The sequence below is a fragment of the Tyto alba genome, unplaced genomic scaffold (genome assembly GCF_018691265.1).
Source record: "Tyto alba isolate M040663 unplaced genomic scaffold, T.alba_DEE_v4.0 Super-Scaffold_20000042, whole genome shotgun sequence".
Taxonomy (NCBI): Eukaryota; Metazoa; Chordata; class Aves; order Strigiformes; family Tytonidae; genus Tyto; species Tyto alba.
This window is the reverse complement of record NW_024881293.1, coordinates 3,383,473-3,520,109: the sequence shown is the minus strand read 5'-3', so window position 1 is coordinate 3,520,109 and position 136,637 is coordinate 3,383,473. Positions and strand designations below refer to the sequence as shown.

General features: G+C 46.6%; 9 protein-coding genes across 22 annotated transcripts; 5 read left to right on the top strand and 4 right to left on the bottom strand.

Annotated features, from left to right (window-relative positions):
* Positions 1–26,696: 26,696 nt before the first annotated feature.
* FBXO2 (F-box protein 2) lies at positions 26,697–32,614 on the bottom strand. Its single transcript, XM_042794268.1, has 6 exons — positions 32,521–32,614; positions 30,674–30,949; positions 29,424–29,550; positions 29,231–29,326; positions 28,709–28,844; positions 26,697–28,284 (listed from the first exon to the last, which is right to left on the bottom strand). The coding sequence occupies exons 2-6, from the start codon at positions 30,921–30,923 to the stop codon at positions 28,150–28,152; spliced, it is 744 nt and encodes a 247-aa protein (XP_042650202.1). The 5' UTR covers positions 30,924–30,949; positions 32,521–32,614; the 3' UTR covers positions 26,697–28,149.
* On the top strand, positions 30,797–36,783 carry LOC104366700 (F-box only protein 6-like). 2 transcript variants are annotated; one of them, XM_033007537.2, is made up of 6 exons: positions 30,797–30,874; positions 32,870–33,201; positions 33,833–33,959; positions 34,665–34,760; positions 35,102–35,237; positions 35,837–36,783. In XM_033007537.2, the coding sequence occupies exons 2-6, from the start codon at positions 32,943–32,945 to the stop codon at positions 35,981–35,983; spliced, it is 765 nt and encodes a 254-aa protein (XP_032863428.1). In that variant the 5' UTR covers positions 30,797–30,874; positions 32,870–32,942; the 3' UTR covers positions 35,984–36,783. The 2 variants fall into 2 exon arrangements, with proteins under 2 accessions (XP_032863428.1, XP_042650201.1); XM_042794267.1 differs by lacking the exon at positions 30,797–30,874 and adding an exon at positions 32,652–32,713.
* A 443-nt stretch (positions 36,784–37,226) lies between these two features.
* Positions 37,227–43,888, bottom strand: MAD2L2 (mitotic arrest deficient 2 like 2). 3 transcript variants are annotated; one of them, XR_006165483.1, is made up of 10 exons: positions 43,842–43,888; positions 41,505–41,556; positions 41,161–41,279; positions 40,539–40,610; positions 39,547–39,647; positions 39,332–39,426; positions 39,171–39,244; positions 38,037–38,129; positions 37,482–37,736; positions 37,227–37,381 (listed from the first exon to the last, which is right to left on the bottom strand). XR_006165483.1 is itself a non-coding variant. In XM_042794269.1 (9 exons), the coding sequence occupies exons 2-9, from the start codon at positions 41,542–41,544 to the stop codon at positions 37,695–37,697; spliced, it is 636 nt and encodes a 211-aa protein (XP_042650203.1). In that variant the 5' UTR covers positions 41,545–41,556; positions 43,842–43,888; the 3' UTR covers positions 37,227–37,694. The 3 variants fall into 3 exon arrangements, 2 of the variants coding, with proteins under 2 accessions (XP_042650203.1, XP_032863429.1); XM_042794269.1 differs by having other exon boundaries at positions 37,227–37,736; XM_033007538.2 differs by lacking the exon at positions 43,842–43,888 and adding an exon at positions 43,106–43,739 and having other exon boundaries at positions 37,227–37,736.
* A 576-nt stretch (positions 43,889–44,464) lies between these two features.
* DRAXIN (dorsal inhibitory axon guidance protein) lies at positions 44,465–57,637 on the top strand. Of its 3 annotated transcripts, XM_042794264.1 has the most exons (8): positions 44,467–44,629; positions 49,732–49,845; positions 51,164–51,642; positions 52,974–53,161; positions 53,711–53,822; positions 54,188–54,277; positions 54,504–54,593; positions 56,620–57,637. In XM_042794264.1, the coding sequence occupies exons 3-8, from the start codon at positions 51,186–51,188 to the stop codon at positions 56,730–56,732; spliced, it is 1,050 nt and encodes a 349-aa protein (XP_042650198.1). In that variant the 5' UTR covers positions 44,467–44,629; positions 49,732–49,845; positions 51,164–51,185; the 3' UTR covers positions 56,733–57,637. The 3 variants fall into 3 exon arrangements, with proteins under 3 accessions (XP_042650199.1, XP_042650198.1, XP_042650197.1); XM_042794265.1 differs by lacking the exons at positions 49,732–49,845; positions 56,620–57,637 and adding an exon at positions 56,030–56,569 and having other exon boundaries at positions 44,465–44,629; XM_042794263.1 differs by lacking the exon at positions 49,732–49,845 and having other exon boundaries at positions 44,468–44,629.
* A 5,794-nt stretch (positions 57,638–63,431) lies between these two features.
* LOC104368440 (angiotensin II receptor associated protein) lies at positions 63,432–73,085 on the top strand. 2 transcript variants are annotated; one of them, XM_042795136.1, is made up of 6 exons: positions 63,432–63,682; positions 68,819–68,853; positions 69,072–69,183; positions 69,802–69,997; positions 70,234–70,272; positions 72,187–73,085. In XM_042795136.1, the coding sequence occupies exons 1-6, from the start codon at positions 63,656–63,658 to the stop codon at positions 72,291–72,293; spliced, it is 516 nt and encodes a 171-aa protein (XP_042651070.1). In that variant the 5' UTR covers positions 63,432–63,655; the 3' UTR covers positions 72,294–73,085. The 2 variants fall into 2 exon arrangements, with proteins under 2 accessions (XP_042651070.1, XP_032863373.2); XM_033007482.2 differs by lacking the exon at positions 70,234–70,272.
* A 2,003-nt stretch (positions 73,086–75,088) lies between these two features.
* CUNH1orf167 (chromosome unknown C1orf167 homolog) lies at positions 75,089–94,034 on the top strand. 5 transcript variants are annotated; one of them, XM_033007830.2, is made up of 22 exons: positions 75,089–75,210; positions 77,219–77,396; positions 77,852–79,696; positions 80,214–80,257; positions 80,836–81,055; positions 81,242–81,417; positions 81,913–82,010; positions 82,370–82,556; positions 82,998–83,179; positions 83,503–83,689; positions 83,866–84,088; positions 84,632–84,813; positions 84,981–85,077; positions 85,469–85,611; positions 86,136–86,347; positions 87,115–87,259; positions 89,569–89,836; positions 90,407–90,515; positions 90,770–91,001; positions 91,110–91,245; positions 91,994–92,108; positions 92,823–94,034. In XM_033007830.2, exons 3-22 carry the CDS (start codon positions 78,407–78,409, stop codon positions 92,981–92,983), a joined length of 4,407 nt encoding a protein of 1,468 aa, XP_032863721.2. In that variant the 5' UTR covers positions 75,089–75,210; positions 77,219–77,396; positions 77,852–78,406; the 3' UTR covers positions 92,984–94,034. The 5 variants fall into 5 exon arrangements, with proteins under 5 accessions (XP_032863721.2, XP_032863722.2, XP_032863723.2 ...); XM_033007831.2 differs by lacking the exon at positions 77,219–77,396 and having other exon boundaries at positions 82,373–82,556; XM_033007832.2 differs by lacking the exon at positions 77,219–77,396 and having other exon boundaries at positions 91,998–92,108.
* A 165-nt stretch (positions 94,035–94,199) lies between these two features.
* Positions 94,200–105,120, bottom strand: MTHFR (methylenetetrahydrofolate reductase). Of its 4 annotated transcripts, none has more exons than XM_042794161.1 (12): positions 104,232–105,120; positions 102,218–102,469; positions 100,912–101,150; positions 100,486–100,596; positions 100,106–100,299; positions 99,381–99,631; positions 98,511–98,645; positions 98,045–98,225; positions 97,472–97,654; positions 95,950–96,051; positions 95,583–95,702; positions 94,200–95,070 (listed from the first exon to the last, which is right to left on the bottom strand). In XM_042794161.1, exons 1-12 carry the CDS (start codon positions 104,279–104,281, stop codon positions 94,873–94,875), a joined length of 2,016 nt encoding a protein of 671 aa, XP_042650095.1. In that variant the 5' UTR covers positions 104,282–105,120; the 3' UTR covers positions 94,200–94,872. The 4 variants fall into 4 exon arrangements, with proteins under 4 accessions (XP_042650095.1, XP_032863724.2, XP_032863726.1 ...); XM_033007833.2 differs by having other exon boundaries at positions 94,201–95,070; positions 104,998–105,117; XM_033007835.2 differs by lacking the exon at positions 104,232–105,120 and adding an exon at positions 102,057–102,113 and having other exon boundaries at positions 94,203–95,070; positions 102,218–102,313.
* A 129-nt stretch (positions 105,121–105,249) lies between these two features.
* Positions 105,250–124,493, top strand: CLCN6 (chloride voltage-gated channel 6). The gene is made up of 23 exons (XM_033007592.2): positions 105,250–105,343; positions 105,990–106,049; positions 107,105–107,170; positions 107,736–107,801; positions 108,491–108,557; positions 108,963–109,069; positions 109,305–109,431; positions 110,038–110,105; positions 110,214–110,272; positions 110,928–111,060; positions 111,932–112,045; positions 112,303–112,469; positions 113,369–113,495; positions 113,874–114,000; positions 114,339–114,492; positions 114,593–114,752; positions 114,898–115,004; positions 115,611–115,797; positions 116,396–116,553; positions 117,383–117,539; positions 118,267–118,374; positions 119,022–119,147; positions 120,499–124,493. The coding sequence occupies exons 1-23, from the start codon at positions 105,266–105,268 to the stop codon at positions 120,577–120,579; spliced, it is 2,604 nt and encodes an 867-aa protein (XP_032863483.2). The 5' UTR covers positions 105,250–105,265; the 3' UTR covers positions 120,580–124,493.
* Positions 124,494–132,443: 7,950 nt separating this feature from the next.
* LOC104363144 (natriuretic peptides A) lies at positions 132,444–135,230 on the bottom strand. The gene is made up of 2 exons (XM_009969549.3): positions 134,441–135,230; positions 132,444–132,833 (listed from the first exon to the last, which is right to left on the bottom strand). Exons 1-2 carry the CDS (start codon positions 134,558–134,560, stop codon positions 132,471–132,473), a joined length of 483 nt encoding a protein of 160 aa, XP_009967851.2. The 5' UTR covers positions 134,561–135,230; the 3' UTR covers positions 132,444–132,470.
* Positions 135,231–136,637: the final 1,407 nt, after the last annotated feature.

The window sequence follows — 136,637 nt, the reverse complement described above, 5'->3', positions numbered from 1 at the left end:
AGAGCTGAGCAGTGATGGGAAAGGGAAGAGCGCGACTCCAGACCGGGATGGTGCTGCTGCCTCAGCAGCCGATTCCCTACTCCTGTCCCACTGTCATGCTGCAGACTTAGTAATGTTTGGAAGCAAATAATTAACACTGCTTTCTACCTAGAAGCTACACAGACCCTGTGGATCAGGATGCTCTGCCTTGCTGGGGGGAGGCTGGGGCAAAGATGGGTCCCTTTGATCCCAGTCTCCAGTGAGTAAAATAGCAATACTGCTGTGCACCAAAGGTGTGGTGAAGAGCTGTCGTTGCTTCTGAGGAAAGGCCGCTGCTTGCAGATGGTAGAGGGTGCATCCTGTGAGCCCAATGGGGACTTGTCAAACATGGAAAGGTAAGTGAACTGGCCCCTGCTGCAAGGTGGGGAGTTATGCTCTTCAGAAGCACAGCCACACCACTTCTTATCTGCTAGGTGGTAGGTTTTTAGTGCATTCCCTCTGTGCGTGGCCAGTGTGCTGTCTGTACGTGGTGGTTCTGACCAGTCTAACTAAATCGTAGTGCTGGCGAAAATGCTATTGAGGCAGGAGTCGTTTTGTATGCAGATGCAGAAGGTGGCTCTGCAGGGTTGGTAGCTGAGCTGCTGCAGTGGTGGGTCTCCTGCTAAGCCACTGAAGTTGGTGGAAACCTGAGACTTCAGCAGGCTCTGGAGTCCAAGGATGACCAGGAAACCACACTTCTCCATCTCCCATCAGAGCTAAGTGGACATGAGGCGTCGAACTTCTCCCTGCAAAAGCTTGTGCTGCCCTCATTATGTCATTTGGGCAACAAGCTGTCGCTTGCTTCGCTTCCATCAGAGTGGCATTCCCCCCTGAGTTGGAGCTGCCTGTGTGAGGCTCTGTCCAGACCTCATTCTCCACACCATCACTGTGCACTGTTCCCTTGGCAGCTGTGGGAACAGAGGTCTCTCTTCCTTGCTCCAGTGGAGCAGAGATGCTGCCTGCTCCTCCTGAGCCTGGAGCAGATGTTGCTGACAGTGGGTTGCTGCCGGCTCTCTGCCTTTCACAAGGCCCCTTTCTTCTCAGCAGGGCAAATAGAAAACCCATGACCCCCTCTGCTGGCAATCATCTCTCGCTGAAATATTATTTCAAGCCAATATAAAATTAATTTACATCATCATCAGTGTGAAATGAGGAGGCAAGGGTTTTCCTTGCTTTTCCCATTAAGGATAAATCTACCCTCTGAGACAGCCTGTTTACATCTCTTAATGAGTCTCTGCTGTCTGAAGCGGGATCACTGCCTGCTCTGCAGGACAAGGCACGCTGCTGAGCACCCTCTGGTCTTTCTGTCCCTCCAACAAGGAATGGGAGATGCTCCCGAGTTGGTTGTGCAGGGTTCCTGGGACTCCCTCTCCCTGGGACTGGCTGTGATTCAGCTCTGCTGCTGATACTGGGAGTTTTGTTTGACTGGGGCAGCCAGATGATGCTAGGACACAATGTAGAAACCAGATGAGACTTCAGAAAGAATTTTCTTGTTTTACTGGAGGAGGTTATTCTGCTAATTAAGCTAACTCCGGTCTCTGGAGGCTGGGGGTTGGACTAATTTGTGTATTAGCTGAAGGGGGAGGTAGCCAGGCGAACAAGGTCTGAGCTGGAAGCACTTGTGTGGGCCAGGCTGCAGGATAGTACAAACACTTCCAATCCTCCTCCTCTGTGCTGTCACAAGTTGGGCTTGGGGTGTAGGGTTTTTTTTAAGAGAAACTTTGGAATTCAGAGTTTAAGAGACCTTATTCCTTTGGGTTATTTTTGTCTTGCTCTGGCAGCAAGATGAAAGCATCTTCCAAGCCTCTCTAAATGAGGAGTTGCTTGCTTCTCTTCACTGGATCTGTTTTATAGGTGAAGGAAGAGAGTAATAGAGCCAGAAATGTAATTCTATCTCTCGCAGTGTGGGGCTCTTCCATGGCAAGACCTTTGCTCTGTGCTCGGTGGTGAGCAGTGCTCAGCTGCAGGAATTTCCACAAAAAAAGTGATGCAGTTGTTGGCTCCGTCCCCCAGCTCAGGAAGCCCTAAGCAAAGAGAGGGTGATGCCACAGAGCCCTCCTTGGGGCAGGGCTCGGAGGTGGTGTGATTTGGTCTGAGCTGGCACAGGCAGCTCTTTCGGTTTGACTGTTCAGTCTTGCATCATGAAATACAGAGCCCATTTGGCTTGACTGTGATGGGCTCTTGTGTGCAGGCAGAGCAAGCTGCCCGCTCTGATGCCGAGGGCTTAGACAACCAGAGATGATATCTAACTTCTTTCCCCCCGCCTCGTGTGCTGGATGGAGGCTCTGCAGAGCTAGGTGTGCTGCAAACTGAGAGCCAGCAACCAGATCTGCAATTTGTGCCTGACCAGGGCATACCCTGAGGGAGCAGACCAGTGCTGTCAGACCTGCCATGGTCTGGCCTTTCTAGATGGCTTCCCATGGCCAACGTGCACAAGCCACTCAGTGCTTATGCTCATGTAGCGGGGATGAAGAAAACCACTCCGCTTGCAGAAGTGATTTATTTTCCAAGCATGCTCTGTGGTCAGTGGGGATGGCCAGTCCTTATTCCCTCCTATTAGCAACAAGATGACATTTCCCAGGTTTGAAAACTGTGTTTCTGATCTATTCATATTCCTTGGGACTGACAGGAGAGCAGAGACTTCATGGTTAACTGATTTAGCTCAGAAAAGTTCTTTCCTTTCTGCTATATTCTTCCTTTAAACCAGTTCACTGAGACTCGGAATTAACTGCTTACTGGTTATATGGGCTATACAGGCTTTTCCTTCTTTTCTAGCACCTAGAGGTGCTGTTTGTCACAGCTATGCCCAGTAAGAGGCAGGAGGTACCTGTAGGTAACTGGTGGAGCCGGAAGAAATGGGGGTCTGGGTGCGTAACTACTGTGTGATGAGGTGATTTTTACCCTGTTCTCCCCTCAGAGCTGGAGGGGACAGAGGCCTGGGTGTGAGAAGGAGCAAGGGGCTCTGTGCTCAGCTCACTCCTGGGTAAAAACACTGTACATCTTGCAGTCTATGGAAACTGGATAATATCCTGAGCTGGCACTGCTTGGCTGCAAAGCACTCTTCTCTGACTTGGCCTGGATTGTGGAGGAGGGCAATGCGTGTTCACACCAGCTGTGGTGCTGACCTAGTAACTAGGAAGTAGGGGGTTTTTTTAAGAGATGGAATCAGTCCAATTTTGTCTGTACAAAGCAGCTTTTTAAAGCTGGTCCTGCTGTGTGAGTTGAAAAACAGTGTTGAAATAATAATAATAATAATAAAAAAAAAACCTTCATAAAGAGAAGATCTTGAAGACTTTATCCTAATCGTATGAATGCTTTCTGCATTAAAGCATTACTGTAATGAGAATGTGTCAAAGGCTTTGCTGGAAAAGCCATTAAAACAGATTAAAGCATCTATCTGCACCATAAAAAGGTCCTTTTAGTAGAACTGCCCATAATTCCAGCTGTCACAAAACAAGAGACTCCTGAAATGCCCTGTGAGCAGCCATTAAAACTGGGGAAGACTCAGCCACGTGGTCTTGCTTTGATTGTTTTCAATGCGTGAAAAGTACTTTGACCCTTGGGCTGTCATTGCTTGGGGAACCTCTGCCTAGAGGAATTAATGACCCCTCATTAAAACAGGATAATTGTCACCTCTGTTCCCAGCAGACTGTGGGGAGGAGGATGAAGGCAGTGCTGTGTGATGTGCTGTATCATGTGGCTTTCCCTTGGTCCCCAGACCTGTCCCCACCTCCCTGAACACAGACGTGAGCTGGTCAGACAAAGGCTGGCGTGACCCAGGACCCGAGATGCACAGACTTCAGCAAAGCTGGGAAAAGGAGTGTGCAGAGACGCTAGCCTAAGGTGGGAGAAAAAACCTTTGGTTTCTTAGGAGCCTTAACAATCATGACGTGTTCTTTTCACTGGAACAACTTTGATTTATTTTTTTTTTTTTTTTAATCCACATCCCTTCCTCTCTCTAGCAAATATATGGGTTCTTTTTAAAATAAAATCCTTCCTCATCTCTGAGAATTTGGCTTAGCTGAAATGACATTTTCACTTGAAGAAAAATAAGAGGAGAAGAAATATCTAGTCACCTTGGTCATGATTTCCCCCCCATCCCCAATGAAGTGGTGGAGCTGTACAGCCAGACACACAGGGCTGAAGGAGCTGGGAAGTATTTGAGAGAGAACAGAGGCAGGATCAGATTGGCATCAATGCTTTTGAGTTTCTGCCCTAGTAGCAATTCAGACACCAGTCCCCAGATCCTTGTTTTGATCCTTTTGAGCTGGGAATATAAAAGGAGTGCTCCTCCATATTCAACAGATTCATCTGAAGAAGGTACAAAGGGAAGAGAAAATACCAGATCCTTTAACTGCTTTGAAGAAGGGAGCATATGAAAGAATGTTTTTATTTTAAAAGGGGGGGAGTTAGGGTTTAAAAATTCAAGAAAGAAAGGGGGGGGAGGGAAACATAATTTTAACCTGTGATTGTCCTCTCCACATGCATTTTACTACTCCAGAGGCTGTTCCTTGTGCTGTGACTCCTCACAAGTTTTCTCACTGTTGCCCCCACTCCTAAGTGCAGTCTGTGGGCATGGTGCTGCTTTGTCTTCTCTCCTCACCTCCCTGTTTTATTCCTTGTGAAAGAGTAAGGTGGAGACCTGGCTTTGCCATTACACTCCTAGCACGTGGTTCATGCCAGTACAAAGCGGTAGCTACCTCTGTGGGTTTTGGTTTTCCACATCTCTCCTTTGTCCATGTGTCTTCAGCTACCTCTTTGTCCTGTGATGGTTATGCCTCAGCCCCAAGCGAACAAACGTTGCAAGCACTGTGTGGTGTTTGAGGTGTCCCCTCTGGTCCCACAACAGCTTCTTCAGACAAATACCTTGGCACGGGCAGATGGCTTCTCTGCCATCTTCATTTCTGGTGTTTTACCTTGAACATCATGCATCATTTAATGCATCCTCCTTTATTTGGAATAATTTCTCTTGCAGTGTCCACCTTGTGCTCCTTTCCTTTGCCGACAGCTCCAGGTTGTGAGTCAGATGTAGGTATTTGGCAAATTTTGGATGGAGCCGGTGGAAGATGTAGCAGTGGCTGTGTCTCCTGAGCTGTGGGTTTCTTCCAGGCTGCCTCAGTTTGGGAAGAGGCACCAGGACCCAACCCTTCAGAGGCAATTCACTGTCACACAGCATCCTGCTTAGGCACACTGCCAGGCTGAGGGCTCAGAGCATCCCCCCGCTGATTGCTGCTAGAACCAGCCTTGTGAAGGGACCAGCACAACCTGGAGCTGAGCTTGGTAAATGATCCCCTTGCTATTGCTGCTTTGTAACATGAAAATAAACCATTTTCTGTATATGAAAGCCTGCAAGGTAATTAATATCCTAGCCATCAAATTCCACTGCAGTATACTTGGTGTTAATAAGCTAGCTAAGAGCTCTGCTTGAAATTAATAAGTTGCAAATGACCCAAGGGCCACTGCTTCATGCTTGCTTTTTTCCCCATTTACCCACCCAAAATTACAGAATTTAAATAGAAAGACGATTTTCATTTATGAGCTAGTATCATTATTCATAACTAGAGGGTTGTAAGGAATAAAAAGCCTTTCTGGTTAATTAGAAACTTCAGCATCTCGGGGAAATTTGGAAGGGAAGAAAATCTGGGTTTGACTGAGGTGCACAAATACAAACCACAAATCAAAAGGAAGGGTAATGTAGTTTCTGCAGAAATTTCAAAATGCTTGATCCTAAGGGTCCAGCTCTCCTGTGCAAGCCAACAATCTTGCCGCAGGGAGCATGCCAGGAGGTAGAGTTGTGGCATATCCAGGGTGTTTCCCTACCTCCTGGTGGCTCCCTGGGGAGAGCAAAGCTATGTGGATGTGCTCCAAGAAGGAAAGGGGGAGAGGAATGGCCCTATCAGCTGATCTGAAAGAGCAAGTCCCTTTTGCTAATCATGCTCTACAACTCTGGAGTTTTCTGCTGGCACTGACCTGCCTGGTCTGCCTTTGAGCTGCTTGTGAAATGTGGGAGAAGCGCTTGGAAGGGAACAGGAGAACTGGGCAACTCCCCTTGGAGTCACAGAGCTGAGACCAGGGGGCCAAAATCCCCTCTCCCCTTTGAAAAGGGTCAGGATGGGAGAAACTTAGAATGCTTTTGTGTGTAACTATGGCTTTTCTTCTCGCTCTCATGGTTGTCAGTCTGCTATCCCCTGCCAGCAGCAGAATCCCTAATTAAAACAAATTAGGGGGAGAAGACCTAGAAGTATAGAAGTGCTCTGCTAATTATGTAGCTTGTTTAGCAGGAGAGCTGGGCTGTGGTTTTGTTGGTGTCTTTTCTAAGAGAAGGTGGCATTGCTCAGAGATTCTGGGGAGAGAGAGGGAGGGAACAGTTTTGGAAACAGGTTATTTGTATCCATTGTATGTGTGTGGACTACCTCTATGCCTGAAATATTGGCCTGATTCCTGTATTGATGCTGCTCTCTCCACATTCTGAAAAACTGGTGTTTCTACTGAGCTGCTGTGTTCAGAAGCATCTCTAATGTTGTGTGCAATCTCCCTGTAGCTCCAGATGCTCATCTTTTCTTCCATCCCTACCCCACCCCGTAGGGACAATTAGGGGAGAGCATCTAAATTCATAATTATGGACCTTTTCAAACCTAGATTAGTTCCTCCAGTCTATCAGGTGAATACATATTTATAAGTGTTCTTAAAAATGCACCACCCTTCACTCGATGAGGTGTAATGAATACATCATGTAAATACATGCTCAGGTGCAGAATGGAAAAATCCTTAGGGTATTTTTTAGGATTATTAGAGGGATGTTCCTTGAGTAGCTTGGCTTCTCTCAAAAGTGATAAGTGATTTAACTATATACAATGCACAGATCACTTAATGGATGTTTCTTCTTTATCAAAAGCATACTGGTGCTCTTCAGGCAAGCAGGGTCTTTCTCGTGTCTCTGCAACTTGGCTCATGTTAAGAGTAGTAAATTAAAAGAACGGAAGGAATAACTCACCTATGCTGCCGAAATCAGACTCTGAAGAGTGCATCTTCTAAGAGTGTCTTCCAAATATAAAACCGAAAAACTTGGTTATTGATACAAAAAATGGTGTTTGACATGCCTGAATCTGAAATTGCTTCCTGTCTAGTATCTTTTCCACTCTAGTAAGACTTAACCAGCTTTGCATTTCTAGTTTTGCTCTGGGACATGGAGTAAAGACTTTCTGAAGATGCTGGGCTGGTTGAAGTTGCCCCAGTGCTCTTATTTAGGGGGTGGGAATACCCCAAGCCAAGCTGTGGGGAAGCAAGCTGGAGTCTTCGGTGTGTGAGGTAGTGTTCGATGTGTTGCAGGTAAAGCAAGGTGCGTTCACAGCAGCCTGCTGACCTGCAGAGGTAATCTGATGGTGGCAGGGTTAGAGGAGGAATGTCATCTTGTGCCTGTTGGCAGCTGTGGCCTGGTGGGCTGAGGGAGGAGTTGTGAATCCAGAGTCCTTTTTACTAATCTGAGCTCAGCAAGTCACGTACTGCACGACTGCAGGGAAACTGCTACTTTTCAGTGCCTCAGTTCCTCTGGTAGAAATCCAGGTCCTTGAGCTCGACAGGGAATATTGGCTGTGGATTTACTGGGTCTCACTGGGCTCTGGTAAGTGCACTCCTGTCAGCACTGTAGACCTCCCTGCAGTCCCCAAGTGCCTGGTGCCTGATGCGTGCCACTGGGCCAGTGGTTCTGCAGTGTTTCTGCATTTGGGGAAGTTGGTCTTGGACCTTGAGAGGTCTTGGACTCTGGAGGGGAGTCTGTAAGCAATTGCTGTAGTGGAGGGCTTGCCATGAGGGTTCAGGTTTGTGACTGCTCCCCTGGCCAGTCAGACCTTTCTTCCTTCCTCCATGTTAGCACTTCTGAGCTCTGCCATGAGGGACGATGACGATGAATGAGTTACCTCTCTTCCAGGGGAGGCGTTGGGTCTGGGAGGCTCGCGGGAGGAGGCTGATTTGTGTGCCCGTCGTTGGCACTGGTGCCAACTCTTTGGTAGCCTTGAGCGACCAGGTCTGGTTTCCTTCCTTGTATTGCAATTTCTCTGACTGCAGAACCTAGCATTTATTACTTTTTTGAGTATTTAGCATTTTTCTACTCACAAATGTTAGTAGTGAATCTTAAAATAACAGTAGGGTATGTCTCTGGGACATACCTGTGATTACAGTTAATCAGGACTGTAAGTGCTTCGTTGGACTGATGCCAGGGCGCACACTCACACTCAAAGTTGAACTTTCCTCTGAAATCCTCCTGCTGCTAGGCAGAAGAATACACTTCCTTCAGGTTACTGAGTGCCAGGGGAGGGCAATACTCGGTATTACCGCTGGAACCGGGCCTTTCTCATCTCGAAGCCAAGTTAGGAAAACTTGCAGACTCCTATCCTGACCCTAATTAATAGAATCTATTATATTTTCATTGCATACCACTACTTCTTAGAAAGGAGGAGACAATTATTCTGGAGTGTTAACATCAATCCTAATTTAATGTTGCATGGAATAGCTGATACAGAAAGAAAACTGGAATTTTATGGCTACAACCCTCCAGAGTGTCTACCCAAAGGAAAAGGACTTTTTAACCCAGAACAAAGGGAATATATTTTGTAAAGCAATGAATCAATAAATGCATAGAAAAGGGGCAAAACACTTTTGTCCCATGCCCATTTTCCTGCAGATTCATTAATGGCCGTGTGCCACAGAAGACAGCAGCTGTTCCTTGTCATACTAGCAGGAGGAAAGTTGTGTCCTTGGCTCAAGTATTTGTGGGTGAATCCTGTGAATGTGGTGACCTTTGTAATGGTGAGTTACCCTCTGTCTTGATGTAATTTAAAATAAACCTAGAGATACTAGAGCTGAAAAGTTGGATGTATCTTGGAAATGCTTTGCGTGCTGTTAGTCCAGACTGAGCTTGTGTGAACACTACTATCATCAAATCCACGAGCAATTGAGTGCATCCTACATGTTACCATTGCCATCAGCCATAGTCCACAAGTTTAAAAATAAAAAAAACAGGTCAAGTACCTGAGCTTGGGACAGAGATCAGCATGGAGGGGAGGTACCTCCTTTCTTCCTGACAGCTCTTTTCTTCCTAAACAATATACTCTCTGTAGGTGCTCTGTTTTAAGCCAAATTGATTGTGCTCTAGTTCTCTTACAAGACTCAAACTCCCCCACTGAGCTCTGATACAGAGAAATTATTTTGAGTCCTTTTCTGAACCCTGATTGCTTGCATGGTAAGTAGTTGTGGGACTGTGTATTTGGGATGCTAAAGCTGGGGGTCTGCTAGCGTGGAGGTATTTGGGCTGTTCAGGTACAGCCTTTCCGAGGGCTCTGTGCCTGTCCTGGGGAGACTGGTGTGCCAAGCTCCTGGAGGATCCCACCTCGTGCTCACTGGGAGACTGTGGCGAGGTGTGACTGTCACTGGGGACTGGCAGGTTGGTGATGGACGAGATCAGCTCCTGTCACTGACTGCCAGCAGATCCCTTCCCCAGTGATCTTTTTCTCCTTTTATAGTGCCTGTTAAGTTTGTCTTTAAAAATTACCATTTCTAATGTTATGGCCTGAAGATGTTGCTGAAAAGTTCCATTAATTGTTACAGCTTATTATGGTTTTAATTACTGCATTTTTTTAATGTGGGCCAAGTTTTCTGTAATACGAATCTGTTTGTGCTTACTTTTTTCTTTACATGAAGCAGAGTGCTTTACCATCTAATTACAGTGGACTTCACAGAGTTAGCTGAGGGGCAGTATTAATTACCCTTTGTCATAGCTTGTCTCTTGATGCATTTTCTAATTTCACAATTATTTCTTTTTATGTTCTTTGTGTTGTGAAGCTAAGGAAAAAAATTAAAAACAACCAGGAAGGTCAAGGTTTGGGGTGGGGGGAGTGGTGTGCAAAACCTCATCCACTGCTTTTCTGCACTGTTGATCTGTGCTGCCGCAGCTGGATGCAGCAGGCTGCGGGAGGGAATCCAGAGCTGGGGCACACTGCTCTCGCTGCTGCTTTGCCTGCTCCTTGTTCTTTCTGCTCCTGATGTTAGAGGAGTGATGGATTTTACCCCCACACACAGCACCCCAGACTAAACCGAGTGCTAAAGTGAGCAAGTAGGGGAGATGGAAAGAGGCAGCTGGTGATAGTGCTGTGGCCAGGTGTTCATTAAAGTCTCCTTCAGCTCTCACAATGACCATTAATGACTAATTAGTTGTGCTCCCAGGGCCCCTGCTGCAGTACTGATTAATTTAACAAACCTCTCCACGGCATGCAGTACCTGTACAGAAAAGGGGGGTCTATATGGCATACAGATGCCCTGCTGGCATTGGGACACCCCCAAACTCACCCGTGGCCACAGAGGCGGGTCTGCTGTTGTAGCCCAGGCTGGCGATGGGTTTGGGTGTCTGTGAAGCCATCTCTGTGGGGTAGGTCTCAGCAGGGTGGGGTGCTGGCTGCTCCCCTGCCCTAGGAGAGGGGGAGCAGGAAGGAGATGACTTCCATCATGTGCTTATGGTGGCCTGCATGCTCCTCTGGCTCCTGCTGCAATTTACTGAGGCCCCGTGGTTTATTAACTGTAGTCTTGGAATGATGGATGACGCTTGTTTAATGCAAACCTGCCCTTGGTGCTGCTACTTCAGCAGCTGCTTATTTGTTTTATTCCCTCCTCTGCATCAGCTAGTAACCTAGCTGGGATCAGGGTAAGTCACTGTTTTCTCTGACCTTGATATGGGCATGAGCTTGTCCTTTTTCCTCCTGCTCCACCAGCCACCTCCTCTCTCCCTTGCCTTGGTAAGAGCTGGGTGCAGGGCAGAGAACCCTGCACACAAAAGCAGGAAAGCCATGGGTGGATGGCTGATGACAGCAGGGCAGCACCCATGGGTGCTGGTGGGCTTGGGGGCAGGAGTGGGGAGCAGGCATGTGCCTGCCAGCTGGCCAGAGCCAGAGCAGGGATACCAGGAGCTGCCACTTCAGTCTGCACCTCAGGAGCAGACCCGGCTTTTCCAGCGTTCAGAGGGCTCCCTGCCTGCTGGGCCTGGGCGAGATGAACGCCTTCCCTGGCTGCTCTGCCTGGCTCTGCTGTGCAGCCCCCAAGAGAAAAAAGGATCTGCTGCCCTCCTGGCACCGGGCAGAGGCAAGAGCCAGACTTGCCATGGGGGAACAAGGGAGAAGGAGCAATGGCGGTGGGGCAGGATTGAGCTGGCCGGGCCCTCGCTAGTGTATGGCAGGGAGGCTTATTAATTTCTTGGTGGTGCTGTGTTATATAGCCCGTTTGCAGCTTTTTCTTGTCTGTTTTGAAACTGTGAAATGAGGCACAGTAATCAAGGAGGGTTTTAATAACCATCCCAGCTCTGACATTTAAATTACAGATGGCATTTTCAATTAAACAGGCACTCTCAGCAGGTTTAATTTAGCTATCAGTTCTGCTTTGTTCTTTAAGTGCTTTCTTAAAAACAGTGATGAATTTAAAACTTACTCCAAAGGGATTGGAGCTGAGGAGGGATTGGAGCTGGCTGGAGAAGGGGAAGCCCCTTCAAGGGATGCTGAGTGGGCAAAGGGAAGGCAGAGACTAAGGAGATGAGATGTTGAACTCCCCCAGCACAGATTTGTGCACAGCATGCCCAACATGCTGCTATTCTCAAGTGTAGTTTTGTGTGCCTACATATGTGCACACAGCCACAACACCATGCTTCCAAATGCAGTGACACCTGGACTTGAGCACCCCATCTATTCTGTGGCTGATCAGGTGCCTGCCTGCTTTCACTCCTCTGCTCCATACTGTCTTTCTGATGGCCATACTTTATGCATAATCTTAGAAAACATGCCTGGCTGACAAAATCAATTGCATACATCTTGGTGTACGCAGCATGGTGTTGTCAGCCTTGTGTCTGCTTGTACTCCAGAGTGGTTCGCTGTGCCCTTGCACTGACACTTTCGCTGACAGGAGTCCTGTTCTCCCCACGTGCATCCGTGCACTCCTGCAGTGTTATTCCACTGGTGTTTCATTGCTGTCCTGCTTCTGCCCACGCACAATGCACTGACCCACAGCACAGCAGCCTGCGGGCCTGCCTGTGCACAGCTGTGTTCATCTGCAGGCCCACAGCTGTCCTTTCTGTCCTTTTACACATGTGTGCTCCCATTTTAACACTTACATGAGCTCTCCCTTGTGCTGTTCATAGTTTGCTTACTTTTCCCAAGCAAGGCTGAGACTGTTTCCAGCTCTGCTGAAACTCGAATCTAACAAGAGAAAGACCTTAAGGGGCATGGTGGCAATTACTGGTTCGGTTCAAACTTATTTGTCTCCGTGGTGGTTCTGGTTTGCTTTCCTCATTAGTTACTGGATGTGCTGGTTGCTGACACACTCAGTTTGGTTCACAGCTCCCTGTCAGCCCTGGGAGCTGCCGTTGCTCGGGGCTGCCTGTGCTGAGAAGTGCCCTGCCTCTGGGTCTCTCCGATGAGGAGACAGGGAGCAGTGAAGGGAGGGAAGCAGCATGCTGGTTGTGATGTTCAGCTGGGGTAAGAGCTGCTCTTGAGACCCTGTGTCGCCTGGCACTCTGAATCTTGGTGGCCTGCAGGTGGAATGATACCCAGGTGGAACTTGCTCTATAATTGAGGCAAGGGTGAATCTGGGGCAACCCCAACTTCTGTGTGCCTGGAGCTAGTCTGCCGCCTTGCTTGTGAGGTGGACACAGGGACTCTTTACTTACTACAGATAACACCTGGCAAGTGGCCCTGGAAAGCAGGCTGTGTCCTCCCTCACCTGTCCCTCTCCGCACAGTGCATGACTCCAGGTCCTTGTGACCCTGCACGCTCAGGTCCTGCTTTTCTCCTCTCCCAGTATGGCAACCATGGTGGACAGCCAGTGTGAGTACCTGGTGCTTTCAGATGATAAAGCTGTAGGGTTCTCCAGGAATTAAATCCTGTGTGATTTTTCTTGAGGCATGTGTGTTTCTAGTCCTCCATAGCAGAGCTTATGATCCTCTAGGTCAGAAACATCTGTTACTTCCATAGCCAGGTGAAATAGGTGGAGTTCTGCCCAGCACAACTGCAGGGCAAGGATCACGTGTGGTACTAGTGAAGGAAACTCATTTCAAGTAGTACAATTAGGAAAAGTCCTGCTTAGAGCTCAAAAAGGGGATGGAATTGGGAATTGTGATGCCCGTAGCTGATTCTGCACGCTGTGTTGCTACAAAGTCCTGGAAGTCAAAGCTCGGGTGTAGTTCCAGATGAATTGGCTGTTGTGTGTGCTTATGGTCCTCAGCTGGTGATTTCTGTGGTGGATGAGTGTTGTATAAATCAAGGCCATGGTCCTAGGCTTTTCTTGGTGGGGGCTGCTGCAGCGCTTGGAAAAGAGCCTTTCCCCTTCTGCAAGGAGAGCTCCCGCTTCTTCACAGCTGTCATGAGGAGCCTCCTGCATTTCTCTCCTGTGTAAAACAGAGCTGGATAATTTCATCACCGCTAATAACATTTCTAGTGAGGCAAGCTACAATAATGATAAGGGTAATTGAATCTCATGCTTCAGGGATAAGCTGAGCTCAGGAGGGGGATCAGGGAGGAATTCATTTCCCGCTTCCCTATGGAAGCTGCTTTGCACAGTTGATCATTTGTGTTGAAAGGCTGATGCTTTCCCTGGCACAGGGGCTGGGCTGACCCCAGCTGAGGAGCTCCAGAAGATCCCTGGTGCCTGCTCCCAGGTCTCACTGCCCTGATCTGGGGCAAAGGGTGGTGAGCCGGATTTGCCTGCAGGCATTCCAGGAGAAAGCGGTGATAAGGAGAGGGCAGGCACTGCCTGCCCCAAGGCTATCAATTGCTTACAGCCTGCTGGTATGTGCAGGTGTGTGCTGGGAGCAGTGCGAGTGGACAAGGGTGCCGGGAGGAACAGAAGCAAACTGTCAAGTTAGCCCCTGTGTGTTAGGTTCCTGTGCAACTGGCTTGATGTAGAAAAAGTACATGAACAACTTTGAAAGTAGTGAATTTTTCCTGTGTCCAGAGCACTGCTTTGATTTTTAACTTATAGGGGAATTAGCTAACCTATGGGCACACACAATAAAGTGAAGAATATGAAGCCAGGATGTCCTAAGAGTTGCCAGGAGAGAATACCATCTCTGTTGTCATCTAATGTCTATGGGCTTTGGTGAATCTAATCCCCAGGACGTGGAAAGTCTCTTCTTACCTGTCATCTCAATAGCGAGGAGTTGTAATTCCTGCAACCACATTACTAAAACTGTTCATAGTATTTATGGTGGAAACTTAATTTCAAATAGTATAATTTGAGAAAATCCTGACTGGATCAAAATTTGGAGGAGGCCTAGGAAGCAAAATGTGTCTGCCTAACTGTTCTGTGTTATCCTCCCAGCTCCTAATACCATCTAGAGGTGGATGCATTTCAGTAGGGTCTGAGGGGATCTCTTAATACCCTTCTCTTGCCTCAAAGGAGCATTGTCGTTTAATTACCTCATTTATTCTTGTTGGGAAGCTTAAAGCGTTCTGAGCTGTGGGAATGAAAGGAGCTATAGAGGATAGTGTGTTGTTATTTGTTAAGAATAAACCACAGAGTGCAGCTCAGCTAAATGGAGCTTTCAGACCTGTCTGACAGGGTGAGAGCTCTCACTAAAGAGACCTGGCTGGCTGGGCTGGAGGGAGGAGATGCTTGGCACACAGTGCAGAAAAACGTCAGCAGCCGGACATCTGCCCTGGTCCCCTCACTGTACTCCATGACCATCCCTTTGAATGGATTTATTTCCTACAGTGCTTGGTCTGGATAGGATCAGGTGGTAGAGATGTCTCAGGGTCTGTGAGTGGCCATCTGAGACCTTGAAAATGAAGTGATGTGTTCAGCAGCCATACAGGGGGACTGTGCAGAACAGCATACTGAACCCAGCAGCACAGAGGTGTTCAGGAATGCTCTGGAGTCTCTCTCTTCACTTCTAGGAGAGAAACCTCCAAGCTCAGCTGTGCTAGTCCTGGAGGGCGAGCCCAGGAGGCAGGAAAGCATTTCTATTCATTTTTCCCCTTAGCAGCTGTGAATTATTCATGGAACTCCACTGACTTAGTGCTGGGGAAAGGATTTCCTGTTCATTATTTACTGATCTTTTCAGAAGCATAATCCTTTTTTTTTTTTTTTTTTTTTTTTTTTCCCCTAGATCTCTTCATGAGCAGAAGTTTGTCCCCCTGGACTTTCAAGGAGTCCTTTGCCATGTGCCTTTGTTATTTATTCTTTCTAATGAAGCTGCTAGAATTAATTCCTAAGAAAGACAGTGTAAAGAAACATCCCTGTCATTAAACAGTCTTCAGAGCTATGGTTAAAAGATTTCCAGGTGGCAAATGAATGCCTCGGTGGACTCTGTGTCAATTGACTCATGATGTGATTGACTGATGGTGTCTAGTCTCATATTGAAGCTGTCCTTGATGTCTATCACCTGGTTCTTTCCCAGGCTGTGAGCATGGGATGAAAAAGACTGCAGTGGGATGCACAAAAGTCCCGGTGACCGTGCTGGGAAGGAGTCCAGCAGTTTGGCCTGAGACTGTCTCTCTTGAAGTCACCAGTCCCCAAAGTACTAAGGATATAGGGGTAATACCCTTGGGGTTTTTTGTTCAAAGCTGTGGCACGTGGGATCCATGCCCTGTAGCAGTGTCACTCTTTATTCATCAGACAAAATCTGGGTCACACATCTATCACCTCTGCATCACGGGGTCTCTGATAATCACAGCGGCTGGTTTGTGCCAGCATGTCCTGTCTGTTCTGGAGTTGGGTGCCTAAATGAGGCAATGACACATCTCCTACCTACAGTTCTACACATAGAATCATAGAACATTTTGGGCTGGAAGGGACCTTAAAGCCCACCCAGTCCCACCCCCCCTTCCCCAGGCAGGGCCCCCTTCCCCCAGCCCAGGGGGCTCCCAGCCCCGTCCAACCTGGCCTTGAACCCTTCCAGGGAGGGGGCAGCCACAGCTGCTCTGGGCACCCTGGGCCAGAGCCTCTCCCGCCGCACAGGGAAGAATTTCTGCCTTAGATCTCATCTAAATCTGCCCTCTTTCAGTTTAAAACCCTTACTCCTTGTCCTACCCCCACCCCCTGATCCAGAGTCCCTCCCCACCTTTCCTGTCCCCCCTTTAAGCCCTGGGAGGCCGCTCCAAGGGCTCCCCGGAGCCTTCTCTTCTCCAGGCTGAACCCCCCCAACTCTCTCAGCCCGGCCCCCCAGGGGAGCTGCTCCAGCCCCCCCAGCATCTCCGTGGCCTCCTCTGGCCCCGCTCGAGCAGCTCCGTGTCCTTCTGCTGTTGGGGGCCCCCGAGCTGGCCCCAGCACTGCAGGGGGGTCTCCCCAGAGCGGAGCAGAGGGGGAGAATCCCCTCCCTGGCCCTGCTGCCCCCCCTGCTCTGGCTGCAGCCCAGGGCACAGGGGGTTTCTGGGCTGCCAGCGCACGGTGCTGGCTCACAGGCAGTTTTCCATCCACCAACACCCCGAAGTCCTTCCCAGCAGGGCTGCTCTCCAGCCACTCCCCTTGCCCAGCCTGGGTTTGTGCTGGGATTGTCTGGAACCATGGGCAGGACCTTGCACTTGTCCTTGTTGAACTTCCTGAGGTTTGCACAGGCCCACCTTTCAAGCCTGGCATTCACATGTATTCCTGCACATGCTAGGAGGCACACTGAGTTCACTTCTCACTGGAGTTTTGCTATTTTTATTCTTTTTCTCCAGCCCTAGCACTTTGTACAAACACAGGTGTTGCAAGCTCTGTCTATTGCTTTTTATGAGGCATTTGCCGTTTTATAAAGGTGCTACTCCTCCTTACCTAGTGATTTGCAGATACACATAGGGTAATTTCTTCAGGTCTGTTTCCAGGTGGGACTGTGATAGTGTCAAATAGTTAATTAGGCTATGTGGTCTCTGAGGCCAGCTTCAGACTCCTGATTACCTGTGCGGGTGAGCCAGGGAATTGCTGCTGTGCATATTGATGAAGACACGCTTTCTGTGGGAGCCTCATACACCAGGCTCATCTGGGGGATGAGCGGAGCTGAAGGTCAGGCCCAGATCCAGGAGTGATTGCTGGTGTCAGGGGGAGAACAGATCAGAGAGTGTGAATTGCACAGCAGGCATCAGTGCAGATGGGGCTGTGATACAGACCCTGCAGCATCACTCCTGCAAGCAGAGCCGTTGGCTGGGGCTGGAGCAAAGCCCTCTCTGGGACACTGTGGATGGAGAGAAGATGCTGTGGCTCTTTATATGAGTCTCTATTAGAACGCTCAGACTGTTGTATGTTATGTGCCCTGTATTGTGCTCTGTCTGCTTTTGTTTGTGCTTGCTGTGCAAGGCCTGCCTGCCTCTTCGAGGTGCGCAACTCAGCAGGACTTTAGTTCCCAGGAAAACCTCCTGAAGATTTTTGAAAGACCAAGAGGCACAAAGTGAATTGAGGCATGAAACTTAGTCGCAGTCCAAAGGAAGGCAGCAGTTTATCTGGACAGGAATTGCTCCCACCTTGGCTATTCCCACCTCCTCCTATCCAAGACCTTTAGACTTATGAAGGAACAAATGTGAAGGAAGGTTTGAAAGTAGCCTGGAAAAGCTTGGCTGGCGTTTCTGGGTCGTAGTATACAAATCATTAGGAAAACAGCAGCACCTCTGCCTTTGTTAGCTCTAATGCTCTCTGGAGATGCAGGTTAGCTGTCTAGCCAAGCTGCAGCAAGGGGAGATGGGGAAATGGGCATTATTCAATTATTCAGGCAGTTCAAAGGTGTCTGCCAGCAGCTGCTGCTCGTGTATGTGTAGGGGAAGGCTGTAGCATTCTGATGAGTGTAACCCATAAGGGAGGAGACCCAGGGTGTGTTGCTGAAGCCTGGCAGCTCTCAGCTCAGGGGTGTTTGCTGGTTGGCACTGACATTCAGGGGCTCGGCAGGACAGGCTTCCAGTGTCCTGCAAGGCAGATCTCACGATCTAGTGCTGTGCCACTCTCTAACAAGTGGTCCCTTCTTTTTGCCTCATGTGGTAGACACTCTCCAGACACCCTGGGGTATTTCCTGGCTGTTTCTCTACCTGCTGGACATAACCCTTTCAGCTGCTTTCTGCCACAGAGGTGCAGCTGTGGTGTGCTCGGGGAGGGACAGCTTGTGTGGATTCCCATCTGACACCAACTGGGTCTTGTTATTGAGGGAGGTAGAACTTGACACTCATGGGGCTTGGAAATTAGATGAAATGTCATTCATTTTGCATGCAGGCAAAAAGCACAGTAAATAAAAATATTAGATGGAGTATGCATGAAGGGAGAACTCTTGTCCTGATCAATAATTTAAAAATTCCCAGGCAAGTGGGAGTTAGGGCTGCATGTACAAAACAGTTATTTGATTTGAGGCTTTAAAAAAAAAAAAAAAAAAAAAGCAGTAGCAAAAAAACCTTCTGAGACGCTGTTAAAAATACTAGTTAGTTTGTTCAATTACTGGTTGCATCTGAACTGAAGGTTGTTGTTAAATGTAACTGGAACTTACACATGTATAGGAATTCATAGTTAGTTCTATGCAAATTGTCTTAAACTCTGTCCATATCATCGTAGATTAAGGGATAACAATAAACTGATATCTCTGTCCTCTAGGAATGGCTTTGTCTTACTGAAATCACAAGAATTGAAATGCTTTTTCTTAATGTGTGCTGATTGTGTCCAAACTTTTATTCCATGTGGGCACGTGCTGTGTTGGAGGCTGCAGGAAGCAGTGAATGAGGCAAGGTGGTTCAGAAAACAGGGCTGTGGACTTCAAATTCTGGGCTGTACTCACAGGCTTCCTGTGTGACTCCTAGCTAAGGCAGGCTTGTGTCTCTGCCATCCCTGTGCTAAAATAGGGATAATAGCTTATAGAAGGTGGTAAGATCTGCTGATAGTTCAGAAGCACACAGGTATGTCATGGCCCTCGTTCCTGGAGCAAGCACTGTGTAGATACATATTGGGAATTAATGTATCCCATGCTTTTTTTTTTTTTTGGTAAAAATGATCTTGCCTTTTAGACTTGCCTGCCTGTATCAAAGCCCCTTTCCCCACCTCTTTTCCATCCGTACTGAATCCCAAACTCTCTGCTAAGAACAAAAGCAATGACCTTCAGAGTTGTCTGGGCAGCATCTCCTTTTCTATAAGCAGTGTGTCAAACCATAAGTACAAGAGTTTCTCATTTCTTTGAGCTGAAACACCCAATGGCAACAAGTCAGTATCATTTCCTTTGTTTTATCTGATTTTCCTCATAATCACTGCAGCCATTATGATTTCTAGAAAAGTCAAGTCCTCTGCTTCTTCACATGTACCATGCTACCTTTTCAGCACCCTCTGCCCCAGGTGGTGTAGCCCATGCCGTGAGAAACAGTGGTGTAGTGGCATCAGCAAATGTTCGTGTTCCCTGCTCGCTGTGAAAGGCTGATTTGAGGGGTCTGAGCTCAGATATTCCAGCCAACAGCCCCCAGTGATGTCATCTAGGAGCTGTTGGGTTGCCTCTGAGGATCCCCAGAACCAGGTGTGCCAGTTAGTCACCCTAAGCAAAGTGTCAGAGCCTTGCAAGTGAGAAAGAAGGGTCGGCTCGTGTGTGCTGGTCCGAACCCCTCCCAGGCAGGGTGGCATCCTCTGCCCGCTGAACTGCGGGCTTGCCCCAAGCCTGGATGCGAGGAGGAGTGTTTTCACATTTGTTTTGGTGGTTTTGGATCAGTGAGTTTTCCCCCAGCCTCTGTCCCCTTCTACCTAGCCCTCTCACACTCGAATGCTGTGTTTCTTGGTTTTGTGCCCATGGTTTTGTTTGCTTATTGACAAGAGCTGCTTGGTACAGGTCATTATGCATCCTGTCACTGCTGGGTGCACTTGAACCTGACGTGGTCCCTGAGGGCACAGCGGGAAGCGCAGGCTGGACCTGTGCTCTCTGCTCTCCCCAGCCCTGGTTTCCACTGACAGTGGGTGGTTGTGAGTTTGTGGTGTGCAGGACGGGGGACAGAAACATCCGAAAAGGGCAATTGGAGCTGCTGCCTGATTTCTTTAAATGTTGCTTAGAAACCAAACTCAATATTTCCTAACTCCACCAGATCTGCAGTGCAGAACTCACTGCACAAGGGGAAAGGAGTTTTTTTTTTTTTATTTTTATTATTATTTTCTACTTTTTTCCTTTTACAAGAAATAACTCACTTTTCAGCTGTTGGAGAAGGTAGTAATTGATCTACAGCTTTGCAGCTTGCCTTCCGGAATGGTTTTATTCTTAATGTAGGAATAAAACTCTGTTAGGTCAAATACACAGCAATAAATACAAGAAGCACATTAGCTTTAATATATTGGATTATTCCACTTGGTGGTGACGGGGAAAAAAACAAGATTTAATTCCCCTGGCAATGCAGGCAAAGAAAATCACTTTCCTTGCCCATTTTTTTTCTGTTAAGTCATTTTTGTCTGTCAATGAGAATGCTGCAGGCTTTGACAGGGTTTAATTTTACTTTTTATTTTTTTTTAACCTGTCGTGAAAGAAAGAAGTATTTTCTCCAAGTAAATTGTCCACAAATTCACTCAATGCCTTTTATTTCTAGCTGTTACAGATTCCTTCCCTGGTGTGTTGTGTGGAGGTCTCAGTACTGTCAGAGAAGTGGGATGGTGATGAACTGGCAGGGCAAGGTAGCTTTTAGCTTCACCGCTGTTGGAGTGGGGCCGTGAGCTCAGCACAGCTCTTCCCCTTTTTCCAGGCATGCTGCTGTTGGTTTCTGTTCCTACACTAAGATTCCCAGCCAGAACTAGGATTTGATTCTCCATGACAACTCTTTTTGTGATGGACCACCACCCTTCAGCACCACAACATCTGCTGCATCTCCCCTTGTGCCCCACAGGCAGTGGTGGTGTAGGGCTCCCACAGGAGCATTAATTTCTCCCAAGTGACATGCCTTGCAGTGCCGAAGGCTTTCATCAAATCCCACAGTCAGCCCTTGTGCCAAGCCTTCCCTCATTTTCCTGGGAGAGCAATGACGTTTGAATCCTTTTCCTACAATCACTGCTTTTTCCCAAATTTCTATTTTACAGCAGACACAAGGCAGATGGGAAGAGGCAGGAATGATCTCTTTGCTCTTCATCATGGTAAACAGATAGGTAGAAGGTGGGTCTGCTGTGTGCTGAGCAAATAGCAGAAAGACTCCAGCAGAACTTTAGGTTGGATAACGGAGAGGGAACATCGCAGCATGGTGAAGGACTATAAGAAAGGATTGGCAGGGGGAAAAGCCTTCATAGCCAGAAAGCTTTGAAAAAAGGCTAGATGAATCTGTGTCAGGAGTGATGTACAAATGGGAAGGGGTCTGCCATAGACAGGAGAAGGGGAGTTAGAGAAGGCAAGCCTGGGATGTGTGTCTGGGGGTGCATGTGTTGGTTCTAAAGCATCTCACTCCTGTGTGCAAATTGGCAAGAGAGGCTGTGGAGAAAAAGCAAGGTAGGAGTCTCCATGTGGTTAACTGAGTCTTTGCACTGTGTTCATCTGTCCAGGCAGAGTTACCGCTCCAATAAGCAGGGCTCTTCCACCAGCACCTAGACTCTATCTGATTGTATTTGTCTAAGACGAGAAAGACTTCACAATAATCCTGCCAGCAATTAATTGGCTTTTGTTCAGCAAGAGTGAACAAGATCTCATCTTAATCTGTTTCATTATTTCTCTTGTATAGCACAGTCAACACAAGATTAGGTTTAATTTACAAAAAAATGCACAGTCATTACTCATATATGGATCAGGATTTTATCTGCTTCGTTTTGCAATGCTTCATGTGTCAGTATTAACAAGAGGAGCTGCATGGTGTGTGGTGAGGTGGGAATGGCACTGCTGGACTTCAGGACCTTTTGGAAGGATTGCAAGTAGCAGAGCTCTGATACCCTCCTTCCTCTAACCCCATCTCCTGCCCTTTCTCAGAGAAACTTTGAGCTCAGGAAAACCAGCCTTTTCCCGCAGGGCAGTGAGCCATGATGCTCTTGGCTCTCATCTGGTAGCTCCTTCCTTATGCAATAGTAACCCTGAGCATACATGTGGAAAAGAGCTATGGGAAGACAAAAGGAAATGTTGTAGGGTCCCTGGCAGTACCAGCCAGAGGCGGGTCTTGTTTGGTGCCAGGTGAGAGGCTGTGCCAGTTCGCTGTGGCGGTCTGTGTCTGAGGACATCCCGGTCCTGGCAGTTCAAGGGGGGCAAATTGGTGGTTTCTGAAACACTCTGCATGGCTCTGGACACGTGCATGTGCCTGCAGGTTTAGCTACCCCCTGTGCATTTCAATGCACTTAGCTGAGAGTGCTCGTACAACCCATCCCACTAATCAGGCTCCCCTTCTCCCCCTGTCCCCATCAGGCAGCTGGCTCACAGAGCAGCCCACAGCGTGTTCCCTTTCCTCTGCTTCTTCTAAACTTCCTACCAACATCTGTAACATGCTTAGTGGGAGGCATCTCACTGCCAAAGCTTGCTCCCTTCCCTGTTTGGTGCTGAGCTCCTGTTCCTGCTGCAGTTAGCTGTGCTCCTGCTTGACCCACCAGTCTGGTGAGTGAGCACCCGTATGACTTTATTGTGGCCTCTCTGCCTTTCTGGGAACACTGGCTGCGCTGTGGTTAATGAATCTGCGCAGACACCACCTCCAGATGTGCTGCAATAAGTGCCTGCAAGGGCGGTTGGCCAAGGGCATGTGTAACGTAGCCGGGGCTCTTGCCTTGCAGGGGAGGGCTATTGAACTTGGCGTGCAAGGAGGGTGGCAAAGTGGCTGCATGCACTTGGGCACAGTGTAGATGGGGATGGAGACAGCCCTGTGGCTTTGTGTGTGATTCTTCTGATTCTCATGGGCTGGATTAAGATGATAAGATACTCTGCCAGGAAAGGATTGTTACTGATTTGAGTGATACTCTTAAAAAAAAAAAAGCCCTAGGATAGTGTTGGACAAGTTGTGCTGCTTCCAATCGACTTGATCTGTGCTCAGGAAAGCTTTCACTGCTCGCTGATTAGTGCATTACAGTTTAAAAGGCCGCCTGCATCCAAGACAAGTGTGCTGTGAGTGTCTGTTGCCCAAGAGGCATCCGCACTGCCAAGACGCACGGGCTGTCCCAGATGGCAGGGATAAGCACTAGGGTCTGCGCAGCAAAAGCTGCTCTGCAAACCTCGACAGCAAGCATTTAAAAAGGACAAGAAGAAGAGAAAACACTAACCTGAACCGAAGCTGCAGCCCGAAGAAAGAAGAGGCAGCGATCAGGAATCGGCCTGCAAATCCAACATTTGGAGTGGCACGCTTGCAGCTCTTGTGCCGTCCCTCGGCGTGGGTCCCCCTGGGCTCGCTGCCTGCAGCCCGAGTGCCCTCTGCTGTCACCGCGGCTCTGGGACAGGGGAGGTCGGGTTGATAGTCACCGGAGGGTTTTGACGTTGTCCCTGCGTGGGCTGCCCACGGGGCTGCCTTCGGAGCGCTGGGCTTGGGATGCTGCTGGGAAGATGAGTAAGGGCAGGTGGGCACCTCTGCTGCATCTTCCTGTGCATGAGACAAACCTGTCTTCCTCAAAAAATGAGGGAGGTTGACTCCCAGCCCAGAAGCGTGCCCGTGTGCTTGCTTGGCTGTCTCTGTTTTTTCTGTTCCTGTGACATCTCTTCCTCGCGTGTCAGTCTTGACCATGTCCATCCTCTTCTGGTTTGCCTGGGACCTTTGCTTTCCATGCAAGCTGCTGTGTCAGGAGCTCAGCACTCTTGTGCAACGTTCTCAGGCAGTAGTTATGTTTTCCAACTTCCACGAGACGTCCCAGTTGAACTCACTATAGCTGTTCTCTCAAACTCCAAAGCACTCCCCAGTAGGAAAGCATCTTTAGGCCCTTTTTTTTCCCTAATAGATCAGGAGACTGAGAAGGATGGGGCAGTCACTGCCCCAGGGAACTAGCTGGATGGAAGGAGAAGCAGGAAATCGGATTAACTTGGTGCCAAAGCTGCTCAGCTGTGCACTTTGTTTTTCCCTGAGATATCTCTTTGGTTTGGGACAGCAGTGAAGGAGGAATGGGAATGGCTGTGTCTGAGCTGCAAAGGGAGGTGTGTGCCCAGGGGATGTTTTTTCGCTAGCCCAGTGTTTTCCAGTTCTTCAGAGGTTTTCTACTCCTGACAGGCTTGTGCACGCAAATGCAAGGATAAGTCACTGGCTTTCCATCCTACTTGTGACCATCTCAGCTGCAGTTTTAGGCAGGAAGCCTCTGCTGCAGATGTGGCTCATGCTCTTCTATCCTGGCTTTCAGGAAGTGCCATTCCCAGCTTCTGCAAGCTGTTTGATTTAGGGGGAATCAATCTCTTAAACCTTCCTTCCTTTTACAAATGGCTAGAACAGCTGGCCTGCAAGCAACAGGGAATTGTCAGATAATTTTTTTTTTTTTTCTCTCCCATTCCCAGACTTGAATGCTTGGTGGGGGAGTAAACTTCTCCATCTGTCCACAAACCCTCCAGGTGGGTAATGATAGATGCTTCATATAGAAAAAATTCAATTAAACTTGACAAGAGATGTATGCTAGTGCTTCCTTGCCAGGGCCCACCTTGCTGTGCTCTGTTCCTCTGCAAGAGACTTGCTGTAGAAGCTATTATGAAAAAAGAAAAAAGAAAACCAAAACATGCTAACCTTGTAAGTATAATGGCATTTGTAGCCAGGACTAGCTGTGGTAGGCTTTGTAGAAAAGAAAATTACAGTGGGATCTTGTACAACTGCAACCACCAAGCTGCAACTGGGTACCCAGGACATCAGATGGCAGCTGCTGAGAGCAGGAGAGGGCTGGGTGGGGTGCTGTATCTAGGGCTTCTCTTGGAGCCTCTCAATATTAAAGCAGTCAGGGTAAGGGTTGTGTTCATGCTGGTGTCTTGGCCAAGAGAGTAGTTTGCATCTTAAACTCTCTCACTCGTTCTCATCATCCGGCTGTTTTGTTCCAACGAGGGGTGTTTTAGAGGACGTTTCCATTCTTTGTTCAGTGCAGCTCACTGCTAAGCTCAGCACTGGTCTGCCCCAGAGGTGGCTGTGGTGTGCTGTGGGCTTGGTGTGCAAAGGAAATCGGAGCCCTTCCTACAGCTCTTGTTGCTGTGTTCAGGACTGGGAGGGAGACCCTTTTGTGTGGTTTGGGGTTTTTTTCTTCAGCATGAATGCTCCAGCAATAGTCAATTTTTATGCTTTACTGCTCAGATTTCTAAATATTCTGAGTCTGGGTGATGAGAATATCTGATATCAATGCTTGGGGACAGACCTCTTTCTGTCTGTACAGCACATGTCTGCACTGGTCATCAGTGTTCCCAAAAGCTACTCTGTAGTATGACGCAGCTGCTTGCTGGTTTTAGCACAATGGAAAGCAGAAGGAACTCCCATTGAAGCTGTGTGTGATACAGCCCTTCAGTGGCTGGGAACTTTAATAAATCTAAACCCTTTTGTCACACCTGCACTGACTTCCTGTAATCCTATGAAATTGCATCGTCTCAATTTCCATGAAGTCTGTAACATGTGAGAACCCGTTAACCTCCCGCACTCTGTTCGTCTTTGACAGATGAGTTGACATCGTCTTGGAACTGGATGCATGTGTATGGTGCAGATTTCAGTGTGTTCAGACTTCTGGTATTTGATCAAAATTCAGAAGGCATTTGGAACAAAATATTTATAATGTGAGCAAGGCTTGTTTCTTCCAAGTACCCAGGCACTCACTTGCTTTGGTGCTCCAGCACTGACGTGGCTGAATGCTAGGAGTGATCACTCCCCCAGGGTCAGCAGCAGCTTTTGCAAGAAGCTCTGTGGAACAGAGGTGGCTGTTCTCTGCAGTGAAGCTGGAAGGCCTTAAGTGTCTTGGAAAGCACCTCTTGGAGGTGAGTGGGAAGGTTGGGACAGCTTTGCATGGTGCCCCTGAGAGCCGGTGGGAGCATCAGGCCTGCTGGCAGGCGGAAGAGGAGGTGTGGAGAGGAGAAGCCCCCGGGGGAAGCTGCATTGTTGTAACAGAGCTGCGGGGGAAGTTGTGTGCAGTTAGTAGCTCAGCCTAGATAACCCTAAAGTGAGGAGCATGGCCCTACCCTGTATTTACCAGGGACACAAAATCTGAAGGCTTAATCCTGGGTTTTTTCCTGACTCTGAGATGGTGGCATGGGAAAGGTTCAGTTTAACAATTGCGTCAAGATGTGGAATATTGATCCCCTTACTGTACTGATTCCTTAGAGACAGGCAGAGGCCTCACTTCTGTGGGCAGGGAGTTGGCAGCGAGCTGAATACTAACTAGCAACTTTCATCTCCGTTAAAGGCTGTGGTGACTAAAGCGGCATTGTGTGACTGTGTGCAGGGGTCACGGAGGGGAAGAGTTAAATTCTGAATTGGTTCTGGTCTCTCCTGGGTCAGAACCAAGGCTGAGCTCACAGCAGAGATAGAGTCACAGATGACCTGGAGAGTGTCTGTCGGGGCTGGGCTGTGCAGGGGCCTTCCTGGACCTCCTCTCTGCCTTGTGTGAATTCCCGCTGTGGTTTAAGTGCACCTCTGCCCACTGCTGCTCTGCAAACCCGCCGCCCATCAGGTGCTTCTGACATGTTCAGGCTGCTGGGTCAGGCAACAGAGCATGCACCTCTTTTTGGGAGACTCCAGGTACTATACAAGATACAATGACTCCTGTTTTTTGTGTAGGACTGGTTGACATGACTCCACGTAACTGAACAGAAGCAGCATGCTTAAGCACAGGACACAAATACCCAGCACACAAGGGAAGATCCACACACAATTGTGTCATTTTATTATGTTTGCCTGGACTCTGGCCGGGCATGGCTGTGGTTTGGAAGGCCACTGTGCCCTGGGTGCAGAAAGCCCGATGAAGCAGAGCGTGCACAAAGTGACCAGCTCAGAAGCTCTCTGGCTACAGGTAACAGTAGTAGCACACTGCACTTGCAATGGTGCACTTTGATGCAAAGTGGTGTTTGAGTACAGATGTGCTGGCAGCCCTGGAAGGGAAGACAGAGGGACACACAAATGTAAGTGCCTATCTTTCTAGGCAACACCAGCTCTATTAAGGGGAAGCTCTTCTGAGAGGACTAACTAGCAGGGACAGGCTTGGCTCAGGGAAGCTTAGGTGTCTTTGTTCAGGATGGTGGCTCGCAGCCCTGGGTGGTATCAAGAGGCACTAGTGGGAGTGCGTATGAAGTGCTGTCTTGTCAGCGAGCATATGGAGTGGAGGCAGACGTGTACTTTTTGCAGACACTGTTAGTAGGCAGGAAGAACTGCGATCAAGTGGGGCTAACAACAGCTTTCTGCGTGAAGATTATCTCCTGCCTGCAAAGAGTCATACTGGATGACCAGGGTGCTGGTTGGATTAAGCATGCAGAAGCAGGAAGGGGTAGATGAGTGTGTTTTCTTTTATTCCTGGACCCCCTCCCCAGTTTGCTTCTAACCCATTTCCCCGAGTCCTTGTTGTTCTCTCCCAGCAATTACTCTCAGCTGCTGTCGGTCTGAGGGAGCCAAATGAAGCCCCAGGGTTGGACACCAGAGAGGTATCAGTTCCCAACTCCTTGCTTGATAAATGGATGCTGAGAACAGTGTAAGAAAAAAGGATCCAATCCCTCTTGCTTTGCATTAGCACTAAAAATTAAACTAATAGCACTTGGCAGCCAAGCTAGGGCTCCTGTGTGGTCAGCAATGACATCTATTGTTTATGAATGGGAGAAGCAGTTGGTGACAGAGATATGACAGGGCTCTAGGTTTCCCTGGTATCTTCTCAGACACAAGGTCTATGCTTTTCTTTCTTCCTTTTTTCCACTCTAACTTCCAGAAAATATGCCCAAAATACCCCTTAAAGTTAAGAGGTGCCCAAGTCTAGGAAGCAGGCGGGAGGGGGTGTCTAGCTCGGGCTGGGTGCTAGAAGTTAGTGGCTCAGGAGAGAAGAAAGATCTGCAGGATTTTTGGGTGATCTCACGTCTGATGGAGAACATCAGTGCAAGCGGCGAGGCCGAGTCTCCCGTGGTGCATTCACAAATCTATTCACGTTCTTTGCGTAGTCCTCCGGAGGAAAGATGGATGGTGGCCCCTGGCATCTTGCAGGCGCATTCATAGGCAGAAGGGTGGTATGCTCTACAGCCCGGAAGCAGCACCATGCAGAAACCATCCAAAGGCCATGGGATGCCCTGAGGGAAGTCAGCTCCAGCATGCAGGCTCCGGTGCAGCGTGGCTATGGCTCCACGGTCACGCTGCTGTTGGTAACACGTACGCCATACCACCCCTTCCAGAATAGTGTGTCCTGGCCACCGTGTTCAAAGCGGACGAAGCGGACCCCAGGCCCATAGTTGGAAAAAGTGTGGGAGATCTTTGGGATGAGAGACAAAATGGTTGTTGGCAAGCATCAAACCACCATGACCCTACCCTTCTTTGGTGCAGAAAGCCTTCGACCCCACCTGCCCAAGTCGTACCTACCAGGTCAGGTAACAATGAGGACATTTGCTAGTGGGAGTTACTAGGAGATTTGATCCCACTGTTGTTCAGAGACCACTGAACCTCTCTGAGTTGGGCATCTCCTTTATCTTACACCTGCAGTGGTGGCTCAGCAAGTTTCCAAGTTTTCTGGAAGGTAGCCTCCCAGTATAATCCTTTTGTTCAATCACAGGGTCATGGCTCCACACAATGCATGAGTCTTCTCTTCCAGGAGAAACTCCCCTGCTTCTCTCTGCTTGAAAATATTCCCAATTCATGCAGGCTGGGTGTCACCTGCTGAGCCCACAGCTGTAACTCACCTCAGTCCAGCTGGCATCGTTGTCCTGTGGGATGGCAACAGTCTCACTTTTGTACTCAGCCAGAACATCCTCATTTTCCGAGAGCAGCTTCACGCAGAGCTCGTAGAGGCAGCCAGCGTCACTGCGTCCTGCATACCTGCAAGGAGATCCAAGCCACTAGCCTTACCCGTGTGAGCCCTGCAAAGAGCCGGAGCACACAACTGTGTCTTGCTGAACGCTGGCTCTACCGATCTCATCAAGTTACCGGGGCCTTGGTTTGAGGTGGAAATCTGTAGCGGTTCTTACCCCAGCCCGGCTCCTCCCCTCATGCACAACTGGAACCTGGTCTTTAGAGGCCGCACACACTGACAGTTTGAAGCTTGTGAGAGCTGCCTGTGGTGCTGAAAGCCAAGACTCAGCCCAGTCCCACATCTGGGGGATCCTGGCAGCTGAGGTTTTAAGGCCCAGTGCAGGTATGTGCCCTCCCTGCCCTTCCTCTCTCTTGACTCTCTGCCTGCCTTCCAAGGCAGCCTGGTTACTTACCAGTCTTTTACCACAACTTTAGGCTGGGTTGTATCCATCAGCTCTTCCCAGTAGCCCTCAGCTCTAAGGTCAATGACCTGAGCCTTTCGACACCACCTGGAATGCAAGATGTTAATTGGCATCACAGTCTCTCCTGGGACTGGGGGAACCAAAAATGTCCCCTTTCCTGAATAAGAGAAGAAAGCAGCCTTACTCATAAGATGTAACAAAGTATTTATGGACTTCTTCACTAGGGAATTCTTTTCCAAAGTCCCCAGGGAGCTCTTCAATTTTCCAGCCATCACCTCCATGCTCTACCTCTCCCCAGTGCTGCAAGTCTTCTGCAAAGGGCAGAAAAGAGACTCGGATGAGTCTTAGTTTCTGTGGGCCTGAGGAACGTGACCATCTCCCACTGGAACCTTTCTCTGGCTTTTGAAAGGTGTGCTGTTAGCTGCAGCACTAATTTTGTATGTAGACTATGGAGATTTTTGTGAGGTAGAGGTCAGGCAGAAATCTTTAGTCTGTCTGAATTTAATATTAACAAACTTTAACATTCCCCACCAAAATGGCTATGTACATGTGGGTTTATTAAAGAAAGTACTCCAGTGAAATTATTTAGGTATTCTGAACTGTGTGTCAGCACTTCCAGTGTTATGACATGGGAATAGCCTGGGGAGAGATGCCAGTTGCTTTATTTCTGAATTTTCTAAATTGCTAAGTGGTATTTCTAGAAGCAGTGTGGCCTTAAACACTGGAATTTTCTGGTCTTAGCCAGAGGGAACCTAGATTTTGGGAAAGCTTGCAGAAAAATAATCTGTAAACAAAATGGAGAAGTTGTGTTGATACTGCTTTGGTCTGTGATGTGTGAAATGTATTTGTTCCTGCTTGGGTTGTAAGGCTCGGTTACTGCTGCTTATTGCTAAGCATCTCGTAGATCTGCCAAGCGAAGTTCATAGATTATCAGAATAATGGCAAATGGGGTATGTAGAGCTCTAACATGGGCTGTAGTAAGGAGGGTACACACAGGATTTGTCTGAGTTGCTTCAAGGAGGGAAGCCTGAAGTGCCTGGTGAGCCAAGTGCAGACTAACTCATGACTGGGGAAAGGCTTGATCTTTACTATGATGGTTTGGCAAGAAGCAATCTAGAAATGCAGATGCCACTACCATTACTGCATTGGACAGGGGTTCTGCAAGGCACATTTTTGTCTCAAACGTGATTCAGATCCCTGCAGGGGCTTATATAAAGTTGATGTCAAGTAGAGCCCTGTGCAAAGGCTGATTATCAAAGGTCTTCATGCCCATTAAATGATTTGACAGCGTGCATTAAGTAATTTGACTCTTAGGCAAGAAGAAAATGCTGCAACCTGATAGCAACTAAGATCTTTTTTCAAAGACTGGAGAGGCCCAATTCTCAGTGACTGGTCATGTCTGTGAACTATTGGTGCTTGTTATGCTTGTCTCACCTTCACCACACGGGTTCTTGATGAGATTCTTCCTTTTCTTACTCAGGAAGTAGAAGTTTTGCCAGTTCTCTGCATTCTCCTGTGACTCTGCTCCAGTGAGGCCTTCCTGCTGACACTTCAGGATCCAAAGCGCAGCTCCATCAACCAGGTTCTTCCACTGGCAGCAGACCAGGCGACACGCCAGCACCAAATCCACCGCAGGTATGGAAGCCAGGATTCTGATCAGAACTGCTTCAGGGAGGGACTCCATCCTTGGGCCAGGCTGGATGGAGCTTTCTGAGAAAGAAGGGGGAAAGGAGTGGTGACACAGTGGTCCTTCAGACACAGAGTCCCCCACCCTCAGTGACATCAAACACTGATGCATGAGAAAAAAAGGAGAAATAAGCATGTGATCTGAAAGCATGATTTTGGGGGCATAGATTGCTTCCTAACCTCAAGGCCTCCTGACCTTAAATTAATACCCTGAAGCACATGAGCAGATTAATATTTGATGTTCTAAGTGAAGCCCTTAGTTACGTTCATCCACAAAATGCAAGCAGTTGATGTCTGCAGTTGTGGACAGTTTGCTCCTCTCCCAGATGGGAATCAGACCTTCCAGAAATTTCTGCTGCTGCAAAATCAGCTTCTTAGTAATGATTTCCTCTGCAGGGGGAGGCATTTGGGTGTTTGTTCTGCTTTTAAGAACATCACTGATAACAAATGCTGCAGAACAGTCCCTAAATATCAGTGGTGAGCATCTCACCAACTGCATTTGCAGTGGTGCGTTCTGTATCTGAAAGGCTTTCCCTCAAGGGGCTGGCACTTAATCTCCTTAGTCATGAGCCTGTATAAAGTATAGGTCTGAGCATAACTGAAAATAACTCAGTTGATATTCTCTAATATTGCTTTTTGTATGGCCTTATAACCTGAGCAATTAAGTCAGAAGTGCATGCTTTAACTTGATATGCTAATTCTGCCAGCACTCTGACTCCCAACAGCTCTCTGCTGCCCTGAGTTCTAGCGCTGGGACCTGCAGGAATAAGGAAGGGTGAGAGTGCAGGTTCAGAGCCCGTGTCATCAGTGTGGGCTGCACTGTGACACTGCTTTTATCTTGGCTGAGTCCTTATGCTGGGAAGCTGCCGAGACTGCAGGGAATGGAATAGATGCAGCCAAACTCCTGAGGAGTGAATCATTAAGGCTAGGAGAGCACTAGGAACAAAACAGGTGAAATATCCTGACATGCTACTTGATGAAATATGGCAAGGGAGGGAAGAAATAGGGAGTCAGTGCTGTAACAGCATCCTAAATCTAGACGTTCCAGATGCAGAGCTATCACGTGTCCGCTATCTGCACTGCAGGCAGCAGGAGGAAACTGTCATTTAAAATTCCCTGGCTGTTATGGGAGTAGTTTCCCTTTCCCCCCCACACACACACCTTTCCGACCCTCAACCACAGTCCTGAAGGGTAAAATGTGACTTTTTTTCCTTCTTTTTTTTTTTTTTTTTTTTTTTTTTCATGTTTGTGTTTGTTTTAAAAAAGAGAGCTCCTGCTGTTTCACCTCCTGCAGGGGTTTCCCAGGCCTCGCCTGCTCTCTGCCTGCATCACCCCTCCACAGAGCATCCCCCCTCTGCATTGCGGGGATGTCCCAGCACCCCGGTCAGGGTGAAGGCCCCTGGCTGATCTTCCCTTTCCCACTCCCGCACGATCCTAAAACCGCTCCTGCCACCGGCAGACCCCTCGCGGGGTGTAATTCCACCCCTTGCCGTGCTCGGCTTCCCCATCCGCCCCCCGCCCCGCTCCTCCCCGCCGGGCTGGGGGGGGGGGGGGGGGTCCCGGCCCCGCACCCCTCCCGGCAGGACCGGCCTTACCTCGGGCGCTGCTGGGCGGGCGGCCGGGGCGGGGCCGGCCCGGGCTCCCCTGATAAAGCACCGCGGCCCCGCTCGGCGCCGCCCCCGCCGCCCGCCCCGCCCCGCCCCGCCCGCCCCGCCCCGCCCGCCGCGGAAGGGCCGCGGCCAACTCACTCACATCCGTGTCCGGCGGGCGCAGGCGGGCGGAGCCCAGGTGGGGCCGGGGGGGGCGGATCGAGCCGGCCCGGTGCTGCCGGGGGAGGCCGGGGGTGGGTGGGGGGTGGCGGCTCCGTCCCCCTCCCGGGGGAGCTCGGCGGTTGCTGTAGTTCTGTTGGGAACTAAACCCCCCCCCTCTGCTTGTTTCCCGAAGCTCTGTGGTGCCGGTGCACCCGGGAAGGGGGGGCGGGTATTTCCATCGCGGACTCCTCCAGCCCGTCTCTGTGATGACAACCATCTGCGACCTCCCCGAGGATGTGCTGGTGGAGCTGCTGTCGCTGCTGCCAGCCCGGGACCTGATCCGCAGCTGCAGGCTGGTCTGCGCCCAGTGGCGGTACGTGGTGGATCTGACCACCCTGTGGAAACGCAAGTGCCAGCGCAAGGGGTTTTACGTTCAGAATTTGGACAGAAGCATCTCAGACTGGAAGATCTTCTATCTGCTCTGCAGCCTGAAGAGGAACTTAATCAAAAACTCCTGTGCGGAAGGTTTGTTTAATTATTTATAGTAGAGGACTAAGAGTTTCCTAACAGTCGGAATGAGTCAGTGTCCTCCATTACTCACGTACTGCTGGTGCTGTGGGGCAGTCCAGCTACTGATGGATCTCTGCTGGCTCAGATCCACAAGAAAGCATATGCAGTTAAAACTACTGTGGATAGTAAATAAAGCGTTGGTAAATACTTATCTGTGGTTGTGACTAGAAAAATCAAGTCACTGAGGCCCCGGCACTGCAGACAGTGACGATTAATTTACACAAGCAAGTACAATATGGTCATGTAACTATCAGGTATTGGGATTAAATGTTCAGGTAGCTGAGGAATTCTTGTTGTCAAAGACTTGACTAAGATGACTATAGTAATTCTACTTTATTACTGCTTATGAGTCTCTGATGTGGTCAGAAAGTTGCTACCTCTTGTCGTAGCTGTTGACAGCGACATTGAAAGTAATGGCAACATAAAGACAGGAGTCATTTCCGGCTGTAGGAAAAGTACAGTGTTTCTGAAGAACTCGAAGTACTTTCCTAGTATTCTTCTGTAGCTGATTCTTTAACAAAAACAGAGATACTGCTGGAAACTAAAGTGAGGTCCTAACACTCAGCTTTGATACCTGTGTTTTTAGAGAACTTTCAGCACTGGAAACTTGATAATAATGATGGAGATAAATGGAAGATCGAGGATATGCCTGGACCTCATGGAAAAGACATGCCAAACCCCAGAGTACACAAATACTTTGTCACTTCATATGGGTAAGAAATGGATTCCAGTAATCTGGAGCTGGGACACCTACTTCCTCCTGTCTCTCTGCAAAGGCACTGCAGTTAGAAGGCTTGAGACACATCACTGGACCTTACCCCATGTGTAGGAAAAGGAAGGAGCTTAATTAACCTTTTATACTAGTTGGTCTAAAGAGGCAGGTGTACAGCTGAGAAAATTAATTGCAGCATGTGCTAAATTTCTCTGTCCTAACCAGTAACTTTTTTATGGTCACGATAATCCACATGGGATCTCCGTTTCTGTTCTACCAAAAGTGTTGGGCAAAGGTTAAGCTTTGACAAGCTAATCAGGTGCACTTACCTGACAAGGTCAATGCTCTGTAACTTCCAGGAGTGGTAGGTGTGTTTGTCACGTTAACAACTTGCAATAAAAGCTCTCAGCAGAGGAGGAATAGCTGCTTTTACATTAAGCAGTTGTTTCCTGTTACCACTAAATGCTATACTAGCGCAGGGACCCCCTTTAATCCATCTTGTAGGTAACTATTCCTTTTATTTGGGACTGAATCAGTTTGCTTCCTTGTCTAGTTCTGGCTATGGAAAAAGACATGCCTTAGCCATGTCAGCCTTGTGTGCCTTCAAGGTCTGGGTGGGCTGTTGGTAAGAGTAAAGCTGTCAGGCAAAGTGTGGACCTTGAGAGGGGAGAGGTGTGTTTTGTGAATATTTCTATTGCTGTTGCAGGCCATGCTTCAAGTCTCAACTCATTACCCTGCAGAAAGAAGGATACTGGAATCAGTTGATGGATGAGAAACGGCCTGAAATTGTAGTTAGGGACTGGTAAGTGTATGTACTGAAAACTAGGATTTCTGGCATTGGCCTAGAGATCAGCTGCTAGGCTTCTGAAGCCTTTCATGATGTAAAATTAGTTCTTCAACCTTTGAGAGTTGTAGCTCTTGCGTAAAGCATAAGCTAAATATAAGTTTATTCAAGGGACCGTAAAGAGGTGGCAATCCTCTGAAGAACAGGATAGCTGGAAGTTTTAGAACTTCTTCACAGCTGTGGGGATAACACTCCTTTTCCTCTGCAAATGGGGATCCTCTTGGAGACTAGTTTTAAGCACTAAAGGAAACAAAGCTGTACATACAACCCTGTTCCTTGCTTGTTCCCTGCCCCCCTAGGTATGCTGCCAGATTTGACTGTGGGTGTCGCTATGAGCTTACAGTGAGGCTGCTTTCTGAAGACTACATTGTCCTTGACGAGTTCCACCCCGAGCCCGTGGTTATAGAGCAGTGGAATGATGCAAGGTGGAGAGAGGTAAGCAGCAGCCCTGGGGGCAGCATCTTTACAGCAGTAGTGTGACGCTTGAATCTTGCAAGTCTTACTTGGCCAAAAGTCCCAGGTGTGGATCTTTCAAAGGTAAGTCAGCCCTTTCTGTTGACAATGCTGAAGCAGGAGTGCCGTGAGAGTGCTGGGTTTGGCTTGTAGGTGGGCTTCTGTATTATTTTAGCTCAGTTTCTTTGTTTCTGGTTTTCACTTAAGCTTTTGTCTAAGTTACAAGAGCAGTTATTGTATCAAAAAACTATTGCATGAATGTAATTTAAGGTATTGCAGACATTAAACTGCTAAACGTGTTTAACTGGTTTGATTGGCTGTAGATTCCCCACTATGTTGCTGCTTACATGACAAATGTACCTAAGAATCAAGCTTAATGTTACATTTGACTTGGAGAGGATTTCAGGGCAGAAGGCTGAATGAGAGGCTTTTTTCCCTGTCCCTCAAAAAGGGGGGTACGAGGCACTTTGAATGAAAGGTTATCTTAGAATGAGCTTTTCCTGAGACCACGACTTGCATACTGTAGTTGTCAGTGCTGGTTATTCAGGCACATTAAGAGGAATTTTATTCTTTCTCTGTAGATTTCTTACACCTTCCAGAATTACCCACCTGGAGTTCGTTACATCTGGTTTCAGCATGGAGGCCAAGACACTCAATTCTGGGCAGGATGGTATGGGGTCCGAGTGACTAACAGCAGCATCACCGTGGGGCCCCTGACATGTGTATGAAGGCACAACAGAAGTGTTTGCTTTTACCTCAGGACTGTAACCGGGTGGTCTCAGGTGCACTTACTTGTCTGTATTCTCTGGATGAGTGTCCTAGCTTTGTCTTGCACAGTTGATCTCAAATACAAGCAGCTAGTTCTTGTTCGCAGCAGAACTTCTGCAGACCCACCCCCGTGGAAGGACTTCTGTCTTCATCTTTCATCTTCCTCTACCATGGATGTTACTGCAATTACTAGTGCCCTTCCCCAGGAGAAAGACTAGGGCAATTAAATGTTTCTTTTCTAGTTAATATGTCCTTGTGCTACAGCCAAACACCAAGTCTTATATAGAAACCTTTTCTTGTTTATGGAACTTATGAGAGATAAGGCTAAAATGTCTAATTTCAGATTATCAATGCTGTCCTCAAGGGCCTTGCTACAGAGAGACTTGTTTTGTATGCTTTTTTTTCTGTTTCAGTTTAGTTATGTATGAAGACATGTATCTTTCACATCAGACCTTCCATAGCATAAGGAAAGTGTCAACCCTTTTTTGTGAATGCTGTGTCACTGGTTCTCAATTCCTTACCCTTTCTGTAAGTGTATATGATCAAAATGGTACATGCCTTCCCTCTCCAACTACAGCCCATCATTGTTTGAATAAACAGCAAGAGAAAGAGAAGATAGAAATCCCTTAAGGTGGCTACCTTATAAGTGCCTTTTGATTGTGCTGGGATTTTTCCATACAGCTTTTGTACTACTACAGTACTTGGTTTGTACTGAACAGTTTAACCCTATATAAAATGTTAAAGCAGTGCAAAACCTTGATCTATAGTATTCTTGCACTTTTTACTTGGAGGAAACAGGGAGGTGCTATACTGGCTGTCTTGTCAAATTGTCTGGTCACCAAGCTCAGCTCCACTACTACGAACCATGTCTTCTACCCCTGTGCAAAAGGAGATTAAAGAAGGCCTGAGTATTGGCTCTTTGCTAGGTGGAGGATTAACAGTGCTTCCCTTGTCTGTTCTGTTAAGAGTAGGACATTTGGCAAGTGTCCTTGCTGGACAAACCACTTCCACCTTGCTAATGCTACTGGTGGGTGAAAGCTCTCCCATGGAGAGCAAAGAGACCAAGTTGCATAGCCTCTCACAGGAATTGACAGATTCCACCTATGTTCCAGAAAAGGTATGGAAAAGTGGGGGAAGCTCCACGCAAAAGACTTCCTCACTTCGGGGGAAGGCTGGTTTAGACAGAACTCGGCTTAGTTCAACTGGGGTAAAACTGAGTATTTATTGACGACTACTTGGGACAGTCACAGTGGACAGACACTACGTAAGGCCTCACTCACCCTCAGTAGGAGTCCGTTGCTCCTGTGGAGCACACACCAGAGCGCTGTGTATCGCTCCCAGTATGCAAAGGCGACGCCCTATTAAGGTGAGAACTGGATTTGTACAAAGCAGTGACTGCATACTGCAGTTGCCTATATCCTGCCCCCAGGGATTCACCGTAACAAAACCTATACTCACTCTCACACATGAGTGTACATGGGAACAGGCTCTGGCTCCACATTCCAAGTCAGTTCTATGTACAGCGGTAAGAGCACTTGAAATAGAGAGGCAGCAGCTGCTCTACATTCACCCAGAATGCCAGCTGAAGAGATGGTTATCAAGGTATGGTTTGTGAGATAACTTATTCCACTGGAAGATCAGATGAAGCTAGAAGGCCAGGAAGATTTGAAATCAGGTGCCTTTGTGGGCTCGCTCTTCTACATATAGCTGCATCTGGAGGGGAGAAACAAGCACCAGTTCCACTTGATATGCAGGTAGATGAATGGAAAGAAAAGTCTGCAACAGACTAAAGAGGAAGAGTTTGTACCTCCCCCCATAAGCAGGTTTCCTATTTTATTAGTAGGAGTCTTGCCCTGGTTTGATTACTGGCACAGGCATCTGCCAGACTAAGCTACTGCTCAGCAGTATTAAAATTGTTACCCTACAGAAAACTGCAGAGCTGGCATCAGAGTAGAGAACACTTAGGCCTAGATGCAGTTTCGGCTGCCTCTTGGGCCAGAATGCTTTGCTCACCTTTAAGATATCAGATGTCATGGTTTTCAGGGGAATAAGCCGGGGGTCATGCATGTGCACGTCTTGTTCATCAGCGAGGATCCATGGGAAATCCTAGGGGCAGGAACACAAGGTGCTTTATTTGCAGAGAGGCTGGCAGACAGTAAGGTGAGCTCTCTTTCTTCACACTAGATCAGTATTAAGTGAATGAGATCTAGTGGCTGAGGGAAAGAACAAGTAACTCAAACCTTTCCCAACAGCAGAACTTAACAGTTGCACACTTGGTCCTGAGTCTCGGCGTGTTTATCTTCACTTACAGCATCAAACTATAACATTAACCCAATTTACTTATTCCAAAGGTGACATCTCACTTCTTTAAAAGATGCACTCCTGGCTGTCCTGAGCTAGCATGTTCTATTCATTATATCAGCATTTAACTGCAACTCCAAAACACTCAGGGCATGGATTTCTGTCCTGCCTTGCAAGTTTAAAGGTTGGCCTATTGTACCACCCATTTCCAATGCTAAGCAATACGGAGCAGACTTCCACTTTGAAACAATTTTATACTTTACCAGTTTTACTTATGGTGCCTTAAGACACCCAGAAAAACTTGGCTTGGGGGAAAAATAGTTTCCCTGTACCTAAGCAAGGATTCTTTAAAAAAAAAATCTTGCTTTGAAAAGTGATCTGCACGCACTACTGCAACATAATGTATTTGTGCACCCAAAACCCACTAGTTATTTGAATCTTAGTCTTCCTTGCTACTTAAAAAGAATCAGCCATCCACACCTAATGGATGTGGGACATGGGTAGGGTTTTTTGTTGTTGCTGATTAAATTCAGATACGTATTTCTATGTTAGTCACTTAAAAGCACTCTGAGTAAGCATTATGCAGTAAGTGTTGTTACAATCTAATTCGTGCATTGAAGCAGCTACTGTCTGCAATTGCGGCTGGTGTGTGGTGAATGTGCTCAGTCACCTCATCACTGTGAACCATTTTAATGCGTTTAGAGCGAAGTTGGGAAGTGCATCATGTGAAGCTAACGTACCTGTTCAAAATATCTAGCGGCCTTAACTTTAGAGATGCCAAAACACTGCAGTTCCCAGCTCTGCAGCTTGCTTACACGCAATCAGGCAGCCAAAGATATCACTCACCTTTATCACCTGGATCTTCTCCATGTTCCGTGTGGCAGCCTCCCGTGTGTGAACCAGAACTGTGAAGGTGCAACCTGTAAGAGGAAGGGTAGGCGCCGGCTCAGGGGACAGCTAACAGGGTCGGGCACTGCCAGGCTGTTGGGCTGTACGGCTGCGCTTACCCGGGGGGTTGTTGTCCAGCACAGCATCGCACACGCTGATCTTCAGGATGAAGGCACGCAGTAACTGCTCCACGTGGGACAGCAGGGACTCCGAACTGTTGAGGAGATAGTTGTTACTGGCATGCAGCAAAGTGATGGGGCCTGGAGCTGCTTCCAGAACCCCTCTGCAGAGGCAGGTGTTGGATGCCAGGGGCAAACAGCGATGGAAACTTTACCTGATGGAAAGAAGTGGTGGCTGGGTGATCTCAAAAACAAATCTCTCCACGGGGTGGTGCTCTTTATCCAGGATTACAACTACGACTTTCTCCACATCATTCTGCAAGAACAAAGTTCAAAAAATCCCTTCCTTAAAACAAGCTGTGTTCTGCCCCCAACGTGCTTCACGTACTTCTCAAAGTGGGAGTATGCTCACTTGTGGCTCACAGCACTAGCAGCTACCCAAAGCTTGAGCACTGTCAGATTATTCTTACTGATCAGAAGAAATACTTTTGCAAAGCCATTCCTTGCTAGACATTTAACTGATAGCTTATGGCTAAGGCCTAGGGAAATGGTACATCTCCCTCGATACTCTTGGAACAAAGGAGAAAATGTACAAAGAGCCATCTCCTTGCATCACTCAGGAATGGACAATGCTGAGGAAGGCAAGGTATGCTTAGACCGTTGGCCAAATATAGCAGTTTTGCACTACTACAATGTAAACCTGACCTATTTCCATTCTCTGAATGTGCATTAAGGCTGTCTGTAAACAGCAGAGAAGGCAGAATCTGCCAGTCCACTACGTCCTGAGGTGTTTCATACGGTCACACCTTTCTCTTACAAAACCTAGAGTTCAAACCTACCTTTGCTTGCTGGCTTACAGCAAAGCATTCAAACTGTTCTTCCAGATAAGTGCTTAAACTTGAATGTATTCAAAAGCAGAACATTAAGTTAACATGTAGGATGACATAACTGAAAATATATAGATATATACCCTCATGTGCATATATTGGATGCAGCTAAATGACAGTGATGAGCAACAAGGCGGGGCCTTAACTGCAAGGAAAGGTTAGGGATGTTATTTTTATTTTTGTTAGAAGCTTAATCAGCTAGTATATTGTATATGGTAAATTTTTAAATAAATTTTGCAATAAAGACAGTTACTTATTTCTCTTACTTTCTATCAAAACCACTTGCAGTACTTTTGCCCAGGTCCCTGATATGATCTTACCTTCTCAAGCAGTGGCTTTACACAGTGCAGTGTGTCCTGGATGTACTGATTCAGTTCCGGGTGGCAGGACATCTACAGCAAATACAGGAAATAGTCAGAGCTGAGTTCTGGTGTGAACCCAGACACTGCTAAAGGGGACGATTTAAACAGAAGCACCAGTGTGTTACAAGGCACTTGAGTCATGCTTCAGATAGCACTTTCCAACCACTAAGTTGCCAATTCAAACCAGTAATTCTTTCATGGAAGGGTCAATTAGCTGAGGCAGATCACTGTACCCACACAGTTGTAGTATATTGGGAACATATACCCACAATAGCATATTGGGAATAGTATATTCCAACCATCTCTACTTCCTAGGAAGCATGCTTTCATGTTACCTTACTGCACATAGCTGGGGAAGCCTTCTACTACTGTTGTCCATGATCTGCTTGTTCCATGAGTACTGCTGTATCCTCAGCTACAGGGTTGTTTCCCCTTTTGACAGGAACTAAGATCTCTTCAAAAATGAGTTTGCACAATAAAACAAACTCTGGAAGTGATTTAGTTTGTTCTGGTGAGTGTTGACTGATCCCCGCTATTTTGCTTGTCCACGTGGCTGTCAGCTTCCAGGAAAATCTCCTACCTGGACAGGTACATTGTATTTTTTCCTCTTCTGAAAGATCCCAATAGGGTAAACTTCTCTGACATACAAGATAAGATGAACAGCCACTTCCAGAAATTCTGAAAGAACATCTGCAACAACTGAAAACCAAAAATAAAGGATGCTGAAGTAGGGGGTGGGAAGCATGCAGAGCAATACCATATACTCAGAGGAATTTTTTTTTTTTTAAGGTATTTTTCCCTGCATAAATTTCACCTGCAGGAAGTTTAGGGATAGAGCAACCCTCCAACAACGCTCCCACAAGCCCATGTGCCAACAAGAAGCCTTGCAAGCACATCAGTTTGCAGCTTAGCACAACACCTTACCTTGCCCAAAATTTAGATCCTGCCGCGTGAGCGTGGTCATCTTTCCCAGAACCTGGAAGTAATCACAGAAATAATATTTATCCTCTGGCTCCTGTATTATTAACAGTCAGCTCATGGAGCCATCCACTTCCCTAGTGCTGCTGAGCTTGGACCCAAACTGTCCTCTGCACTTAGTCACAAGCATACGAACACCGTCGTGACAAATCCGCAGGGCCCACTGCGAGAGGTTTAAGCACCCTCGGTAACCAACAACACGTCATTCAAAATCACCAGTAGTGCAGAAACTGAAGACGGTATCATTGCTGTGGTCTGGCTCCCACCTCAGATTGATAGATTACTCGTCATTTAATTCTGGCTTTTTTTAATTGGGTTTTATTTAAATAAATAAATTAGTTTAAAACATGGTCTCCCTCCCTTTTTGATGCATTTTGTCAGGACTGGATAATTCACGATTCCTCAGGCACAAGAAAATTTAGACAGTCACTTTTTAGCAGCACAAGGAACAGTTTTTTTAAAAGCCACACAAGTGTTCTCATAACATACTAGAACATACCCCTTTTCTAACCCCTATATCCTCTTATAACACAAGAACTTCTCAGTTTTGTGGATTTCTTCTCGCAACACCACCATGAAACATTGCTTGTTCGGGCTAGGAGCTGCATCTTCCACTGACATTTCACACCACAGGTACTCATCTGCTGCCCACTCCCAGCAGCTTCAGTGTCTCTCTCCAGCCCCAAGCAAACCACTCCCTGCACAGCTGCATAATTAACACAGAATTTGTCACACAGAATAAGGGAGTATCTCAAGTTGGAAGGGACCCATAAGCATGAAGGAGTCCACCTCCCTGCTCCTCGCAGGACTACCTAAGAGTAAATCATATCACTGAGAGCATCATCCAGATGCTTCTTGAGCTCTGACGGGCTTGGGGCCATGACCGCTTCCCCGGGGAGCCTGGAAGTTCTGATAATCATAAAGGGCCGCACATCACTGTGCCAAACTGAACACCATGTGCCAACAACTGAACAGCAGACACTGGGGTTCAACTTTCCAACAGCTCTCCTGATACACTGGAGTCTGGGCCTTGTACATTTTAAGCTACAGTGTACATCATTTTCTATCACAAATATTAATTTGTTTCATTATCCATACTCTTTGCATGCATGCAAGCAAATTCTAACCACTAACAGCAGCACCACTGTTCATAAAGTGTGTATGTTTTTATATGCCCCCAGGACCACCGTGGCTCCATCAGTAACACAGGTGTCTTACACACACCTCTGGTAATTCAGTCATTCCAATCAGCTGTTTAGCCACTGATTTTCCAACTGCTTCAGCTGCAGCAAAATATGTTTTTCAGATCTACAAGGAATTACTTCAACCTTCACAAAACAGGGAGCTACCCTCCTCTCCCTTTTTAAGCCAGACTCTTACCATTGTATACAAAGACTTCCTGGAATATTAGTGATCTGCTACAATTAATAAAATTAAGATACTTAAGCATCTCTCTAGCATCCCAGATGCAGTGACTCTCAAATCTGTACAAAAGATCTGTGTCAGAGTAGCATAAAGAACCTGTTTTTAGAGGTTCACATCCTCACCTAAATAAACATCACCATTTCTTAACCAGAGGCCCCAGTGAGGCAGCAGCATCCCAAGGGATCCACCCTTCAACACAGGCACAGGGCCAGGCCTAACAATCACACATTTAATACTCCCTCAGCTTCAGGTTTTGGAGAAACTGATTGCAGCGATACCGCCGTTAAGAGCCCTTCACCTATTCCTTTGAATTTGCTGCCCTGGACCTATGAGGTTAGTTTCCAGAAGTCATCCCACCTCCCCTGCGCCACGGGATGGCTAGGGGAGGCAAGGAGGTGTAGGCATCAGGAAAAAGAAAGCCTGCACGTCCTTCGTGGTGCTTTTTGGAAGCTAGAAATCCCTTACTGAAGAAAAAGGGAAGGGAAGGAGGCAGGGCTACCCTCTGATTTGTACTCCATCACTCTCCAAGCGCCCGTGACTACCACAGGGGCTCCTGCACTAGCCCAGAGTAACCAGCCCTGCCACTCCCCGAGACAGGAGCCGGCAGCTGCCCCTTCACCGCCCGCACGCTGCTGCTGCTGCCCGGACGGACAGACAGACCGACCGCGGCCCTGGGGACGGGGCTGGTACCCCGGTCCCGCCGCTCCTCAGCGGCCAACCGCCTCCCGGGCTCCCACCGCCGCCGTCCCAGGGACCGCCACCGCCTCCCCCCACCCCAATAAGGACCCCCGGTGCCCGCTAACCCGCCCCCCCCGCCCCGCGGTGCCCCCCGCCCGCCCCGGCCCGGCCCCCGCTGACCGTGACCGCCGCACGCGCGAGTGGCCGGGCGGCGGCGCGGGCGTGTGACGTCAGAGCGGCGGGCGGCCCGAGCGCCCCCCGGCGGCGGGAGGAGCGCGGGGGGACGGTCCCCGCCGCTTGGTGCTCCCCGCCCACCCCCCCCCCCCCCCCCCCCCGACCCGCAGCTCCCCCCGTTGCAGCGAGGCTGGGTGCTCGGTGTCAGGGAGCGGGGGACGCTGCTCTCCCAGCCCGGTTACGGTAACGCGGGGGAAAGAGCCCCCGGGGGGTGCCGTGCCCCAGCTCGCCCCGCCGTGCCGGTGAGGGGGGGTCCGGCTGCTACCCCACCCCGCCCCGCCTTTGTCTGCGTCCTTTGTTTGCCCCGCTCCCTGCCCAGGGCTGGGCTGAGACCGCTCCTGCCACCAGCCCCGCGGGAACGCGCCCTCTGCGCTCCCGCATCCCTCCTCCTCCGCCCTCGCACCCGGCGCCCCTTGCATCCCCCCCCCACCCCCAGCACCCTCCTCACCCCTCCCTCCCCCGCCCAGCACCCCCCGAGCCCCTCCCAGCCCCACCTCCCCCCCGCACCATGCACCCCAGTCCCCCGGGATTCCCGGCGTCCCCAGTTTCTCTCCACATTCCCCCACTGCCTTCCCCCCTGTCTCCTCCTCCTCCTCGTCTTCCTCCTCCTCCTCCTCTCGGGTTTGAACACCCCCCCTGCCCCCCCGGCAGACCTGCCTCCCCTCCCGCTGCACGCACAGCCGCTGCCCTGCCCTGCCTGCCGGGCTCAGCCCACACCGAGGAGCTGCGGACAGGTAGGCAGCGCTGCCCATCGCGCTCACCTCGCACCCAGCCCGGGGCTACACGCTCCACCGAGCCGATTGCCCTTTTGCTTTCGCCGGGATTGGGGAGGAGCGGGGACGGGGAACCTTCCCACTTTCGGAGACAAAGGCCGGGGGGTGACGGGGATCCCCCCCTCCAGGCTGCTGCCGCCGCCGGGGCGCCCTCGGTGCGCGGGTGCCGGCGGCATCGCTCGGTGGCGGGAGCCGAGCACCGAGCTTGGCCGATGCCGGTGCGCCGTGCCTCCAGCCGTGCCTCCAGCCGTGCCTCCAGCCGTGCCTCCAGCCGTGCCTATTGTCAGCCGTGCCGGGGAGCGGGCTCCAGGCTCTGCCCTCAGTGCGATGTGCAGCGCCGTGCACCTTGCGGGGCTGTGCAGAGCCCCACCACCCCTACTACAAGTCCCTGCTACTTCAGGGGCTACTGCAAGGTCCCTCCGAGGCGGCTCTCCCTTCCCTGGGAGCAAAGTCGCCTCGGACGGAGGCACTGACCCTCTGGCAGGTGGCTGCTGAGCCCCGCATGGACCCCAGGGGTACAGCCTGGCTCTGAGCTCCTGGAAAAAGTGGCCGAGGGGTGAGGAAAGCTTTTTCCACCGAGTCATTGTGTTTGCAGAGCCATGCACCGAGCCCCTGAGCACCCATGCTCTGCTCTTCCTCTGTTGATAAAAGTGAGATCTCGTTTCTGAATTAAATCAATTTGGCATCAGTTAATTGCTTATTACAGCTAGTAATTCATCATGTAGGATTTAAGTGACATTTATCCAATTCACACCTGAAGTCTTCTGTCAGCCAGAGGGTTTAATGGAAATGGGTTTGTATTCCCATCTCCTTTCCCTTGCAGAAGGAGGCATTAATCCTACACGTTTTGGTTCAAAGTGAGAATGACATGCAAGGAAAAATGTTGAAAGCGCAGTCTAACTGTTCTGCCAGGCAGGACGCATCCACTTCTCCCCCCAGTGAAGATCAGGCTAAATCTGCCCCCATTCTTCCCTGTCACACTGGTGGGTGCTTTCCAGCTGGGTGAGCAATGACCTTTGCTATTGATTGTGTCTCATTTGTCACTAGGCATTGTGCCTTAAACTGGAGAGTTTTCTCTGCTGTGCTGACAGCAAGTGACTATATCTTGGATGCTAATCTCAGACTCATTGCTATTTTAATCTCATTATTGGGCAGAGTACACTCTGATAGCAGGTCGCCTATGATGGCTGTGTCAGCCACTCTGTGAAGCCCTGGAGGGAAGCAGAGCAGAGGGTACTGGATATTCATTCATGTGCCCCTCTTCCCTTTCAATACAGTGACTTGCTGGGCTGCTCTGTCCCTGGAGGATGTTGGTGCTGCACCCTCCTTGCTTGGGCACTGACGCTGAGAGCAGCGAAGCTCTCTGTGCAGGTCAGGGTAGGCACAGGAGAAAGGCTGGCATGGCTGTGGCTGAAGGTGAGAGGCATGTGGCGACTTGGAGGCTTTGCAAGGTGTCCCGTGTTCATCAGAGCCAAGGTGATGGAGCTTAGCAGGGACTTAGCGACGAGTACAAAACTGCCAAGCCTGGGCTGCAGGAGAAGGTATTTCCTGGGTTGTGCTGTGTGAGCACACCACTTCTGTCCTCAGCTGTTAGGAGGGCAGCGCACAGTCTGTCAGCCAGAGGCGACCGGTGAGGGGAAGGGATTGCCTGGGCCAATGGGTCAGCGAAAAGAGTCCCACTTCCAGCCCTTCAACTAATGTTGAGTGAGTCACATTTCAGGTGGTCACTGAATGTGAGTTGCCTCAGGGACATGCTTTGTGGAGGCACAGGGACAGCTACAACAACTATTCAACCCACTGCAAGCCTCAACCTCTATGTCCTGCCTCTTGTGCCACTAGTGCAATTAGTGTATTAGTGAATTTGGCCCTTTGTACAGTAGAGTGCTCTTTGGTGATGACAGAAAGTGAGAGAAAACAACACGAGCAAAGGAAAGCAGATATTTCAAAGGATGGGTGTGGGATTCAAGTAGCCTAGCCTAAACACCTGCAGGGGGGAAATCTCTCATGCCAAAACCAGTCATGAGGGACAAGGAGACTGTGGAGTCAGATAATATGAAAGGCAAGGTCAAGAGGAAATGTGGTGATGGATAAAGGAAACCTAAGATAGGAGTGCAGCTCTGAAGAGGGACCCAAAAGGACTAGAGATATGTGAGCAGGGAACACTGCTGCTCTGTCATCCCAAGGATGTCTGGGCCACCAGCAAAAGAAATTCTTTACAAAGAGAGTGTACAAGAAATGTTGGAGAGAAGGAAAATGTTACTACTTTTGCCCTGGGGAAGAAAAGAAAAGAGTGCATATAAGATTACCTGTCTACTTTTGGGGCCCCTGGAAAGCTGGGAGAGAGCCTTTTGAAATGGGAAGATCTGTTGGCAGATTGTTTATGAAGCTTCCCAGCATTTGCCTCCAGAAACAGAAAAACAGATGGAAAGAGACCCAGCAGGGAAGTAAAATCTCATTTATCTGCACAATGCCATCCTCCTGGCTCCAGCCAGCTCTCTGCGTGTCAGCTACCATCGAGCCTCCCCTGTCCATTCTGCTCCAGGCCTTCCCAAGCCCATCCATCACCCTATGGCTTCTTTTTTACAGGGAGCCTGGCACACGAAGCTGGGTTTATTGTCTATCATCCCTGCCACACATGCACATGCACACAACACCCATGCACATACACTTTGTCTATAGCTGCATCTTGAGATTGTCTGGAGTCCAGGAAATCTTTACACACGCCTACCGAAGTCTGAGCTTATCAGAGCCAAAGAGAAATCTGGCCCAGTGTACGTGCTTGGGGTCTAGCTTGGTTCAGCCCTTGAGGCAGACAAATGGCATCATTTGTAGTCTGGGGTGATAAAGGGTCTTGCTATTCTCTATTTCTCAGTTCAAGAATTTTGTTCCTCTTGGCTGTGACATGAAGAACATAGGTGAAAAGTTAAAGCTAGAACTGTCAGGTATCATGTTTTAAGTGAGATATATGAATGAACGTAGATGATCTGATGTTCCCGCTTTGTCAAATACAAACTAAATGTGGCAGGGTCAGTTTTAGAGCCTATTTCAGAGCCAAGGTGACATAACTGTATTTAGAGGGGGAAAACATGTCTGAGTTTCTGTGTACCTACGGGTCCCTGGCTGCCTTTCAGGATTACAAGCAGAGAGCAGAGTTACAGTAACAACAATTGCATCAGTGAGTCCAGAGACAGAGACTACCCTCAGGGAAAGTTACCCAAGGTTCAAAAAACCCTCTAATTTCCCTTATGGGATTGTGACCATCCACTACTAACCCAAAATGGATCAGAAATAGTGGCTGAGAGACAGCGCTGCAACTCGCTCATCAGCCCTGAGCCTACACCCTGGATAGTTCTGAAGCCTTATCTTTGCTTTACACATTTTCTTATTAGTAGGCAGATTTGCTACCTCAAGAGGCAGGTGATTTATAATCCTGAGGGTATATAAAGGAAGTGCAAGGCATTGGGGAGAGTAAGGAGGATGTGGGTCTGGTGTTGTGAAGAACTACAGGGGCACCTTAACTTGGCAAGTACTTCAGCTATTTCCTTTATTAATATACAAACCCTAAGAAGAAAATGAATTCTGGACTTGTTATAACATGTGTGTTTGTTTTAGAGCAATTTAGGAAAGGCATCTTACAAGGCCAGACTTCTTTCTGCCTCATATATGTCTTGGGGCAGAATTTCACCCTTAGCAGAAAAGGTGCATCAGCACTGTGAGAACGCCGCTGTCACCTACATCAAGAAGCCTGGGGCTAGCACAGTTGTCTTTTGTGGACTGTGGTCTTCACAGAGGGTGAAGTTTACTTTGGTGCTCAGCCATTGAGGAACCTGAGTACTGAGGAGGACTAGGGATGCCGTTGTGTTATCGGCCATTTGGAAGTGTACATTTTATGGCTTCTGCACGGTAATTAAAATAAAGGAGGTAGGAAGAGGTTTCTAAAGTTAAAGATAGATCAAGGCATAGAAACAAGTGGTTAAGAGAAGGCTGGGACTTCTGTACCTCTAGCACAGCAGTATTGCATTAACCCAAGGTATCAAAACTTGTCCATGCACTCTTTTGATTTGACAAACGGCTCAGATCTTCCCTGATGACAGTGCAGTACAGGTATTTATCTGTGTTATTAGTGCAAGATTCCCAGTGGCACAGCATGTTAGCCTGCCCTCCCAGCCAGTGCAGAGATGAGGCAACCCATGTGCTCTAGCTGCACTTTCATCCTGTGTCATGCCACCAAGACAGCTGGGCAGCTTAAATAAATGCCCCCAACACTTTGAAGCAGACCTTCTGTTTAACTGCCCTGCAGCGTTTAGCTGCTTTCTAGCTCCTGCTGAAAACCAGAATCTGCAGTTAATGTGTCTGTCAGGTTCACCATCAAAGGGCCCATGTCTGTGTGAGTGAGATTGGAGACACCTGCCTTGCATTCTCTTTGCACTTGTTCTCTCCTCTTGGTATTCTGCCTACAGATGAAAAAGTAAGATGCTGTTTCTAGCTCTTTGAGTTGTTCTGAGTGATGCCTTGATCCAGCTGATTTGCTCTGGTTCTTAAAGAGAAAATCGTAGGAAAAAACAAAGACTGTGTATGCAGAGGCTGGGGTTTGCTTGGTTGCTATTTGTTCCCTTGATTTTGAAGCAGTACTTCAAGTGCTTTGTTAACAGACTTAGCTGCTGGTCTGGATTTCCTTTGTCCCAGATAGCTGCCAATAAAATACTATTTCATAGTGTTACGCCTTCAGCAAATGAGCTACCATGCACCTCCTAAATCAGTCCTCAAATAGCAGTTTGTTGTCCTTTGTGGCCAGTAGAAAGACCTGCTTTTCAGACACTGTGTTAAATAGAAGGCCTCTGTGCTGCCTTCCTCTTTCCAGGGTAAACATTTGCTCCCAGGCTCTGAACAGTAACAGAGATGAATCCTGGAAAGGCAGAATTAGCTGGTGAATGAGTGAGAAGGCTTTTCAGCTAAGAGGATGAAGACATCTCCCTCTATACTCCCCAGATGATCTATGAGGCTGGGGCTGCTGTGGTGGCAGAGGTTTCACTGACTCAAAACACTCCACATCTGTCTCACAGGTTGAAAGAAAAGAGGAAAGGAAGAACCAAGGCTATTCTTGGGGTGTCTCCTGTCAGCTCCACAAAAAGGCACTGAGGTTGACCTCAGAGGATGTTACCTGCTGCCCTTCACAGGTGACAATGGCTGATCAAACAGAAAAGCACCTGGAGGAGGGAGTAGAAGCCGTTGTAATTATGCAGCAAAGTGGTTCACCTGGTGAACAGGCAAATGGAAATCAGGTGCAACTGGGGGCTGGGGCGCAGGAAAGATGGGGAGGAGGTTGAATGAAGAGCTGTGGCTTTGTGACAGTATTTCTTCAATAGGCCTGGTTTTCTGATAGTCAGTGTCATAGGGGACTCTGGCCTTAAGTATGCCTTCGTGCTGCCCAGCTTGAGAGGGACACTCTGAGAAAGCTACCCCAAAGTGAAAGGCAGCACTGGAAATGCTGAAAACCCTTTTCCCCCTTTTGTGGTAAAGGACAGGGGAGAATGACCTAATTGGAGAACTGTCTGACTTGTGCAATGTCCCAAAGCCATGTCTCATAACACAAACACAGGGATGAAGGGAGACCCTAAAAATATTACAGTGAAGCAGAATGAATGAGAATAGCCTGCACCCATTGTGCTCAGGGACTCAGTCTCAGTGTTCTTTGGACTGAAATTGCCCTCCCAGTGACAGCCTCACCTGGTGGGGTGAGGTGAAGTGACCCGTGGCAGGGTCAAGCAGAGAAAGTGGGACAAGCTAGAGCAAACTCAGCCTGCCCTCCTGCCCTTTCATCTTTAGACCAGCATCCTCTGCTCTGCTGACAGCAGATTTGTATCTCTGCTACACTTCGAGGTATCAGCACAAAATTTCCAGTGTTTTGTCTTCCCTTGATGAATTTCAGCCACCCTGCAGCAGTATGCGCATGTCTCAGTTTTGAGCTGCTCAGGACTGTTGCTGGTCCTTCGAGGCCACCATCTGCCTTCAGTTCTGTTCATCTTGACATCTTCATTGCAGGGAAACCAGCTGTGAGGAGGGGCCAGTGCCAGCCAGGTCCAGGATGCCAACCTGGCAGCAAACAGCCCTAGCCAGACAGCTGGTGCTGTGTAGGCTGAGGAGCTGTGGCCCGCAGGAGCCAGCCTCCCCAGCCCCTCAGATGGTGGGCGGTGAATGGGAGGGTAGGGGGGCTAGTCAGGAATCAAAGAGAAATGTCCGACTGATTGATGGCCCTCATTTGCACATGAAACTGGGACCTCTCAGCCCTGCAGGCCCTGCACGTGTGTCTCAGCTGCTGTAACCAGGGCTGAGAAATGAGGAGGTAACCAAAGAGGGAAAAAAATCACTTCCAGCTCTGGATACCATAACTGTTTTCATCTAAGTGTCCTAGGTCTGAATCTTGCTTGCCTTTCAGTTCCTAGAAGTTGGTTGCTTAATTTTTCTTCTTTTTTTTTTTTTTTTTTTTAATTGCAGGTGAGGCAGAGCACCCAAGATTATGGCAACTTCTTCCACTTACTCTCTTTTCCTTTTCCTGTATGTGCTGGTTCTTTCTGACATCAGTCTTGCAGTTTCCCTGGACCCTGGCACAAAGCTCAAAAATGTCCCAGAGAACAACAACCATCTTCAAAACCAAGAGATGTGGCTGCAGCAGCCCAGAAGCGGGCACCACCACAAGCATGGCTTGGCTAAGAAGGAGAGGGTCCCTGCCATGCCTTCTAGAGGGCGGCTGGCTGGGGAAGAAGCCCTCAGAATGGGTAGTGGAGCTCCAGGTGTGGAAGAGCTGGCGGCAGAGGGACAGCCAGCAGCCCTGAAACAGAATAAGGATGTGTTCCTGGGTTTTGAGCTCCCATATCCTGAGAGGGAGAACCAGTCCCCTGGGTCTGAGAGAGGAAAGAAGCAGAACCGAGAGCATCGGCGACACAGCCGCAGGGACAGGCTGAAACACCACAGAGGTATTTGAGCTTCAAGGGAAGCTGAAGCTGTTGGGTCACTTGAAATGAGTGTCACTTGTGTGAGGGCAAGAAGATGCAGCTGTTGTTGAGCCACGGTGGGTGTGTGGAGGGTGTGGGATGTGTGCCTGCTCTGGGGAGAAATCTGCCAAACAAAAGAGGCACAAGAAAAAAGGGGAACTCCAGAACCAGAGGTTTTTACTGCTGGCTCCAATTTTGTGAAAATGACCTTGTTTATCTTACAGGGGGAGATCTGAAAGTTCCCAGGACTTGAGGGGTTGTTTTGGGGTGGCCAGCTTTGTTTTTTTTCTTTTTTAAGAAAATGGTTCAATTTATGAACAAACGTCCAATCCATGCTCAATCTCTCTCCTGACTTCAAAACATGACCAGAACTAGAAATAATACAAAACCCCTACTTCACTTGAAGATCTGTTTCTTCTCATCAGAGCTTGTACTCTTCTGTATTTATGCTGAACTACAAAAAATATAACTTTTGCATACGTGAAATCGCACTACTTTAATATGTTGCTTGTTTCCGACTGTGACTGCTTTCCTTCTCAGGTCAAGTTGTGGGGGTGTGTCTCTGTGGTATGGTATGCTCAGTGTGGTAAATCTTTACTTCCATTAAAGCCAGGCATTGTGTCAATCTACACTATCTGACAAGCTGGGTGTCAGTATCCCTGAGTTCCAGCTATCAGTCCTCCCTATGTCAGCAGGAAGAGCTCTATTGTTTTCTTAGGGGACTGACTAAACTCATGTTAAGCAATATAGACGAGTATGCAACAAAGCTGGTTTGAAGCAATATTTGCAGACTACAAAACAGGCCTTGTTTCTCTGATTTAACTTAAGGTCTATATTTAAATTAACACTTAAGAAAATCAGGGATCAGACCATGAAGATATTCTTATTTCAAGTTAGGTAGGTCCTGACTTGAGCTAAATTGAAGTAACCCACTACTAAAAGCAAGTAAGAATGTGTTCACAGGCATTTGCAGCAGCTTAAATAATTAGTTTAAAAAGGGCTAAACAGGTACATTTTGTACGCTTGAGACCAGAAGAAGAAATCCTTTGCTGCTTAAGCAAGAGATAGACAGATCTTCAAGGAAGTGTGATTACGTATGACTTAAGTGTGTAAAAGTCAAGATGCATATACTCTACATGATGTATCACTTTAATAGCATGTGACTGTTTTACATTCTTCTAAACAGAAGCTCAGCGTGGTAGAACACTAGCCAGTGGCTGGATGAAATCTGAATTCCTTTGACTCAAATCTATGGCACATGGAGAGAAAAGGGATGAGAAAGCTAATACTGCTGTACCTGTTGCCCTCTGCAGGGAAGACTCCTGATGCTGGGCCAAGCTCCCTGTACAAGAAACCTGAAAGCTTTGAAGAACAGTTTCAAAACCTCCAGGCAGAGGAAGCTACAAGTCTGACTCCCACCATGCTTCTCATCACTGCCCTGGAGCTAGCTGTTTCCACAGAAGAGCCTCCTGTTCTTCCAGCCACATCACCACGGTCACAGGTAAAGAGACAGCTGGTAACTGCACTGTAACTCTGATGCAGACAGAAATCTCCTGCAGATAAGGTCCAGGCTCTTTTTTTTTTTTTTTCCAGGTAGAGGTAAATTCTTGCTTAACACTAAAGCCCTCCCTCAAAAGCAGCTCTCTGTCTTGGAGACATTTAAACACCTCTTTTTCATAAACACTTCCTTTAGTTGCTTCTCTTCTCTGCCCTACCTCTCCTTTGGCTAGCCATCTTCATCATCTTCAAGGACCAGAGAGGCAGTAGGACCACTTGGCTGGAGAGGCACCATGTTCTAATGCTCCTTGCTCGCCTTTTGTCCTCACATTGAAGCAGTGAAAATGTCCCTCTTGGCTTCATCTGCATCAAGGGAAAGCTCTTCCCTTTTGAAAATGAGATGCCAAGAATCCCCAGTGGACAAGATGGGTGGAGGCCGGGGGGGGGAACTCATAAAGCTTTTTAAGGTCTAAAAGCACCAGGAAAATTTACAGACTTCAGTGTCACTACAGAAGTGTAATCCGTTGTTTCTTTGTTTTTTTGTGGTTTGCAGGCCCGCCTCAGGCAAGATGGGGATGTGATGCCCACCCTAGATATGGCACTCTTTGACTGGACAGATTATGAGGATCTCAAACCAGAAATGTGGCCATCTGCTAAAAAGAAAGGTGATAAACCCGCTTGTCCTTTTTTCCCAGAAGTAATTTATTCTGCAAGGCTTGTCCCATGGTTAGTGTTCACAGATGTGCTGCTGAAGGATGTGAGATTATAGTGGTGGGGCAAGAGAGAAAAAGCATAATGCTGATTGTGTTTTGTGCTCAGTTTCAAAATGTTTCTCATTTTGGATACATAGTTTGAGGGCAGAGGAAAAATGATAGATGGGGGGTTGAGAAATAGGGAGGAGATTAGACTATGAAGGTTTAGAATTCAAACTCTTGAAGTTTGAGGCTGTTTTTACCCTGGAACAATATAGTCCTGAAAATAAAAACACAAGCATGAAATTTTCTATCAGCATCTATTTTTTTTCCCATAGAAAAACGCCGCAGTAAGAGCCCCAATGGTGGAAACGAAACTGTGACGGCTGAAGGAGAGCCATGTGATCATCACCTTGACTGCCTCCCAGGTCAGGATCAGCTTGGTAGAGTTGTTTCTCCAAACATGAGATTGTTTGGAATCCAGCTCAGGTTTCTAATACTGATAGAAAGTGGTATGCAGAGGGAAAGGCAGAGGCTCTCTAGGTGTGTTGTGGAAACAGATGATGTTTGTACCATGAAGCTGTCATGGGTGTCAGTAGTCCTACATGGGAAGGGGATAAATCAGTTGTGCTAACCCTTGTTCCTGTGCTGCAGGCTCTTGCTGCGACTTGCGTGAACACCTCTGCAAACCACACAATCGAGGCCTTAACAACAAATGTTATGATGACTGTATGTGCACTGAAGGTGAGTTCAGATCTTTGCTTTCCACCTTCCAGCGGGCTTCATAGTTGGCTGTGTTGACTCAGAATAGCAGTTTGTACATGAAAATAGGAGCAAAGCTCTGCTGCTCTTAGCCTTTCCCTGTCACTGACTCACAATGTGACAGTTGAGCCTTCTAGGATATCTTGTTTTCCCAATTGAAAACAAAAAGCCTGATATCAACAAATGTAACAGAAAAAGCCACAATATATTAACACTTCAATGGTGCTTTCAAGTATCACAGGTTATAAAAACAGAGTACTATTCTTGGGTGACCTTATACTTACTATGGCTTTCCTGAGTTAATTTCAACTGAACTTGTACCAATTTAGTAGGTGTGGGCAGGACACAGACTTGATTCTTAAAACTATTTCTGAAGAATCCACAGCAGCTCTTAATAGACAGTTGCATTATGAAGATGCTGAAAGGCACTCTTCTAGTCTGAACATGTTCAGGATCAGCTCCGGGCACTGGGTTGTATCTGCCAGAACAAAACTCTGGTTGCCAAGTTTTGAGACCTGTGTTAGGTACCTAGTGACTTTGACTAGGTCATTCACTTACTTTTTACCCAGTTAAACAGACTGCTTTCCTGGAGTTGCAATGTTAAATGATAGTCTTCACCTTGAGTGTGTTGTTTAGCACTTGAAGGTACTCATCAGAGACGATGTTCTGATAGAATAGCCTAGAAAAATGCATCTGCAAGCCTAATGAGGGCTGCCCCTGGCCTTGCTTTATATTTAAGCTAGTTATAAGTTGAGGCCAAATGTGCATCCTCTGTAGCATTAAAAAGATCCCCAGAGATGTAGGGTCCAGATAAGATAGACAAGACACTTAGATAAGAGCAGAGCTCTAATCTTGTGTGCTCTCCTTCTGGGAGGCCAGACTGCCCTGGGGGGATTGGTAATGAGGGGCAGAAACCCAACTTCAAGGTAGCGGGGCTCAATATAGCCTAGGGACATACACTCCAAAAGGCTGCTCAGTGACCTGTGACATCGGCTGGGTCTCCTGTGTACAAGTACTCAAGGACAGTTTATGGGCTGTCTCATTATAAAAGCTATAAATCCTCAGCCTCCCCCGCTCTGAGGTGCTGACTGTTGCTATCTGCTGCCTGCTGTGGAAGTAAAAAGAGTTGCAGTTTCTAGGATGATCAAATCAGCTCCCACCAACCCCAAGGACCAGATCCTGGGCTACTGAAAATCAGGGCTTTTAGAAGAATTATTTACACATAGGCTGTACCTTGTCTGGCCCAACTAGCTCTGCATTCTGCTGTAACAAAGTCAAGACAGTAGACAACAAAGATAAATCTTAGTGCCTAAAACTGATGAGTTACCCTGACCAGAGGCTCCTATTGCTTTCCACTGCCATGGGAGAGTACGTACTCATGTTTTTTTACAAATAAAATGCTTTTTTTTCCACCTCAGTATTCACCAATGCTATATCAGATAGCCTCCTTCAGACCCTGCACTTCGAGCATCCGAGACAGAGAAACTGAAGGAGATCAGCCGTGAGCTTTGGATCAGACCTCCCAGTAATAACACTTCAAAGTTTCTTGCCTTCCCTCCTGAAGCTTCAGAGAAATAAATAGCAAGGGGAGCTCCCTAGCATTGCTGCTGCACATTAAGTCTATAGTAATTTCCCAATGGAGAGATCACTTAGACAGTAATGGGAAATAATAGGGGGAAACCAAGCAAGGCTTCCATAAAATCACTGGAAACAATCAGGATAATTCATTGGTATTTCAAGAAGCCAGTGAAACCTTCTGCCTGAGCCAATGAATCCCAAACCAGAGCAGTGAGCCAAACAGAGCAGCAGGGCCCAGAAAGCAATATGCCCTGCCCATGTGAGGCATTTCTCTGTCACCTCATTTGACACAGCCCAAGCTTCCCAGCCCTGGGACTGTCCCCACTGCAGCAGGCTCTGTTAGGAACTGAGGCCAAGAACTAATTCTTTGATGTAACTGCTGTAGTGAGCCCTGGTCCCTCCTGCTCACTTATGCATGTCTTTTCCATAGGGCTACGCTGTTACGCCAAATTCCACCGGAACCGAAGAGTGACCCGGAGGAAAGGGCGCTGCGTGGAGCCTGAATCAGCCAACGGAGAGCAGGGATCATTCATTAATGTTTAGGAGGGTGGGACTCTGCCTGTATGGTCAGGAGCTGGGGGTCACACTGTTTATACCTAGCAATGGGATTTAGAGGAAGAAGTCAAGCAAATGACTGAAGATGCAGGCTTTGAACATGCCAGGTTCCAACAAGACTGAAGCTCATATTAATTATAAATAGAGTGACCTCAGCCTTTTCCATACCAGGACTGCATTCCCCCTCCCTTCTTCCAGCACATTCCTGCCATTGAGCTGGGTCCCCTCTCCCAGTTAGTAAGAGATGATCATGACTACCATTCCGATAGTCCTGACACAGAAAGGCTCTGCAGTTTCATCTCCTCCTCTCAACAGAGGCAAGATATAAAGATACTTGGGTCAGGGGTTATGAGCTTAAACTTTACCCCTTCACTATTGCTTGAGAAGAAACGTAGATCCTCCTTAAGGGTTAGAGGTTCCTAGAGGATAGGAAGCTTGTAGCCTCCAGGCCAAATCAAGGTTGGGAAATGGATCCGCAGGAAGCTGCCTGCCTGGGTGAGAGGGAACCCTCTGATAGAGCTCTTGCTCTCTCCCTCATTCACTGCTACAGATATTTCCTAACTGTTACACACTACCACTTCCTACCTGTCTTCTTTGGGACCACCCAGTCCCACTCCTTCGTTCGTTCCTTCCTTCCTTCCTTCAAACCACCTGGTTTCTGCAAGGATGTGGCAAGATATCCCAGCCTGCAGCTCTCACTCATTTAGTTATCCTGACAAGTCTGTTATTTTTAATGATTATTTTTAGAAGCTTTCTGGGGAAGTGATAGTTTTCCTAGTGAGCCAAAAATAAAGTTTTTGGTAACAGGAGATAGGGACAGACTGTTCCATTGTAGTAAATCCTGTGATATGTTGCATGTGTGTTTCCATATGTAAATAAAGATATGATAGATATCCTTTGTGCAACTCCTCTGCTTCTTTAACTACACCTTATGATGTGGCAGGATCCAGAAAGGGAGCTGGCCAGCAGGTAGCAATGATGACTTCAGGTAATCGCATAGAGTAATTGTGCCACTTGGTAGAATAATTTCTCTACCAAATTGGAGATTCAAGCTTCCCTGTATCCTCACTCAAATTGCAGCTAACAGTCAGTTTCTGCCTAGTGTAGCCACCCAGATGTTTAAAACTTCTTTATAGTACTAGTTAGTTACTGACTGCAGTGCTATATCAGAGCAACACAGGCTACCTGTGTTAAACAGGAATACTGTGAGTTGGTAAAGATGTTATTTTCTACTGCTAACACCCCAATACCCTGGCTTCTGGTGAGAGACAACGCTGAAGCCTTTTATATTCAAGAACCTGGAGATGTACAGCACTTTTTGTAGGAATAGAGGTATTAATTCTGGTGCTGTGGTCAGAATCTTTTTTAGGCTGCTTCCCTAAACCCTCCTGTGCTCCATTCAGGTACCCAAATCTCCATTTTGCGCTCCTATTTCTATTATAGTGTCACTCTGCACTGTGTATTCACTCAAATGCTGCTAGCACAATAGTTTATGCCTCTAATATGATGAGTACCCAGTCATGACTACAGAGATACACTATGAATATAGTGTTAGTTCTGACCCGCATACACCTGTACTGCTAGGAGGTACACTGAAGGAGAAATCTGTAAAAGATCATTGAGACAAAAGCTACCACTCAGTTGGATGTAGCTATTCAGATTTCTGCTTACAGCATTACAGTCTTAGCTCAAACAGCAAGAGTAAAGAAAGGTGGTTTGACTCCAGTTTTGTGCCACAGCAGCAAGGATCCAATTTGTTAACCCAGAGAGAGAAATGCAGCCCCTCCCTCAGCCCAGATGCAGAATAGTGGGTGGTGCTGGCAGTGCTATTGTCAGTGGAAGCATAAAGGGAGAAAGGCCTTAATTGATCACAGTCAATTGCAGAGCTCTCAAGCCCTGGGCTGTGTGGCACCGATGAGAACCACATGTACAGCCGTTATCAAGGCCAGGTTTTGATACCGCACTGCTTTCCTATACAGGAGCCCAGATCTAGTTGGAACAGTGCAATTGAAAGAAAGCAAGAAATTTTGCAGGGGTCTTTATCCTTGGTGAGGCAGGTATTCATTGCCCCATACACTACATACAGAATCCTTGGTAGGATCCTGGGCAGTGTTTTGGGTAAGACTGTGTTGCAAATCGTGTGAAATACAAGCAGGCTTAAACAGCGAGTTAAGAAGCCAGAGCTTCTAAACTCCAAAGGGAGACTTGCTTCTTCAGCCTTTGCTTTTTCAGCTTTCGGTCTGCTATTAACTCTGAATATAAAGAACAGATTATTCTTAATTGGTGGGATTCATTAAATGCATAAGGTCAGTGAAAATTGAATTAATTATTATAAATCAAGTCACAGGATTACTGGATTGATTGCTCACATTGGAGTTTCAGAAAGAGAGCCCGTGACCAAGACTCATTCTTTCTGAATCAAACTGTGATGTTGCAGAGGTGGAGGAGAAAGGATGAGCATCAGCACAGGCACATGCTTCATAGCCAGAGCGGTGTGAAAAGAATCAGACAACGTGATTTATGTATCAGCCAGATCAACTACTGACTTTGCAATTACAGTGCAAAGGAAAGCTGTTGAGTACATAGCATGCCAAGGTGTGGAATGCAAGTCCAGCCCATGATATAAAACCCCAGGGCAACATTTGTATGAGTCCAACCCAATTCTGAGTGTAGCAAAGGTTTTTAGTGCCGCTCTGTGCTGTCTCAAGGGCATGACAGCAGCTGAAGAGCGATAGTATCGCTGGGTTACATTTAGCAACTTTCCCCTTCCTTCCCAGTATCTTCCAGTTGCAGTGCAGTCAGTGACAGTTCTGCCTTTGGGGGCATTAGTTCTGAACAAAAGGGAGGGAGACAAATGTCAAGCAAGTCCTGATTCATATGTTCTTCTCAACTGATTGTTTAAGAAACTCAAATTAAGAATTCACACAAGCTCAGATTCTCTACTGCCCTCGGAGAGCTTAAGCCAGAGCTCTTGCAAGATTTTCTATTTTCTTGAAAGGACTTTGGATCAGGCCCAAACCAGACATAGCAGGGCTCTGTGGAATAATTTTTAAAGTTAATTGCAGGGCATGCATGCAGGAAAGGTGAGTGACGGAGTCCCATCCAAACTCCTGCTTTACAGCTACTGTTGTTAGCAGCCTCACAATGAGACCAAGGGGTATGCATCATTTTAAACCACTTCTCCAAGGGTGAGAATCATTAGACATGGAAAAGAGGACAGCGTGCTGATTTGACATAATCATCTCAGCAGCTGCCTGCTCTGCAAATGCTGTTGAATCTCGGGGATGTTGCTGGCAGTTGCCAAAATGATGACTTCCAGAGAGACAAGGAGTGGAAGCACAAATTAAAACACTTGGGAATCATTCTGTCTCAGTTCTGTAATAGTCTGCATTCATTGTAGCTTGGGGGTGTTTTATTGAAACCCTCTCTCCTCCCCTCCTCCCTTCCCCTTACCCCCCCCCTCCCCCAGTAATTACCCTGTTGTCAATCCACAGTGTGTGAAAGTGCTTCAATTTCAAACCCATGCTATACCAAATTGTTCAAGTCCATGCCAGTCACTCTGCTACATAAAGCCTGGAAAAATCATAGCTTCCATACTTTTTTATCAGAAAAAATGTTGTTTTCTTGGAATGTTCTGAGTGATCATATGTACCACATAAACCCATTTCTCGTATGTCAGTTCATTTTCTAGAGTGCCAGTGATTCTTGAAAAGTAGATCCTCAATTATATCTCAAAGCTCTAGTTAGATTTTAGAGAAACAGAGGAGCAGCTCTTCCTTGCTGAGATTGCAAAGGACTTTCAAGTGCGCTTGTCAAGATACCACATTAGTGCAACCCTCTCCACTCCCCAAATCATCTTACCATAGACTGTTTTGCAGTGAAGTTGCAGGAGGAGGCTCCCCACCAGCATTACAAAATGCTTTCAGTTTCCCCTTCACTCCAAATAATGTTTCTGATTGCTGAATTCCCACTGGGATTTACAAGGGAGTTTGTAGAGTCAAGACAACTTCTCTATGCCCTTCCTCACTGCTTATTCAGAAAGGCTCTATTGATAATATATGCATTTGTGCCGAGCTGATGCCTTTATTGCTCTCAGCTCCACAGCCAGGGGCACAACTCAAAGACACCAGCGTCAGCTGCAGTCTTTAGTTACCTTCAGACTACACCCCAAGTGAGGGACGAGAAGGGCAGAACTGTGAGGGGTGAGCTTGCCTCAATCCTCATGGGCTAGGTAAGGACAGCAGGAGCAATTGTATTAGCTCCTCTGCTTCCCTTGGAATTGCTATCGCCTTACCCACCAAGGGTACGGTGTCCTGAAAACACAAAGGAAAGCATTTCTGCCTTATTAGACTCACTTTTATGCTGTCAGGAAGGGAGCCAGCTGTGTATTAAGTTTTTACTCAGTCTGCACAAGACATACCACCAATATATTTGACAAAGCAGCTAGTTGCTGGATATTTTAGTTGCAGTGAGCTGAACACACCTGGACAAGTCTTCTAGTCAGGAAAATCTCCGTATCCTGTTTCTAGTCTCCTGGGTCATCTGCTTCTCCCTGCAGGTCATCTTTAACTTGCTGCTTATCTTTCTCACCATGTTTATGTTGCTTTCTGTTATCAAGCCTAGGGAAGGGAACAGAGCAGGGAGGTTACACAGAGAGGCAATTTACAAGGTACAAGCAAAGCAAAGCAGAGATAAAAAACAGCCAACCCCTAGATCAGATAGGTGTGAGAGACGTGCAAATGCATAATGTCTATCATAGCTCTTATTGTTTTCATATCCATGAGATCATTAAGACATTTCTAAATCCCTTGAGTCCATGACATGCAAGCCCAGGATATAATAACCAGGGCTGAATTAATTGCATGATACACTGATGAACAAAATGAAGTAAAGTGCTTTTATTGTACAAGGGGAAATGAATGCTTTGCATTAAACAGCAGTCACATCAATCCAAATCGTGGCTCATGCTACATAAATTATAATGAGACTCTGTCTCAGAGTAGTGAAAATGATGAAAGGAGCAAAGATGCCCACATATTGCTGCATCCAAACAGTGCTTATACTTAAACTGGGACAGTAGAATTTGTCTTTATAACAAGTTCTTCTTTGATAGATACCTATCCTGGTGGAAGGGCATCCCTATTGCACTTTGCATCCAAACATTGAGCCAGAAATACGGCTATTCAAAGTCTCTCTTTACCTTCCACCCCACCCCATGTGTCACATTGTCTTTTTGTCATTTAGGGTAAAATCCAGTCCTTGACATTACTGGGACCATTAGCACTGATCCCATTTAATGCCACTGCTTTTGTGAATAGAGGCAGGACTTCCCTGGAAGACACAGAAATGGAAATGAAGTAACAGATGATGTGTCACGTAGCAATAGATGATTTATATTTCAATCTTTCATCTGGCAAGGTGGTACAGTCAGAGATTCCAGGGGGGGACTTTTGCAGACTTTTTTTTTTTTTTATTGCTGTTCTGAGCTATGCAGCCAATTTTGTTCCACTGCTTCCTCTGATTAGCATTTTCTAGGTCGTTTCATTTTGGCATTTAATACTTTGCCTTGGGAGATCTTCAAGCGTGCTGCATATTAGCAGTCAATAGCACTCCGGGTGCAGTGAAGGACAGGCTAGACAGGGCTACGTTTGTGGCTTGTTTGAGAATATCTGAGCATAGGTTCAGCACTGCATGATTCTCATGCTTAACCTTGCACAGCACCGCTTGGACTGGAAATGAGACTGAAGGATGACTCATACATTTCCACATTCAGCTTCTGCAATGAACTTCTGACTCCTTGCTCATTCCTTAGAGGCCCCATCTTCTCTGTAAGAATGAATGATGACAAGAAAGCATCTGACCCAGTAAAACACTGTAGTCTTACACTGCAGACAGGTAAAGCATACATTGGGCAAGGAAGGGGGGGTTTGAGAGGGGTCATCCTGACTTCTTGGTTCTGTTAGTTCATTTGCCACACTTGGGGAGAAGACTGCTGTTAGGAACTGGACAAGGAATGGTGAGTTATATCTGTGCTGTGTGTGGTTGGGTTGATCACTTACCAACTTCCCTAGCTCTAAAATGGGACAAGCTTTCTTTCAGAAGGAGAGATGAAAACCTGTGATTTGTACCAGGCTTTTAGGCAAAGAGTTCGGTCATCTAGTTCTAGGCAAAAATCTAGGGCCAAAGGAAGCAGCTAGGTATCTGCCAGCCATCTAGATACATGGCTGGAGACTCCAGTGCTCAACCCCAAAGACTGAGCTGAACCTGACTCTGTTGCGATGTGACACAGCTGATCACAGCCAGCACCTTGCAACTGTTTTTTTCTTGGTGTTTATCAAGAGTCTCTGTCACTCCTCGCCTTTTTGTCACAGTACTGATGTGTGCACAAAAGCTTTCTCTTCCTCCAGAAAACTTATAAGTCCTATACACGCGTTAGCCTTCCTGGACACTGACTAGAGTCCAGGTAGGATGTCAAACCTTCCCTCAGCTGCATGACATGGTGGGAACCGTTTGGCTGGGTGTCTGGAGCAAACACATCCAGGCATGCTTTTTTAACCTACTGTCGGCTTTCCGTTTCGGAACCAGGTGCTGCGCCGGTCACATCAGGTAACTCCACACCACTTCCTCGCCCGGCACGCGGCCGCCCGACGAGAGATCAGCACTCGCCAGCCAGCCCGCAGAGGCAGGCCCCAGAACCACGGTGCAAACCGATGGTGGCAGAGGCACCGGCCCGCCGCCTCCCTCCTCACCCGACGGCGGGCCGCCAGCGCCCCAAAAGCCGCCGCGGCCGCGAGGCTGGGGCCGGCCGGGCGCCGTGGGACGTCCCCGCGGGGCGGTGTCCCCGCTCCCCCCGCCCCGCCGCCCTCCCCTGGGCCCGGCCCAGCTCTCGGTGAGGCGGCCCCGCCGCTGCCATGGAGCTGCCCGCCGTCAACCTCAAGGTAGGGGCCGCGGGGCCGAGCCGCTCCCGGGTTTCCCCGCGCCGCCCGTCCCGCCTGCCCGCTCGGGCGGGCTCGGGGGGAGCGGGCTGCTCCGCGGCGGGACTGCGGGGTGCTGGGCGAGGCCCCGCCGCGGAGGAGCGGGAGGGCTGCGGGGAGGGGGGGGTTGTGGCGGGAGGCGGAGGCGCGGGGCAGCCCGGGCCGGCCAGCCCTGCGCCTGGCTGAGGGCCGGGCAGGAGATGGGGAGGCCTCCGAGGAGGAAAGGCTGGTGTTTCTAAACCCTCATGGTATGGGTGAACGTTGCGAAAGCTCTTGGTCATTAAGGTCGGCGGGCGATGACTCCAAGGTTCTCTCTTACTTCATTTTGGCCAAGGACTGGGTTGGGGCATACAGCTGGTTATTCACTTGTGTCCGTGGAGGTTTGCAGCTCAGCTGACCGGAGCTAATCCAGGATAAACACTGCACAAGATCAGGAGGAGGCAAAGTTTTTGCCGGTCAGGCGAAATAGTGTAGAAACATGAGGTTATCATCTAGTAGATAACTGAAGTTGCTTCAGTGTTGGGGGAGGTGCTTCAGTTGGGAGCAGTTTGAAAATTTTGGTGAATATTTGATAACCAGAGAAAAAGGATGTGACTTACCATACTTACTTTACACTTTTCACTTTAAGAAGAAGCATATACGTGTGGCGAAGCTGGAGGATGCTAAAATCACTTTTTTGCTGTTGATGTTGGTGTTTAATATTAAAGCCTTCCCTGATAGACAGATAACATTTTCCACTTTTTTTTTTTTTTCTTTTGTGTGTAACATATTTTCAGAGTTCTGAGTTTTCTAGGTGTGTGTGCCTTCTTCCAGCTTCAATACTTTGTATATCTTGTTTGGTATGGCAAGTTTCAGGTGCTTTCTGTGGTTAAAACTTTGCTAAGAGAATGAAACCATCACTGATCACATCAGGTTTTTTCTTCTATTGATTCATAAAGCTGTGAGAAGTGGCACTGGAGCACGGTGCCTACAGGTTGGGTGGGAGGATAGTATTATCTCAGCTACCGTTATGAATTCAGCTTTGTACATGAAAGCTTTCATGTGGCTGTGCTAAATAAAACTTGGCACTCATATAATGTTTCCCCCTCTTACTAGTTCACCAAGAAAAGCAACTTCCCTTGTTAGATGCAAGTAAGCAAATGGATTTGTCAGGGCCTGGAATGTGGATTATATTACATTCTGGAAACTAGCTGATACTTTGCTCTGACAAGTTTGGACTATTGTGTGATTCCCAGGGTACTCAGAAGATTAAAAGATCTTGCCTTCTGCTTTGTTTTTTAACTTGGTTTGATTTTTTTTTTTTTGGTTTCCCATGCTAAAACAACCATGAAAAATAAGGACATTTAATTAAAAAGTTTGCCAACATGAAATACATGTTCTACAATGGGAGGTGGAGATATAGGGGAGCTGAAAAACACAAAGCTTCTTGAATGAATGGGTCACCCTGACAACACAACTAGAATGTTGCCTTTCTTCTCCGGTTTCAGACAACCATTCCAAATCTCTTCCTAGATAAGAGTGAGCTTGTCCTGGGCAACCTGTTTTCAAGACTGAGAAGTTTCTTGTTGTCAAATCTGCCACTACTGCTTTGGGGCTGAAGAACTGGGGAATAGGGAGTTACTAATTCTGCCTGCATCTTTGTACTGGTCCTGAGTTAGGGCCTACCTCCCTGAAAGGTGGGGAAGATTCTCATTCAGGAAGGGACTGGAAATAACACAAACTACTGCTATTCATTGGCATGATCTGCTTACATTTTCTGTGAGATTAAAAAGATGAGCTTTGTGATAGAAGTAGCTTCAAGACAACTGCATGACTGAGCTGTGTTTGTGCCAGAACATAGCAATGTGTTAGCCCTGAGGTCTCTCTTTAAGCAACTTGCAGAGCTATAAAATTAATGTAGCAGGCTTTGCCCTAGAGTAGATGAGGAAGATGCTCATGAAACAGCATCTCCTGTCTTAGTTCTAATAGTAATGCTCAGCAAAGCGTGTGGGAAGCAGCATAGCCATATTTTTTCAGTGAGTGCTTGACACCTAGGATTACTGCAATAACTATGCAGAGCCTCGAAATATAAAGTTTGAGTTAGATCAAACCTGGACAATGCCCTAAAATCCGTGTGCCTGGAAACATACATTTTGTGCTTGGGTGTTTTTAAATGCTAGGTCACAGAATCATAAAATAAGTTAGATTAAAAGAGACCTCTGTATGTCATCTAGTCCAACACTTTGCTCAAAGCAAACCTAACTTCAAAGTTAGATCAAATAGCTCAACACAATATTCAGCTGACTTTTAAAAATCTCTAAGGATAGAGCCACGACAACCTTGCTGGATAGCCTGTTCCACTGCATAACCACTCTCATTATTATTGCTCTGTTGTAACAGTGAGGAGCATCCTCACAGGTAACCACTCAGATCTGTATTTTGGTTAGTATATCCTCAGGTGATTATGTCACAGAATAGATGAGCTCACTCTCAAAGCAAAAAAAAAAGAAAGTAAAAAAGTTAGGTACTACAAGAAAATAATTGTAATTTGGAACCGTGTAATTTTTAATTTAGTCAAAATTCAACCTTGTGCTAGGTTCCGTGCGGAAGCAAGTTTAAAGGAGTGGCTGTTCCAAAGAGTTTCCCACTAGAAAGACCCAGGCTCTTTTTATGCTTGGCAATTAGTTCCATCACATGCTGGGATTTGCAGAGGAGCTAGGAATTCCCCTCAGCTCTCCCCAACTTCCAGTGGGATGCTTTTAATCACATGGTCATCCTTCTGCCCAGAAGAGATGGGGACAGAGGTCCCACCTTTCTTATTTTCTGCTCTCAGCACTAGTTCAAGTCTTAGGAGTTATTTTCTCAAAAGAAGAAATGTATGCCTTTCTTAGGTACTGACTCAAGTCCTTGAACAGATGGAAAATTTAAATTCTTCTGCTGTCTCATCAGGAGACTGTCTGCAAATTATCTAGTCTCACATAGTGACTGTAGCTTTAAAGTATGTTTTTCATTAACGCTACATTTTCTATGTTAAAGCATAGCATGACCACCAGCTAATTCCATAGTGCCCTGAAGAACTGTTAGGTAAATTAGACTAATAACCAGGAAGGGAATGCCTTGGTTTTATTTCAGCAGTCCCTCATACTATCAGCCCTAGTTCACCTGACTTGATGCTGATGACTAAGCATGCTTCATAATTTAATAACTGCAATATTGATCTAGATAGCTTAAAAAAAAAGCCACCCTGCCTAATTATGTTAACTGGTGAGCCTTGAGGGGTCTTGCGGGTATGTAACATGCAATTAAATACTACCTAATTAAGAATTTCCCTGATGTTGTGATAGTCTCTTGAGTAAATGCTATTTGCATGTCTCCATTCTTACCCATGAACATCTTGTATTTTACTGATTAGCAGTTTCTGCCTGGTCTCTATGGTACAATTTGGGAGAAGGGAAAGTGGGGGGTGGTGGTGAAGCATTTTGTAGGCTTTTATGAACAATTAAAAAAAAAATCATTAATAAAAATCTGTTTAAGCAGTGTTTGAATTTACAATAAACTCTAGGCTACTCAGGGTGAATGCTCAGCAGATGTGCTAGGGTACTGCAGTAAAGCGAGAGCTCTGTCTTATGATAAAACATCTACGTTGTGGTATCTTGGCAGAGCAGTATGAGCCACAGCACATGCGTCACTCCTGTTGATTTCCTGGCTGTGCTTCACTCATGTTCACAGTTTTATTGGTTATTAACTGTCTCCTCGAGCAACTAGTTTTGTATTAAGTTAGAGCATGGATAGACGTTTTAAGTCAATGAATGCAGCAGGATGCCAGTAGATCTTAATATGTTTTTTTTGTGTGTGTTTTAATGCCTCTGTCTGCATATAGCTTTCCCGTGTCCACTCGAGTAATTTAGCCTTTTGCTACTTACTTATTTCCCAGACTTTTTTTTTTTTTTTTGTGAGGAGTATGTTGGGGGAGTGTGCTTCACAGGGGCTTTGGTGGTGTGGGGTTTTGTTTTGTTTTGGTTTTTGTTTTTACACTGAGGTCAGTATAAATGCCAGTTGGAGTCTTTGTCACAGCTGGAAAAGATGGAAGAATGCCTGTTTCCCATGGATCCTCTGATATATCCAGGCTTCAGCCTTTCTTTTATGCGACTGCTAATAGATCCTGTCTTCCATATTCTTGTTTTCACAAATGTTTAGAGAGTGAATATGAGTGATATCCCTTTGTTGAGATTGGCAAGCAGGCTCAAAAGCAAGTGAGCACATGGATATAGGTACAGAAAAAGACTGAAGTGGTATATTCTTGTTCCCATTTGCTGTCTTAATAAACATATAGAATGTCTCCTTGGTTACAGAAATGTCAAGTGCTGGTAAAAAGAATCCTTGTGTCACTTGTTACAATAAGATGCTTTCTTCTTGGATTTGTCCTCTTGAGCACAAGGATCAGGATCATTAAGGACATTTGCAAAGTACAGGATCTGTGACAGCATTATCCTATTGCTACTTAGGGCGCTGCTGGCATTCGGGCCCTGGTGGCTTCACTGGGAGTGAAGAGGGCTGTGTACTGGAGTGGGATCGGGGTCTCAGGTTCCTAGAAGATGCCTTCAGGTCTGTTAATATTGCAGTGAGGTTGAACCTCTGCTCTGAACAGGTTGGAAGGAGGTAAAAGAATTTACTGAGGACTGGAGTGAAATTGCTGGGAGCTGCAGGCATGACTATCCATGGACTTCTTGGTGACAGGATACCAGATTGGCCATGTATAAGCTGTGCTAGCATAGTGTGAATCAAATTGCCTGGCTTTCTGTATGAACTCTTCTGGAGTTCCAAAATCAATAACCCATTTAGAAAAGACTAAGTGGGCCTTGAATCAACTGTTGACAGAGATGACAACAATAATGAATGACTACAGTGTAGCACCACAGGAAATACTCAGCAACAGAAGCACAGAAAAATGGTTTTGTGTCTTCACTGCCCCAGTTGCTACACCAGCTTTGTGCACTGGTTCATGGGCCCAGGGCACTCTTCCAGCCATCCCTTGGAAACAAGATGGTGTCATTTCATGTCGATCCTCCCAGAGTTCTCCCAACTTGCTGACCTGTCTTCCTCTCTGTTTTTTTTTCATAGGCCATCATTCTGGTACACTGGCTCCTCACAGTGTGGTGAGTGATTGGTGCCTGGCTGGGGTGAGAAGAGGGTATTTCTTCAAACAAGGAATGTGACATTCTCGGGGAATCAGCACTCCCTGTTTGTGCCTGTCTGTGTACAAGAAGATCCTAAATCTAAGAGTGAGGTGTTTGTCTGGGAACAGGGATGAACGCAAACAAACTTGCAGGCTTATTGTGAATGTGGGATGGGTTTTTTTTGTCTCATTCGGCAGGGGATGCATGAATCACATGTTTCCAGCCTCCTATGCCTGGGGAAATTTCAGTGTCCTTGCAGTGGGGATCTGGGCCATTGTGCAGCGAGATTCCCTTGATGCCATCATCATGGTGAGTGTGAGGGTATATGCCTCCACCAGGTTTCTCAGGGAGAGTGTGGAGGGTAGAGACAGCTAATTAGTCAGTGATGATTTTCCCAATACATCAGTGAACAAGTCAAATTCCCTGTTAGGGTTCCTGGTGGTTTTGGTTTTGTTTTTGTTTTTTAAAAGAGCATATAAATCTCTAAGCACTGTAAACCATGGTGAGAAGCATTCACTATTACTTATTTTGCTTCTCAGAGGTGAGGCATACTTGATTCTTACTTTTTTTACCTGATGTTGTGACATGTAAAGAGGACTCAAAGCGTTTTAATATGCTTATGTTGGAGGGGCTTTATAAAACTCTTCTCTGAACTTTAAAGAGATTGGCAAGCAAAAATAAACAATTCTGGAGCATATTATGAGAAGGTATCTGACGAATGTGAAGAAAATGCACAAAATACAAGATCATTCATTTAGGAATCTCTGTCTACCTGAGGCAGTGTCAAGGGTTAGCAATGTGTGGTACTGGGGTGAAGGCATGATTGTGTCAACACAGATCTCGCAGGAAATACATGCTGTAACTGTCTGTTACTCCTAGTAGTTAATCCGCTATTCAGTTCATGTCCCATTCTCTCTTTGTTTCCAGTTCCTGACTGGCCTGCTGCTCACAGTCCTCACAGACATCATTCACGTCTCTGTCTTCTACCCTCCAAATTATCTCACTGATGCAAAGCATTTCAGTATAGGCATGGCCATCTTCAGCCTCCTCCTCAAACCTGTGTCCTGCTATTTGGTGTATCGAATGTATCGGGAGCGTGGAGGAGAGTACACCTTTAACATAGGTAGGATGCTTCCTTTGCCTCCGTGTCATTGTGCGCCACCTCCTCTGGTGTTAGGGAGATTGCCTTGCACTTTGGACCCTTCAGCCTGAGCTCTGTGCAGCTGGATTCTGCCCCCCATTCCAGTGATGGGGTGGGGTTTGCTCTCTTTCTTTCTCTTGCTCATGTCTGTTCTCCCATGTTGTGGTTCTGGTGTGTCGGAGGCCTTACATTTACATTCTTCCTCTCTTCCCTTGCAGACCTGGAGTCCTCATCTGACAGCCGTTTTGCCCACAATGGTACTGATACTGCTGCTGTCTCTCTTATTCATTAAAACTGAGGGGCTTTTCCTCTATTCCTCTTCCTGCATTTGTCTGTGCTTGTTGGAAGCCTTTGGGTGTCCTTCTCTCTTTGCCAACCCTTTCTTATCCTTCTGGGGGAAAGAAGAGGCAGCATCCCTTCTAGCTGGATTTCTAACTTCATGCTTTCTCTGGGCCTCACATGTCCTAGCCACTTTGATTGCTTTGGATCTCCATCTCCTCATCTGAAAAATGGGACTGATGTTTACCACATGGGACTTTGCCTGGAAGCACTCATTTTTCTTCTGGTTGTACTTGGTCATGATAATGTGGCAGCCTTGCCAGAGAGAAGGGGCTGTGGCTGGATTTTCTGGGTCTCAGTCAGCTTTTATGCCAAGAATGTGCTAGTTTGTGCCAGGGCAGCTGCCAGGGATTGCTGCACGAGAGTTCACCCTGGCAAAACCATCAGCCTGGCACAGTTATCTTTCTGCCTTCTAAGAAGGCTGTACAGGACAAAGGATGGTATAAGTGCATTACAGTGTTTGAAAGCTGTCCCTTGTGCTGCTTTGGTGCTAGCAAAGAAGATCATGCTTCCTGTGAAAAGAGGTGGATACCTGCAGAGGAGGCCATGAAAGGAAACCATGGCTTGGGGTGCTGTGTGCTGTTTGCATTGCTCTGCTAGTGGAATATGGATGTCTTCTCCATCAGCTGCTTGTGCAAACACCAGACAGATCTGTCTTAACTGGGTCAGAAGGCCTGTGAGTCAACTGCAGTGCCTTACTGTGGGCCATGTTTGTGGCAAGTTTTATTTGCTGCTCACTGAGCTTGTAATTGGGATTTGACATTTGTATCCCATGGAAAGTGTAGGTATCATTGAGGAGTTCATCCCTTTGCTTGGAATTTGGGGACACTCCTCCTTTTTAACCACATTATCCCAACAAGGGCATGAGACTGAAGGTCTCCTCTCAGGTTGGAATTCAGACACTTTGCAGTTTCATATCCTCTCCTGAACTGTCTTTCTCACAAGATTTTCAGTACAAACTGTGTGTTGTTGTTTTGTGTTCAATGTGGTTGACAAATTTCCTCATTTTCCTGCTATCTGGCGCTTTCCTTTTGAACGTAACAGTGTTGCATTTTTCTTGGTCTTCTCTGTCTCATTTTCTTTCCACACAAAGTCTCTTTTTGTTGCTTGGCAGCATCCTTGCTGCATAGAACAAGCCTCTAATATGGTTTGGTGCCCATCTCTGATTCAGATTGCTTTCTAGCCATGGCAGATTCCTGGCCTATAGATAAAGAGCTGTCCATGCACATGTTCTGTCTTCATCTCTTCTTTCCCTGCTCATTCCCTGGACAGTAATATGATTTTGTACCAGTCTTGTACCACAGGCAAATTGTTCATAGTGCAATTGGGAGCACTGCTGGATTCAATTTTAGTGCCATGGTGTGGCACACCTGAGGCATAGCTGCGTTGTTCAGAAGAGTGGTTCATGGATGAATCATGCTCTTTAAATCTATGCTGTCAGCTAGCCATGGTTCCTGCTGCTTCTGTTTTTGTCTGTTCATTTTTCTGCTAGATCTCAAACTTGATCTTGCTGAAATACACTATTATAGGAGCCTGTTATGCTGCTATGTAGTATTGCAGGTCTTGCTTTCCACACAGCTATGTGGCTACCAAGAGGGCAATTTTCAGGGCATGAAGAGGCATGCTCAAATGCATCTCAGTTATTTTGTCTTTGTTGGAAGGATGAGTTTTCTTACCTCCTGCTTGTGTAGTGAGGATCACAGAACACAGGTGCTGGGGAGCTGGTAGAGCAACTGATGTGAAGTGCTCCTGAGCTGATGGTGTCTTCAGGAGGATTCAGTTCTTGTGCTTTTGGTTTTTTCCCAAGCTTGTTCTCTTCCATCTCCCTTCAGGTGTCACCTGTGCAGGCCGGGATCGCAGCACCTATGAGCCAATTGATCAGCAGGATGCCCCTCCACAGTGGCCTGATGCGAGCAAGACAGCCCAGCAGCCGTACTGAGGCCCTCTCTGCAACAGAGGACAGACGCTTCCCTCGCCCAGTCTAGCCCTCTGCTCTTTCCATGTCCGTTCTGATGGAGCAAGACCTGCTACTGAGCAAACAGAAGATGATCTGATTTTACATTTCTTTGCCTCACTGAAGGTTAGGCAGATGGGTTCCTGCAGTAAGTCCAGAAGGGCTCAGAGATGCCATGTTAAGCACTGTGACTCTTTGTAATCCCACCACTTTCCTTTCCTCCCTCCCCCTAAATCTTTCCTCTGTATGTGTGAGTGAATGCAGCTTCTGCAGTCCTCCAAGTCTTGTATTGTGCATCCTCTCTGTTGTAAGGGAACCACTCAAAATATTCCTGGACAAGATATCTTTAAAAGGCTTATGGACTGCCCTTAAACAATACAGTTTAGCTTGATTTTATGCAGATACATTTCCAGGAAACATCTGGTAGTTCCTGAGGGCTGTTTTTGATGGTGTTATTTAACTAAGATTTATGACCATAACTCCCTATGCTAGCAGTGGTGGTTTGCCCAAAGCTGGGGTTGGTATAAAATGCTCTTACTGGGCCAGGGAGCTGCTTGTGCTCCCAGTATCAAATCTTGGGTTTTATTCACTGATGCTTTTATGCAAGCTGAATGTCCTTCAGGATACTTAAAATGGCTGTTGAATGTAGGTTATAGATACTCTGTGCCTTGAAATGTCCTTTTGTCTTCAGCTGCCTATCTTAACAAAACTTGAAATGTTACATTTTTCTAAGAAAACTATAAAATGAACACAGTTGTTCTGTGTTAGAAAAAGTTACACTGGTCACCTATGTCTCATTTGAAAATGTAGGTATTCATGGGGGTTTGGGACTGTAGCCAGGCAATCTGCGCGAGTCATTATGGGGGAAGGTCTACGGGGCTTTGATGGCTTTTACTCTAGGTTTTACTCATACAAGTAGAGGGTACTGCTTGTAAATATGTGGGTGGGAAGGTGGGCTAGTAAAACGAGGATTGGAGAAAGGAAAAGATGGGTGTATTTACACTGCAGTGGTGAGCTCTGTGGGGTGTGACAAACTATAATCTTATGCACAATAAATCTTCCCTACTGTGGCTTTCTGATAAAATCCTAAAAAAAAAAAATGTTGAACAGGATTCTTTTCCAGAAGAAGAAGAGTATGTCAGCTTTGGCAGAGTGAAAACACTAGCGCTAGGAAGATCTGTGTTTTTCTGAAGCAGGTTCGTTTTCATAGTTTACATCTGTTATTCTATAATTGCATTTCTCTTTACAAGACCTGCTGATGCATTGACTCTTCAGTGACCAAGAGCCCTGTTAACTTTGTTCTAACCTCTAGAAGCATGGCATTTGTATTTTTAAAACCAAGCAACTTTCTCCTAAGTTTGATCAGTGTAAACATAAACAGATGCTTTCTCCACTATGCTGCACAAGCACTACAGTGACCTGCTGCTGTACCTGGAGTGTCATCATTTATGCCCAAACTGAGCACATGGCAAATGCCATAAAAGTGCAACAGTCTAGTTTACTCTCCTGAGATGAGCATTGTGCATTCATTTTGCAGGCTGCCATGCAACAGAGCGAAGGAATAGGAATCAGTCTGCTCTTGAGATCAGATGGGGAAGAAGAATAGATAGGCAGGCAGAAATTATTAAGGCTTGTGGAGTTGCAGAGCTGGCCTTTATATTCAGTTAATATTTTTTTCAGATCTTGAGAACTGCACAGTGACAGCATGGATGCCTGAACAACACCTTTAAATGCTCAGTTTTTTTTTTCCCTAGACCTGTGAAGCACAGACTGAAAGCAACTATTTTAAATGCAATATTTTTTGTGCGTTTTCATGAACAAAGAGTTACATCTAGTGTGGCCCTCCCAGCAGTTCTCCATTGTAAAAGACACCACAAAATCTATAGATAACCATCTAGCTGACCAGCTGTGTGTTTTTCTGTGGAGAATTCAGCACATCTGGGAGCTAAGGGGAGCAGAGCAAGGCAGGAGTTACACTAGGCTTACCATTCCTCAAGGATATCTTGGGATACTAGATACCAGGGATACTATTTTGGGCAGTAAATCAGAGAGGTGATGATAAAAACAAGGCCCGTCTCCCATTTTCTGAGGATGAGGGCGTTTGTTTCAGCAATGCTAACAGTAAGTGCCAAGGTGCTCTCGGATCAATACCTGATTTAGCAGGGCATGTGGGGATCCATCGAGCCTGTCATGCTGGAGCACAGCCTTGCTGATCCCAGCAGCCTGGCTTCACCGTGGGGCTCCTCGTAGCTTGTCAGCGGGATCTCCTCAGTGCAGCAGGTGCAATTCTCTGCTCAGGGTTTTTTTTTTTTTTTTTAAATCCTCAGGTCCTGATGTGCTGGGTTTTTTTCAGTGTGATGAGCAGGCAGCTCTCTAGGATTACCACAGCCTGCCTGGTGCAGGTGCCTCCCTCAGCCATATCAGCCCTCAGGCGGCACCACTGTCAGCCCGGCCTGGGCTCGCCCATGCTCTCCCCGGGCAGCTGTGGACCCGGTGCTGCTGAGTGGAGCTGGGACATGGCAGGTGAGGAGGAGGAGAAGGAAGAGAAGAAGGTTCCCTCTCTCCTGAGGCACTGCCCCAGGGGAGGAGAGCGGTGCCTCAGACGGGTAGGCCGAGCGGCACCGGGCCCCGCCTCGCCTGGGCCACCTTCAGCACAGACCTTGGATCAACCATGGGCGAGAGCCGTGTTCCCGTGGCCATCTGCAGCCCTGGTGACAGGCGGCGTTGCTAATCGCGGGGAATAAGCTGCTTACAGTGACCCAGCTGGAGCCGGCTGGCAGCCGGGGTTCAGGCGTTAAACGGGGGACAAAGCTGCAGGTTTGCCCCGGTGTTCAGAGCCTCGTGTGCCCCATCCCTGAGGTTCTGGCGAGGCCCAGCGGCATGTCCGGTGGTGGCTATCAGAGTAAGTGTCTACGAGGGGACCTGCGCGGGGGACTGGAGCCCTCAGCGGAGAGCAGGCCTGAAATGGCTCCCCTGGGCTGGGGCTGGGGGTGATGGCCCTCCTGCTCCCACCACCACATCCCGGGATTCCAGCTGGTTCTTGGCTGGCAGCGCATGAAGGGAGCTGCTGCGCGGCTGTTCCTCAGCTGCCGGAACGGTAACTGCCCTCTCTCTGGTTAAGGGAAGAGCACTTGTACGTGCCTGTTGATCTCCAAGTGGCAACGAGAGGCTTGTGCGATGGCAGTGATGGGATGGTTCAGTTTGTGAGACCTGAGGAGTGGGGGAAAAGCCTTGTTTCTGAGGCATGTGAAGTGTGATCACCGGTCCCAACCCACAACGTGAAATGGATCGGCCTTGGTCTGCAGGGATGGCAAAATCAGCATTGTCTGTGCAGTTCTCGTGTTTATTATGGGTCTGTCATTGTTATCAGAATGCGAAAATGGCATTCACTTGAAAGAGCTTGATTTACTTTTCATGAACCGTGCTATTTAATTTTTCTTATAACAACAGAAGTACATTGTTCAGCTTAATTTTTGTTTGCTTAATTGGATTTGTTTCAGGTTTTAATGCATTAGTGCGTTGCTGCAAAGTGTGCATAGTAAGCCTGTGTTAAATGTTTTAGTTGGAAACATAAAAGCTAGTATGAAATCCATTGGTCATGGATTTTGCAGTTCGCAAAATGTGCAGCTTGCTTTTTGCCATTAGAAGAAGTTTTTAAAAAGCCCTTCATATAACCTTGTTGGCTTTTGAGTAAGATTAACCACTGCTCGAAAGTGGTTACATTAGAGTCCTGAATGGCAATTTTGGGAAGGCAGACAAACATGATTTTTAAAGGACTCTTCTTGATCTCAGTGAGACTGAAATTAGGAATGAGTGAGGTGAAGAACACCACCTAAAATAATCATGGTAATGTGTTGGGAACTGGTATCTGGCAGAAAGAACTGAAATGGAGAAGTAAAAAAAAAAAAAATCATATGAGTTATCAAGAAAATATATTATGTCTAGGTCTTAAGTATAAAGTAGTCCAGTGCCAGATTCCAGGTGTTTATGGAGCAAAACAGCACTGATAAACATGATGGTTTCATGTCCTTTCACATTTCAAATCCTTTATAATGCTCTTTTGTGATACATTGCTGGTTGGCTGGATATTCCAGGGGTGTAAGGAGCACTTCTACAGAACACCAGTCCACTGCATTTTGTGGTTATACTTCATGCAGTGATAGGCACCCTAAAGAAAGCAGCCATGTTTTGTCTATTCACTCTGTAGTTGCCAACTTCTACTTGTCTGGAAAAAATAATGGGATCTTTCATGATACACTTGGTGATGTATGAAAGGCAGTAACAGCAGTTCCCAAGGATAATTGCAACACTGCATGACTGTCTCCTGTTGCTTTAGTAATTGAATTTACTCCCCAGTTTGTGGTGATTACTGAAAGAGTTTGCATGTGAGAAGGACAAGTGGGTTGTTTGCAAACAGGGATGACTGAGGCTCAGATGCTTTCTTAGAAGAGAATGAGATAAACATAGTTTGGGAACAGAGTGCAATTTGACAGGAGGTTTTCTGCTATTGGAGTATGTTTGAAAAGGGCAATGGGCATTGATTTCATAGGCCATGCTATCTCTTTCTTTTCAGATTGACTAGGGTTTTATTTTAAGATGATATAGGTATGTGTGTCTTCACAATACCATTTTAATTTTTTAAAAAGGGGGTGGAAACTAAACGGTGGTTAGAATGACCAAGATCAACAACTTGTGTTTAAAATTTGAGGGAATGAAAGCACAGTCCCGTCAAATTGCACTTACCTGTTAGCAGCAATTTATGCATCTGTGCTCGGCATGAGTGTTATATGTATAACTGTCTGACTTAGTGGCTAGACTGCAAATAAGGTTCTCCCATCTATACTGTAACTCTTCAAGGTTAGGGGACAATGTAGCTTCTTTGGATATGTAAACATGGTTTCATCCTTCAGTGTGGACAAGAAGAAATTGGCCTTGAACCTTTGCAGGGCTGCAGCATCATATGTGAACAAATCTTCACTTGTTAAGCACTTAAACTACCTTAAGTTGAGGCACTACCTTTCCTATCAACCCTGGAGAAAATACAAGTGTGGAGGAGATCTGAGCTGGATTTCCAATCAATGAAGAGGGGTAAGCGTTGTACTCCAGCTGGAGCCATGTTGCTTTGACTTCTGTAAAAACATTTCCTTTCAGGCTTGTTCTTGTTTGGTGTCATGTAGATTGGGTTAGAGGTAAAGCATTCTGGAAAAGCATCTGCAGACTACCTTGTCTTGGCAGCAGGATAATTCAGCCCTGGTACAAGTTTTTTTTGATGCTGCAGGTGCATGCATAATGCTAGAAGTCTTTGTTTTCCAGGTTTTCTGTTGAGAAGCGAGTCTATCCCCTTCAATAATTCCTGCTCTGCCAGACATGATTGTCTGCTGAGAAACAGGAAGAGAGTAGCATCAGTAATACTTTCAGGACTTAGACTGGTGGACTGGAGACAAATTCGTAAGGAAAGTACCCAAAGCCTTTGGCAAACTAGGCAAGATGTGATGAGAAATATGCGTGCTCATTTGTTTATATTTCTTCTTATTTTTCTTCAGAGCAAAGAAACATTCAGAAGAACATGAATGTTGATCTGTATTTGGGCACTAGAAGTTGAGTAGACATTTCTCATCACTGGCTTGAAGCTGCGGCATTCAGTGTAACTCCCAGCCAGACAGCAGAACAAGGCCAGCCGTGTACTGCACCTCTGTCAGCTGGGAAGAGAGATCCCAGTCTGAGACAGACTAATCTGCTGCCCTTCTCAGCCATTCTGGGACACGACCAGTCAGTTCTCCAGTTCCTGCTTCCTGCAGCAGAATAATCTCTGCCCTAGGCTGCAGCACAGCTCTAAGTGTGTGGCTCATAGGATTCTGCATCTTGCTTTGTCAGTGCTCCCTGCTGTGCATCTCCCTCGGAGACACTCAGGCCTTGAGGCTTGTAGTTTAGAAGGGGGAAAGAATGAGAGTATTGACTTTCTTCAACACCATCAGAAAGCAAGGGCAGTTGGTAGCTGCTCCATACACACTGCTTGCCATTGCTGTTTAGAAAGTAAGAACAAGAATAGCAACTCTCCAGTGGAAAAACAACAGCATCGGCCTCCCACTGCTGCTTGTATGGATCCTGTGAGCCCTTCACTGGCCAATGCACATTTGTCACCTCATACTGTAGATTCCCCTCCTAGGCACGAATCACTGGCATGTCCCTCTTCAAGGAGCTCAAGTGGAAATCTGAATGCTTGTTGTAGCTCAGCCCTGACCTCAAGGGATCTCGATTCATCTAGTTTGGAGTCCCTTCAGTCTCTTTTGCAGTCCTCACAGATTTCTGCTAGCTTGTACTGTTCAATCCAGAGGCTTAAGCAGGAAACTGCTTTGATGGGGATATGGGGCTCCCTCCCTCTGGAGCCTAAGTCTCCTCCAGTCAGTGGCAGTTTGTGCTTTGCTGCTGATGATTCACCTCCTAGTATCCTGAGCACAGGAGAACAACTAGGTGGAGTGAAGGCCAGTGCTGCTCAGACAGGATTGAAATGGAGAGTCCCATTTGCTAAAAACTGGAGCACTGGTACAGTGACAAGGGACTTCAGTCATGCAGAACCTCTCTCTGTCTCTCACAGATACAGATATGTCGACTCAAACACATGGAGAACCAAAATTTCAGGTGACATCCAGCCAGAAACCCTCTCTTCTGGGGTGGGCCCTGGCAGGCCAGTGAGTACAGGAGCAGATTACTCCTACAGTTGCTCCCCTTATTTCAGATGCCAGTCCCAGGCAAAGCCAACTTTGGAAACTGGTAGTCTTTATGTTCACACAAAAAGACATTCCCCTGAAAAGGTTCTTAAAGGAGAAGAGACACCTGATAGGGCATCCCTCTATGCTGTATCTTGGAAGAAAGACCTGCCAGCCAGTCTGTATCCCGAGGATCTGCAGGTGTCACTAGAGACGGATCTGGGGGGGGCTCAGATGGACGGTGTAGCCATGTACGGGACTCCAGGGGAACTATGCATGAAAGTAGCTTCTGGAGATAAAGAGTTTAGACCAGTCCAGCAGTTTAGTATTAAATCTGCAGGAGTCAACAACTCTGAACCTCATGTTAAGTCCAGCAAAGATTCAGAAGAGGTATGTGACTCTAGATTGCAAGCAGCCAGAAGAGTGGCTGTAGTGGGCAGCAGCCAGTTCGGCCATTTTGGTATTCAGGTTGAAGAAGGCTTCGGTGAATATTTTGACACAGATTGTATGAATGTGAGCAGGGAAGGAAGGAGAAACAAATATTCCTGCCAAAGCAGCTGGAGGAATTGGGAAGCTGATGCCTATCTCAACCAGTCTGAAGAACCTTCTGTGGGGAGGAATGCCAAAGAACCACGGTGCTGTGAAGAAGGGAGCCAGACACAGAAAACCATGTCCGGAGAGGTGAGGGTGTGCCTTTTCACAGATACTACTTGTGTTTGTTTCTTTTTCTTGCTAGAGGTGTAGAGTTGAGGTACAACAGTGATAGGGATGCTTGTCCTAGTTTTTTTTCTGGAACTGAGTGGCCAAAATCTATTCTCTTATGGTCCTGCTCCATCCCAACATAGGCTTCTTCCTAGAGACCACCTTGTTAACTTAGTTATTCTTGGGAATGTGAACACCTGTTCATATTCTCTGGATCTACATGCAGAGGGAAAGCATTAAACTGTTTTTCACTCTGTGTATAGTTGCAGGGCCCTGAGATTTCAGTTTTGTTGTGCTTTCCCATGTCTGAAGCATGTAAGAATATTCATGGAGCAAGGGCAGGGGTTGTGTCAAAGGCATCTGACATAATACACTACCCTGAGGCTGCACTGTTCTGGTTTCCATCCAAAATTACTTGCCATGCTGGGCACAGAAAAATTCTACAACAGAGTAGTGTGAATAATCACATGAGTTACTGTCTTGTGTCTGTTGACAGGTGTTGGAAAACAGCTTCTGGTCACTGAAGGTGAATGAGCAAAGGTAAAGAGACTGTGTGTCCCTGTGTGAGCGTGCTGGTAGTTAACAGGGGAGGAAGACTGCTGGGAAGTGGCTAAGGAGCCGTGTTTCTGGGAATGTTTGGTTTTAGGACTTAAATTATTCTGCCATGGTTCACGCAGGGGCTGTAACCATTTATTTTCAAAAGGTTGCTATCTAGAATGGAGCATGTTCTAAAAAATAGTTTTTGTATCTTTTAAATTCTAGCTTCTAAATTTAACATTGGTTGTTGCTAGCAATGAAAAAGCATTGGTACCATGTGTGCTGCCTTCCAGTGCAGCAAATACTGGCATGCTCACTGCACAGTTAACGAAGATCAAGAACTGGGCTTACCCATGAGATGGGATTCAAATCTTTGACCTGTGGATAAGATGTGTGTGAGATTGCTATCAATTTAGCAACAGTGATACCTTAATTTGGTGTGAGGCTGTAAGTGTTTCACTCTTTAGAGAGAATTATTTGAAATACTTCTTTTCAGCTTGATGGCTGAACTCTGATTGCCACCTCCTGGCTGTGTTTAACTTTATGTTAACTGGAGCTCGCTTTTGTTTTTTCTCTTTAAGTTTTCAGCACTTATGTGACAGGCAAGTGCTAACTAGGTGTTTCCAAGCCTGGAGAGGACACATTCTCTGGAAAAGGGCTGCAGCCAGGCATCTTTACAGGCAGCAACTGCTTCGGAAGGGCCTTGGTGCTTTGCAGTGGGCTGTGCACCAGAGGAGGATGCAGCTGGAGGTAGCCCGGCGGCGACGTGCCTCGGCTCTGCTAGCTGTCAGCTTCCGCAGGGTGAGGATGGGCTAGGGGCAGCAGAAGTGGTGCCATGAGTTTTCTGTTGTGCAGTCAGAGAAGGCAGAAATGGTATTTGGATAGGGAGGGGGAAGGGGTACCCTGTATGAAAATCAATGATTTGGATGGACCCTGGTACTGATCCTCTGCCTGCAGTTTGTTCTAATCATGTGGTTTCTCCTTCAGTGGAAGGAAGCTGTGGCAAAATGGAATAAGAAGCAAGCTCCGCAACCTGAGCCATATTCTTATATCCAAAGTTCATCAGTGAGATTTTTTGGAGTAGGAAGATTAGCAGCTATGACAACCTCAGCTCAGCACCAGCTTACAGTAGGATACTCAAAGGAGGCTGAGAAGGCTCATAGGTAAGCTGAGAGCATTCTCCTTCTGTTATCTTGAGCAAGTGCAAGTTCATAAACACAGTAAGAAATTTTTCTCAAATGGTGGCAAACTTGTTTCCAGGTCCCTGGATGTATTGCTGCAGATAAGCACTGCAAGAATTAGTAACTTAGTTTTAAGAACTAAATAATTCTGTTCCAGAGCTTCTGTGCGTTAGTGTGTTCAGCCTGATGCGAGTGTGTGACACAAGTGCTCCTGTACTATTTTTTGAGTTCAGCTATGACTTGTATATGTGATGCAGCTGTAAATGAGATTGGAGTGATGCAATGCTACAGTCTCTAGCAAGACAGTAGAGGTGTCAAAAAGAAAAACCTTTTATAGTGCCTTCTGATTCTGAGAGCAGAAGAACAAGTCCAGACAAAAAGAGAGAGATACCTAGGGAGATGGAAGGCTCTGGATGCTGTTCTCTGAGTGCCTTTTTGGACAGATGGATATCAAAGCCTGCTTTATGACTCTTTCAGGGTGGAGGGAGGACTATGGACACAGCTTCATCGCAGGCAGAGAGGAGACGAGTTCTGCTGGAGAGCTCAAGCAATCAGAGATATGAGACGACTAGCTGGTAAGCACACGTTCTGTAGCCTTGGAACAGCTTGAAGGTAATCACTGTTTCACTGTGTTTTTTGGTTTGTATCTAATTGTTACTTTGATCAGACTCTTTCAGAACCTGAGCCTGCAAATAACTGGGCCAGTATCTGTGATGGTGGAGGGTGGCCCACACGCCATGTCATACACCTTTTGCCTTGTTCCTTGTATTAATTCAGCTGCAGCAGATGCTGTTGCTCCAACTGTTTCCCTTAAGTGCCCTTTCTCAGACAGCTGGAGTTCAGCCAGGGGATGTTTGCTGTGTGACCCTAAGTTGTTTGAAGTTCTTCTGAGTTGTTTTTCTTCCTCTCAATCTCTTCATGCCCTGCAACACAGCAGCTTTCAGACTGTGGCGCCTGCAGAAGGAGCTGCTGAGCAAAGAGGAAGCCAGGCTTTTGGAAGCCCGTGCTCTGCTGGAAAAGAAGCAGCTAAGAAACCTTTTCTGGGCATGGCGTTCCCGATGCTTGGAAATGGAACAGATTTTAGCACTGACAACTCGGATCCAAAGAAACTTGGTCTCCCGGTAAGTTGGTGAGGTCTGTTCTTTCATGTGAAGTCTGTTCACTGTGAATGTCCAAGGAACCACAGAGCCAACCCAGACTATGATGTGTTGTTTCATTTTAAAGCCATCTATTCTTTTGTTTTAGGAGTTAATAAAGATGAAAGTAGGGATAGAAACGTGAAAAGGAACTACTGTGGTCAGAGACATTATGATTTGCCTCCTGTGCACTGCCAAACTTTTTTGTTCCTGACCTTTGATGTCCTGAAAGACCAAACCCAAGAGCACCCACTATGCTGCTGTGCTCTTAAGCATGACAGTTGCTTTTTAATGAAATAACCAAATAGAAGGTCAGAAGATGACAGCTTCTGTCTGTCTTTCCTCAACTAAACCCAGTCTCAGCAGGAGTCGCAAGCTTGTACATGTGGTTTTCCATGTGGTTTTGTTTTCCTTTGATATTCTCAGGTGCTTCAGTGCATGGAAGGAGACTGCTGAGCAGAAAGCACTTTACAGGTGCAACCTGGCCCATCTCAGAGCAGTGTCACTGAGGAAATACTTCCAGCAGTGGGTTCAGATGCTGCAGGTCAGAGAAGATGATAAGCAGGCAGTGGTGAACTACTTCTTCCTACAATGGAGGCAGCATTATGGTGAGCAGCTTGGGGTCTGTGCAGAATCTAAGATTTGAAGGTGCTTAGGCTCCTTCCTCCTCTTCTTGTATGGTGAAAAACAGCTGAAAACAGCCTGATTACAGGAAGGCTCAGGTGATACATGGTATTAAAAAAACAGAGTGGGCAGAGACCTAGTTCTAGATGTGTCAGTGAAGCTACAGGGAGATTTGTTGCTCTGCTTCATAAACCTAGCAGAAAGTCTTAAACCTTGCTGAAAAGAAGCAGTCTGAGGGTTGGGCTATGCTGAGTTTCTTAGGAATGCCTTCTGACAAATGTCTCGTCACTCTCTATAACTGGTTAAGGACCAGTTGTAAGCTCAGTAGCTGACAAGACTGTGACAAAGAGGCATGAAGATCAGCTATTGTGGACTACAGAGAGACGGTTTCTGGAGGAAACGGGCTACTCTCTTGACGATTTCTGTCAAAAGGTGAAGCTCCAGAGAGTATATCTGCTGTGGAAGACAAGGCTGTGTGAGCATCAGAGAGCTGAGTGAGTGAAGACGAGCCAGTTCTTGGAGCCCTGCCCTCCTTAGTAGTGTCCCCTTGACTTTCTGGTCCTTCTGGAAGAACCCCTTTTACCATCTGTCATCCATCATGTCTGTACTAGCGCCCCCCTCTGGTATCCCTTTCAGTCACTTTGCTTTGTCTTAATATCTTCTGTTTCAGTTCTTTCTCTCAGACTTTGGAGCAGTGTAGAGTCAGAAAAGCTCTGAAATTATGGCACCAAAAGTGTCTCATGCTGAAGACAATTAAACAAAGTCCTAAGCCCTCACACAGGACTGTCTATGAAGAACCTCTTGCTATGCCGTTTTCTGACGACCCCTCATCATCATCTGGCTTTGACAGCAGTGCTCCAGCTACTCTGCCCTCTCAAAACTCACTAGAAAAGGTGAGGAGGTCTTCTTACATCCAGACTGCTCTGAGGTGTTAAATTTTTGGGATTTTTTTGGGAAAATTTCTGCTTCAACATGATATTGTCATCAGCAAACTGAGTCTGCAGGGTCCTGGTGTTTAAATGTAATCAGAAATCTTAAAGTCAGTTCTCTCTGTGCTCTTCCTGGCTCATCATTTAGTGATCTGAGAAGGTGCTGAGCTAGTGAGGATCTCCTGTACACTTGCTCCCATTTGTGGCTGCAAGGTGGAAGGGATGAGGTACAAAGACCCTCATTACTGAGGGAGTGCATATGCTCGTTTCCCCTTTTCTCAGTATAGAAATAACTGTTTAACTATTCAGTACAGAAATAACTTCCCCATCACATATATTTGCACTCCAGATCTGTGCTTGCTAGCCTGCAGTTCCTTTGGATGCATCCTGGATTTCCCTCAGTCCTTGCCAAAAAGAGGAGTAAATGGCATGGTCAGAATTGTTACCTGAGTGATTCCACTGTGAGGGTACTTACCTCACACCTTGTTCTTCCCTCTGTACCTGCAGGAATACAGTTTCAGTGACAGTAGCCAGCAGAGCATCTCCTCCGTTCTGACTGCTGAGGATGTCACACACATACCACATTATAGTTCTTTCCTGAAACTACACCAGTGCGCAGAGCTGCCAGCTGAGCTGGGTGGGGAGCTGTACTTGCAGGCCGCCTTTCCTCCACAGAATACTGGATCTGAGTGAGTTGGAGACTGGTTCCTTGGGATGCTGGTAGCAGCGGCCCCTTGTTTGGTCTGGCTGAATTCCTTCCTTCTGAATAGTCCCTCATGTCACCTCACACCATCCTTCCAGATACTTTATCCTCTTTTTTAGTTTCCCTTTTTCCCCTGACACTTTTGTCTTACAGAAGAAATTGGTTTATGGGAGGTCAGTTCCAGTTATTGGCACTGCAGAGTCCAGACAATAATGTCCAGCCTCTCACCAGTTACTCTACATGGGAAGAGGTAAGGCTGAAAAAGTGGTGTGATGCATATAAATGTACAAGTGTTTTCTGCACAGCCCAATTAGGCAAAGAGCCTTTGGGTTTCAGTATCAGCATATGGAAGGTCTCACTGCTGTTCTCTCTTTGTTCTCTCTCTGAAGGTTTGGGAGATTGAGGCATTTCTTGGGGTAATTCTTCCCTACCATTTTCCAGCTGGGTGGGAAATTGGCCAGATGTCAAGGATTTAAAAGGGATGTGTTAGACCCTCATGTCTGGGTGTTCATGTGGTGTGTGGGTGTTTGCAACAGGGAGTTAGGCAATCATAGAAGCCACAGTGGCAAGGAGAAAGAGCTGAACTGCATAGAGTAACTGTTGCAGCAGTTCAAGGCCCTTTTTGCTTTTCCTGATTATAGGACTGCACTTCTGACAAGGAGGTGAAGAGTTGCTGGCAGCAAGCAGAGAAATGCTGCCTGCAGAGGTACTTCATTGTCTGGTCAGCTCAGACTCAGCAACTCGTAAAGGCCCAGCAGTACTGCAGGCTTATTCAGCTGTCTCGGTAGGTATTATACCTTCCAGAAGTTTCGTAAAGAGTCTGTTTTGGGAGCTCTATACTTGCTTTTTAAAAAAAAAGTCTTCCTCTAGCTATCTTTTTCTGTCTTCACTGGGAGTTTTGCAGCCCATTATTTTGGTTTTTTTCCTGCTTTTCCTGTTTTTTTCTGTATTACATCTAACAGTAATTTCTGGTTTGATGGGATGTCTCACAAATTAGAGCAAGCCCAGCACTGCTGATAACAAGCCCTGGTAACTTCCTCTCCACTGACCTGCCTTTCCTTTCTACTCATTCAGAAGTTGAAGAGCAAAACAGGCTTGGCACAGCTGGAGCAGGACACCTTACGCCCAACAACTTGCCCTATCCATCATTTCACCTGACATTTAACGGGGAAAGGGTGTTAACAGATCAGATGTATTTCCTAAACTCCCTCGTGTATGTTTATTGTTAAAGTTGCAGTTACCCTTGTAACTCTGTGAATCTGTGTGAGTTGTTCCTACAGTTGGTGCAATGACCTTTGTCTTTCTCAGAGCCTTTCTCAGCTGGCACCACTGGACTGTGGAAAATAAGAACCAAAAAGCAGCATCAGCAGCCCTAAAACATCAAGTCCATTGCTGCCAGATGGCTTTCAGCCTGTGGAAGAAGAGACTGGCCCAGAAAGTAGAATCTGACCGGAGATTCAGGTGTCACATTCACCAGATGACTGCTGGTGCTCTGTGGCATTGGTGTTCCTATTGGCAAAGTGAGTTACCCCATCCTACAGTAGCACTCGTGTCTGTAAGAGAGGGGTGCTGTGGGAATGGTTGGGATGGAGAAAGTCCCACTTCTGGTTGTAACTCTGTGCACTGCTCCTCTGGAATGGCACACACTAGTCCAAGGCTCAATAAGTGCCTGTGTCACTGACTTCCTGGGGTTATAAGCAGGACATGTGCCCTGCTGTTCTGTAGTGCTCTATGCTAGGGGAGATGCTCCTTTGGCAGCTGGTTGGAAAAGGGGTGGATCTTGTTTTACCTGCACTACCAAAGGAGTGTTCAAGTGGTGCATTTTAGCAGCCTGGGAGTTAAATTGAGTTCAGATGCAGTATACGAAGCTTGAACATATCTCCTCAGACCCTAGGCTTTGCTTCAGCGGGAGCAGGGTGTATCTTTTGGGTTTGCTTTACAGTCCTGATCCTGTCCCTCAAGGTATTCCACGTGCTTTAAGCGCTAAGTACTTACACTGTGCCAGGGAAGGAACACTCCCAATTTTTGATGGAAAACTGCCTTGCAAATGAGAGTGGAAGTGATCTGTGATCTTGGGAAGGGCAAAGGTCTGACTGCCTTGCAGACAAAAAAACAAGGCAAATTGAAAAGTCTCTTCAGCTGATAGAGGACAGGAAATCTTAGAAAGTTTGGTCCCATTTAGTATTTGCAGCACATGTATTCTTTGCCTGGGACTTGTCTGGACTCTGTGATGGAAAAAAAAATGATTGTTGGGCTCAGCTCAGCAAGCTCTTGTATTCTCTCACAGGGAAGCGTGCTGTGAGAGAGCTGCAGCAGCAATGGGCTCAGCATAGCTGCCAGGAGAAGAAGAGGTTGGTCCTGCAGACATGGTATTGCCAAACAAGGAAGCAGAAAGATGCTGCTTTACTCTGGGAACGTCTTCTCCTGCGCAGGTTTGTTTCCTGCCCTCAAAGCACTTCCGAGGGAAGCTTTGGGTGAAGAGCAATTTATGTGGCAGAGCATTCTGTGTATTCAGAACAGAGCTTGGGTTTGAAAGTGCAGCTAACCTATGTGTAAATGGAGCTTCTGTAGGAGAGCTTCCCTAGGGGTGCTCCTACATTAAGGGGTCTGTTACCCATAGTTTTATACTCCCCATCTTGTTCTCACTCAAAACTTCTTTTTTTTTCCAGAACTTCTGTTCAGTCTTAGTTATGCAGTGTGGTATTTGTAAAATAAGCAAGGGAGATAAAACAAATTTGTGTCGTTTAAAATAGTGACAGCCTTGTTTCCACTGGGATTACTCAGTATTTGCAAAAAGTAATACTGGGCAGAGGTCTTACAGAGATCTGATGTCTCCAAAGCTGAATCTTTTAGATTCTGGACACAGCATGCTGATTTTAATATAAACTAATGTGAAAAATTGAGTTCAATATATTCCTGCAGAAAAGCAATATTCAGTAAAGCCTGTGAAGGGAAAACCATGATACTCAATTCATCTCAGTGTCAGTTACAATACAGGTGAAGCTTCAGTATGTTTTGGAGTCTTACGTTATGGTGCAGATCATGAAAACACAAGCATTTAATCTGAAGAGCAAGGTGTCTGCTGCCAATCATTAACAACTTTTTATCTCTTAGCTGTTGTTCAGTAGCTTTCTCATTGAAATCTGGTTTGTTTGTGGTTTATGTTGTGTGAGGCTACTGTCTGCTGGAAACGCAGCAAAGTGTCCAGCTGCAGTTAACCAGGAATTGTTCAGGTGGTCCTCTGAGATAATTCAGGAGGATGAGAAGAAATAATATTATTTATGCCAAGGATTCGTTTGAAGCAAGTGCAGGTTTGGTCCTAGCAGATTTCCTTTTGAATCACAGGTTCAGGCTGAGAGGAGACAAAGATCTGCAAAGGAAAGAGTAATTAAAAACCTAGTAAAACCTTAGTGGCTGTGATGCTTAGACTCTGAACTCACCCCACCCAATTGTATTTTCTTCTGTAAATCAATCTGTGTGGTGGTACCCTAGTGGGAAGTGTGTTTGAGAGAAGTCCTTAATGTTGCTCCTTCCTGTAGAGTGTGTATCCACCATTAATCTTCCTTCTGAGTTCTCCTTTGATGAGAGAGCACTTCTAATTTCTCACCTGGATATGGTACAGGCTGAGCCCTGTCTCTTCTGAGGGGGGGCATTTTTCATGCTAGGGTAACCTGCAATAGATTCTCTTGATCTTCAGAGAAGCCTGCCAGGCAGAGGATATTTACACCTCTGCCCTATGGTGCAGTGGGGTGATTTGCATAATGAAAGTCCAAGTGGAACAAGGGACCAAAAGGATAAGCCAGGAGTTAAAAGCAGATTGGCTTCTGGGGTTGCAGAGGAAGACTGGCCTTCTGTGCATCACCCTGCAAGATAGGGAGAGATTACTGTGGGTGCAGATTTACAGTGCTGTTAATAGTAACTCCTGTAGACATTGATTTTTTGGAATAAAGTTGTCTCCATAAAGATTCTAGTTGTACGTCCCAGGGTACGTACGACAGGGTCTTAGTCTGTGACAGCCAAGAAAAAAACCTAAAATCTGAATCTCGACACCAAGCTGTTGTCTTAAATCCAGCTCGGTTCTGCAGCAAGCAGACTTAATGAGTCTGCTGAGTTCCATGCTGACAGAGATTTTAGCAGTTTTATTCTCATCCTATAAAGAAAAAGCCTTCCTCGGGCATCATCCTAAAGGTCAGCTGCTGGCACAGAGAAAGATTGAAGACCGACTAATTTAATTCCTTTCTTTTTTGGAGGGATCCACTATGTGCAGTGGCAGGGCAGCCTAGGAAAAGTGTTGGTTTGGTAGGCAACAGAAAAACATAGTATAACATTGCATTCGGTTTGCAGAGGCCTTTGAAGAGGAGGAAATGCTAACATGGCCAGAAGGAAGCAGACACACTCCTGGGCTTTGAGGAGTTGGGAGGTAACAGTGCTGGGAATCTGGAGTAAAACAAGGGCAAATTTTTAACAGAAAGAAACTGTAGTTCAGGAGTCTGAACTTACACCTTCCTAGGACGAGGCACTGGAAAAATAAGTAACACAGAGAAAGATACATAAATGTTGATTTCAGAAGGAATAATAGGAACAGCCTTTTTTCTTGTTGAATGCTCTTTTGCTTGCTTTGACCACTTAAGCATGACACTGCAAGGTGGGGTGAGAAGGTGGAACTTTGTCTATAACCTTTTTGGTGCTGATGTGTGACTTTAGGCATCTGCTGCTTTTCTGTGCTTCTATTGTTTTTCAGGTGCCTGGTCACCTGGGCCCAGACCACTGCTTGTAGACTGAGGCAGCACAAAGCACTCTCTTGTTTTAAAAGGGTCAGAGAGCACCGTCTCCTAGTTGTGAGCTTTAGTGAGTGGAGGATGAAATTCTTGAGAGCTGAACAGCGGGTGAGGGGGGAGAGAAACCACAGGGGGCAGGAACCCTCTCAGGGTAAAGCCTGTCACCGCTGGCGATTGGCCTCGAGAGGACAGCAAGTCCTGCGCCTAGGATCTGTGGCTTCTATAAAACAGGTAAGAAAAAACAAAGGTCCTTCCTTATGAGACAGTTATACTTAATTGCCTGTTCTGCTGTGAAGACCTCAGCGAGTCACTAGACAGATACAGTGGCCAAGGCTTGTATAAAAACCTGGTTTGACTCATGGTGACTGCTTAGTCCCTGCTTTAAAATTCTTTACAGACTGTGCACGCAACTTCATCACCATAATCTGGTGCTGATTGCAGCAACCATCTGGAGCACAGCAATAAGGAATGGGGACATTTTGACCAGAGATGAGAGTGCTCCTTCTTCTCTCAGAGATGAGATGGGATAATCACTGTCCCTGCAGAGCAGAGCGAGCTGTCAGAGTTGCAGCTTTTTTCAAAAGGCTCACAGCTAGCAAACCACAAAGAGGTCGATTGATTTGGAAGGGCTGAGTCAGTCCTGCTGGGATCTCATCTGTGCAGTTTGCAGCCTGGGGTCTAGCACATTAAACTACCTGCAGGGATATGAACATAAATGTATCTCTCTAAGGCCAGTCTGTGTGTGTTGTTTGTGTGCACTGTGTTTAGTCTTGGCTGCAGCTGTGTTATTTCTGTTTGCAGGCCTGCAACTACTGGACAAAAGCAGCTGCCTTTTCCCAGTGTTCACGGCAGTGCAGTACCCTGATAGGTGCTAGGAAGAGCAGAAAGATGTCTCTGTCTTGGTCCATGAGTAAGAAGATGCCATCTCCTCTCTCTGTTTCATGGGACCATGCGGGGAGTGTGAGTGAGGAGGGTAGGGGAGTAGTGTTTGCCAGCCAGATGACTGGGATTACTCTGTGGAGTAGGTGCTCATGGCAATTGAACTCTGACTGTGGGTTGCTTCTGTATTCAGGAGCCAAAGGACTTAAGGGCTTATGGCATCTTTGATCTTTCCCTCTCTAGCTCTGAGGTTAGCTCCTGTGTGATTCCTCTTTTCTTTCCTAGAAAGCAGAAGAGGCAGAGAAGAGGGTTCAGCACCAGCTGCCCCTCTTGGGCTTTTTCCCAGTGCTATTCACCGCTGGCTGGTGATCTACAGAAACCAAAAAGGGGCTGAGGGTCTACTGCTCCCTCACCTGGTAGAGACACCTGGTGCGGTAGGATCCTCTCCTGCACATGCAAGGATCCAGGAGAACAAAGCAGAGGTGGACTTGGAAGAGTGGGATGAGAAGTGGCTTGGGTAAGTAGAGTGGAGGGCTCTGGGCTTCCTCTTGCTGCTGCCATCAGGGAAGGACTCCCTTGCAGGGCTGTTGGGCTGATAAAGCTTGTTTTCCCCTCTTACCTATAGGAGGAAGTATCTGAGGTGGTGGCGTCACACAGTGATACTTCGGCAGTGCCAGCGTGACAGGAGACTGCGCTGTCTGGCAAGGGGATGGCATCAGTGGAGAGAAGCCAGCAGTGTGGTGATACTGGCACGGGTGTTGGTGAGTGTCACCAGGGTGGCAGTGATGGGTGTTACTGGGCAAGCCTGCTCTGCTTGCAGCCTCACATACGTCTTGGGAGACAAGACATGGACATTTAACAAGTACCAGAGCGCACAAGAAATCCTCGTTTGCTGCTGTGGCTACTTTTTCCTTCTTTCTCTTTGAAATGCCAGCATGGCAGACTGGCATATCCACACACTTAGTTGTGCTTTGCCCCGTTTTACAGATGGGAAGCTGAGACAGAATGATTTGTATAGATTGTCTGTAGCCTGTGCAAAAAGTTCCCAGCAAGTATTACAATCTTTGTCCTCACCTGTGTTAGTTATACATCCCTCTGGAGTCCACAGCCTACCAAGGGCTGTCATTTGGCTTCCCCTTCTGCTCAGGCCCTAGCCATCTATGGAACAGACTGGCTTCCTGGGCAGTAGCTGTGTGAGATGTGCTCTGACCTGCCCATGGGACAAGGTGACACACATATAGCAAGTGCGTCCACAGTCACTGAGGAGCTGTGCTGGAGCACTGATGGGGCACTGTCCTTTCCCCAGGGTACTGTGACTTAATTAGCCACAATATTTGCAGGAGACAGTAGTTCAGCAAGAGCTTTGTTAGTAGCCAGCTGTGTTCATTACCAATGCAAAGTCATTCAAGAGGGACCTGGAAAAGCAGCTAGAAGCAAGGTGGGACTAGAGGGAAGTGAGGTAGTTTGCCTGCCAGAGGACAGTTAATCTGTGCGCTGCCTCTTTTCCTGGCAGGACCAGCAGCGGCTGATAGAAAAGGCCTGGAGGGTGTGGAGACGACGACATTTGCAAAGCTGTGTGGTGCAGAATTTCTTGGAGGAGGAAGCCAGGAACCTACTATCTCAGGTAAGCATTTATGACTGCTTTAATCGTGTGGACCGAAAAAGCACCTCAAAGGGACCAACTGGTATTTCCTGTATCTCTCTCCCTGCACCAAGCATTTGCTTAGGGAGACGCTGAATACATCAAGAAACAAGACTTGCTTATAATAAAGGGAAATAGCTTCTAGCTTTATATAGGTTCATCTTTGGGTTCAAAGCTTTGTGTCAGCAGTCAATTTCCCTGATGTGTCACCCCTTCTCCACTGTTACCAGAGATGATAATCCACTAATCCCCTGCCTCTCAAGAGCCCACTCAGGGAAGAAACAGGCTCCACATCAGTGCAAGAGGACTGTGCTGACTTGCACCCAGGGGCAGACAAACCGCTATAAATTTGAGTGAGCCAACCAAAGCCTTAGAGCTCAGCCAGCCAGTTTGGTTCTCTACCTGCTTTGCAAAGATCCATGCAGGATTAGGTCCTCCTTTAACAAGATGAGAGCAACTACTGAAATTAGAGGACAGAGGCGGCATTGGTCTTCCTTTTCTCACATCGATTTGTACTCTGCACTTCACTTATTGCCTACAGGAACATAGGGGAGACAGGGAAGGGCTCTGACTGAATGGTGAGGCAGTTGGCATAGCTCGTGCTAGAGGAAAAGCTGTGTTTATGGGTACTGTGAGGGTGGCTGCAACCCTTCAAGGGTAACCTGAGTATTTGATTTGTCCACTTCACTATTTAAGGCCTTTGGAAGGTGGCGCCAGCTAACAGTGTTCCAGCTCAAGGACAAAGGACGTTGCTGAATGGTGGGGGCCTGCCTGCAGCTGCTGCTCATTTCAGGACACGTGGAGGATACAGCTGGCTGTCACAACAAAGAGCTGGTCCTGCGAAATCAAGAAAGTGAATGCTCTGCTCATGATAAAAGCAATGCTGCAGGCCAGAAGCACAGTAGCCAAAGGACAACCAGAAAGAGATGGTACCTAGTGAAAGTTCCTCTTTGAAGGACTAATATCCTACCTCCCTAAAGGCACAAATTTGATATGTCATTCTTTTTTGTTGTGAGGTTGCATCCCCTTCTCCTCTGGACACTGATTTTGCTAGAGTTCTATTAAAAGTCAAAACCCCACCTTCTAGGCTCTCCCTTTACTCAGTATTTTTTCCTGGTCAGCAGTTTAGTGTCATGCAGGGGGGTCTAGCAAATACATGTCTTAAAGAGATGAGCAGGAGCCTGCCTCTGCAAACGCTACATCCTGTTGATTCCAAAGCCTGGACTATCGGTGATAGGTGTGAACACAAATCTTTATTTTTAGATTTGGCTCTTCCCCTGGGGGCGGATTCCCACATGACTCCCACCTCCTGTCTAGGTCCATCAGCTCTTCATTAAGCCTTTCAGTGGGTGGCCAACCTCTTGACTGGTTCCTGCTGGTTCCTTTCTGTGCTGAATGGGCTAGGGATGAAGAAACCTGCTGGGAACAGCTGAGCACCAAAAGCTTTGCTGAGGCAAGACAGGCGTGTCTGACCCCCAACCTTCCCATTACTTGCTTCTGTGATTGATGCCCTGTAATTACCCTGGATATATGAGCCCAGTTTCAGACAGCTGTAATGAGAGGGTCTGAAGAATCTGGGAAAGGCTTTTCTTCCTTGCTCGTTTGAAAGAGATGCTCACAGCGTGGCAGGGATCTTGAAATTCCATTGGGAACTGCCCCAGGCTCTTGTTTTCCTAGGCTGTGGTAGCTTGGCAGGATTGTTAAGTACACAAAGCAGCCTCCATAGCTTCCCCCCACCCCTTACTTCAGTGCTGTGCGGCCTTAAGCCTGTATTGAGTCATTAGGTCACAAAAGATAGCCTATGTTTCCCTCCAGGAACTGGAAGAGGACCACCACAATTCCTCTGACCCTGAACTGAACCGAAGGTTGTAGCTGGTTGCTTTTGGTAAATTCTAGGATTTAAACTTTCTCTGCTCTACCAGGGAGCTCTGTCCATACTTTACTTAGGGCATATGTTGAAAGTAAAGGCAGTATTGCCTCATAAACAATTGATTTTAAGACCCTCGTGCCAGACTCATTAGTTTGCAAACAACACGAGTCTTTACTGCTTATAAGAGTAGGGCCTAGTACAACAGACACTTGTATTTCTGTATTTTATTGTACTTAATCTAAAAAATAGTGTGATCCTACTCAGTCTTATCCAGAAGTGAAAGTCATATATTCTATTAAAAAGAAAACAGGAAATAAAATAAAGGGAGAAAAGTTAAGGAGAAAATTTGAACCTTCTTCTGGAGTGAGTGCAAAAGAGCCTGATATGGTCAGTTACGAAAAATACATCTTCGGAGTGCAATGTAAAAGTAACTTGAGCTTCTTTTCAGGGTTGGTAACTGCTGAAATAGTCTCCTTGCATAGGCACTGTTGACAGGAGTGTTTCAATCCCCAAGGCAGCATTTCTGGCATGAGAAAGTTACTAAAATACCACTGAGTTTTATCACATTGATGCACAAGAGTTGTCCTGGTACTGTAATCAACATAGCCACAATTAGCACCTCTTCATTCTGCAGAGCTGGTCTTCAAGCTAAGGCTAGAGCCTTAGCTCAGAGGTTTGGGTAGTTCTGGCTATTGTTCAGTGGGGAGTCAGGGAATCTCTGTGTTGGGGGTAGAAAAGCATGTAGTGTGTAGATCAGCAAGCTGGCCTGGTCATGGGGTTTAGGAGTGTGTGGTCCACCATCAGCACAGGAGCTGCTTTTTCTCTCCCCGCAGTCAGTGGACGGAAGGAGGAAATATGGGTTTAAAAGGGGAATTTTCACTGCTGAGTTGGATAGTTCAACAGCTCAAAAGTATCATCCACAACCTGCCAGAGGCAGTTTTCAAGTGGGAAGTCATTGTCCACCAGGTTGACCAAATAGTAGTTGTCGTGGATGTACTGGATGATCATGCGAGAGGGTGACTCCTCTTCATAGAGCTTGGCCCACTGCTCGATCCACAGTGCAAAGGCCTCATCCTGCCAAGGAAAAAAAATGTTGGTAGTGGTGTAATGCATACGTTAGAGCTGTATTTTCATATTCCTACATTTAGGACAACCAGTGTCACACATGCATGGCCAGTCTGTGGCTTGTTTCTTCTCAGTGAAAACAGCAAGAGCTGAGCAAGGAGCCTCATGCTTTCCAGTCAGTGGGAAGTGCCCAGAACTGAATGGAGACACGTTTGCAGTAAAATGGCTCAATACTGCCCCTGTGTGTGTAAGAGGGGAGGGAGAGCTACTGCCCAGAGCTCTGGGGCCCAGTACAGTGACAGTGGTAGCTCCCAAGTCCCCTGGTACTAGGTGTCTGTGAAGAGCTCTTGCCAGAGCAAAGTTCCTATTATGTTGAGGGAGCAGGAGCAGCAATATCTGGACCTCTGCAAGCTAATATCACAACAGTACTCGATTGTAAGAAGTGTCACAGGCTAAAAACAAACCGGACACTGAACTTCCAGGGCATCACAGCAATGTATCCAGCAGGAGGCAGGACTCACCTTCCAGGAGAGGAAGCTTACAGGATCCACTACAGTGGGCTGGATGATCTCTCTGCCTGGGAAGATGCCCCAGGTGACAGCATTGGGTTGCAGATCTGGAGCATTGGTGATATTCTGGCCCTGCCAAAGGAAGGAAAAATCTTTCTGAAGCAACTGCTGCTGGAGGGATTAAGTGAGTTAGAACAAGTGCATTTACCCTCTCCTTGTAAGAGATCAGACAGCTGCTGCACATCACAGCTGACTTGCTTCACTTTCCCTTCCCTTCATCAGCCTTCCTGTCCCACTCTTCATAATGATACCTGAATCTTTGATATTTGCTTCACTCCCAAGGTGGTGAAAGGAAAGCGCTCGGTAAACAACAGCCTACCTTGACATTGACAATGTGGTAGTTCACTCGCAACTCATACTTCTTCAGCACTTTGAGCAGTGCCGTGACGATCTCACTGGAGGTGAAGAACTCTAGGTATGCCTATAGGGAGGGAAGGGAAGGGCAAAGAAATTAAGAGCCTTTACTCATGGCAGGGATGGGATGCACATGGGCAATCAGGTGGACAGTTGTAGACTGGGCTGCTTGGAAGCCAGGCAGCTTAAGACTTGTATGTCCATTTCCAGAAACATGTACTATAGAGGATGCTTCAAAGGGCAGAGCAAATTAGTAGAGAGCTGGGGGGAATAAATAAAAAAATTAGGGAGAGCAGAGGTAACGGCTCAGGAGCAGCCAGCTCAGGAAAGCTACAATCTTCCTGGGTTTTGCCCACGTAAGCAGGCAGGGTGGAATAAGCTCCAGGGAATGTAACCACAACTGCTGTGCCTGGGAAGCAGTCTGGGCCAGATGGAGTAGAGTGCTTGGAAGAGGCCTGAGCTCAGCCTCTGTTCTGTATGGGACCCGGTGAACAGCAGCGTCCAGGCAAGGCAGCCCAGTCTGGTGGGAGCAGGTCAGGGGAGTCAGCTGGGCTCTCCCAAGCACTCTCCATTCCCTGTCTTCATATTTTGTTCACAGTTCTGCCTGTGTGCTTATACAACTAAATTCTGTACTTCATCTACCGCTGCTCTGTGCTTGGCTGCTCCCAACAACTGTTCCCCCTCCCCCATTTCCTGGCTATTGTGTGAGATGATGGATTTCCCCTCACCTCAGGGGAATTTTTTCCTTTGAAAGCATAACTGCATTTGCCATCTGCTGGTCTCTTGGCTTTAGCGGTTTGGATCCCTTTTGAACAAGTCTGCTTTGTTTCCTAATATGAGCCACTTGCCTGGCATTCACCTTGATGGGAGATTCCTATCACAGCCATTAGTGGCAAGACTCTAGGGCCTGAAAAAGCATCACGGTAGGAGGCAGGCATGGGAGATAAGACTGCTGGCAGGCCAGATGAGGAACCTGGTAGCTGTCTGACCAGCACAGCATTAGTGGTGTGGGGTGGGTGCAATTGGTGGAGAACTCTGCCTTAAAGAAGGACAAATAGGCTAATTTTTAAATGCCCAGTTATTACCATGAGAAGCTGGATGGTAGACATACTACCATGAAAAACCTGGGTGCTTTCTGCATCACTGAATAGGATCAGATGCAGTGGGCGGGCATGTATTTGCATCTAAAGTTTCATAGCCCTGCTCTAGAAAGAAGTTACCAATAACTACTTGCTGAGAGTAAAACCAAGAAACTCTATGTGTGTTCAATAGATGTTTTGAGGTAGGGGAAAACAGCTATGAAGCCAGCCATAGAGATGACATAATCTGTCTCCCAAGATACCAGAGGAGCTTTGCCTCATCTCAGCAAGCAGGCATTAAGATAAGGAGCAGGCAGAAGGATTATATGGGTGAAAGCCTAGGACCTCCCTACCTAAGAGACCAAACTGGGTCATAACTCTGCTGCTTGGCCCAGAGTAGCGCAGTACCTTTTGGAAGACATAACCGCCACTGGGCCCCCAGCCTACAATGGGGTCTGTGGATGGTTTGCCATTGATGTTTGGCTGGGAGTTGATGGTCAGGATTCCTCGTCTGTTAACCTTCTCCAGCTGCTCCTTCAGAAGGTTGGTTTCAGTAGCAAGAGGATCATCGTTCCAGGGCATGCACGTAACCTACCATGAGGAGAAAGGATGGGTCACAATGGATTTAACAACACTTTCATTACCATCTGGATGTTGAAGGAACTCAGAAGTGCCCTAATGGTCTCAAGCACACCTACTTCTGGGCAGAATTCACAGGTTTGGTTCAAGGGGCAGGATATCCTCAACTCTAAGAATGACTGCTGAAATCCATCAGTTCTGGTCCTGTCATACTGTAGCATCTTTCCTTTTATGTTGAGCCCTAGCTTTGGCTGTTGGGTTACCTTCGGCCACCATTTCAGCAAGTGCTTTTGGATAGGGAAGTGCCAATTCTTATTCAGAACAATGTGGTATCAGGAGCAAGAGGAAATGCACACTATTGTCTGTGCCACACTGCCCATCCCTTCCTGCGCCATCACTCACCTTGTGCCCATTTTTGTTGGGTTCTCCAGTGATGTAACATGTGAATACCTCAAAGACGCTTTCCTCACCAGTCAGCTCTTCTCCCCACATCTTCAGAAGCTCCTCCCGGGGAGACTTGCTCTTCAGGTAGAAGAGGTAATAGTCCTTCAGTTCCCCAAAGGCTGGAGAGGAGGAGTTACCCCTGTAAGGGGAACAGACACAGGATCATCAGGCCACTGAGGAAGATGAGCTGATTTGGTAATGCAGGAAGAGAAGTATCCAACAAAATCTACCAAGAGACCAAAAGCTTCAACATCCTGGTGCCATTCTCCTCACCTCATTCAAACCCAAGCAAGCGGGGACCACTTTGTTAAGAAGCCACCTGTTCCATCAAGCCCAGGACACCCACTAAATGACGGAGACCAACTGTGGAGCAGGCTTTCATACCACACCTCTACTGCACTGCCATTGCAGGCTGACAGCTTACCATCGGCCATTGGGGAAATCATCCCATTCTTGAGTTCGATAGATGTAACTCTTTGGCCTAGAGGCCCAGAAGATTGGCCGAACATCTTCAACTCTTCTCTTGGGGTGAGCGCTGACTGCCCAGGGCAGAGGCCGCCTGCATGGGAGGAGCAGATGTTAACACAGCTGACTTTCCACTGCAGGCTGGAAGCCTCTCCCCTGGAGAACTTTGTCTCTGGGGAAAGCAAGTAATGGGTGCTGATAAGAGTTTGTCAAGAAGATAGAAAACTCTTTTTCTTCTACGGAAAAATCTTTTCTCACTCAGTTCCCTCACGGGATGCTCGGTAAGTGTCTATTAAATGGTTAAATACAGGACTGACACCCCAAATTGAATGAGTTAAGGGAAAAGCACTGTGTGAAGCTATTTTTAACAATAAGAAAGTACAGCTATCCATTTTCCTTTGCTGCTTCTTGTCTCTGCTGAAGCCTGTGGACTTCCTTTATCAGCTGTAGAGAACCCTAGAAATCCACAGCAGGACCTTACATAACACTTGGCCTGTAAGAGGGATTGTGACAGACCTCAAAAACCCTGTTTCTTCCAAGTGGCAGTTCTAAGAGTTTAGGTTTTTAAAGTTCCAGAACATGCTACTTTTAAAGCCACTTGACTAAAACAAATTCATCCTTCATCTGTCCCCTCTATTCCTCCCAGCTTTTGTCAAGGGATCTGCAGGAAGGGTGAACTTCTAAATGCAGGAAGGTGCTAAAAAAAAAAAAAAAAAAAGCAGAAAAAGCAGCAGAGGAGAGGTGCTAACCATCCATTGCTTGAGCCTCCAGTAGATAGGATGGATGAATGTGAAAGAGGAACTAACAGAAGCCAGCATATTCTGCTCACCTGGGGTCTTCCTTCCATATGCCCAGGCGCTTAAGGACTTCAGTAGTAGCCACTTCCCGATTGAGGGTATAAAAATGGAGCCCATGCACCATGCCACTATCCAGCAGCTCCCGGCACATGGTCACTGCCAGCTCCACCCCATAGTTCCGGATAGCTGCATCGTTGTCCTTGATAGGTTCAATCACATCTTTGATTTCTTGAGGCACTTCCAGCTTGGAGAGCTTCACCAGCTGGCGCAGGGAGTGGTAACCCTGGATGAGGATGCAGGGGATTTTCATTTTTCCAAGGCCCTCTTCTGACATCCCAGTAACACAGGTACTTGATTTCGATTTTGTGGCAGGAGATTTAAAATTGGGGCTCCTGGACTCTACTCCTAGGCCCCATCTCTAGGATGGTAACATAGTCCTGATCATGTCACTTTAGGTGAATTCTTCCCTTTTTGCCTGAGCCCAGCATGCTGACAGTAATGACTAACACCTTAGGACTGGTAGGCCACTGTCCTTTATATCCCTTTTTGCCATATGGGCATGGAAAACATCTTAAGCTTGTTATTACATGCCTACGAATTTAATATGGCAAACCACCTACAGATTTATCACGTTTAGCACTCTCACTTCCCAGAAATTTTGTGGAGGATATTTAGAGACCTCTCTCAGGCCCCGACCCACAAACACCTAACATCCTGGATCCTTATTCCCTCCCAAACCAAAATTACTGGATTTCACCTGTATGGGGAAGATGCCAGGAATAATGGGGCAGGTGATGCCAATGGCTTGACAGTCCTTCATAAACTTAAGGAAGGTTTCCGGTCGGAAGAAAAGCTGTGTAATGATGAAGTCTGCCCCAGCTAAGACTTTCTCCTTCAGATGCCTCAGGTCTGCCTCATAGCTCTCTGCTTCAGGATGACCCTTGGGGTAGCCTTGGAGGGTGAAGGGGGAAAAAAAAAAAAAAAAGTGAAACCCTGGTTGTCAGGTCAACACACTAGAAATAAGAAAGTAGCCAATCTGATTGTGCTGTCACTTACAGCCCAGGTCCAGAGAGGGACTGCTGAGTTGATTTCCCCATCTCAGACCCTACCCCACACTCTGCAATGAAAGACATTTACCTGCCACACAGATGTCAAAGTAATCATCAAATTCATTGCGAATGTGCTTAACCAGGTCAACAGCATAGTTGAAGCCATCTACTTCTTCCTCCCATTCCTCACCGACAGGATCTGAAAAGAGAACAAATCTACAGCTCTCTCCAACTGTTTGATGGACTCAGATCTGCTAGTGCTGTAAAAACCCACTGTCAAAAGACAGACAAGATGAAACCTCCAAGTCTGCAGTTTTACCCATGGGCTGCTTTTGTCTACTCTTGAGCTGGAAGGACTGCTAACAACGGGATCAGGTGAAAAGCAGTCTCAACTTTTAATTCCCACAGCAGAAGGAGCTTCTAAATGATATTTTTCCATTTTTACTCTGGAACTGAACTGAACACAATACCAATACAGCCTCAGCCCTATGCTTCGTAAGACTAAAGGATTCACCTCCACGCAATGCCATGATGTTCTTCAACCCGAGCCGCTTGGCCTTCTGCAGATGCCCTGTGATGTCATCCTTGGTCTGATTGCAGCATGTCATGTGCAGGATGGTCTCCAGGCCACAGTAGTTGACTGCCGTGTTGGCAATAATCATGGAAGAGGTTTCCTTGTCAGATCCTGGGTCCCCAGCGGGGTGCCACGTCACATCAATGAAGAGTGGACCACCTACTCCCATGCGGTCAAACCTATGGATTTTAGAGCTCTGTGAGTCTACCATGTAGCCAACTCCTTTCTCTCTGCCTGGGATATCTTGCTCACTGCTGGAATGCCAGCAACAGACAGAGAGAGCTTGGATGACAGCAGCAGGAGAGACCAAGGAGTTTAGCAAGTGGCCAATGTAAATAAAGTCACCCATTAAAGCTATATGAGGAGAAGCTTACAGTGACTTCGAAGAAGAGGAAACTTAAGTGTTCTCTGTAGAATAAACTTCCTCCCAGCATGCTTTATTAGACTGATACATCTTCTAATAGACAGCAATGCAAGTCCTATTCTTTTTGAGATGGGAGACTATGCTGCGATCCCGTTCTCAGCTTTAACTATGGAGGCCACAAATATGAAAAGATGGACCACATGTCTCAAGTGTGCCAAATAAAACAAAGGCTCCCCTAACTTGTCTCTCTCCTGCTCTGGATTGGAACAGGCCCTTCTGTTTAAAGTAAACCTGGCACTGGCATACAGCAGTTACAAAAAAGAGTTATGAACCTCCCTCTTCTCCTCCAGGTGAGTACATGGTGGCTCCTGGTCTCCTCACTAGTCTCCAGGATAACCTTTAGCTCTGGGGATACCCCTCTCAGAGGCTAAAACTGTAGTCCTCAGTAACAGAGGCACAAACTATAGTGGCTGGATGATTCTGAAAACAAGTGGGAGTCTCTGTTCCAGAGACTTGGACACACTGTCCATCAATTAATATTCTCTGCTCTTAATAGGTACTTTTCTGCTCTGTTGTTCCCCAGCAGTCTGCTTCAGCCCCAGAGCATGACAGTGGGGTTACTCCATATTCACAGAGCATGGGAGAGGGAAAATAGTCTGGCCCCTTCAGTAACCCCACCATGACACTTAACTCTTCAGGGCCTCCAAGGAAGACAAGTTACCTGGTGTCCATTACCCTCCTCAGCAGGAAAGCACAGCCCCATTACCTGCTTCGTCACCTGGAAGGGGAGACAGAGCATGGGGCAGAGCCTGCCTCATTAGCTGTTTCCCAGCCCTCCACCAGAAACTTTATTTCTCCCCTCTCCCACCCTGCAGCCCTCACCTGGAGATGAGATTGACAGCAGCATTGGCTGTGCGTGGAGGGAAGAACTCCAGGGAGAACCACTTGTCTCCAGAGTCCTGCCGTCGACGCATCTTCTCCCGCAGCCGCTCATGACGGTCAGCGTCGAGGACAGGGGTGGAGCAGCGTGAGCTGTCCTTGGAGCTCTCGCTCCCACTACTGCTGCCACCATCAGACTTGGAGCTGGAACTGGCACTGCAGGTATGCTGGGTCTCATTGACCATGGTGAGCTCTCTGGAGGAGAGGAACAGAAGGAGCACAGTGGGTACAAGACAGGACACATCTCAGCAAGGTGCAGTTACTGCTGGGGTGGGCAGCAGATGATGAAAAGGAAGCCTAGGCCAAGACCCAACATAAGTCATCATCAGGGAGTTCCTTTTGCCGGCCCTTGCTGTAAGATGTAGTGGGGGATCTGGTGAAACACAATAAAAAGCATGTGTTTAGATAGCGCTGAGAGAAGTAACACAGCAGATGGCTTCATGCCACTTTGACGCAGCTCTTCTGTGCCTGATGGGTCAAATTTGGCTCTCACAAGAGTCAGGTCAACATCACTTTTGCCTTGACTACAACTTAGTAAGCCATGATACCCATGTGCATCAGGTGAGAGCCTCTTTGATCTTGTGGCCTTGGCCTGGACATGCCAACAGTTTGTTTTTTGTTTTTTGTTTTTTTTTTTTTTTTTTCCCTACAGCAACAGTTTCTTGGACTGTATCCATCTTCAGTTTCCATTCTGTTTGTTCACAAAACCCAGGGCTTCTTTACAGTGTCGGTAGGAGAGGAAGTGCTACTGGAGCACAATGCACAAACTATTCCTATGTCAGAAAAAAAGCGAAGAATCCCCTCTGATCAGGCCATCCCTACAAATACCACCCTTTATTTTGTCTTTGCTGACATGAGAAAGTTGCATTTCTAACCATTAGCCTTCTCCCACAAGACACACCATCTCCACAGACAATTGTCCCCTGCACCAATATCACTGCACACATTCAGTGCTTGCCAGATATGCTGTTCGTGTTCCTTTCCTCAACAATTGGGCCTACTTGGAAACAAGGCCAGCAGAGACCATTCCCTTCTCGCTGCCTTGCAGCGTGATCAGCTGTGCCTGTTTGGTTCCACAGAAAGGAAAACAGCACTGCAAGTCAGTAGTACAAGTAGGTCTAGGATACCCAACTCCACTTAGCTCCCAAAAGTGTTTCACCCTGTGCTTTTAAAATTAGGTGGTGATTACAGATCGTTCAAGAAGAGCTGCCATCAGTTCTGGATCTGTGTTATTTGCTTATGTACCTGCCAAAACTTAAAATTGCCACTGGAAAGCAGCAAGCTGTCTGAGCATTACATAATGTTACAAGACGAAATGGTTGCATGAGCTAGCACACACTTTGTCCTTATCATAAAGTCTGTGGGTTTAGGTCATCCAAGAAGACTTTGAACTCATCTTCTACTGTTTACACTGAGCTGCCAATCAAGCAAAACCCTCTGAGAGAAAGTCTACTTTTACCACCTGGGGACCTCTCCAACTGGCAGGAGATATGAGAAAGGAGCGCAGGCCTTCTGCTGCCAAGAGGAACTGAAAGTCTTAAATCTCTTGTGTACCAACATAGCTGGCCATGGTAAAACTCAGCAGCACAGACCTATTGACAAGTGAAGCAAAAGCAACTGGGTGCACAATAACAGCCTGACTAAGCTCTCTCAAAGGACTTTGCCTGACATCCACGTGGCACTAATCTGGGGAAATAATCTCAAAGCATAGGTTGGTGATCAAGCTAGCAGCACAAAATCATGGGCAGTCAACTCCCAATATGTCACTTCTAGGGAGCATGCCACAGCACCATACGCAAATCAAAGGACCTCTGTTTTCACTCTTTAGATTTCATGCCCATTATGAGGGAAGAGTTCATATATTAATATCTCTATAGGATGAGACTTTCGGTTGAGGAAAGGTCCTTATCTCACTGACAATCTAGAACCACAAATACAGGAGAAAAGCCCCATTTACATTTTGTCTACAGGCAGCATTTGTAGCAGTTTCCTTACCATCAGAAGCATCCCATTTGCTGGCAGAAGCTTGCCATTATTGCAAAGAGAAAAGAGATTTTCTACACAACAAAGCCAGTTGCAAAATAAGACAATCTTAAAACACCCGTCGGCTCCGTGGGGTCAGCGCTCCTGCTCCTCTGCCTCTACCACGCTGAGCTCTGAGCAAAGATCTGCGGCCCAGCACATTGATGCTGATCAGCACGGAGATGCCCGTTTGATGTGATGTTGGCAGTGCTTGTTTGCTTCGCTATAGGGTATTTTTGCTGCTTCCAGGACCGAGCTGACACCCACACACGCAGGCCGGAGGTCTGCATCCTCCTAAGCATAGTTCTACCGCCCGAGCTAACCTGGGCTGCGCAGATGCACGCTTCACACGGGGCGCGCACGCCTGCGAGGGGCTTGTGCAGGGCCTGGGGGGAGCCCGGCACCCCCGCGGGGCTGCTGGGGGTCCCTGCTGCCGGGATGGGGGGGTGCCCCCCTCCGTCGCAGCCGGGCTGGGGGCCAAGCAGGGACGGAATTGCTGCCCGATCGTTCCTTCGACCTCAGCCGAACCCGCCGGGAGCGCGGCTCGGCCCCAAGCAACCCGAGCCGCAGTGCAGCGGCAAGCCGTGGTGGCCAGGCCCGCCGCGGGGTGAGGGGGAGGTTGGGGGGGGGGGTGTGGGTGTGTGTGTTTCCCCAGGCGGCGGGGGCAGGGATCGGGCCCCCCTTCCCGGGGCCCCGCTCACCTCCGGCGCGGTGCTGGGCGCGGCGCAGCGCGGGCGGCCGCATCCCGCGGCCCTTTAAGGCCGGCCGGGGGCGGGGCCGGGTCACGTGGAGCTCCCGCCGTTGTTTTTTTTATTTGTGGTGTTTGGTTTTTTTTTTTTTTTTTTTTTTTTTTTCCCTTCTCCAAGATGGCGGCGCGGCCTCACGTCGCGCCGCGCGGCCGGGGGCGGGGCCAGGCGGCGGGGTCACGCGCGGCGGGCGGGGCGGGGGCCGGGGCTGTGGCGGTGGAAGATGGCGGGGTGTGGGGCCGGTCTGTGCTGCTGCTGCTGCTGCTGCCGGGAGCGGGAGAGCCGCACCCCCGAGGAGCTGGTACGGCCGCGCCGGCTCTGGGGAGCGGCCGGGGGCGGGCGGGCGGCTGCTGGGGGCGTTGGGCGTTGTGATGGCGCTGGGCCCGGTGCCGGCTCCTCAGGGGCCGGTTCCTCAGGCCCTCAGGGCGCGGCGCCTCGGCCCGGCGCCTCAGCCCTTTTGCTTTGTGTTCGGCCCCGTACCTCAGCCGTCACTGCCGGTGCCCGAGTCAGCGTTTGCTTTGGCTGAGCCTGGTACCTCAGCCCCAGCGGCCGGTGCCTCGGCCTGCGCTGCTGCTCCTCCCGGGTGCTGCACCCCCCGCAGTCCTGAGAGCGGCTCTGGCAGAGGCTGCCTGGCACAGGGGAGCGCTGCCTGTGCGGGTTTCTTGTCCCGTGCTTCCCTCTAACCTGTTGCTGTGACAAAGCTGGGGTGTGGGTTCAGTACTCTGCTTTCTTATGTTGTGGGGAGCTCCCATACAGGAATAACATAGTGTATTCTTGCTGAGGGGCAAGCTTTGAGGTAAGACCCTATGCAGTTACCCCAGAGCAAGCGGTAGCCATACTCTATAAGCAGTAGCGGTATAGGCCCTCCATAATTTTGGCTTTGCTACCAGTGTTCATGCATTCATTCCCCTGATGATTTTCCTTTCCCATGTTTGTTTGTTTTGCAGACAATCCTAGGAGAAACTCATGAAGAAGAGGATGAGATCCTTCCACGCAAAGACTATGAGGTGGGAAATTACTGATGGTATCTCATGACATTAACGTGAGAAGATCTGTAGGCAGGTTTTGACCTCTTTGAGTTCGTAATGGAGCAGGTACTCCAAATGCATCACTAGTCAGATTGCACTGTCACCAGCAGAAATATCAAGAGTTGCTGTACTTGCAAAGAACTGCTCCTCATCATAATACATTTCTGGGTTAAAGCCCTGTGAGTAGAGCTTGAACATCTGCTGCTTAAGTCTGATTCTTGTTGAGAAAATTCATTTGCAGTCAGCTGCATTGTTCTACTTTTTAAATGTGAGATTTACAGGCTCTAGGGGTCTTGTGTTCTCATGAGTGTAGAAACCATCTGTAGCTCCTTGGTCACTATTGCCTTGCTGCTGTCTCTGATGTCGGGTTGGCTGACAGCAGATCTTATCACCTATTGGATCCTGCTTCTTACAGATTTTTGCTTTTTGCATTTCCGTATGGTGGCCCTGCACTATTTAGAGCAGTTGCTGTCATCATGGGTGTCACCAACTCAGCCTCTTACTGTGTGGCTTGATGGTGAACTTGATGTAGGCAGAAGCTAGTGGTACTTTGTGAGTATGGCTGTGCAACTCCATACTGCTTTGAACTGCCTGCTGTGATAAGCTTAAGAATTGATGCTGTTCATCTGGAGAGGAATTCCTATCTAGTGTTCCTGTTGTAGTGAGAGGTTAAATATAAAGATCTAATGTTATTCCCTGCAGTGTCAGATTGGAGTAAGTAAGAAGTAAAGCTGTACAATGTGGCTTCTTTAACTTAAAGTTGTATTAGTCAGTTGTTCCAGTTCAGGTGTCTATCTCTCTCAGCTTGGACAGTGAAATTGGTCTGTTCTTTCACTTCCTGATTCTCAGGACCTGGCTCTGCTGGAAAGATTTAAATGTTGTTTCCAGGAGTTTTTCTCGTACTGTTGTTTGCAAAACTTAGCATGGGGGTAGTAATGACTTCTGTAATCTTGAACAAGGTCTTCTCTCCATGTTTTTTTTGCACAATATGTTGCAGCTGATTCTCTTAAATTGACCTTTTGGCATTCTTTCAGAGCTTGGATTACGATCGCTGTATCAATGATCCATACTTGGAAGTTTTGGAGAGCATGGACAACAAGGTAGGGCCTTGTTCTTACTTTTTCATTAGCTTGAGAGCTAAAACTGTGGAAATTGCCCAGAGAAATTTTCCCAGAGAAGTTGTGGATGCCCCATCATTGGAAGTGTTTGAGGTCAGGGTGAGTGGGGCTTTGAGCAACCTGGACTAGTGGAAGGTGTCCCTGCCCATGGGAGGAGGGTTGGAACTAGATGATCTTTAAAGGTCCCTTCCAACCCAAACTGTTCTATGATTCTAAATACACTCCACTGCAGGAAGTTTTGTGGGGCTTTTTCTTCTTTATAAAATAAAGTCTATGTGCTTTCTTGGTTTCTCTGTGGAAAGAATAAAAATATGTGTGGAGATTATAGCTCCCAGCATCCGTTCTGATCCTTAGGTTCAAAGCGAGATGTTCATCACTTTCAGTTCCCAGTTTGCTGTTGTCACCATCTTCTGTTAATTATCACTCTATCTGTAAATAAACTGTGGAGCCCAAACCCACCTTTTGTTGATGCCTATTTCTATGTTGCTTTGACTTGGCTTTTTGTTTTGTTTGTGTTTTTTTTTTTTTTCATCCTCTTCCTGAGCAGAAAGCCCAGAGATACGAAGCAGTGAAGTGGGTGATGGTTTTTGCTATTGGAGTCTGCACAGGACTGGTAAGGATCATGTTATTAGGGGAATGAGGAAAATTCAGGAGACTAAGCAGGAATAATTTAGAAGTGAATGGCTGAGGAGTAAAGGGGAGAAAACATTCTCTTTCATTAAATGGAGAGTTTAGTAGCTGGCGTTGTCTTTTGGGAATTATAGCACATTGCTGCTAGATTATTTTCCAAGAAGCTTTTTTTCTTTTAGAATGTGCTGTGCTTTCTTTGCAAAGTATTCTGGCAAATCCTTTAATTCTGCATACAGGAAAACTTGTCTAAAGTGAGCGCTTAATAAGAAAGGACACCAACTTACAGTTGAACTGTAGTTTTTATGTTTGGCAATACTAGCGTCACTGCATGTGCTTTTTAGAGTGTTTGAAAATTAGCTCTATTGACTGTCTGCCTCAGTTAAACACTAGCTTTCTTCTGTACCCTGAAGTATGTTGTGGGTATTAAAAATGATGCCAGATTAGTAATCTGAAATATATCTCTTGCGGAATAATTCTAGGCTGGATCTATCTTAGTGAGAACAAGGCAGGCAGCAGATCTGAGCTTCTGAGTTACTTTGGACAATGCTGCTTTTGCCTTCTTCATCCTCTGTCCTCCCACGTGTGCATACTTCTTGTAGGACTTGCTAGAGGGTGGTCTTTGTTACTTATATGTAGTAATTTCTGATGGCAAATCTGTCTTATTTTTCATAGGTGGGCCTCTTTGTGGATTTCTTTGTACGGCTCTTTACGCAGCTCAAGTTCCGGGTGGTACAAAGCTGTATCTTTTATCTCGTGTATGAGTTTGTTATACTCAAGTGACCTTTTCCTTTCTGTTGCAATGTTTTGCTTAGAACAGCTGACTCTCAGACTTCTGCCATCAGTCATGTTGTTGATTAATCAAATTTTCAATTTGCCTATGTAATTCAGCCCTTGAAACCAATAAATGTTTCCAGTATCATGTACATAGGCAAAGGCTAATCCTTGAAAGAATAAGTGGTTTCCCTTCCTTGTAGCTCAGTCTTGAGCTCTGATAAGGAAGCCTGGCTTCCTGATGAGTTGTCAGCTGCCCTGGGTGGATTAGGAAGCGCAGGCTTGGTTCCTGATGCCAGTGGGACCCCCCAGACAGTACTGAATGATTGTGTGTTGTGGGGTGGAACGTTGTTTTCCTTGACTGTCCTTGCAGCGGTGGAAGAATGCACTGAGAAAGGCTGTCTTGCGTTGTCCTTGCTGGAGCTGCTGGGGTTCAACCTGACCTTTGTTTTTCTTGCCAGTCTTCTGGTCCTGATCCAAGTAAGACTTAGGTCCTCCGCTGTTCCTCACACATGCTCCCTTTCCTCTCACACAGGTCCTGGCTGTGAAGTCTCCTTCCTGCTAGAAGCACTTTCTGCCCCAAGACATCAAACTAGCTTCACAGTGCTAATTGATATATCTAAGCAGGGGCTCTTGGTCCCTTGCTGTGCTCTCTGATGAGATGTTGGTCAGCTATGAATTGATGTAGCACAGTGTCAGTGTTTCTTTTCTGCAGCCTGTAGCAGCTGGATCAGGAATTCCTGAAATTAAGTGCTACCTCAATGGAGTAAAGGTTCCAGGAGTTGTGCGTCTTCGGACGGTGGTGTGCAAAGCTATGGGAGTGCTCTTCAGTGTGGCAGGAGGTAAGAAGGGCTGTGGTATATTGATCTTATTGGGGTGAGGAATCACTGAAGGGGAAAAATGCTGTCCCTGCTGTACATAGGACACGAAAGGCTTCTCCTGCCTTTCCTGTAAAATTATTTTGATGGACTGAAGCAGAGTCATGATCCCTGAATGCATATATAGAGTAGAAAATAGACAGAAGGATCGGGACTATCAAAAGAACAGGTACTTTCCTGGGTGGGCTAATCAGAAATGACTCTTTGTGGCTAGGTCTAAGAGGGAGACATCAGAATTCTCTAGAGCACATCGTCTAGAGCAGCCTGAAGGAGGATGTGTTCTAGGCAGTGGGGCAGAGTAACTTGGAGAGTTCAGAGTCCTGTCTTTGAATGGTTCCATCCACTTGGAGTGCAAAATCAGTGAAGATCTTCACAAACATTTGGGAGGCTGAGGGGGTAGGGGTCAGCACCTTCCTTCGCTTTGAGGGGAGAGGGAGGAGCTGCAGGCTTGGCACAGGGGACTGGGCCATGACAGGGGACTAAGGAGCTGATCTCTGCTGGTATTGTCAGCATGGAGGGTTGGCAGGGGTGGGGCTGGAGTGTGTTGTCTCATCAGTCCTGTTTTTCCAGGTCTTTTTGTCGGGAAGGAGGGTCCAATGATTCACAGTGGTGCTGTTGTGGGTGCAGGTTTGCCACAGGTTAGTGCTGGCCTGGGTCTCTGTCCTGGTCACACCACTGCTTTGTAAGAGTACTGTGAAGAGGAAGTTTCCATTTCCTATGTTTCTAAATCTTTACTTTGTTTGTAGTTCCAGAGCGTCTCTTTGAGGAAGATCCAGTTTAACTTTCCCTATTTCCGCAGTGACAGGTACTGTACCCAGGGTGTGGAGGAGGGGAGAGGAGGATGAGCGAGCAGATTTCCTTGGGAGAGAGGGGTGGTAGGCTGGGATGAATCAGTCAGTTGTTTTTTCAGTTTCTAGTATTCTGCAGTTTCATTCTGCAGCAAGACAACTCCAGGACTTTACTCTTCCATGTTGCTCTGCTCTGGTCTCCATATTCATTGATGTTCTCTTGTATTACTTGGCAAATCTCTACCCATTTAAAACCTTTAATCTGAATGGTTAAATGGCTTCACTGTTGGGAATAAGCTCAGTTACTCATTCCCTATGACCAAGGTATACTACAGAGGATGCTGGGTCGCCTGAATGTGAAAAAAATCTTGCCCTTCCCTCTCTGCAATTCTTCCAAGTGGTGCTGGAGTCCCACAGTTTGGGATGGTTCCTCATATACTGGGTAGTTGTGTAGTGCCAGAGTTTCACTCTGTGTTGGTGCTCTAGGGAAGGAGCATGATGCTGCAATGACTCACTGAATAAATGGTGTTGCCTGCCATGGCCAGCACTTCTCCCAGCTGTCACTCTTATATCCCTGGGATATATGCATAAGTGGAAATGGTCGCTTACTTTGCAGAACCTAAGCACCTCCAGAGCTCAGATTTGCTAAACTGAGATAGTTTTCCTCTTCAGGGACAAAAGGGATTTTGTATCTGCTGGAGCTGCTGCAGGGGTTGCAGCTGCCTTTGGAGCCCCAATTGGGGGCACTCTTTTCAGCTTGGAAGAAGGTTCCTCTTTCTGGAACCAGGGACTTACATGGAAAGTGGTGAGTAATGACTCTGGCTCTTTCTGTATGTCTGTTCCTTGAGCTGGACCATGAAGGCATTATCCTGTCACCTGGGCTCTCCTGGCAGGAGAGAGATTGCCTTCTCTATCAGTGCTCCAGAATTACTACGGATCAAGAGCAAAGACAAGTCTGGTACTATCTGGAGCTGTGGGTCGAGTCTGTAGGCAGCAGATTTAGTGTACCTGGGAGGAAGGGCTTTTGTGTCTGGGCTCTTTGCGGACTGATCCTTTGGGAGCAGACAGAGTAGGCAGGTGCTGGATTTTCTTCTTTTCTCTGCCTTGGGGAGCTGTATTGCAGTAATGCCCTGTGCCTTCAGGTGGCCAGTTTCTTTGCCTGTAGTGCCAACTTTCATGAAGTTCACCGTGTATTAAAAATGTGTTGGATTTCATGATGCCGTTGGCATTTCTTATGTCGAATGTCCTGTTGATGGGATTTAGTTTGTCCTTTCTCAGCAGCGGTAAAAGGAGACAGGGGATTTGCTGAGATAGCAGCTCTCTCAGAGTCAGTTCCAACTCTAAACAAGCTGTGTTAGTGCCTTGTAATTGATTTGCAATGGCAAATTAACATATTTGACAAAAATAAGAATCTAAAAAGAGTTTTTGCTGGAAGAATTACTGGGTGAAATCCTTAAGTTCTTCTGTGGGAAACCAAATCAGAGGATTATAGTAGTCCTTTCTAGCCCTGCTCTCTTTTGCAGGAGGGAATGGGTGTTAAACCTCAGTGGATTATTCTCCTAAAGCCTGAGAAGGCTCAGGTTCCCTTCCCCAGGCATAAATCTCAAGGAAGGGCTGGCTGTGCCAATCTTAATTTTGGGAGTCTTTACTTATTCCTTGTTTTTTTATTTCCTCAGCTTTTCTGTTCCATGGCTGCCACCTTCACCCTGAATTTTTTCCGTTCTGGGATTCAGTTTGGAAGTTGGGGGTCTTTCCAGCTCCCTGGGCTGCTGAACTTTGGAGAGTTTAAGGTAAGATTTAGTGCTGTTATTTTACCTCTACCTCCAGTCTTTTGTAAGTTCAGTGTTTCTTTCTGTTTTCTTTGGGTACGTATTTGTCTTTCAGTGAAGGGCAGTTGATATTTAGCTGCAATACATTGATAACCTAAGACAGAATTGTTCCCCTTTGGCCATAGCTGCTGAAAGTCTCTTGTTGTGGAGACAGAATTGTTAGCAGGAAATTGCAGCAACTACTGTAATGCCTTTTTTTAATGCCTTTCTGCACTTAGTGCTCTGAGTCTGATAAGAAATGCCACCTCTGGACAGCTGTGGACTTGGGCTTCTTCATTCTGATGGGGATTGTAGGAGGCCTTCTCGGAGCCACCTTCAACTGCCTGAACAGGAGACTTGCGAAGTACCGCATGAGGAACGTGCATCCCAAGCCAAAGCTGGTCAGGTATTGGTGCTCACTTGAGTTTGTGCAGGGATTTCTGATTTGTGCTCAGTGTCCCAAAGCAAAAGCATCAATCTGGAAGACCCAGTGAGTTGGACTGGAGGAAATCCCAGACCTATTCCTTTTGAAATCACAAAATGAAGCCTCCATAGAATTTAAAAGTGAATGCCAGGAACTATTTCTTGCAGTCCTTGTGCATTTTTGTAATTACTCTGATGGCACAGAGGAGAGCTGCAACCTTCCTTAGAAGGGCTATGAAAGGAGCTCTTTATAACAAAGGCTGTAGCTGAACAAACCAGAGCTTTGTCTCCATGTGGTATTTTTTTATGTCTTGTCCAAACAGATGTGGAAGGAATAGCTGATCCCACTCTTTTTTTTATTATTATCTCGGTTAATTAAATCCACAACTGAGCTAATATCTGTGCTGTTTAGAGAGGAAATTGCCATATAATTCTGGAAAATAGCAGTTTGTTTGCTCTAGACAATTCCTAAATAAGAAGCTGATGCATTTTAGCAGTTAGAAAAGAAAAGGGATTATGAGAGACTATGCATCAACTTGTCCAGTGCTGTCTAGCCTTTTACCCTGTAAGGATCTACAGAATGTCGTTTCCGTGTGAACAGCCTCATCACTGAACCCTTCCCTATGGTGTTTTATATGTGACTGCTACGTGTTCTTTGGGCAGAAATAGCTCCTTTTTGGGGCCAACAATTAAAAAGGAGGGTTCACACAATTGCTGGCAACCAAGTCATAATTCAGACTGACCTGCAGAGTCCCCTGCTTCTGCTCTTAAGCTGTGGTGACTGCTGCTTCTTGCAGCCTTATCAAAGTCATGTGCAGAGCTGGGACTGGGTTACAGGGCTGAGTGTGGCTTCAGTGTATGGTTTCTATTGTGTACTTGCAGAGTCTTGGAGAGCCTGCTGGTATCGTTGACTACCACGGTCGTGGTCTTTGTAGCCTCCATGGTTCTGGGGGAATGCCGGCAGATGTCTTCCAACAGTCATAGAGGCAATGACACTCTGAGCCTGCAGGTGAGGGATCTTATGTGAAGATTATATGTTCCCATTGTATTGCTCATCCTCCAGAGAGGCACAGGAGGCACATAATGAGCTTTTAACAGCATGCGGTACGTAACAGAACCTCGGTTGAAAGCCTGTGGTCGGTTGCAGGAACTCAGGGTAATAATGAAAGCTATCCTTTGTGCTTTCGTACTTTGGCAAAGCAGCTCAGACTGTGAACCAGGGAGCCCAGTGATGCTGCAGGCCCCATCTCTGCTATCGGTGTTTGGTCTGAACTTCCTGAAGTGTGGGCTGACAGCCCTATACAGAAGGGTTACTCCCATTCTGCCAAAAAGCTATTGTAGGAGAGAGTGGATTTTAACTGTTTGTGTCTTTTGTGTCCTGCATTAGGGTATGTCAGAGGATGTGAATTCAAGTGTGAAAACTTTTTTCTGCCCAAATGAAACCTACAATGACATGGCCACACTCTTCTTCAACCCTCAGGAGTCAGCTATCTTGCAGCTCTTCCACCAGGACGGTGAGTAGCCAGGAGGCAGTGTCCCATCCCATGCTTAGGCTTCAGAGCTTCATCTTGCTTGAAACAGCCTTGTCATAATAACCACAAGGCTGAGAGCATCTCCAGGCCTTCATGGTTCTGGGGGACTGCTAGTACAACAGGTGAAAGCCCCCTTCATGGGAAGAAAGGCCTGCTTTTCCTCTCTTTTTCACTTATTCATTGTCTTCATGTGTGTTTGGACTGGGAGACGAAGCACCTGTTGTGAGATGAGCCTGCTGTGAGCTGAGGGGTGGATGGTGCAAGACTACTGTCTTTGTCTGACCTGTGCCCCTTTAGTCATGATTCTTCTTGTGTTGCAGGTACTTTCAGCCCAGTCACACTGTCCTTGTTCTTCCTTCTCTATTTCTTACTCTCCTGCTGGACATACGGGATCTCTGTGCCCAGTGGTCTTTTTGTGCCATCACTGCTTTGTGGGGCTGCCTTCGGACGCCTGGTCGCCAACCTCCTCAAAAGGTGCATTGAGTGTGCGTATGTGTGCGAGAGATGTGCTGCAGACATACGCTGAGCTCCTGGTCAGGTTTGTCTAATCTCTGGGCTTTGTGTTTTGCCCTAGCTACATTGGCCTGGATCACATCTACTCAGGAACCTTTGCCCTGATTGGGGCAGCAGCATTCCTGGGAGGAGTGGTCCGCATGACAATTAGCCTGACTGTCATCCTCATTGAATCCACCAACGAGATCACCTATGGGCTCCCAATAATGATCACCCTCATGGTGAGTGCAAGCTCTTAGCTCTGGCTTTTTGCAGACTGCTTGAACATGTGGTGGCCCTGAATTTCTGTTTCTTGCAGGGCTATGATAAACCAAGGAGTCTTGTACTTGGAGCAACAACTCAGTAGACCTTCTGTTTGCTCTGCAGGTAGCCAAATGGACAGGAGACTTTTTCAACAAAGGCATCTATGACATCCATGTGAACTTGCGAGGAGTGCCTCTTCTGGAGTGGGAAACAGAGGTGGAAATGGATAAGTAAGGCTGCTCCTGTTGGCAGGGCCGTGGGTTAGTTTGTGGTAGGGTTCTTGCTCAGAAAGGAATGCTGTAATGCAGGGGGATGATGCTTCATCTCCAATGAACCTGGCTGCTCTGAGAGGAACAGCTGTGAGGAGTTCTGCTGTGAGAGGGGTTGGGAGTTGTGCATCAGGCCTGTGGCAGGAAAATGGTGCTGGAGCCCTTTCTGAGGAGGGGTGAATGGGTGGAGGTCTGAGGAGCAGATTTGTGAGGTTCAGCAAGAACTCTGAAGATGTTCCACTGGACTTGCTTCTTGCAGAATTTCATCTTCTTTCTATCTGTTGTCTTTTCCCAGTAGTGTTCAAACACTTTCTATGTTATAAGCTGGAACATTTTTCCTTGCCTACAGTGCATAATTGATGTAATATTATGTTAAAAAAAATTGTGCCAGCACTGCTAATAACACAGTGAAGGTGAACACACAGGTACAGGGAGCTGGCAGATCTAAACTGCAGCAGGCTTCTTTAGGATCTTGTTTTGGGACTGGTTTGTTTCCTTCTTTGTCCATCACCAGCCTTCTGCAGCCGATGTGATGCCTACAGCAATCCTGCATTTCTGTTTCCTCAGACTACGAGCTAGCGACATCATGGAACCCAACTTGACATATGTCTACCCACACACCAGGATCCAGTCCCTTGTTAGCATCCTGCGCACAACTGTCCATCATGCCTTCCCTGTAGTGACTGAGAATCGGGGCAATGAGAGGGAGTTCATGAAGGGAAATCAGCTGATAAGTAACAACATCAAATTCAAGGTAAAAAGTCGTTTGATAACTTGAAGGGTAAAGAACTTTGTTTTGCAGGTGGACGGCCCTTTCTTTTGTTATCTAGGCTTTTGTCGGTACAGAATTCCAGTCAGAGATAAGCACTTACTGCAATACAGAATTTTCAAGGTAAAGGCAGAAGAGTGGTCTGCGTTCCTAGAGGCACAAGCTAAGAGGACTAAGTAATGTGTTTAGTATAGACATGGAAAAAGTTTGGATTTGGCACTGAAGTACTGAACGGACCATTGAGACCAGTAGTAGGTGCCAAAATGCTTCTCTCCTCTGTAGGAGGAATAGTGGGGCAGATGCTTTAGTCTCTTGGGAAACTGATAATTTAATGCCAGAATGAATAAAGAACGTGCTTCTGGCATACTCTTGCTCTAGCAGAAAAGGGTGCCCAAGTTCCTAAGCTCCAGGTTCGCTGTCCAAGGAGACTACAGTCCTATTGGCTGTTCTTACAAGTTCTGCAGCAGCACTGACTAAGGAACACCTTATCTGGGGACATAAAGCTATGATCAGATAGTTCAGTTGCTCTTGGATAACTGTTGACCTGCTTAATGAGTATTTGAAAATTGTTTGTTGTATCCAGAAATCTAGCATCCTCACCCGAGCTGGAGAGCAGCGCAAGCGTAGTCAGTCCATGAAATCCTACCCTTCAAGTGAATTGCGTAACATGTGTGATGAGCACATAGCAACGGAGGAGCCACCAGAAAAGGAGGATCTGCTGCAACAGATGCTAGAGAGAAGGTGAGATCCTGGTAGGCACAAACAGGGTGTTTCCATGTGTTGAGATGTGTTGTGATGCTTCATACAATCCCTGTCATTCCATATATCAGAGTAAATCGTGCTAGTATCCACATTTAGGTCTCATCAGCCTCTCATCAGTGCCGAGGCTCACACCCGTGACCAAGTCCTAGGCTAATGGCTTGATGGCATCCAACCTGTTACCTTAGATTTCTTTCAAACACCTATCCGGAAATATTTCCTGGAGAGGATGGAATACCTGGGGAAATGTTTTCTCTGCAAAATCAATGGCCTCTTGTCTGCAAAAACCTGAGGGCTCTGCAAAGCTCACTTCTCCCAAGAGAGGAGCTAATGACCTGGCCCCATAATATTAATACTACCTTTCTGGTAACTGGGCTGAGTCACCAGGTTTGTACTGCTGTTGCTTCCAAGCAGAAGCCCAGTCTAGTGAACCAGTTTCTAACCTAGTGATTGTGACTCTTATGAGTGGAGTCCTGATTCTGACATTTTGGCAGATGCTTCAGTTTATATTAGAATCTGAATAATTTGGCACTGAAAATTGCTTTAGTAGCAAGTGATTTGAAATTGAGAGTTAGGAGACTCTCTCCATTCTGCTGCTGTTGTCGTACTCTGCCCATGGTAATGGCTCTTGACCCCTCTCTGCTATTTTGTTTGGTGGACAAAAGACTTGATTGTCTCTAGCAAGAGTCCCTGAAATGCTCAGGAGAAGGTTGCAAAGAGCTGAAATAGCTGTTGTTGTTTTGGAGGTGGGAGTATGTGTTTCTCCTTAAGTACATGCAACTTATAACATGTAGTGTTAAATCTGGAACAGATATACTCCCTACCCCAACCTGTACCCTGACCAGTCTCCTAGTGAAGAGTGGACCATGGAGGAACGCTTCAGACCTTTGACCTTCCATGGCTTGATCTTGCGCTCACAGCTGGTCACCCTCCTTGTCAGGGGTGTCTGTTACTCCGAGAGCCAGTCGGTGAGTCTTCCTAATCAGGACTGCTAGCAGAGACATCCCTACCCTCTTGGCTGAGACAGCTGGGAATAATATTTATGGGCTACCAAGAAAAATTTACCTGTTTTTACATTTTAAGGAATGCATCTGTGTTTTAAAAGCTGCAGATGGGTAATGTGAATTCTGCCTTGCAGCTCTAGAATAAAGAGAATTAAATTTCTGTTTAAGTATCCCCAGGAAAAGAGGACAGCTAGTGTTTAAAAAAAGAAACCAACAGACCCATTTGTTGCATAAGGGTGCAATCCTGTCAGAACTGGAGAATGGAGGACAGATATTAAATACAAATAGAGCAGCCAGGAGTGTATACTGTGTGTTTTTACTGCTGTGTGCTAAGGTCTTAACAGGAGTGTCAGCTGTATCACCAAGATCGGTATAAGCATTTGTGTTTTGAGACCCATCTCCCACAAGGCTGACTTGTTGCTTCCCCCAGGTGTTGAGTGTAGTTCTGTCAGAGGTTGGAGAGCAGTTCTGTTGCTCTGTCAGCTGAACGCCTGTATAGGTTTGGGCTTGCACTGCTGCATTCTGAGATGAGCTGCTAGGAGTACCTCTGCAGAAGTTGTCTGTGGTGGGCATGGGGGGAGAAGGAGATCTGGGCGAGCAATTGGGAAGCATCGTTTGCTGTGCTACTTGCAGCCCATGTACTATCTGGGATGGTGACATACTGGTTCAGTGGGATTTGGTTTAATTGCAGAGTGCAAGTCAGCCTCGTCTGTCCCATGCAGAGATGTCAGAGGACTACCCCCGCTATCCAGATATCCATGACCTGGACCTCACACTGCTGAACCCTCGCATGATAGTGGTAAGAGATGCACTGCAGTATGACAGTGTTTCCTGATATGTTTAGGACTGTCCCAGGTCTTTAAAAAAAGCTGAGGGCATGTTTAAGTCCACCCTTGGGTGCAGTGACCAACACTATGCACTTCTCATGCATTCAGTCAGCCTTGTCAGCACGGGGAAATCAGTCCTCATACCTGCTATGAGGTATCATCACGCATAGATGCTTTACTTTCAGAACAAGACATTTTCTGTCTGCTTTTAACTTCCTTCTGGATTAGACTCCTGCTTCAGTGAAGTTGGACAGGTAAACTGCTGATACCTGTTTGAAAGTCTGTGCTGGCAGCTCAGTCAGTGGCAGGCCTGTCATTGTCTTTGTGACAGGAAGGTTGCTGTGTAGGCCAAAGTGCTTTTTTTGGTAGACATTCTTATTTTCATGGGCCTACATTTAGTCTGCTCGGAGGCTTTCTGCAACATTGGGCTCTTGAGATCATTGGGTTACAGTGTTCAAACAAACTATGACAAATTCAGGTTCCTGAAATAATTTCATATTTGTGGATCAATACCCTGCCCAGAGATCAGTGCATTGGAGGTCTTGTAGGAATTGCTTATTAGTGATTCCCAGAGATAGTGAAAAAGCTTATAAATAATAGAGTTGTTTTTGTTTCTTAGGATGTCACCCCATACATGAACCCATCACCCTTTGCCGTCTCTCCAAATACTCATGTGTCACAAGTCTTCAACCTGTTTAGGACAATGGGACTCAGACATTTACCAGTTGTGAACGCAGTTGGAGAGGTAAGTGCCTATCTCCATTTTGTATTGTCTGAGCAAGGAAGCTACTGTTTTTTGCAGTGTTTTCCAACTTTGAGAGAATGAAGGTCTCTTTTAACATCAAACAAATGCTTTAAAGAGATCAGAATATGATCTTAAGGCCCTGAAGCATTGTTGATTACTGTGACTTTATTACCGTCTTTTGTGTCCAAGCCTGCTTCCTGCTTTTCCTGCAAAGGGCAGGACATACAGTTTCTAGTATCAGGTTGGCAACACGTGGAAGCTCTTACTGACCTGCACCTGTTCAGAGGCCTTTAGCTCATCTGAGGCCACTAATTTGGCTTCCTCTTTGACAGCTTTATTCAAGGCCAAGAGCAGAATTTCCTGTGTGTTGGGGCAGGAGGTTTTTCTGCTGCAAGGGAATTTGCATCTGTTCCTACTCATAGGAGCAGCAAAATAAAGGAGTCTTTGAATGGTTTGTGCTTGATTCACTGTTCTCTTTACCATCTACAATGCTCAGGAATAGTCAATAGGTGTCAGTAACTTCCTAGAAATATAATGAGAAACTGTTTCCCTCGAGGGTGAACTGGTCTGTCCCTGTGAGACAACAGTGTTTTTTCTGCCTCTTGGGGTTCCTAGTAGTTATTCTGCAGAGCTTGTTGGTTGAAAACAAGTGGTGTTGACTCATTCCATGTTTAGTACAAGACGCTCTTGCAGTACTAGAGCACAGCCTAGTTCTAAACTTAATGCATAAAATCACTTAAGTGTTTCATCAGCTAAAATGTGTGATTTGACTGTTTCCCCAGAAGGCTGAGAGAGATTCCTTTTTGTGACCTGCCAGCTAGTGATGGCCAGTGTGCAGTCACCACTTAAACTAGTCTTTACCATTTCTCTGTTTTGGTCTTTATAGCTTCCTGGAATGTATCTGATACGAGCTATCTGCAGTCATGCCATCTGGCATATCAGAAATGTTGCTAATGAAGCCATAAGAGACAGCTTTATTATTTCCAATTACAGTTTTCACTTTCCAAAGGATTTAGTTACATCTGTATGCTGTCTAACATGGACAGGATTTCCCTTCTAGTCAGGGGGGGTAACTACTGCTGTGTCCAGACACGACAGCGACAGTTAAGCTGTCCGTCTGGGTGCAGTTAAAGCAGTGTCTTGCCTGTAGATAAGTGCTGAGAGAGGGAGGGGCATTGTTTTGGTGAGATCTGAACTTGAACTCATTCTAATTCAGCATTGGTCAAGAACTGCTTGCAGGTTCCCTCTTTTCTGGGGGTTGGAAAGAACAACAGCTCTACCATGCAGGTCTCTTAGTGGCACATCTGTGATACTGACTTGTATCTTTTTTCCTCTTTTCTTCCTCTTTAAGATTGTTGGGATAATCACTCGGCACAACCTGACCCACGAATTTCTGCAGGCAAGACTGAGACAACACTATCAGACCATTTGATGCCCCTGCCCACCCTGCCCCACTGTCGGTGTGGCTACCTCCCTCTTCCAAGCCTGCACACGCGCTCGCATTCTGCTTGGACCCCACAAGGCCCAAGACTTGCCGTTTGGCTTCTCACATGCATATCAAGCCTGGGGAGTTGGAACACATCTTGCTAGCCAGAGAATTAGAGGAGCTGCCTGAGTCCAGAGCTGTTGATTGGTCTCAGGCACTTGGTATGACTGCTCTTCATCCAGGTTTTTTCTTTGCCTGTGCCCCATTTATCTCCTTTCATCGGATGTTTTCTTGACACTGTATGTTCTGCTATTTTGTTTTGGTTTGGTTTTCTTTAAGGGTTGGAAAAAAGAACCATCTAGCTCCACTCTGTCCTGTGCAGAGAACTGCAGCATCTTTTCAGTGTCCTCCTGTATGTCTCCCTTTTCCTCTTCTTCCCTTGTTCCTGCAACGGTTGCCTTATTTGTGTGAGAAAGGGGTTGCTGTCAAGGCTGAGAGGAGATACTGAAGTCTGCAGTTATCAAATAGCTGCTCTGGAAGATGGCTTTTCTGAAAAGCAGTATTAAAAAACCCAGCTCTTTGGAAATACACCTCTCTTTGCAGGTCCTCCCAGTTGCCCATGTTTTTCCACTCTGGCTTCATTTGCTCCTATTTTCTCTCCTTTCATGGGGAAGCATCCCTGCTGTGATGTTTTTTGAGTAGCTCAGTAAATGACGAGTTCAATTCCAGTTACTGTTTGGGACTATAAATATTTAATACATTTGCAAAGCATCTCAGAGAAGGGAGATCTCTTTTCCCTGCTAGCTGTTGCTATTATCTCCCTGTAAGAGACTCTTCTAAGGCACTTTGAGACACTCCAGTTTGTCACTACCCTGACACTCCTGTGTTTCTTGGCATCTGTGGGCACTTGTCCTTGTACTGATCCAGGAGTGAGAGCCTGGGACACCTTTCCAGCTAGGGTTAGAGACCAGAGAACCCTATGTCCTTGAAGCATGGTGAAATGTTGCTTTCTGGAGGTAAATAGAACTGATGCCCTGTCTCTGGGCTTGGTTGAATTATCTCTGTGTCACGAGAGGAGCTGGTGTAACTTCAGGCTGCTGTACAGGAGGGATACTTTGTGCTGGTGACTAATAGGCAGGGTCTGCTGCAAGGTGATAAGTGGGGCTGTCTGGGCTCTAGAAATGCTTGGGATAATGTTTGCAACTGCAACAGCCGAATATCTGTAAGGGTAAAATCAGCACTTAGAAGCCAGTTGCAGCCAGTTCACTGCTTTAGCAGGTACCATCCTGGCCAGCACCTGTATTGTTCCAGCAGGCACCTGCCCTCCTGAGTTTTGCATACAGATAACCCTCAGTGGGAAGCCAGCATTGTGCCTTCAGGGGTTGCAGAGCTGATTGGCTTGATAAAGCACAGAGCATTCTCTCAGAGAGACTGGGCCAAGTAACATGGGCTATGTTATCTCAGAAAAGCTTCTACACGACCTCTGAGCATTCCAGTTAACCTGTTGTCTGCCATAAGGAGATAGCTAGATGAGAATTGTGGCAGAAGAAAATCAGACATGATTATATTTTCTGAATTCAGGAACTCATCTGTGATGAAGATTTTTCTGAGTAAGCCTGAAGAAGTTGTGCCCTTTTCTTACATGTATCAAAACACTAAAATTGTTAAAACAACCTCTTTGGCTTTGTGGAAGCTCATTCTTCCAGGGTATTGCTCTGCAAACCAGTGGCTGTGAACACTACTACAGTTAGGGTCAGGAGGAGCTTTTGTGCCCAGGTCACCAGCCACGGTCTCAATGTAAGGCTCTTTAAGTCACTGGAACACTTAGATGTTCATGGAATCCTTACAGTCTAGACAGTTGGTAGACAGATGTATTCTCTGACTGTGCTTAACAATAAGGACAGCTGAATCATGGGAGGCTCCTGAGTTTTGTTCAGCAGTTGAGAGAAAATTTGGTCTTACAAGTGGTTCCTGAGGCTGTGTTTTAGGGTAGCGTTTGTCCTTGTCATACAGTGCATGGTATAGCTCAGCTGGAAAGTGTGGTTTTAGCAAAGCTGTTTGTAAGCACTTAGATTTTAATTTTTATTCCTCTCCATTGACATCTGGAGGCCTTTTTTTCCACGTAGTGTTCTTTCTCACCTGCTGCTTTATTAAGAGAGGAAGGACAGATCTTGTTTTCAGGAATGAATTTATACCACTTCCACAAAAGAAAGAGTAGGCTATGGTACGTGCAATGGCAGTTGTTGGAAAGGAAGCTCTGTGTGTCCCAGGACCCTTTGTTAACTACAGCCACTTTCCAGGGATGCCTGGGTAGTGACCTATCTAAAGAGCAGGGAATATGTTCGTTCTTTCCCCTTTCTTACTGTGGAACTTGCAGCAGCAGTTTTTGTCTCTTACACTAAAATAGTTTTGCTGGCTTCTGAAGATCCTAGCTCCATTTCAGATAAGGCATGCAAGCTCTTAAACATCCAAGAGTAAAGCAAAGGTGTTTTCCTACAGCCAGTATCCATTTTGTGCCTTCAACCTGGACTCCCTAGCTGGGACAGGCGTGGCATGTTCCTTAGAGTATGAGTTGACATCGGCTGCTGCTCTTCACTTGCAAGTTCTTTCCCTATAAGTAGAGTAAGGGTGTTCTCTCTGCGATGATTTCTAAAATGCCTGTGTTCTCTGAGCTCTGGTTTTGCGCTGAGCTATCCCAAGAAACTTCCAGCACCCTTTTGCACTCCCTGAAGCTGGACTGTAGGTTTGAAATACGCTTCTGTTAACCTACCTTTCATTCAAAGGATTTGTGCTCGTGGGCAGTTATGAAACACAGGAATCCTCTTTTGATGGGATTTCAGATCACTCTAATGTGGAATTAGCAATCTCATATTGTTGGAGCACCTGTCATGAATGCCCTATGTCTCTCCATGACAAATCTTTTTCCTCTTGCTCATGTTGAGTGATTGTGTGCGGAAGGTTCCTTCTCTTGCACATGAATAGGGCTCCTTAGATTGTTTGCCTTGAGTGGGTCATGTTCTGTTTTATTTCTGTACACAAGCTGCAGCAGTATATATTGCTGCAGGGTGTCTTTTCATCACAACTGAGGCCTGGAGTTAGGCAATCCAGATGAGACAGGCTGAAAAATCTTGTCAAGGTTTGTCTGAGCACCAGCTGCCCTTCCCTGTGAGAAGGCCACTTGCCTTCAGCCTGCTGTCAGCACTGCTCTGCCTGTGCATCTATCTTACTCAAATATTTCAGCTGGAAAAAACGCCCCTTTCACTCTTTCGGTGAAGAAATTTTAAATAAGGATGGTGGGTGACCCTGTCTGCTGCTTTAAAGGGAAATCTCAGTGTGCAATCACTGTTACGTGGCCTGCAGAAAGGGAATTACAAGTTCATCTGACGTTTGGAGATGCAGCATTTGTCTTCTGCAAAGGACTGATGCAAAAGGGCTTGTGTTGAGTCAGTCTTGTTCTCACACTTTGGTCAGTTAATTCCTTTCTTACAACACACTAACTGCTTCTACTCTGGCTCTGGTTGCTTAGTGATTTACCAAGAAATTTACTTCTAACATAGGTGCTTGTAACCTTTTACTCAGAGCAACACTAAAGGAATAGTAACCAAGAACTGGATTAGTATTGATGGCAAAATTTAGGGGGTAGTATGGGGCATTCTCCCCTGCAGGTTTCCTGTGCAGTGTTAATTTTGTGGTTTGAATTGTTAACTTACTGTGAGCCATTCCAATGGTAGCAACTTACCTTTCCATTTGTTTTTTGCACTGTTTTTTGTTATGAAATGATGTAAGCTAATTCCACAGTGTATATAAATTGTATTTTTTTTAAATTTGTATGAATATATTTTTATTTGAACTATGGCACTTGGGAAGTATTCATGTAACCATAACATGTCTGAGAGTAAAACGTTTGTGTGTCTCCTTCAGCACTTTCAAGGCCTTTTGATGTTTCTAGTGTTGTCTTATTTTTGCCACTTACTACAATAAAGCTAGTAGAACATGGTAATATCCAAGAACACCGTTTGAGGTAGATGAGTCGTTGCTATCTACGAGCTGCCTGGATCTAACAGTTTATGCAAAAGGTGCTCTGAGGCTGGGCAAAGATAGGAATTAGTGTAATCCTTTAGGTTGTGACCACTCTAATCCCATGTTCTCCCACAACAGCTGTTTGAAAGAGGGAATTGCCAAACATTTGGTAAGGAGCTGAACTATGCACGTTGTGCTAAAGGTGACTGCTGCTTTTCTTACCTGAGAATTCTTGCTTTCCCTCTTCCTCCTAATAAGTTAATGAAAGACATTTAGAGTGCAGTTTTACATCTCTTGTTTTACTTCTCCAGGAGAAGTAGCTTCTCCAGGATGTGAAAAATCTTACTCTTCAGCTTTTATTTAGTTTGTGGCTATCTTTCCTGCTTTATCCTGCCGTTTACCTTGCAGAAAAGAACTTGTGAAATTTTTGATCTTTCATCACATGCTTACAGGCCAAAAGTGTAAGGAAGTATAGTTGTTGAGCAGTAGAGAAATACCTGACCTGAAAGCTCCATGTTTGTGCTGTTTTTATGGATCAGGTAGCTGTGTTGTACAGGCTGCATGTAATAGCTCTCTGATGCACTCTAATCTGAAGTTGCCCAGCAGCTTGTCTGGCTCTTGCCCTCAGTCTCTCACTTGGTGTGTATGTTGTGACAGGGAGAGCCTGAAATAGCTAAAAGCATCTGTTGGGAGGGGATGGCAGAAATCTGTGTTTGGGAGCTAAATAAGAAGTGCCATGGTGGTCTTAATTAAGCTGTGTTCCTAGCAAGGAGTCAGGGTAGAAGAGAGTCATCAAGAGAAAAGAGCAGGGGAACTGTGCTTCAGCTCTGCGACTGCTCTCAGTCATAAATGCAGTAATGTAGGAGGGAATAAGAGAAGTATTTCCCTTTTAAAATTGAGGTACATCAACTGCCACTTTAGCATCACAGTAAAGGAGGAAATAGGCTATGTCTTTTGCCTACTTGCTCACCTCCTGGCCCTGAGAAAAAAGGGTGGGAGAGGTATGTCCGTCCATGTTTACAGACACAGCTTGACAATTTGGTGCAATGGCGACTTCCTTTCAGCCAAACGTACTAAAACAGCCAGCTGGACTGATGCAGATACCAGGCACTTTGTTAGAGCTTTAGGGATGCTTCGAGTGTCAAGATGATATGCAAGGTGATTCCTATTGCAGGTAGTAAAACTGCATTTTATCATCGGTGATAGAGGTGGTTACTAAGAAAGCTGCATAATACATTTATGCATAAAGCAACCAACTTCCTGTTTAGATTAAAATCCCCTTCTGCCAGGGTTTATAGACATTAAATCCAACCATGTGTCATGGTCCCCATGCCTGTAAACTGTGTATCTAGCAGAAGAATTTAGTGTTGTTGAGTGAGATATTTTTTATTTTATTTTTGCTTTGCTTTACTGGCAGGATCCAAGCTGCCTTCTTTAGCATGTGTGCATACACATACAGGTGTGCATCATGCAGCACACACAGGAAGAAACAGAAGATGGCTGCCCCGAGCTTTTGCTGCACTTGTGTGTAAGATGAGAGAATGAAGCTGCTCTTCTTGTCCAGGGTGCTGAAGCACTTTTCAGCAGCGGTGGGATACATTCAGCCTCTTCAGCATCTACTGTAGCTTTTCAAATGAAGTGTGTGAAAAAGCTTGCTCATAGCTGGAATGAGATGGCAGCAAGTTCAACCTCCATCTGGGAAGCAAGGGGTAACAGTCTGTGAGATTCAGAAGTTGAGATCACTGTTTAAAAGCAAGCAGGATGTCCCTTTCTCTAGGCTGTTACAAAACTGCAGAAATAAAAGTACGAGTTGCTATATTGTTTAACACACATTTTAGTGGTTCTTAAGCATCTAGGAGTAGGAGACTGGAACCCATATATACCAGTTTGAATAGATGAACACAGAAAACAGTTATGTGCTGAAGAACTCATAACTAACAGAAAAGACAGGACAACCCTGAGACCCTTGCTGACTCCCTTAGCAGCTCCTCAGTGCTTATACTAGAGGATGTATCTGTGGGATGGCTGACTTTACACACTGATTTTATCTTTCTTTTACTTCTTCTCAATTCCCAGCATAGCAGGCCTGATCCTAGCTGCCTTCTTACTACCTTCTGTTTTCTTAAAACTTCACCTTCTCCCAACTCTGCTTCTTTTTCTATACAGGATTCTGCTGTTTTTCCAAGAGAGTATTCAGGAGATGGGAAGGTAGGGGGAAGGTCTTTATGAATCCTCCTTCCTTCCTTCCCATGTAAAAGATCCCAAACTGTGATTACAACTGTAAGCCTTTTTTTTTTTTTTTTTTTTTTTTTGGAAGTATATCGCTCAGGGATAGAATCTGCTGCTAGGAAAACAAAATACAGGCATGGTATAACCTGTTTACAAAGGGAAAGTTGTACTGTTGAGAGGGGAACTAATGTGCTCAGGATTCTTTGAACTAGGAACCATAGTTGTACTAATTCTTTTTGATTTGTTCAGATAGGATGATGGGAAAGCTGGCCTCAAACTGTTAGAAGCAAACAATGAAAAGGACCAAAGGCAGCAGTGGTTTCTGGTTGCCAGCAGTGAGGTACAGAAGCCCTTCCTATGATCTTAAAGTTTCTTCCTGCCTTTTTTTTTTTTTTTTTCTACTCTGTTTTCCTTTTCCTCACTGTGAGACTGATCTTGACACCTCTTCTCTTTATACTTGCAATGATGGCAGGAATAAGACTCAAAGAGCAAAGCCCACTCCATTCTATCACTTGCTCTGGTAAAGGATTGGGGATTGGAGCCAGCAGAAGATTCTGTTTTAAAGTTATTTGTCCATAGTAGCTGTCACTGGAGTGGCAATGGTTCAGCTCCAGCAGGGAATGGCAGATCAGGGACATCTGCTGCAGGAAACATTCGTGATTTCTTTCAAGACATTTCACACCTCAAAGGTGTGAGAAAAGCACCAGAAAAGATCCCCCCCTCCTTTATCTGTCAGCAATGCCTCTGGACTTTTCCTTCTTCAGTGTAAAAATTGAGACAAGTGTTGGACAACTGGGTGTCAGCCATCTGATGGGAGCTGTACCTTTGGGTGAGCTTGCGAGAGACTCGGGGGGAGGCTGTTCTCAGCACGGCAGAGCTGTCAACAGGCTTTCTGCTAATTTCTGAACTGTACGACCGTACTGCTGGTAGCCTCTGTCTTTGGGCATGATGCCAGCGTACCGTTGTCTGTAAAGAGTTGCTGCCCAGGATGACTGGGACACACTTATCAAGCAGATGTCAATCAGCAAAGGCCTTTGGGGGCCAAGCTTCAGTGAAAGTAAATCGAGCAAGCTGGATATGGCCAGATTGTTATGCAAATTGGCATAGCTCCACGCTTCCCCACAGCAGCGGAGGATGTGTGCCCTATACTTCACATATGATTTCTTAGCGAAACAAAGCAGTGGTGACAGCTCCTCTTGGCATTCTTGCCTGCGGACTGGGATTTCAATGAAACGTTTCATTTAGTGGGAAGCTGGATAGGAGTGGTACAGTGTCTGAGGGGGAAAGAAACCCTCAAATCTAATTTGCAAAAAAAACCCCGTGCCAGCCAGGCCAGTTTTCCAAATGAGGCTCATGCCTTACAGTGTACATGAAGCATGCTAGTGTAATTACTGTATTTCAAAGTTCAAAGGAAAGAAAGCTGCTGAATTATGCACTGCCAGTGAGGGTTACTGCCAGGAGCTATTAGGAAGTGAGTATGAGGTCTGGCATTGCAGGAGGTGGCAAATGTCATTAGAGCTGTGTGGAGGGTGTTAGCATGGTCCTTCTCTGATCCCACTGGGGTATTTCTTCCTTTGCACAATGAGTGTGATAGCACTTGAATGCATCCTAGGTGCTGTGTTGTGAGGGGTTGATTAAGGTTTATTAGGCACTCTGATGCCTCACAGGGTGGAGGAGGGCAAGGTTTCAAGACCCTGCCCCATGCTCAGTGCTGAATAGTTACTTGGAACCAAACCTACATTAGCTACTTTTGACATCAGCTCTTGCTTTGCGGTGATAGCTTTGTCCCAAAGGCATCCTGTGCTTAGACTGTTTCTGAATTGTTTACAATTACAAGCTACATTGATTCTCTGTCTTGGGGCTATCTCACAGCACAGTTCCTGAAACAAAACTCTGAAGTGCTTGTTCTGTTGCATGGCTACTAGCCTTTTTCCTACATTATTATTGACATATCGCCAACCTTATTTTCCCCTAGGGGAAGTTTCTCTAGAAGACTTGAGATGTATTTTGGATAGGTGTGAAGGCTTAGTAGGAATTAATGTAGAACTGAAGATTAAACGTATCTTCAGTTCATGCCCTCACAAGAGTCTGGTACTGCTTGTTTCTCTTCCAGTCCCAGCCCCTATTTTCCTCCAAAAAGTTCTATGAGGATAAGTTTCCAAAATTTACAGGCACCAAATGTAGATGTGCTACAAACCTGAAGGAAGCTCCCTCACATTTAGATGTAGGTATGTGCAGAACTGGCTACTGCTGGAAGAGAGCAGGGCCTAGTTAAAAGGAATACCTTCTTCCTTTCATGGACAGTGTGTGCAGCTCTGCAAATCCACTGCAGTGACAGCAGCACCAGCAGGAGAAATAAAAGGCTGTCAGGTTAGCACCTGATGTGTATATGGGACAACAGGACTGTCCTTTGAATCTCTGAGCTATGAACACAAGTCCAAGTTGCTGCAAAGTAAGGTTGAACGTGAACATGTAATGCATGCCATGATGTGGTAACTGTTTGTGCCTCTTCCCCTACTGTAAAGGTCGGCCTGCTGGCCTTTGGTGAAGAGCAGAGCTGTGGCACTTGCCACTGATACCGCTGGGTCACAGCATATGTGGCTGTTCTGTGAAACAAGTGATAAATTAATTCGCTTGCTAGCTTGCTCCAGGTTCCTTCATTTCTGCACCCACAGGCTGAATTTCCTGTGCTTGCTGAAAGCAAGTTCCTAGTGGAGCCTTTTATGTTTTATATACGTACCCTCTTGGTCACAGTCTTTCTGTACCTTCTTTAGAAGGCAGTCAATACAGCTCTGGAGTGACATTTAGCTTTCAGATGTCCTTGCTTCTTCCATAAGCAGTGGGTTGCTTTTGTGTGTGTGCTTTGGGACTGGCTGCTCCCAAGACTGTTCTCTGCTCTCTCTTACCCAGCTCTCACAGCCAGAGTGGTAGCTTTGCTTGTCCTTGGAGGTGATACTCTTTGCCTCTAGAGCTGATCAGTGCTGTTTCTCCCATTCAGCTTTTCCAAATGCTTGTTTTTGTGTGCAGTCCTATTCTGACCTGACTGTGAGATTTCCCTGGGGGAGCTTTACAGCTCAGTGTGTTTATGGGAGTAGCAGTAAAAATCCAGCCAGAGATGCTTTTTTCATAGATTGCCTACTCTCAATTAGGTTCTCCCAGACCGCAGGGTCTATTAAAATACTGTCTGCAAACCAATACAGACTTGTTCCACCGGGAACTGGCTCGCTGTTAATACTGGACCCACCTGGCTTTGGGTCAGGCAGCACCAACTCTTCTTACCATTTTTAGCACATTCCACTGAACTCATTAGTGTTTTGTGCCTTGAGGGGCTGACAGGGAGGGACAATTTATAGTGTCTATGCAAGTTTTGCTTGACTGGGTAAAATTCAGCTCCAGCAAGGGCTGTTATTGTTAGAGTATGAGGATTGTTTTTACTTTCCTTTTATTGCAGTACATCGGAAGTCAGGCTGTTGCCCATTGCTAGTGTGGAGGGACCCACCTGATCATTCCCATCTTGCTGCAGTGGGAAACTGGTGACTACAGGGGTGTGTTTGGAAAGCCTGTTTGAGAAGACAAAGCCCCATTGTCCCCACAAAGGCTCCCCAAAGGGTGGCTTCAGTCCACCTTGATTTGTGAAACCACCTCTGAGTAAATACAAAGTCCCTGTAGCTTTTTACTGCAGAGATGTCTCATGGTAACTGCTGGGAGTCTTGACCTGGGAATCAGTTCTCCTGCCAGGGAAACTTATTTGGGCAACACTGTACAGAATGTTTTATCTTTGGCTGATGCTGCTGGAGGGAGAGACTCTGACATGTCATTTATATCACACTAGGTGTTGTTTCCCATTGGAGTGGAGCAAAATGATTCCCTCAGAATATGTATCTGCTCTTCTTCCTTAGGGAAGAATCACAAAGCCCAGCATGGCAGGGAGCTTGCATGTGCCTCTCAGGCCGTGTCAGCAGTGCAGGGAGTGACTGGGAGGGCAGCTTGTCAGAAATGTGATGTGTGACATAAGTCCTATTAAAGTGGTACAGCAGCCTTAGCTGTGAACAGGCATGTGCAGGAGTGCTCTGCCATTCAGCACTCAAACTTACAGTTTCACTGTAGCTATGGTTCCTGAGAGCTGTTGTCAGCAACTGTCACAGCTCTGGCACATCTGCTTCCCTCTAGCTTATCTTGACCAAGTATTGTTCTTCTCCCTATGTGCATAAGCAAAGTCAGAATGAGACTTCTGCAGTTGAGTGTACCCTGGTGCTGCTGTGTTATTAGGCCCTGAATGAGCTTGCTGGGGTGCTCAAGTAATGGATGCTGGGAACGAGACCCAGAATTAGATGCTCAGAATAACACAGTTTCTAGCAGTATGTGCAATCACAGGACAGTTGTGTTGAGCCTGGGCTCAATGCCACTGCTGGGGCTGACTTGGGAATCCAAGCTATTTCGTCCCGAGGATGCTAACTGAATGTGGTCTTGGCAATATAACCCTATTTGGGGAGGGAGGGTGGTCAGGGAGAATGTGTTTTGGGCCAAATTCGCATCATAGGTGTGAAATCTAGCTACAAAGGCCTAAATGAAACCTTTACCAGACTTGTAGTGTTCCCATTATCCATGTTTAGAACAACTTTGAGGGGCCATTTCCAGAAAGTGATAAATATTATGTACAAGCTGCTTTGTAATTGGAGTGATCCCACCTGCCCTCAGATGAGAAATACCGTGACAGGATTCAAGCCCGTGGAGGATCACTGGGGTTCAGCGCTTCAGTCACATGCACAGTGAGACAAGACACAGTTAATGATGTATCTTTCTGTTGATGCTCATAACCTTTATTTGCTAAGTTCTAGAAAGCATATACAATGAATTCCCTTTCCTCCCTCTGGTTATCTTGAAACTTGTGGAGTGTTATGATTTTTCTTACTTCTTTTAATGTAAATTTATGGCAGTTCCCTTGACTGAATAATCTATACCAGCAAAAGGATTCTCTTGTTATTGAAACCCTGTCTATAGGAGGACTCGTGTTGGTCTTTCTATGTTGAGCAAGCTTTTTTTCCTGCTAATCTGTTATGATTTCTTAGTGTAGAGGGAAAAACTCTAGTGAAAAAACTAATTTCTGTTTCTACCAAGTTCATACTTTCTCCGTCTTGTGTAAGTAAGATCCAGCCTTCTGGGTACCAGAGTACCAATAAAGGATAGGCTTTTGACTTGAGGAAAATACAAGAAATTTTAATGCAACAGACAGGAGAGAGGTCCAGCATAGATATCTAATGTGTTAGTTTTATTTAAAGATGCTCTCTTGGTGCTAGAGTAAGAAATGTTCTTTAAAAAAAACATCAAATAAATAAATAAATAAATAAATAAAAATAGGAATAACTTTCTGTTGAAGAGCTTAGAAAGCATCCGGCTTTCATCTTGGGAGGAACAGGTACTGTAAAGCATTCTTCAGAGTAGGGTAGAGGGAGATTGTCCTAATTCTTCCTGGAACCTGCAAGCCAAACATGAAATAAATGTTACTAGAATCTGTTTCTCTCAGCGTATGCAACCATTGTCAGCAGTGGGCTTACCTAGCAAATCCACAGACACAACGTTTCTTTTGAAAAACCAATACTAGCTTAAACATTAGGCTAAAATTAATTCCTTTCTCAAATTGTGTCTTATTAAAGACTTAAATGAGAACCTGCTCCTCTCTTGTTGCATGACACAGATTCAGCAAGATGGTTTAGGCGGGACTCACCATTGCAACCCATTCCACTCAGGGAGCCGATTCTATCAATTCTCCTCCCGAAGCAGCCAGAATCTCTCATCATCCTGGGCATCTGCAGCTCCCTCAGTCTCTTGAGGAAGAAGTCCCTGTGGGACAGAGGGGTGCTGGGTGCTAGCCTGGGTTCAGCCTTCTGGTCATCACTGTCATCTGTGAGTCCTGCTGGCAGCTCTTCCTGGGGTTTGGGTTCTTGGAGGTCAGGATTGGAGTCCAGGGCTTCAATCATTGCAAACTTATCTTCCAGTCTCTCCAGCAGAGCCTACAAGAGAAGGATTGTTTTCATGAAACTCCTAGTTTTGTGGTCATTTTCTAGCTCTTCCAGTCATCCAATTCTGCATTCATCAATGGTCACATAGCCAGCCCTAGGGAGGCTGTCAGGTTGGATCCCAGGGTTGCTGGTGGTACTTGAGCTCTGTCCTCTTCAGTAAACCCCTGTTCATGTTAGTTCCACCTATGGGTAGCTCTAGATGAGAGCTGAATGAAGCTGCTTGTCATGAAAGTATATCTTTCTGACAAGGTTAAAACAGCTCTTGACAGGATAAAAAAGCAAGATGTGAGTTGCCTAGGGAGATACTATCTAACTCACCAATGGTACACAATCTCAAAGTACCTCTAAATCCAGAACCCACTCCCATGTTCTCAGAAGTTGCCTGCAATGCTGCTTGCCAGCAGTTGGCTTTTCTCTCTTTTTTTTTTTTTTTTTTTTTTTTTTTCTGTTAAGACTGCTTGCTTGTCCCCCCTGGCTGTTTCAGCGGACATCACTTGGGGAAGCTCTTGGTGTTTTCACTAATCTTTGCCCTAGGAGTTACAGGATTGCTGCTTCTTAAAGGCACATGCATCTCCCTGAACATACCTCTATGCTAAATTTATGTCTGCTATGTGACTTCTTCCTGGGTGCCATTCTCTATAATTTTTAAAGCTTTGTGTAACAGGGATCGATAACCTCCTCAAGGGTAGCTCAACCAATTAGAGGAATTTAATTGTCCATCTCTAGAAGTAGAGTGGAAAGGAGTGAGCCTTATGGCTTGCTTGAAAGTGAATGCATTTGGAAGCCACTTTTCTCAGCCAACTGCGGCAAACAGCCTAGAGGCATGGGGCAATTTCAGTGTTGTCTCACACTGTCCTAATCATCTCAGGGAGTTTCTTCTCAAGACCTGATGCCATGAGAAGCTGGTCACCGGTACCAGTCCAAAGCAAGATTTGAGCTTTCAGATTTCATCTTGCGAGACTGAGTCTTAAGCTTATATCGTGCTGTAACAATGGATTTTCTCTGTCATTCATTAAAATACACACCTGGTAATTTCATAGCTCTAGAAGCTTTATTGGATGAGTCATGCTAAATGATCATACTACTCCTCTAGCAGCTTTTCTAAAAGTTTGCCTTTGGGTGTTCCATTTCACCTCCTCATCTCCCATCCACATGCAGCCAGTTTTCTTAAATCCACAAAGCTAGAGCCGTATGGCTGTCCTGCTTCACTGTTCCTGCCATTTATTGGGATAAACGAGAGCCCACCTGAAAGTTTTCTATTTGTTCTTATAGAGCTACTGTGATGATTTTTACCCTCTCTGGGACTTTGCTCCCAGGAGAGTGGATCTTCAAGAGAAAAAGAACTGAAAACCCAAAGCAGACATCCCACAAAATCAGAATTTTCTTTCCTACTGCTACCTAGGAGCTCAAGTGAACCCAGCACTGAAGGATATTACTCTGTAGAACTTTTCTGAACCCCCGCGAAGAACTGAGACTTTTTCCCCAGCATGTGATTGCTGATGTGGCTATCTGATTGTGCAAAAGAAAGGCAAGACCACCACCTCACACTCTGATAAGCACCCCAAAAGTTTAACCTTGCAAAAGGAGAGAGTCCTCACCTCCATGCTGGCCAGTTCTTTGGCAGGGCTGAGGTTGTAAATGGGGTTGGCTCTGCTGGACTGAAATTGGATGAGCAACAGCAAGAGGAAGCCACAGGAAAATGAGCCTTTAGCGTCCATGGCGCTGGGTTCGTTGGGAATAGGGAAGTTCAAGCTGTTTCTTCTGAGATGTCTCTTCAGGTCTCTCTCTTCCTTGTCCTATCCTCTCCCTTCCGAAGCTTGTCTTTTATACTCTTTGGGTGTGATCTCTGCTTCCTAGGTTATCAGTGGGTTTATCTGGGGCACATTCCAGTCCCACTGCAGGCATGCAGCTCTGTCAAGGGAAGATTCCCTTTATTAGCTGTCATTAGGCAGCAGCTGCTGTTGCTGAGGAATGTATGTCACAAGTCAGTGATTTCATGTCACTCCCCCTCCTCTTGATACCAGGCGCTGTGATTACATAGTCCAGTTGGAAATTCTTAGCAATTTTCTTTCAAGAGACCCCTATGGTCAGATTTATGGAGATGGGAAACAACCCTGAAACTGCTCTAAACTCTACTCGGTTAGAAGCTTTCCATAGGGAAATTACCTTTTATACGGAAAACAGTGGGCTTTTCAGATGAGTATGTGATGGAGAGTAAAAGCTGATGATAAATCTACTTTTAGGACACCTAGAGTAACGTGCACACTTTCCTTCTATATATGGAATATGCGCAGCCGCTGCATACCGTGGAGTGTGCTGAAAATCCCAGGTTTGGGCCACTTCTCTTTTCCCATTGCTGTTGAGGTGATATCACCGTTGAGACTTTTTGTATCTGTATGTTGCCAACAACAGAGGCGCCCTGATCTGTACCTCGATACAGACGATAACTTCTAGACTGACTCTGCGGGGACAGCGAGTACCTCCAGCCCCCCACAACAACTGGCTTCGGCACCACTGAGAAACACTAGTCTTTATTAACAGCTAAACATTTAAATCAATGGAATTTCTTTAAACATCGATGATAAAGCTTGACCCTACATCAATAAAATTTAAAGAAGAGATGGTCAGATTCAGGAGTAATCCTCTTGTGCCGTCATACAAGAAAACAACCTCTTCGACGAGAACTTTAGATAGATGGCTTTCGGTGTTATTCAGCAAAGGTATCAATCTAGCCCCAAGAAAGAATGAATGAATTTGTGTATACATGTCTTTTGGGAGGGCTTAAAATGAAATATTTAGTTTAATATATTAAAAAAAAAAGTATTTATTTTTTAAAATAAATATTTTATTTCTTTTTAAAAATATTTCTTTGACAGCTGAAGTTTTCAAGATTAGGTAAAAACTGCCTGTGCTTATGGAGAAGTTACAAAAATGTAGATTTGCTGCACATTCCTCTTCCAGCATTGTCTTTGTGCATAAAGTGCAACTAAAGATTGATCTTTTTTACAGAACCACAGGAGAGTTCTAAATCATGAAGCATATTGCTATCCTGCATTTTCCTAACGTTTCTTAGTTAGTGACTTAGTGACTGAATATGTCAGTCTAGTAATAATTTGTTAACTTTTAATACAAATGTAGATATTGAAAGTATCTCCTGAGTACAGTTTGTAATTAATAATAGAACGATAAAATATTTCTCATGTCTTAAATGTCTTAACATGGTGTTTGTGTACAAACATGTGCACATACTGTCCACATGATCAGCTACCAAAATTATACTAGAAAGGACATTGTCAAGGTTGTGAAGTCAAGCTCAAATGCTACTTTTTCCTAATATAGCCCGAAGTCAGCCCAACTCTGCATATGTTCTGATGAAGCCCTTTATTATAAGAGCACTCCCTATTTTTCCCCAATGCTTTATTTTTTCAGTACATTGAGGCAGCACTTGTTTTTTGTATTATTGTGTGTACCAACGCATTCTTATTTTGTGCAATTAGAAAGAACTAGGAGCCTGATAGCTTGCTTTTTTTTTTTTTTAACACTTGATATTGCAGTGTCTGTAATTCACTAATTAGTTACAAGTATTCTCTTACTGCTGCTCTTGTGTGTGCATGTGTGTGTTTGTGCCAGGGCATAATGTCGTTTTATAAATGTACAAAGTGTAAGAGGACAAACTAGAATTATTCATTGAGTGTCCAATTTAAGATACCTAGGCTCTGTTCTTGTTTTATTTTTCATTTCTTTCCTTTCACCCCCCCACCCACTAAGTATTCTCTAGTGCTGTCTGTGCAGAAA

Bases quoted from the DNA above. Each gene is read 5' to 3' on its own strand.
- FBXO2 (XM_042794268.1), bottom strand. From the start codon at position 30,923: ATGGAGTCCCTCCCTGAAGCAGTTCTGATCAGAATCCTGGCTTCCATA. The intron at 29,551-30,673 runs GTGAGACAAGCA...TGCCCTTTGCAG, and splicing joins CAAGAACCCGTGTGGTGAAG to AAGACTTGCAGCACTGGGGA. The intron at 28,285-28,708 runs GTGAGTTACAGC...CTCATCCCAAAG, and splicing joins ACGATGCCAGCTGGACTGAG to ATCTCCCACACTTTTTCCAA.
- LOC104366700 (XM_033007537.2), top strand. From the start codon at position 32,943: ATGACAACCATCTGCGACCTCCCCGAGGATGTGCTGGTGGAGCTGCTG. The intron at 33,202-33,832 runs GTTTGTTTAATT...CTGTGTTTTTAG, and splicing joins CAAAAACTCCTGTGCGGAAG to AGAACTTTCAGCACTGGAAA. The intron at 35,238-35,836 runs GTAAGCAGCAGC...CTTTCTCTGTAG, and splicing joins ATGATGCAAGGTGGAGAGAG to ATTTCTTACACCTTCCAGAA.
- MAD2L2 (XM_042794269.1), bottom strand. From the start codon at position 41,544: ATGACCACGCTCACGCGGCAGGATCTAAATTTTGGGCAAG. The intron at 40,611-41,160 runs GTAGGAGATTTT...TATTTGCTGTAG, and splicing joins AATACAATGTACCTGTCCAG to ATGTCCTGCCACCCGGAACT. The intron at 38,130-39,170 runs GTGAGTGATATC...TCCTGCCCCTAG, and splicing joins AGAAGATCCAGGTGATAAAG to GATTTCCCATGGATCCTCGC.
- DRAXIN (XM_042794264.1), top strand. From the start codon at position 51,186: ATGGCAACTTCTTCCACTTACTCTCTTTTCCTTTTCCTGTATGTGCTG. The intron at 51,643-52,973 runs GTATTTGAGCTT...TGCCCTCTGCAG, and splicing joins CAGGCTGAAACACCACAGAG to GGAAGACTCCTGATGCTGGG. The intron at 53,162-53,710 runs GTAAAGAGACAG...TGTGGTTTGCAG, and splicing joins CCACATCACCACGGTCACAG to GCCCGCCTCAGGCAAGATGG.
- LOC104368440 (XM_042795136.1), top strand. From the start codon at position 63,656: ATGGAGCTGCCCGCCGTCAACCTCAAG. The intron at 63,683-68,818 runs GTAGGGGCCGCG...TTTTTTTCATAG, and splicing joins TGCCCGCCGTCAACCTCAAG to GCCATCATTCTGGTACACTG. The intron at 69,184-69,801 runs GTGAGTGTGAGG...CTTTGTTTCCAG, and splicing joins CCCTTGATGCCATCATCATG to TTCCTGACTGGCCTGCTGCT.
- CUNH1orf167 (XM_042794160.1), top strand. From the start codon at position 78,407: ATGGATCCTGTGAGCCCTTCACTGGCCAATGCACATTTGTCACCTCAT. The intron at 82,011-82,369 runs GTAAGCACACGT...CCTGCAACACAG, and splicing joins AGATATGAGACGACTAGCTG to CAGCTTTCAGACTGTGGCGC. The intron at 91,002-91,109 runs GTAAGTAGAGTG...TCTTACCTATAG, and splicing joins TGGGATGAGAAGTGGCTTGG to GAGGAAGTATCTGAGGTGGT.
- MTHFR (XM_042794161.1), bottom strand. From the start codon at position 104,281: ATGCTTCTGATGGTAAGGAAACTGCTACAAATGCTGCCTGTAGACAAA. The intron at 99,632-100,105 runs GTGAAATCCAGT...ATCCTCATCCAG, and splicing joins CTGGCATCTTCCCCATACAG to GGTTACCACTCCCTGCGCCA. The intron at 98,226-98,510 runs GTAAGCTGTCAG...TTCCCCTTACAG, and splicing joins GATTTCCCCAATGGCCGATG to GGGTAACTCCTCCTCTCCAG.
- CLCN6 (XM_033007592.2), top strand. From the start codon at position 105,266: ATGGCGGGGTGTGGGGCCGGTCTGTGCTGCTGCTGCTGCTGCTGCCGG. The intron at 112,046-112,302 runs GTAAGATTTAGT...TTCTGCACTTAG, and splicing joins TGAACTTTGGAGAGTTTAAG to TGCTCTGAGTCTGATAAGAA. The intron at 112,470-113,368 runs GTATTGGTGCTC...GTGTACTTGCAG, and splicing joins CCCAAGCCAAAGCTGGTCAG to AGTCTTGGAGAGCCTGCTGG.
- LOC104363144 (XM_009969549.3), bottom strand. From the start codon at position 134,560: ATGGACGCTAAAGGCTCATTTTCCTGTGGCTTCCTCTTGCTGTTGCTC. The intron at 132,834-134,440 runs GTGAGGACTCTC...CTTCTCTTGTAG, and splicing joins AAGAACTGGCCAGCATGGAG to GCTCTGCTGGAGAGACTGGA.